The 138670-nt window shown below is 50.4% G+C and overlaps 6 protein-coding genes across 13 annotated transcripts in view; 3 read left to right on the top strand and 3 right to left on the bottom strand.

Moving 5' to 3' along the window:
- The first annotated feature begins 45878 nt into the window (after positions 1-45878).
- Positions 45879-48658, top strand: LOC111143623 (hydroxypyruvate isomerase (putative)). Of its 3 annotated transcripts, XM_022497453.1 has the most exons (8): positions 45883-46296; positions 46375-46486; positions 47434-47548; positions 47705-47783; positions 47874-47923; positions 48037-48106; positions 48234-48368; positions 48491-48658. In XM_022497453.1, exons 1-8 carry the CDS (start codon positions 46098-46100, stop codon positions 48562-48564), a joined length of 834 nt encoding a protein of 277 aa, XP_022353161.1. In that variant the 5' UTR covers positions 45883-46097; the 3' UTR covers positions 48565-48658. The 3 variants fall into 3 exon arrangements, with proteins under 3 accessions (XP_022353159.1, XP_022353160.1, XP_022353161.1); XM_022497451.1 differs by having other exon boundaries at positions 45879-46486; XM_022497452.1 differs by having other exon boundaries at positions 45880-46486; positions 48234-48404; positions 48491-48544.
- LOC111143621 (SZT2, KICSTOR complex subunit) lies at positions 48655-96720 on the bottom strand (the record flags this gene model as incomplete). Its single annotated transcript, XM_022497450.1, is given in 73 exon segments — positions 48655-49520; positions 49652-49720; positions 51067-51183; positions 51313-51718; positions 51828-51950; positions 52118-52271; positions 52657-52870; positions 55253-55327; positions 55410-55490; positions 55873-55963; positions 57718-57917; positions 58018-58143; positions 58233-58312; positions 58408-58675; positions 58879-59055; positions 59129-59229; positions 59330-59460; positions 59572-59704; positions 59797-59894; positions 60017-60183; positions 60577-60716; positions 61086-61253; positions 61333-61497; positions 61642-61726; positions 61978-62142; positions 62248-62366; positions 63007-63118; positions 63205-63310; positions 63401-63503; positions 63585-63737; positions 65482-65611; positions 66318-66417; positions 67157-67358; positions 67546-67617; positions 67750-67828; positions 67919-68086; positions 68265-68450; positions 68665-68728; positions 68816-68923; positions 69097-69238; positions 69401-69694; positions 69791-69869; positions 70010-70102; positions 70261-70402; positions 71258-71504; positions 71646-71761; positions 72055-72259; positions 72349-72510; positions 72599-72722; positions 72960-73054; positions 73226-73396; positions 73584-73697; positions 73809-73923; positions 74122-74290; positions 74551-74645; positions 74868-74946; positions 75325-75540; positions 75637-75722; positions 75724-75855; positions 76070-76184; positions 76326-76478; positions 76700-76842; positions 77529-77658; positions 77850-78084; positions 78484-78654; positions 78883-79093; positions 82079-82185; positions 82577-82718; positions 83474-83605; positions 86389-86559; positions 86848-87021; positions 87327-87452; positions 96712-96720. Coding segments are annotated over 73 exon segments (10275 nt in total), but the record flags the coding sequence as incomplete, so codon positions are not given.
- A 3058-nt stretch (positions 96721-99778) lies between these two features.
- LOC111143121 (mediator complex subunit 8) lies at positions 99779-105164 on the top strand. 3 transcript variants are annotated; one of them, XM_022496609.1, is made up of 7 exons: positions 99779-99798; positions 101161-101279; positions 101978-102122; positions 102648-102788; positions 102983-103064; positions 103671-103919; positions 104784-105164. In XM_022496609.1, exons 1-7 carry the CDS (start codon positions 99793-99795, stop codon positions 104846-104848), a joined length of 807 nt encoding a protein of 268 aa, XP_022352317.1. In that variant the 5' UTR covers positions 99779-99792; the 3' UTR covers positions 104849-105164. The 3 variants fall into 3 exon arrangements, with proteins under 3 accessions (XP_022352317.1, XP_022352319.1, XP_022352320.1); XM_022496611.1 differs by lacking the exon at positions 99779-99798 and adding an exon at positions 99902-99925; XM_022496612.1 differs by lacking the exons at positions 99779-99798; positions 101161-101279 and adding an exon at positions 101856-101894.
- A 10930-nt stretch (positions 105165-116094) lies between these two features.
- Positions 116095-120854, top strand: LOC111143031 (ELOVL fatty acid elongase 1). 3 transcript variants are annotated; one of them, XM_022496450.1, is made up of 8 exons: positions 116095-116192; positions 118683-118742; positions 118914-119104; positions 119282-119362; positions 119502-119558; positions 119643-119748; positions 119836-119972; positions 120134-120854. In XM_022496450.1, the coding sequence occupies exons 2-8, from the start codon at positions 118697-118699 to the stop codon at positions 120353-120355; spliced, it is 840 nt and encodes a 279-aa protein (XP_022352158.1). In that variant the 5' UTR covers positions 116095-116192; positions 118683-118696; the 3' UTR covers positions 120356-120854. The 3 variants fall into 3 exon arrangements, with proteins under 3 accessions (XP_022352158.1, XP_022352157.1, XP_022352160.1); XM_022496449.1 differs by lacking the exon at positions 116095-116192 and adding an exon at positions 116461-116852; XM_022496452.1 differs by lacking the exon at positions 116095-116192 and adding an exon at positions 117876-117886.
- A 142-nt stretch (positions 120855-120996) lies between these two features.
- LOC111143139 (cell division cycle 20) lies at positions 120997-125791 on the bottom strand. Of its 2 annotated transcripts, none has more exons than XM_022496638.1 (11): positions 125732-125791; positions 125397-125627; positions 125132-125280; positions 124958-125054; positions 124677-124805; positions 124380-124576; positions 124171-124265; positions 123797-124025; positions 123512-123637; positions 122434-122551; positions 120997-121252 (listed from the first exon to the last, which is right to left on the bottom strand). In XM_022496638.1, the coding sequence occupies exons 2-11, from the start codon at positions 125575-125577 to the stop codon at positions 121074-121076; spliced, it is 1500 nt and encodes a 499-aa protein (XP_022352346.1). In that variant the 5' UTR covers positions 125578-125627; positions 125732-125791; the 3' UTR covers positions 120997-121073. The 2 variants fall into 2 exon arrangements, with proteins under 2 accessions (XP_022352346.1, XP_022352347.1); XM_022496639.1 differs by having other exon boundaries at positions 124677-124715.
- A 4932-nt stretch (positions 125792-130723) lies between these two features.
- Positions 130724-138670, bottom strand: part of LOC111143522 (MPL proto-oncogene, thrombopoietin receptor) — a 14562-nt gene continuing 6615 nt past the window's right edge. Inside the window, exons 7-12 of the mRNA XM_022497336.1 lie at positions 137215-137393; positions 136910-137052; positions 134787-134946; positions 134521-134617; positions 132140-132227; positions 130724-131933 (exon numbers count right to left, since the gene is read on the bottom strand). Coding sequence (XP_022353044.1) covers positions 131544-131933; positions 132140-132227; positions 134521-134617; positions 134787-134946; positions 136910-137052; positions 137215-137393 — 1057 coding nt within the window. The 3' untranslated portion in view covers positions 130724-131543. The remainder of the gene's footprint in view (positions 131934-132139; positions 132228-134520; positions 134618-134786; positions 134947-136909; positions 137053-137214; positions 137394-138670) is intronic.

Below are 138670 nucleotides of genomic sequence, written 5' to 3'. Positions count from 1 at the left end.
CAGCTCCCCCTCCCCCACCACCCACCCCCATCTTTTTTACTGTATCATTCCCACCAGCTTGCATGTTTAGATCTCTCCCATCCTAGGGGAAATTCCTTGCCTTGACCCCACACTCCCCTCAGAGTGGGAAACATTGAGCATTTTTCTGCTCTCCTACGCAGCAAACCCAAGAGCCCATGAACTCTCCACTCTCCCATCTCATGCTCACAAGTCAGCTTCCCTGGATGTGAGAACCTCGCTCTTGCACCAACACTCCACGGCAACTGCTCTTAACATAATGAACATTCTTTCACCTCCATTTTGCAAAAACCAATGGCCAAACTCTGTTTTCAGCTTAGTGGACTTCCCAGCAGCCTTTGCTGCTTCCTGCCACCTGTCTGGGTCACTTCCGTCCAAGCTCAGACAGGCCAGCTCCTTGACGTCATCACAATGTCCATCTTCCACAGACCATTTAGGCCACCCATGCTTTTTTTAAGGTTTTTTTTTTTTTTTTAAGTAATCTCTACACCCATTGTGGGGCTCAAACCCGCAACCCCAAGATCAGGAGCCTCATGCTCCACTGACTGAACCAGCTAGGCACCCCAGGCCACCCATCCTTCCTGGGCCCTGGCCCCATCTCTGACCACAACCTTCACTGCTCCCACCTTGCCCATGTGACCTCAAGATAGCTATTGGTTCTCCTCAGAACCCCACCCTGTTCATCTCTTGGGGTTCTCCTAACATATCAGCTTTCTCCTTGTTTCCCTTTTCTTCTGGGCCAAATTAGATGCCAACGCCCCACTTTTTTTTTTTTTTAAGATTTTCTTTATTTATGTGAGAGAGAAAATGAGAGAGAGAGAGAGAGCATGAGAGGGGAGAAGGTCAGAGGGAAAAGCAGACTCCCTGCTGAGCAGGGAGCCCAATATGGGACTCGATCCTGGGACTCCAGGATCATGCCTGAGCTGAAGGCAGTCGCTTAATCAACTGAGCTACCCAGGTGCCCGCCAACGCCCTGCATTTTGATAACACTTGCCAATACCCCAAACCCTTTGCCTCTCTGCCTTTTGATCATATCTGTCTTGCACACCCCCAGCCCCAATGAGCCCTCCTATCTGCCTTTTCTTTAATATTTTCTTTATTTATTTATTTTAAAATATTTTCTTTATTTGTCAGAGTGAGAGAGTGTGTAAGCACAAGCAGGGGGAGCGGCATGCGATGGGGGGTTCCACCCCAGGAACCCTGGGATCACGACCTGAGCCGAAGGCAGAAGCTCAACTGACTGAGCCACGCAGGGGGTCCCTTAAGATTTTATTTGTAAGTAATCTCTACTCAAACTTTCACCTCCGAGATCAGGAGTCGCATGTTCTACCAACTGAGCCAGCTGGGCGCTCCTCCTATCTCCCATCTTGTGTGCTCAAGCAGCCAAGTGACTCCACAGGTCAGCTTGACGTTCCCATAAATCAGAGCCCCTGACGGCATATGGGCCCTCGACACGTGTCTCCACCCGCTCCCTGCATTGGCTATTTCCAACCTTCCCCTTTCTCTTTAAGTCTCCCACCAGCCCATTTCCTCCTCAATGACAGAGGTGACCTTGCTGCTCCTTTACAGAGAGGATTAAAGCCACCAGACTGGAACGCCCCCATCTCCCACCGGCACAGCCCACATCTCCCTACATCTGCCCTCTCCCCAGCTGCGTTAGAGAAAGCCCCCCTCCTCCTATCTCAGGCCGGGGCACCTGCCCATCCTCCATTCCCCAGGCCACTCACTCATTGTTATCCCCTCTTTCTCTCCACCTGCCCCCTGCAACCTCCACCTGGCTCCCTTCCTCACTGCTGGCCACTAAGGGCTCTTGTTCATTCTAACAGTCAAATTTGGCTTTCACCTCCCACAGCTCTCCTAGAACATGATGCTTGAGATATGACCTCCATATCTCAAACTGAATGCTCCCCCCACCCCCAGTATTCATCTTATTAGATCTCTTGATTACTACATTCTTAAAACACTGGCCTCTTTGACTCCCTGGACACTGTACTCTCCTGGTTTGTCTCTTGGTCTCCTCCTCAGGCTTCTTTGTGGGGTCGCCCTCCTCCACCAAACGCTCATGTTCCTCAAGGCCGATTCCCAGGCTTTTCCCCCCTCTCACAGTGGACTCTCCCTGGAGATCTCATCCATGCCCATAGCTTCGATTACCGTGCCTCTGCGGATGATTCACACCTGTGCGTCTCCAGCCCCGGGGGACCTCCTGTCTAAGCTCCTGATAAGCAGGTGCCAGGGCCAACTGCCTCATCAACATCTCCACCCTGATGTCTCAAAGGCACCTAACCCCAGCGTGTCCAAGACCTACCTCGCTCTCCAACATTGTCCGTCTCAGTGAGTGGCACCACTGTCCACCTAAGAGGCAAGCCAGTGTCCTAGGAGCCACCATCAAATCCTGCGAATTCTACTTCTAAAACATCTCTCTGACCTTCTTTTCTTCATCTCTGCCGGTACCGCACGGGTCCCAGCCACCACTGCGGCTTATCTGGATTCCTACAGGGGCTTCTAACTGATCTCACTGCACCTGTCCTGCCCTTCTCCTGTCTTATCCTTTTTAAGGATAAGACACTCCCCTTTAAGACCTTCTGATGGCGTTTCATTGCTCCTGGGATAAAAAGCCCGCTCCTTACCATGTGCTGAATGCCCTCCCCTGGCCTATGACCACCTTATCCAGCATCACTCTCCCCCTTGCGTGGTTCCCTTCTGCTGTGCCAGCTTCCTTCAGTTCCTCAAACACACATGAACACCTCATTCCAAACCCTCTCCCCCCTCCCCCAGTCTTCCTAGATGATTGCCCCACACCCACCTTTACCTTTACCTCATCTTCCCTTTTTGTTCAAGTGTCTCTTCCTTGGGGCAGCCTTCCCTGACCCTTGGTCTAGATCAGGGTTGTTTGTTAGGCATTCTTACAAGCCCTGTCTCTTCCACCGGGAATGATGCGTACGTCTCTCTCCGGGACCCCAGGTCTGTGCAGGAAGGTGGGCAGAGTCTATGGGCATCTCAGGCAATGTGGAGAATGGGATTCAGAGGTGCATTGAGAGCTTCTGGCTGGGGGCTTGGAGCTGCAGAGCTGCATATCATGGCCACCTCCAGGTTTCCAGGGACTCCCCACATGCTGCCGATGCCACCAGCGCCACAGGCTGGACTGGCCCCCGTCAGGACAGACCAGATGCTGGGGGAAGCCTGGCGTCCAGAGGGATACACCCCTGATCTGAATTACAGCCATGGCACTTACGAGCTGTGTGGTCTTGGCAAATTATTTCTCTGAGCCTCAGTTTCCCCTTTATGAAAAGGGGATGCCACTCACTCTGCAGCATTGTAAGAATGACATGAAACTGTGTTTATAAAGAGCTCACCAGAGCTTCAAATCACAGCTTCTTGAAAATAGAAGCTATTTGATGATTATTAGAATTAGCATAATCAAGGCCTCTAATAGCACCGGTGTGGAGGACTGTTTAAAAGCTAATCCCACTGGGCCGCATAGCCTGGTAATCCTCAGCCCCGATCTGAATGAGAGCTGACTTCACCCTCCATCAACCTTCTGCATTTCCTCTCCCCTGATCCAGCCTCCCACTGCTTCCTCCTCAACCTTCCCTGTAGCCCTCCAGAAGCCCTCAGCCCCTTCAGAGGTCCTCTAATTCCTGCCTAACTGAGGACCCAGCCGCTGTCTCCAGGGCAGCTGCCATCCTCCACAACCACAGAGTGACGAGGCAGGGGCAGAGCCTCCCCGCTCTCAAAAGCCACTCCCAGATCATTATTCCTTCAGCCTCATGGAAAAATCCCTGCTCATTTAAGGCTCATGCCATCTGGTTCCTGCAATTCATTCATTCAACCAAGATTTATTGAGTGTTTTTCCTCTTTCTCTCCCTTATCTTCTTTCACAAAGGATTTTGGTGACTTAGAAAAGAACATGTACTATAAGATGCCTAGTACCTAGTAGGACTCTCTATCTTTGTGGATAAATGAATGCATTTAAAAATACCGCATCGATGTTCACCTTTCCCCAATATCCCCTTCAAAGGTGAGTTTCATCTCACATAAGCAGAGAATTGGAAGGCTTAGTCTTAGACCTTGAGTTGTTCAACGGGGAGCTGGCCCACCATTTTCAACATTCTTCTAAGTTCTAAAGGGGATCACATCTCATAATGTTTGTCACCACTTGGAGCTTGGGATATAGATACCTTAAGAAAACTTTGTTCCAAAAAAAAAAAAAAAAAAGAAAGAAAGAAAGAAAGAAAAGAAAACTTTGCTCCCTGCCCACAAAACCCAGCAATGAGGTAGGGGTAGAGCAGGACCCCTGCTCCATTTATCACAGCACCTTTTTAATTCTCCCCAAGACCATCACATGAGGCTGGGCTGTCATATGTGTCTTACTTTAGTGAAGGGCAAGACAGCTTCAAAGAGTAATTATAACGCAGGAAGAGAAAATTATGCCCGGACAATAAGTAGGACTTTCCTTGAGACCAAAGAGAAAAGTATCTCAAGATTCTTTTTTTTTTTTTTTGAAGGTTTTATTTGTTTATTTGAGAGAGAGAGAAGGCAAGCTGGGGGGAGCGGAGGAGGGAGAGAGGGAGGAGCAGATCCCCCGCCTCCCGCCACGTGGAGCTCTATCCCAGGACCCTGGGATCATGACCTGAGCGGAAGGCAGAGGCTTAACTGACTGAGCCACCCAGGTGCCCCTAGTGTCTCAATAATTAAATGTTAACTTTACTCTCCTGTCCTCCATTGTACAGCTTCTCTCTGATCTTTATCCTGCCTTAACTTCCCCTTGTAATCCACTTACAGAAAATCCCCTCGGTCTTTACTGGTATGGGGCAGGGCACGTCTATCTCCCCTGCTCCCTTCAGTTCCTCAAGTCAAGATAAGTGGGGAGTCACGTCTGCTGCTTCATTAAGTTGGTTGGTAATGTGAGGGAAGTTGGCATCCTACATGCCATCTCTCTAGGTGTGTTTCTTTTCTTCGAGGGCTTTCTTCTTGATATGGTATATCCATATGTGTTTCCTTAAATGTTGAACTTGCTAAACAAATGCATTCATACCCGTAGCTCAAAGACAGACGTTACTTCTTAGGTCTAACACATTCTAAAGCCATATTGAGAAAGGAAATAATTCCTTAACTGCCTCATAATTAGCAGTATGTCTTCCCTCTCTCTGGGAATCAGTAAATCCGATTATTGTGGCAAGGGTAGAATGTCTGCTCCTTTCTTGATCCCCTTTGGGATTTGTATGAATAAGAATATGGTCATAGTCCCTTTAATGACTTCTCAATGATTTTGACACGAGAGGCTTTGATGGCTTGATTTTAGGAAGCCCCAATTACATTCTTGCCAAGAGCTAATATCAATTTGGGGAAAGAAAAAGGGGATGACCTATTCTTCCAGTTAAATAAAATTAAGAGTAGGTGTATGAAGAAAGTGAGAAAAAAAAAAACAAAAATAGTAATCAAGACAGTGTGATACTGGCATAAAGATAGGTATACCAATAAATGGAACAGAATTGGGAGTCCCGAAAGAAACCCTCATAATTATGGTCAGTTGAGTTTTGCTGGAGGTGCCAAGGCAATTTGATGGGAAACGATAGTCTTCACAACAAATGGTTCTGAGACAATTGTATATTCATATGCAAAAATATTAATTTACACTCCTATTTCATGCCGTACTCAAAAATTAACTCGAAATGGGCCATAGAGCTAAAACTATAAGTCTTAGAAGAAACACAGGAGTAAATAAATCTTCGTGAACTTGGGTTAAGGAGAGTTCTCAGGCATGACACCAAAAGCATAAGTAATAGAAGAAAAAATGATACATTGGACTTTACAGAAATTAAAAACTTTTCAATTAAAAAAAGACCACGTGAAAACCAGGTTCAGGCTAGGAGAGGAAATATTTGTAAATCTTATGTCTGCCAAAAAGGATTTGTATCCAGAATAGACCGCTCAATGATAAGAAGACAAATAACTAAATTTAAAAAATGGGTGAGGAATGCCTGGGTAGCTCAGTGGGTTAAGCCTCTGCCTTTGGCTCAGGTCATGATCCTAGAGTCCTGGGATCAAGTCCCGTGTGGGACTCCCTGCTCAGAGGGGAGCCCACTTCTCCTTCTGCCTGCAGCTCCCCCTGCTCTCCTTCTCGAGACAAATAATAAAATCTTAAAAATCTTAAAAAATAAAAATAAAAATGGGCGAAAGACATTGACATTGAATAGACATTTTGCCAAAGAAAACATATGGACGGCCAATAAGCCCGTGAAAAGATGCTCACCATTAGTTGTTAGGGAAATGGAGATTAAATCCACAGTGAGATCCCACCACTCACCCCCTTGAATGGCTATAATAAAAAAGACAGGCAATAACCAGTGTCAATGAGAATGTGGAGAAATGGGAACCTTCGCCTGTTGCTTGTGGGAATGAAAGACAGTGCAGTACTTGGCACAGGTTTGGCTGATTCTTTTTTTTTTTTTTAAGATTTTATTTATTTACTTGTCAGAGAGAGAGAGAGCACAAGCAGGCAGAGTGGCAGGCAGAGAGAGAAACAGGCTCCCCACTGAGCAGAGAGCCCAATGCAGGGCTCGATCCCAGGACCCTGAGATCATGACCTGAGCCAAAGGTAGAGGCTTAACCAACTGAGCCACCCAGGCACCCCAGCTTGGCCTATTCTTAACGTACATTTACCAGGTGACCCAGCAATCCTACTTGTAGCTATGAGCCTGGGAGAAACACAAACATACGTCTGAAGAAGGACTTCCCAAGTGGAAGTCCACAGTAGCAGTGTTCCCAATAGCCCCCAAAGCCGACACAACTCAAATGTTTTATCAGTTGGTGAAAGGATAAACCAAATGTAGTGTATGTGTATAGTAGAATACTATTTGGCAATAAAAAGGAAGGGAGTACTGATGGATTCTACAGATGAACTTCAGAAACATTATGTTCAGTGAAAGAAGCCAAACACAAAAACTCACATACGATAGGATTCCATTTATATAAAATGCCCAGAAAAAGCACATCTACAGAAACAGAAAGTAGATTAGTGGTTGCCTGTGGGAATATGGAGTGACTAGAAATGAGCACAAGGATTCTTTTTGGGGTGATGGAAACGTGTGTGGGATAGTCTCTCCACTCTGTAAATGTACTAACAATCATTGAAGGAGACGCTAAAAACAAAACAGACAAGTGAGAAAGACAACAGGGTGGGAAAGGGACTGCTGGAACTCAGGGCGATCTTGGTATCCACGGCAGGGTCTAAAGTTGGCTGAGCTTCTTGACAGCCGAAGGAAAAAGGAAACATGACTGAGTATGTAATTCATAGAAAACAAAACAAAACGACCTAGTTGTTAAAGAGCACCTTTGCCTCTTCAGGTCCTTAGACCCGAGGAAAAAATATCTCCTAGAGAGAGGATGGCACATGAGCTAGTGAACACCCCAACCTCTATCCTACAATCACTGTAATTTTGAGTTGTCTTTGACAGTTTCTTATTTTTTTAAAGATTTTATTTTATTTATGACAGAGAGAGATAGCAAGAGAGGGAGCACAAGGGGCGCCGGGGTGGCTCAGTGGGTTAAAGCCTCTGCTTTCGGCTCAGGTCATGATCCCAGAGCCCTGGGATCAAGCTCCGCATCAGGTTCTCTGCTCGGTAGGGAGCCTGCTTCCTCCTCTCTCTCTGCCTGCCTCTCTGCCTACTTGTGATCTCTGTCAAATAAATAAATAAAATCTTTAAAAAAAAAAAAAGAGGGAGCACAAGCACAAGGGAGCTGAAGAGGGAAAAGCAGGGAGCCCAATGTGGGGCTCGATCCCAGGACCCTGGAATCATGACTTGAGCCGAAGGCAGGTGCTTAATGACTAAGGCACCCCCGAGGCACCCCTCCCTGACAGTTTCTTATGATGGCCTTCATTGTCATTGGTGGAATTAGGCTAGAGTCGTGTTGCCCAACATGGTAGCAACCAGTTGCTTGTGTCTACTTTAATTAAAATTAATTAAAATTAAATAAAATCAGAAATTTATTTTCCTCAGTGACTCTAGCCACGTTCCAAGTGCTCAGTAGCCGCATGGGCTAGTGGCTACCATATTGGACGGTGCCTCTATAGAATGTTTCTGTCACTGCAGAAAGTTCTACTGGGTAGTGTGAGGCCAGAGGGTTGTTTCATAAAAACAGGTAAGCTCAGAGCTTGGAATGCTGGGGAAAGGGTGATCCTGTTCCAACCTTGGCAAGGGCAGAAATTTTTAATTTTTAATTTTTATAAAACTTGATTAAAGTTGTGAGCTTAAAATTTAATGTAAATATTCAGGGAAATATGTTTCTTGTGTAGAGAAGGTGAAACTGTGGGGCATCGGGGTGGCTCAGTCGGTTACGAGTTTGCCTTCTGCTCAGGTCATGATCTCAGGGTCCTGGGATCTAGTCCCACACTGGGCTCCTTGCTCAGCAGGATGCCTGCTTCTCCCTCTGCCAGCAGTGGCCCCCTGCTTGTGCTCTCTCTCTCTTTGACAAATAAGTAAAGAAAACCTTAAAAAAAAAAAAAAAGGTAAAACTGTGAGACAGCAAAAGTATTTAATTTGGTGGGGGCACCTGGGTGGTTTAGTCGGTTGGATGGCTGACTTTGGCTCAGGTCATGGTCCCGGGATTCTGGGATTGGGCCCCACATCGGGCTCCTTGTTCAGTGGGGAACCTGCTTCTCTCTCTGCCTGCCACTCTCCCTGCTTGGCTCTCTCTCTCTCTAATAAATAAATAAAATCTTTTTTTTTTTTTAAAGGTGTTTCATTTGGTTTCAATTTAATGGCAACAAATGGAACCCTTTTAAGATTTATTTGGAGTGGAGAGGGGCAGAGGGAGAGAGGATCCTGAAGCAGACTCCCTGCCTAACTAGGACCCTGACGTGGGGCTCGATCCCAGGCCAGAGATCCTGACCTGACCCAAAATCAAGGGTCAGCAGCTTAACCCACTGAGCCACCCAGGTGCCCCCACGCAGAACCCTTGATCTGGGGGCGGTCCCGGTCTCTTCCTCTATATTTTCCAACTTTCTCTCCTCTCAGCTCATCAGTCAAGGGTCAATTCTCTGATGTAATTTTACCCAGTTTATTCACACAATGAAACATCTTATTATTGAGCACCAGATAATCACCGTTCACCCCATCAGTATTTACGAGCAACACACACATTGAACGAGGGATGAACTTTTCAATCTATTTTCGTAACTGCACACATTGAGAAGGGGATGGGCAGAAAGATGGGTTGAGGGTAGGAGTGGAAATGTCATCTCAAACAACAGGACAAATTTGGACGCTGGTATTTGTCCTGGAGTGGTGGGGGACACAGAGGCCCACCGGGGACACATTCGAGGAACAACATTTGGTTAGTTCAGCCGCTTAGCTAATGACTGGGCTTTTGTTTTGCAAAGCGCCCTTTGGCTGGCTTCTAGTTTGGTTTGCAGAGTGGAATATTCAGGCTGGCAGGATTTTGATACACAGAGCAGGGAGGGCCTGAGCCAGCCTGGCTGGCAGGGGCCGACCGCCAAGCGATGGGGGAAGAGAGGGAGAGTGTGGTTCTGCCTCGGGGAGAAGGGTGTTCCAGGAGCACGTGTCTGTGGGGTTTCTGCTCTCCAGAGACTCATGTAGCCCCCTCTCCCAGCTCTGCCAAGAACTTCTGGTCCCACTGGAGTTAGGTTTGTATCTGGGGGGATTTCATGGTATGTGACTTCAAGCAATGGTTCAAGGAAATCCACTGGTGGGAGGTGGGGGTGCCTAGTCTGAGACTTTTTTTTTTTTTAACTTAACGGGTGATGGTTCTAGGCTACATCTTGGATTAAATCTTTCTTCTCAAGCTCCAGAGGAGAAGAAGCGCGCTCTGACTGCCAAGCATGCAGATTTAAAAGCACAAAGAAATGAAGATTGATCAAGCCTGAGCTGTAATGAAATTTGAAATCCCATCTCAAAGTCAGGGGGAAATTGTGGAAACCACTCTGAGATAGAGATAACAACGGTGGCGGTATGAGGTCCCCTTTGGGCCCCTAGCTGCCTTCCTGAAGCATGGGACATTCAAAGACCAGAGTGACAAAAGGACCAAGTGGCCACGTGACTCCGAATGGAGCGTCAACAGCTCTTTCTGTGTAATGGCATATGGACCGGATGCCAAGAGGATGGGGATGCTGGTAGTAGGGAGGTCGGTCTTTCTTTCGTGTAGATACTTGAACCAGGGGCCCCAGCCCCAACCCCGCCCCCCCTCACCAGGTGTGAACCCAGCAGGGACCAAACAACGGACAGCTTTTACCGAGTCCCAGGAGGCAGGCTCCAGCAGGACGGGAGGGAAGGTTTGTGTGTACACAAACAGGTGGAGTGGAAGCAGAGAGCAGGAGAGTTTGAAAGAAAACTTTTCCTCCTGGTGTGGAGCGGGTGGACCTTTTAGGTGCAGGGAGAGCCTGCATGAAAATCCCCACCATGGGACGCCTGCGTGGCTCAGTCAGTTAAGTGTCTGCCCTTAGCTTGGGTCCTGGGATCGAATCCCGAATTGGATTCCTCACTCGGCAGGGAGCTTGCTTCTCCTCCGTCTGCCTGTCACTCCCCCTGCTTCTGCTCTCTCTCTCTCTGACAAATTAAAAAAAAAAAAAATCCTCGGGGGGGAAAAAAAAAGAAAAAGAAAATTCCCTCGCTTACGGAGGTACTGCTAGAGGTCAGCCATCCCCAAAAACAGTTCTCTGGATGCTCTTGTGGAACTTGGAAGAAAAGCTCGAGTCAGAAGTCAACCATGATTTTGTATATTTTTATGCACTTTGGGTATGTGTTTCTGGCCAGTAGTACGGTTATTTACGATAAACAGTGCTTCCCCCTCCCTGCCATGTTTAGAGCGTAATATTAGAGGGAAAACCACCCAGAAGTGTTGGCCAAAGCAGGTGTCAGCTGTGACCAGACCCAAACATCCCACTGAGCTGAGCGAGCTCTGGGCTCCCTTGCGGCATCCAAGGAGCGGTGGACATTCGACATGAGAGGGCTGTGGAGGAGAGACCAGGTGGAGGCCACAGTCGGTCACCCCTGGCTCCAGAATGGCTGGAGGGTGTAATTCTAGAACCACACAGCCATGGACGTTGTGGATGGGAGGCAGCCTGTGCAGGGAGCTGTGCGAACACGTTCGATCCCACCAAATTGTGAACAGTCGCTGTAAAGTCATCACAAAATAAACATGTGATGACCCCCTACCATTCCCCAAGATCCATCCTTCTCTGGTTGTGTCAAAAAAGATCGGAGAATTAGTTGTCAGCTGATGGGAATCACTAACTTTGTATATTTCAAGGTGTGAGTGCTTTGACTGGTGTCTGTAATGGTCAGGCATGGAGTAGGCCTTTTATTCTGTTTAGCTGGGAAGGAGAATCCAGGAACTCACATGAGGCCCTTTCTATGAAAAAAGCTCTTAATCCGTACAGGTCAGGGATCTGGGCAGAGATGGGGAGCTACTCGGGCTGGGCGTTCCAGCTGCGTTCTCGGGAAGTAGGTGAATGATGGCAGGCTAGGGTCGGGGCCTTCCAGAACCTCCTGTAAGGTGGACTCAGGTCCAGATCTCCATTTGTGCCAACCCCATCCACTCCCACTCTAACCTGTGAGCTTCGGGGGCATCCTAGAGCCCTAGGAATCAATGCTAGGTCAAGTGTCAGTGCCCAAGAACCCCTGGTGTAGCCCGGGGCCCTGAAAGAGGGCAGTGTACGCAGAACCCCAGGGATCAGCTCGTCTGTGCTCCTCTGAGTCTGCTGACCCCTCTAGCCTAGGCCTCCCTCACCACTCCTTCTCAGAATGTGTTTTAGTTAGGATCCTTCCCCCTGCACGTGGCAAAGAAAGGACAGTTGGTGTGGCCTTGGGAAAGTTGAGTCAATATATCTGTGCCTTGAGACACCTGGCTGGTTCAGTCAGTAGGACAAGAAACTCTTGATCTCGGGGTCGTGAATGCCAGTCCCACATTGGGTGGAGAGAGGATTACTTAAAGGAAATAAATACATACATTTAAAAAGAAAAAGGAAAAAAACCCATTGGTTTGCAGAAGTGAAAAGCCCTTTGAGAAATTACTGACCTCCGTCAGTTTAAGGTGTGTATCGTGATGGTTTGGTTTACATATATTTCGAAGGGATTACCCCAATAGGTTTGGCTAACCACCATCTTCTTGTATAGACAAAATTTTAAAAAAGAAAAAAAGGGGGGCTGCACCTGGGTGGCTCAGTGGGTTAAGCCTCTGCCTTCAGCTCAGGTCATGATCTCAGGGTTCTGGGATCGAGCCCCTCATCGGGCTCTCTGCTCAGCGGGGAGCCTGTTTCCCCCTCTCTCTGCCTGCCTCTCTGCCTACTTGTGATCTTTGTCTGTCGAATAAATGAATAAAATTTTTATTAAAAAATTATGAATAATAAAAAAAGGGAAGACAGTGTTCTCCTTGTGGCGAGAACTCCCAGCTCTCCTACATCGAACAGGGTTCGCCGTTGTATTGTGCTTTTAACGTGACTGTGCTCTGATCAGTACCTGTTTGTCTTCCACAACTTGGGTGCAGGGGAAAGAACCTACAAGTACTTCTCCTAAATGCCAAGAAAATCTACCGGTTCTGTACTGCTGGTTAAATAAAACAAGACCGCTGAAGTCATCCTCAGCCGGTTAAATATTACAAGGTTGATGGAAAGTTCAATATCCTCTAACAAACGTACGATGAGTAAATACAATTTTCTACAATAAACAAGCATCACAGTCTCAAGGTTAAGGGTTATAAAACAATAAACCATTGTAGTTAGAGCAGAATATTAGAGGAGAGCCTCTTGCATACAAACTACGCAATATCATCATGATGAGATACAAAATAAGAATAAATGTAATTTGAAATAAGATCTTAACTCCATATGGTTAATATTCTCCTTCTCCCTCCCTCTCTCTTTCCGTGCCTTGTACCTTTCAACTTACACCTAATCTTTGCCACACAAAAAATTATATCCAGCCAATGCTTTGTATTCTCAAAAGCCCTCTTGCCAGTAACTTCTCATTCTCTGATGATTCCTTATTTATTGTTACTGAAACCTCTGGTTTCAAAGACAATTCTAAACAAAGACGAAATAAGAGACTGGGGGACTTAAAATATTTTATTTCCTCAAAGGATAGATGCTCTAAAATGGTTGGGACCAGAGGCTCAAATCATGGTCACCAGAGTTCTCTCTTTTTCTGTCTGTTCATCTCTCAACTCTCTTTAATCTCTGGTTGGATTGGCCGGTTGGCCTCATTCTCTTCTGTTGTAAATTTTTTTCTTCCCTGGGGACAATGAAATGGCCACAGGGAGCTCCAGCTGGTGCTCTCTGGGAATGGAGAGACTTCTCTCTTCATGGGTCTGACAGAAAACTCCCAGGGAAGAACCAGGTTGGCCCAGCTCTGCGTGCTCCCTCCCATCCCTGAACTGATCACTAAGGCTGGAGAAAAGGCATGGTCTGTAGGCCTGTATCGCATACCCACCTTTGGGCTCTGGAGGCGGGGATTGAGTGGGGATCCGTGCCATCTAAACCACAGGAAATGAAGGAGGGATGGTTCTCTGAAGGGAAGGAGGCAACGCAAACCACCTTGGTCTAGGACGAAAGGATGAAAGTTGTTATAGTAGGTCAGTGGGGAGAATAAAATGATGATATTTGCTCATCAAAGCCCATCTGGCAGTGAGGCCCAGACTACAGAGTTAACAGACGATAGAGTTTTTAATGCTGGAGTGGATTATCGAGAATATATTTAAGGAATGTGAATATGGAGCCCCCCACCAAAGTGGGTTGCTTACCTGCCTCACTTCCTAGGGTTGAATCAGGTATTATAGGGAAGGCCGGATTAAGTCCAGTGTTATTATCATAGCTCTGAAGGTGCAGCTGCTACGTTACAAAGGTCACCTCCTCGGGTCACAAGAACCATCTTTAATGAGGGAGTGCAGGCCAACTGGAATGGCAGAAGGGTCTGGAAAAGAGCCTCGGCTGACAGCCTGGGGCAACCCTCTGCAGCTTTCCTTGCGACCTTGAATTACGTGACCTACGTCTGCCTCCCAGCCCCAGATGGAGGTGGGGGACAAGTCAGGAACTTTATCAGGAAGCGCGCAGTTGTTGACAGTGAAGGGGAAAAGTGGGTCCTTTTGGCAGGAGGGATACAGAATTCTTCTAATGGCCTGAACGTCCTACTCCAGGGAGGACAGAGACCACCCCAATTAGTGGGTAGCACACAGGATTCTGTGGGCTTCATAAATGAAGTGTGGAAGCAGTTGGTACTGGTCCAAAACGGCTGCCCCGTAGCCCTGAGGTCCACGCAGGATGATTTTGGGACCTTGGGGAGGGAGCAGATGCTGGGGCTAATTAGAGCATGGTTCCTCCAGCCCAGGATGGCAGAGGACGTCCAAATAAAATGGGACACCTGCGCCCAGGGCTCTACGTGGACAGCACCGCTCACCCAGCAGCCTATCTGGAGATGACTCAGAGTGGCGCTCTGAGAAATGGTGTGCCTTGATTATTGTCTTCTGAAGCCAGACGGTCAAAATCAGGACCAAACAGTTCCTCCTGTGCCTGGGTCTCCCACCAGGGATCAAGAAGTTTCCTTTGCCGCAGGGGTGCAGCAGGAGAGGTTCACCGTTTATGGGTTTCCCATTTTTAGACATCCTGGCCAAGAAGTTGTGAGGTTTTGAGGATGGTCTTGCTGGCAGAGTTGTGATGGCAAGGCAAGGACTGCTCCCCCAAAGGGACCCCAAGCCAAGGGATTTCACAGAACTTTATAAAATGTGCGTGGAATGTTCCATCCAGATCAAAAGCAGCTGCGCCGCGGTGCTGGTCTAGGGTCACTCCAATCCCCATGGTTCCTTGGGGATGGCACCACAGACTGTGTTCTTCTCTATCATGACCATTGTCTCTGAGCCACAGCCACTATCGGTCTCCCTCTGAGTTTGACAACAAGGGGACACACAGGGACAGTCTCACTCCGTATGCCACCAGGCTAAAGGGTCCCCTCCAGGTGGCTGAGGGTTCGTCGCCGTGGCAGCTTGCTAGAACACCGCTCGGAAGACAAGATTAGAGCCTGGAGAGTGGGCATCTGTTGTTCTGGCCTGCTCAGAAGCCATCTCTCCTCCTGCGGACCATACTCCGACCGACCGGCACTTGGGGAACCACACCTCAGCCCCTCTGTCTCCACAGCTTGGGGGCCAGGGCTGAGGGGAACCGACAACACCATCAGGAAGAAGAGAGGTAGATTCCTGACAATCTTGTTTAAGCCAGGGCTTAGCAGATTTTTCTATAAAGGGTCAGAAGCCAATATTTTCAGCTTTGCGGGCTATACAGGCTCTGTTGCAACTTCTCCGCTCTGCGGTTGCTCGCTGAGAGCAGCCACAGGTAATGTGTACCAGATCAACATGGCTGCATCCCAATAAAAAGTTATTTATAAGGCAAGCGATAGGCTAGACGTGACTTACGGTCTGTAGTTGACCAGCCTTTTGTTCAAGATCCTGGATTCCGCAGATCCTGAACTGACTACCTTTGTGACTTTTCAGTTCACAAACCATTACATTCCCCTTCTACTCAAAGTAATTTGAGCTGATGTTCTTGTCAACACAATGGAGAGGTTTCTTGCTAATTCACCATGTAGAGAACCAGGGCTGCAGACTGGAGATTGGATTTCATGATGGATTTGGTGGCCCTAGGTAGCCAAGAGACAGTTTAGCAGTAAAGGAACCCCCCTATCAGAGGGGGCACTGCTCAGGATCCTTGATAGGTTATAACACGCAACCAGAGGCCAGCGCTCTTAGATTGTCCGTCCACCCAAGTTTCTACCCTGGAGGGACACAGACCCTAAACCCTGTAGCCTGCTCAAGAGGAAATGCTCCAGGGAAGCCAAGGAAAAGCCAGCCTCCCCTTGACAGGACAAGGTGAGGAGACAGATGGTGAGGGGGGTGCCTGGTGACCCTTTGGAATGGGAGTCCAGTGATGCCTTGATCCCAAGTCAGGGTGAAACACTCATGACTGTCCGTGGGGCTGTGGCCAGCCCTCTCTACAGCACTCCATCTGGAGACAGCAGAGGATAAGGAGGAAGAAAAGAGGACCATGGAGGGAAGGTGGCAGGAGGAACAGAGGGGGCACAGGGGAATCCACCAGTCACTCGGTTGATGGATTAGAGGATGGCTTTATCCAAGACAGACCCCACGTGTCTAGAGGGTGCCTGCTCTGTGGGGCTCCTCTTGATACCTTTTGTGTAGAAGGGATCCATGTGCCTCCATTATGAGGAAGTAGGAAACTCGAGCCTGGACAGACTTACAAATCCTTAAGGGGTTGGGTCTTTTCCTGGAGGAAGGAAGAATTGGAAGGAAATACACCTGGACTAGTTTGGGGTCCAGTCCTGCTTCACCCGCAAGTCCTGGGACTTACCAGGAATGGAGCCAGCTTCTACTGGGGCTCCCGGTACCCCTTCTTCCTCAATCCCTCACTCCAAAGGGAGGAACCAGGGACACTGCTTTGCCTCCTCCAGGCCCCCATCCCTCAGTCCGGACTCAGGGCAGGAGAGAGTGGAGGCTTTCATGCCACAAAGCCCTGGACTGTTTGGAGTTGTCCCTGGAGCAGATGTGTGGGACAGGCAATGGAGCAACAAGGGACTCTGCCCCCAGGATGGGAGCTGAGTTAGCGGAGTGGCTAGAACATGCCAGAGGAGTATGGTCTCCCCTCTGAAGAGTGCACTAGAAGTAATGGAAGGGGGGCCGAGGCTGGCCCGGTCAGTGCTCTGTCCACATTCCCCTGGACTGTTTTTTGGCGTACCAGCTCCCCGAGGGCCTCCCCACCCAGCAGCCTGCACTCCATCTAAGCCTGAGAACTGACCTGGGGTGTGGGGCAGCCTTTACCAGACTGCGGGGTTCCCCTGCTCCCCATCGGGACAAGCCTGGGAGCACTTACACCACCCTCCAAGCCCACTGTGCGGTCCAGCCAGAGTTACCCTCTGTGGGACTTTGCTCAGTGTTCTGCCTCACTTGACCCCCTTCCTTGGCCTTGTTCCCACCCCGCCCCACCCCCACTAGTTTCTCCTGGGAACTCTTAGATCACCTGCATACCCTTCCCCCTTTGAGGGTTTGCTTCCAAGGCCCCAGCCCAAGTGTCTGTGGGCCTGTCAGCTGGCATTGCTGACTTAGTAACCCCAGATCACCCCGGGGAGGGGAGGTGCTATCACACGTGTGCACCGTCTCTGGGAACATTTGGGGTGAGTGGTTTGACAAGGGGCACAAACTCAGCTTTGAGAATCTGGGAGGGCTGAAACCAGTCAACATGGGAATGATTTAGCCAGACTTTCCTGGACAATTTTAGACCCTCCTCAATTTGGAGGGGCCATCTGCATTCTAGCTCTTAACGAGGAGCAAGAGAGGGCGGTTAGGATCAGGGCTCGCATCAGCGGGGGCTGGTGAGGACACAGCTCCAGGTCTCGGCAAGTGAAGCCTGGGGACGGGGAAAGAGAGGGACCCTCATCTGACGACACCTCAGGCCTTGGACATGGCTTGCCCCTGCTCCCGACTTTCTTCAGAGTGGCCCTTTGGGATTACTGGGTCTCTCGGCAGCCCTAGGTCCCACCAAAAGCACGGCAGTCTCCGGGACAAGTCCAAACACCAGGGTTTTGTGGCATGAAAACCTCTACTCTCTCCTGCCTGTGAACGAGACTGGACTGAGGCCGTGAAGGTCATCTTAGAGCAGACCGTGCCCGTGGGAAAGGAGCATGGCAAATACTCCCTTCCTCCTGGGGGCCTGGAGGAGGCAGAGCAGCATCCCTGGTTGCTCCCTTTGGAGTGAGGGGTGAGGGAGGAAGAAGGGGTACCAGGAGCCCCGGTAGAAGCTGGCTCCATGCCTGGTGAGTCCCAGGACTCACCAGGTTTGCCTCCCTAACAGTCTCCCAGTCCTTAGCTCCCAGGTGCCACCCAAAGGCTTTGGTTACCCCCGAGGGTCCCCTATGGGCCAGCTGGGGTCCAAGGAGAGGCCCTGGAAGGAAGAGTAGCTGAAGAGCCAGGCCGGTGCTGGAGAGCACATCCCCAAGGGAAGCTTCAGGGGTGAGGGCAAGGCTGGGGAGCAGAAAGAGGAGGGGGCTATGGTCGGGGCTTGACCCCAAAGAGCCTCTAGGACACAAGTCAATAGCACACCTACTGCACCTTTTTTTTTTTTTAAGGATTTTATTTCTTTATTTGACAGACAGAGATTACAAGTAGGCAGAGAAGCAGGCAGAGAGAGAGAGAGAGGAGGAAGCAGGCTCCCTGCCGAGCAGAGAGCCCAATGCAGGGCTTGATCCTAGGACCCTGGGATCATGACCTGAGCCAAAGGCAGAGGCTTTAACCCACTGAGCCACCCAGGGGCCCACACCTATTGCACTTTGCTGAAGACCACAAGCATCTGCTGAGCAGGAGAGGGAGAGGAGGTGAGCCCAGGCCTCCTGGGGGATGCCTGGGTGAATGACCAGCAGCTTCTGTCCGGCTAATGATGCCAGAGGTTTGCACGCTGATTTTGAGAGAGAATGGGTAAGGAGGCTAGAGCCACCATGGAGAGAGAGCAAGGAAGAGAGGCTGCAGAGAGGGGAGGGACGTGCTGCAGGCAGGAGAACTTGGGCGAGGGAGCACGCGGGGAGCATTAGCACTCCGCTGTCATCTCACAAACCTGCAGGAAAATCCAAATCATTTATTGCTGCCTCGGGAGCTGGAATTCTGTGTGTCTGGGATGCAGAAACATAGAGACACACAGGAACGGGCTTCCGGGCAGTTGGAGAAAGATCTTCTATTTGGTCCACTCACATGCGGGCGACATGATAAGCCAGTAAAACCCAGAGAAGGCTCAAGTGGAGGCGTGAGAGAGGCCCCTGTGCTCGGAATCCCAATGAAGACCTCCTGTTTCTGCTCCTCTGTGTTCAGGACAAACACGACCCCATCCAGCCCCTGAGAGGTTGTTCACCCAGGAGAAATAGCTTTTGACTCAGAGAAGGCTTCCAGCTCTCCTCCCGCAGCATGGAGAGGGAGGGCTTTGTTGCTTTGGAGACCAACTCCAGCTGGCCAGGTCCTGCAGTGTTTCAGGGGACAAAGACCAGGGGAAAAGGGGGATAGGGGAGCCCACGTGCTAGCCCTGAATGTGATCCTAGGCCCACAAAGCAGGAAAATTCCAGAGCCATAGGGGGTTCAGGAAAAAAAATGAGGGACTTGATGAGACCCCAGGAAACACGAGTGATACAGACCACTGATGAACACAGGAGGAGTCCTCTCTCCACGTCTGTGTGAGTCTGTCCCTGCCAGGACTCTCCTCTCTGGGACTGGGTCATTTGGGGAGCAGTGGTGTCTAGGTATGAGGGATGTGAGGGATAAGGTGGATGTGAGGGATAAGGTGGAAAACCTGAATTTTAGCTGCCATTGGGTCCCCAGTGGTATCAAAGACCAATCAGCCTGGCCCAAGGCAGGTTACGTCTTTACTGTGGGTCTGTTATTTAAGGGAAGTAAGATAGCTCTGAACAAAAAATATTCCTTCTTGTTGCTGACATCCGCCAAGCTTCTAGATCTGTCGTTCTCCATGCTTCACACCCAACGCACATTTCTCACCAATGTTTCCTAACATCTCCTTTACTAGCCTGAAATAAATGCGTAGGTAAGATTACCTACAATATTGTAGTTTCGAATGTCTAAACTGTTCAAATGTCAAAAATGTCTAAGTAAGGCCCCAAGAGTAATATAAAGGAGAAATATAGGGAGAATGGTGCTAGATGACGTATTTGTGTATCAGTACCTAAATGCTCAGGCACAACTGTCCTGAAGACACAATGATGGGGTCAGAGTTTCGTATGTGAACATGGAATCACTGGGAGCACCAAGGCTGCAAAGGTAGTGAGCGGACACTCAGTATTTATTTATTTGAGAGAGCAAAAGAGCAAGCGCACAAGCAGGTGGGAGTGGCAGGCAGAGACAGAGGAAAGCAGACCCCCGCTGAGCAGGGAGCCGGATGCAGGGCTCGACCCCAGCACCTGGGATCATGACCTGAGCCGAAGGCAGCCCCTTAAACAACCGACCACCCAGGCGCCCCCTGGGCCTGACTTTTGAACACAGTCAGGCATCTGGACGTCGGGGCAGCCCCACTCCAGAGAAGGGCTAGCGCCTTGGGCTTGAAATCGGACCGGGCCTTCTACGAACCTGGTCTTCAGGTGTGATTTCAGAGGTGCAAGGTGATTCGGCTGAGTCTGCGCAGTACTTCTCCAGGGGAGCAGCCCTCTGGGACAGAGCTCCCTAAAGTCTGAAAGAGCCATCTGAAGCCACTGTCCTCACCAGGTGGCCTTGTGCAGAGCGGGCTCAAGGTTCCCTGGGTTTCCCCATTGCCTACCTACACTCAGCGTGAGGACAGCACCTCCTGGAAACAGCTACCAAAGAGAAAACCGAAGGAACAGGCTGAGCGCGAGAGGTGCGTGCAAAAATACGGGCTGCAGGAAGTGAAGAATACAAGAAAACCCATCGTGTGAGAATGGGCCATTATTGCTTTTGGCCTAGGAGCACATGTTTTTCTTCCTGCGGGTAACACCTGCTATTCCTTTGGGAATTCCCTCCTGAACTCTGAGACATCTTGCTGCTAAGGTCCTGGTGTCTCGCCCACCTGACTTCCGCCCAGGCTTGGCCAATCAGAATGCCCCACGCTCTCCGATGCCGTGATAGGGTGGGTGAAAGGCATGTGACCTAAGCTGGGCCAATCACCAGTTGTCTGGGCCTCGCGGCCCTGCGCCTGTGGGGAGAAACGCTTTTCTCCCTGGGGTTGCTAAGCAGAGAATGTGTGCGTTTGGAACTGGCGGCACCTGTCTCCCCTGGCAGCATGGAGGCGATCCATCCAGGCCTGGAGAGGATGGACACACAGTGGGAAGCAGAGGGGGGCTTGCTGGGCCTGACCGAGGCTCTCTATCTACCCGTGCATGGTGCTGGAGCTGCCCGCAGACTTCCCGTGGGAGTGGCCTCAGGAATCCACGCTCCTGCCCCTCTTTGGTTGCTAGGGCTAGAGCTGGATCGTAACACAGAGTCCCAGCTTCCACAAGTGGCGGTATTTCAGTTATCAAGCCTGTGCTGTGGGAGAGGCAGAATAAAACAGTTCCACCATCAATAATTTTACATAGTCATTCAAGAAGCGCTATGCAGAATACCTATTGAATTAAGCCCTGTATGGGCGGGACATTTGTCTTTTTGGTTCACTGACCTACCTTCAGGGTCTAGAACAGTGCCCAGCACATAGGGGACACTCAGTAAATATTTAATGAAAAAAAAAAAAATTAACAAAGGACAAAGTTCCGGACATAGCAGAGAAGAGGTGTGAGAGTGGAGGAGAGTTTCCTCAGGAAGCAACATTTAAGCTGACCTCCAGAGAACACTGAGGAGTTGGCCAGGCCGCAAGGGTAGAGGGACAGGATCTGTGAAGGTGGGGCTGGAGGGAGGAGGCCAGCAGGGCGGAGAGGAGGGAGCAGGGGGAGGTTAGTGGGCCCTGAGGTGGTGGGTGGGGGTGGGGCACTAACCTGAGGCTACAGTGGCCACACTCGGGATTTGGATCATACTTTGAGAGCAGTGGGGAGCTAGTGTTCAGAGCAGTGAACAAAGTGATCAGGGTCCACGGCCTCAAGGGTCGTAAATGAAGGTAGAGACTGTATTGGCCCTGGAGAGGGATCACAGAGAGGAAGTTACAGCCAAGCGATATTTACAATCATTAGGAGCAAATGAACGGAAGTAGTATTTACAGACCCAATGGAAATGATTTCCTGTGCTGAGAAGCGATGAGGTAAATATAAGCCCATGAGTTTCGGGGAAAATTAATGAAGAACTGTATGAGGGCATATCCTGGCAATGAAAAAATTATTTTTTCTAAGACGAGAGAAAAATATTGTATGGATCCATACGTTAAGTCAGGTGACAAAGGGAACACAGGCTTTGCCTCAGCAGTTCTGAACACTAGGTGACAGGGAGCAATGGTTGAGCTTCGGGATAAAAGACTGTGACACAAGAGTTCTGTACTCAACGAACTGTCATTCACTTGCACAAATGACAGAAATATATTCCAGATTTACAGAAAAGAATGTCCAAAAGAATGTACCACTCCTGTGTTCTAAGTAAACAACTTGAAGATGCACTTCAGCTGCTCCAGAAATGAATTAAAATCAAGAACTTGAAAGTGGGAACATTATAATACTATAAAAGATGGGGTTGTGAGCATTAAAACCAACTAAATATATCATAAGAATTGAACAACAATAAGGATATAGATGGTTGAAATGTAAGTTGGATTTATAAACCCCATTATATTTAGAAAGTCTGAGAAGCGAGTGGGGAGAGGACAAGACAGGCAGAGGCATGCTGAGGTCTTCATCTGAGGTAGAGGAAGGGAGTTAAGAGATGCTGACTGTTCTTAACTTTTCTAATCAGAGAAATAGAGGTATGAGAATATATCTGGGGGCACCTGGATGGTTCAGTCAGTTAATTGACTGACTCTTGATTTTGGCTCAGGTGGTGATCTCAGCCCTGCCTTGGGCTCTGCACTCAGTGGGAGTCTGCTTAAGATTCTCTCTCCCTGGGGTGCCTAGGTGGCTCAGTGGGTTAAAGCCTCTGCCTTCGGCTCAGGTCATGATCCCAGGGTCCTGGGATCGAGTCCCACATCGGGCTCTCTGCTCTGCGGAGAGCCTGCTTCTTCTTCTCTCTCTGCCTGCTTCTCTGCCTACTTGTGATCTCTCTCTCTGTCAAATAAATAAATAAAATCTTAAAAAAAAAAAAAGATTCTCTCTCCCTCTCCCTCAGTCTCCCCCCACCCCCATTCATGCTCTCTCTCTCTCTCTCTCAAAAAAATTAAAAAAAATTTGAGAATATATCTGATGATATAAAAGTCAATCACTGATAAAATTAAAAAAATGATCACAATGTTTTAAACCAAAGGAGGTGACAAAAGAAAACAGAACATTCTAGGGCTTTTAGAAAAAAGTAATCTATACCCAACTTGGGGCTTGAACTCCCGACCCCAAGATCAGAGTCGCTCATTCCACGGACTGAGCCAGCCGTTTGCCCCCAGAGCATTCTGTATAGCAAAAAGCATGAAGTAAAGGATTCCTAAGTAATAGAGATGGAATGTGAAAAAAGATTTTAAAAAATAATCCAGTGCTAAGATTTCAAATGATTCAATAAAACAGGGGACATGAGGGATCAGGAATGGAGTTCAGGTGTAGTATGATCTTACCTTGCTTGGGCAAAAGTCATTAACTAATTTGATTCTTGACATTGATAGAAAAATGTGTTTCAGTATTTAACAAAACATGAAGGACAACCACAGAAGGATAGAAACGGAATGCAGAACGTCCAGACCACAAAAGAATCAAAGATGTGCTATCAAACCTCAAAAGGCAGAGAGGGAAAAAAGGAAATCAGAAAACATGATCAATAGTAAATATAGAATAAAACAGTAGGCATAAATCCAAATACATCAGTAATTACTGTAAAGTTATTTGAAAATGATACAATGGTCTCTGTAGGAAAGGAATGAGAATCAACTGTAAAACCATTAAAATCAAGAAAAATGTTCAGAAAGGATGCCAACATACCAAAATCAATAGCTTTTCTATTTGTCTGTAGCAATCAATTAACAATGATAACTTCAAGATACCTAGGAATACACTTAAAACAATGTGTGCAAGATAAGCAAATGACAAACTATCTGATAGAAAAATAAGCAAAGGTTGTGAACAGTTTACAGCAAGAGAAAAATGGTCAATAAACATAAAAACATGTTCAAGTTCACTGGTAATCAGAGATATGGGAATTGAAGCAATATTAATATCAGAAGTGAAAAATGATTCTTAATATTTCGTGATGAGGATGGAGTGGGGCAATGCACAGGAGTAAGAATCAGTAAAGCCATTTTGTAGGGCAATTTGGGAATGTTTTACATTTAGATGCATGTGTCTTTTGACCCAGCAGTTGCGCTTTCAAGAATCTTCTACAGAAATATCTGCACTCATGCCAAGATACTTGTGCAGAATTATTTATAATAATAAAAAACGAGGGGAACAAATACCCCAAAGTAGAGGAACAATCAATTAAATTACGATATATCCATATGTAAGAGAGTGCCAGGCCGCTGGCCCTCCTCTTGGCTTAGGCGGATTTAATGCTTCACCTTGAAACGAGTCTCCTCCTTTCAGAGAAGGATAGCCTTAGTGGTATCCATTATTTATGGGAATGCGTGTTAGATAGGCACCCCTTGCCCTGAGGGAATGGAGGGATGAAGCCTTCTGTGGCTTCATAAAAGCAGGATTCTTACATACGCCCTTGGTGTGGAGGCTTGGTCTGTGAGGAGAAGGTAAGCTGATTTGCATTGGAAGCCCCAGGCCTGTGAGAAGGAAGGGATGGCGGTGAGAGCCCTCCTTTTCTGATGCTGGACCGTAAACAGACCTGACCTGGTCAGATGGAGCACCAAAGTGTTGATGTAGGTCTGCTGGCGGGAAGAACACCATGGTTTCCAAGGGAGGAATGACCATGAAGAAGGTGGGATCCAGGCTCAAAATGAGTATCCTAGAGATCACAGGGAAAGCTGCCCTTTAGGCCAGAGTACCTTGGCATGGCATTGTTTTGGGGAAACTATCACTGGGTTGCAGCTCTACTAAGACAGACCCAGGCCCCAACTTGTCCTTCAACAGAAGAGAAGAGCATTCACTGGATTGGGGTGGGAGGGGGAGGGTGCGGGCAGGTTTAACAGGAACACCATGTGGTATCAACCGAAGAAAACATACTAATGGTTCAAGGGGTCAAAATGTCCTCTTCCATGGAAGGTCATGTAGATTCCACCTTCCTTCATGGCTTCCAGAGGGCTAGGACTCTACTGCCTTTCTCGTTTAATTTTTCTCTGCAGCACTTAGCACCTTATTTATTTTGTGTAGTGCTTATTTCCAGTCCACCTTTTCCTACCCGTTGGCAGAATGTAAGCTTTGTGAAGCCAAGTTTTGGGTATGTTTGGTTCACTGAGTTGGTTCCCAGGACCTGGAATAGTGCCTGACACACAGTAAATGCTCTATGAATATGTGATGAAAGAAAAAAATAGGTACCCAGAGAAAAACTCTAAAACATTTAGTAAGTGAACAAAAAGCAGATTGTCCAATCACACGCATAGCATCATACCATTCATGTAAAAATAATGTGTGTGTTAATAAAGGAGAGACATCAAACTATTATTGGAGAAGGATGTGAGATGTGAATAAAGAACTAAAGCGATGTATTTTTTTTTAATTACTAAAAAATTAATTTTTCTTTCGTATAGTTCTGTATCATTTGGTAATTTTTCAACAGGAGTATTTATTAGTTGTATAACAAAATAGAAATACTTCTTTTTGTGATCTTATTTTCTTAAGTAATCTCTACTAGGCCCAACATGGGGCTCAAACTCACAACTCCAAGATTCATCAGAGTTGTATGTTTTACCAGCTGAGCCAGCCAGGCACCCCGATACGATAATAAATACTTTTTACAACCAATAGTAAAAGGCTAACCGTGCAGGAACAAGGTCCTAACTTCTGGTTCTGGCAGTTTGGTTTACAGCAGATCAGCCCTCTTGTGGATAAAAATTATAAGCTCTGGTCAGAACATTTTTTACAAATGACTGGGATGCCCTGGAAGAAGGACAAAAAGCGGGCAGAAACTTGAGGGGATTCAGTTCTTGAAAGAAGGCAACTGTATGGGTGAGAACCATAGTTCTATGGTTTCTCCTCTGAGAGTACTTCCCAGTTGTTACAAAACAGAGGGATAGAGAAAAAAACAGAAAGCTTAGCCTGAGTAGTCACAGGACAGAGTTTGGGATTGCCAAAGCAGTAGGACATTGAGGAGGGAAAACCAGAAAGGAGGGAGTTACAGAAGGGGCAGCACTGAATCTATATATAAATTTTTCTAAAACCCTTGGCTGATCCCTAAACTACATGAGTGGAGAGACTCCAAAGAGATTATGGGAGAAAAAACAGCTGGAAGCCTCAAAGAGCTGAGCAGAGAGACTTTACTAGCTGCCCACTTTAGGAGAAGCAGTTCTTAAAAACTAGACAATAGGCCCCAAATGGAGTTACTTAGGTAAAGCCCTACATCATGAAATGGAGACTTAATTACAGTTTCAGCCTCTCCCAGAAATGGAATATTAAACCAGTCAGTCAGGAATCAGCTGGTGGGCACTAGGGAGGTAATCTGCCTGATGGACCCCTACCATCCCCTAAAGGAAAGTGATCTTGACACAGTCCACCTGCTACTTGCTATTAGAATTTTCTCATCCCACTCCCTTTTGCTGGTAGAGGTAAAAAGCCAATAGAATCCAAAGAAGATATACAAATGGCCGATAAGCACATGAAAAGATCTCAACATCATTCCCCATCAGGGAAATGCAAATCAAAAGCACAATGAGATACCACTTCACACTCACTGGGAAGGCTATAATAAAAAAGACATATCATAACAACTATTTGTGAGGATGTGGGAATTGGAATGCTCATACTTTGCCAGGGGAATGTAAAATGGGTTGCTTTGGAAAACAATCTAGCAGTTCATCAAATGCTTAAACACAGAGTTACCATATAACCCCAACACTAAGCTCTAAGGTAGATACTCCAGAAAAACGAAAACACATGTTTACACAGAAACTTATTATACACAAATGTTCATAGCGATTTATTTATTATAGCCCAAAAGGGGAAACAACCCAGCGTCCACCAACTGATGAATGGATAAACAAAATTGGTATATCCATACAATGGAATATTATTTGACAATAAAAATATGAAGTGTTGATACATGTTATAACATGGATGAATCTTGAAAACATTATGTTAACTGAAATGAGCTGGACCCAGAAGGCCATATGATAAATGATAAAACATTCTATTTATACAAAATGTCCAGAATAGGAAATTCTATGGAGACAGAAAGTAGATTAGTAGTTGGCTAGTGCTAGGAGACGGTTCCCCCCAGAAGGAAGGGAAACTAAAGGGTATATGGTTTTTTGTGGGGGGGATGTTGAACATGTTTTAAAATTGATTGTGGTGATGGGTGCACAACTCTGTGAATATGCTCAAACCATTGAATATTATATGTTAAGTAGGTGAATTATATGGCATGTGAAGCAATAAAACTATAGTTGGTTTTTTTTTTTTAAAGATTTTATTTATTTATTTGACAGACAGAGATCACAAGTAGGCAGAGAGGCAGGCAGAGAGAGAGAGAGGAGGAAGTAGGCTCCCTGCTGAGCAGAGAGCCCGATGCGGGGCTCAATCCCAGGACCCTGGGATCATGAGCTGAGCCGAAGGCAGAGGCTTTAACCCACTGAGCCACCCAGGTACCTCTAAAACTATAGTTTTAAAAATACCAGCACATAGGATCCCAGGGCCCTGGGATCAAGCCCCATGTTGAGCTCTCTGCTCAGCTAGGGGTCTGCTTCTCCCTCTTCCTCTGCTGCTCCTCCTGCTTGTGTTCTCTTTCTCTGTCAAATAAGTAAATAAAATCTTAAAAAAAAGAGAATAAATATTCACTAAAAAAAAAAAAAACAAAGAGAAGAAAGAACATAGGGAATAAATAGAAACAAGTAATGAGATGGTCAACTAAAACACAACAATATTGATAATTATATTAACTGTAAATGGATTAAATATCCCAATTAAAAGGTACAAATTGACAGACTAGTTTTGTTTGTTTGTTTGTTTGTTTGTTTGTTTTAAGCAGGGCCCTTTAATGTTTCTTGGGCTTTGTTCTGGGATGCAACTAAGTTACTTCCAGACAGTTTGATCCTTTTAGGTCTTGCTTTTATGATGTGTTAGGTGAGTCTGCAGCAGTGCTCAGTCTAAGATCAATTATTTCTCACTCCTGGGGAGCATTCTATAAAATGTCTGAGTACTGTGCCTAATACCTGGTGAACTTAGAGTTTTCTAGTGTGGACTTGTGTAAGTGTCAGGCACTGTTCCCTTTAATCCTTTTTGATGATTCTTTCTCTGGTCTCAGGATGTGTCCTCACATACATACGCTAACCAGGACTCTGTTGAATACTGGAATGAGATCCTCTGTAAACCTTCAGGGTTTTCTCTCTGTGCAGCTCTCCGTACTCTTATATTTTGTCCTGTAAACTCTAGCTGCCTTGTCTCCAGATTCTGAGTTCCAACTTCTCATCTCCTGGCATCTCTAAATTCTGCCCAAGTTCTTCCTATTTATGCCATGATCTAGAAACTCTCCCAGGCATTAAATTTGGGCTGTCATAAAAAAAAAACAAAAAACAAAAAAAACCCCCAACTTATTTATTTATTTATTTATTTGAGAGAGACAATTTGAGTGGGATGAGGGACAGAGTGGGAGGCAGATGGAGAGAAGAATCCCAAGCAGACTCCATACCAAGCAGAGTCCGATGATGGGCTTGATCCCATGGCCCCAAGATTAAAACCAAGAGTCAGATGCTCAACCAACTGAGCTACCCAGATACCCTGACAATCAGAGGAATTTAAATCAGTTGTTTCCCCTCTCTCAGTGATCTCTGTTCTTCTTTACCTGATGTTCACTATTTTGAAAACTTCTGTTCCACATATTTTGCCGGTTTTTGTTTGTTTCCAGTGAGAGGGTAAATCTGGTCCCTGCTACTCTATTTTGGCTGGAAGAAATCATTTATGGCTGTTTTAATATTAGAAAAAGTGGATTTTTTTGGTGAAGAGCACCTGGTGTTTTGTGTAAGTGATGAACTGCTAAATTCTACTCCAGAAACCAACATTACACTGATGTTAACTGAGTAAAATTTAAATAATAAAAAATAAAGTCTAGAGGAGGGGGAAAAAGAGAAAAAGTAGACTTTAAGACAAGGAATATTAAGATGAGGAATATTATAAGAGATAAAGAGATCATTTCTTGGTCATAAAAGGATCAGCCTTTCAAGAAAGAGGGCAAAATCTCCAGTAATTGTGGATTTGACTAGCTCTTTTGATAGTTCTGTCAATTTTGTTTTATGTATTTTGAAGCTGTTATTAGCTGCTGTTATGGGTTGAATGTGTTCCCCCAGCCCCAAATTTATATGCCGAAGCCATAATCCACAGAAATGATGGTTTTTGGAGGTAGGGCCTTTGGCAGGTAATTAGGTTTAGATGAGGTCATGAGGGTGGGCCCTCATGATGAAATTAGTGTCCTTAATAAGAAAAGGGAGAAATCAGGGTTCTCCCTATCTCTGGCATGTGAGGTTACAGGGACAAGCTTGGTTGTCTGCAGCCTAGGAAGAGGGCTCCTGCTCTGAACTGAGTCTATTAGCACTTTGATGTTAGACTTCACAGCTTCCATAGCCATGTGAAGTAAACATCTGTTGTTTAAGCCATCAGTTGTGGTATTTGGTTATGGCAGCCTGGAGCTGATTGATACAGGTATGTATGCCTATTTCAAATTGTTATCTCTTCTTGGTAATTGATAAAAGAAGTGCACTAAAAATCATAAGGGTACATAAAATTTGAACTAACATTATCAACCAAATTGACCTAATTGACATTTATAGAACCTTGATTTCAAAACGTCAGAATACATCTTCTTTTTAAGTGCACAGGGAACATTTACCAAAGTAGACTATTTTCTAGGCAATAAGACAAGTCTCAGTGAATTTCAAAGGACTTAAACCATACAGAGTATGTTCTCTGATCACCATGGAAGTCAGTTAAAAACAAAAATAAATTTAAAAACCAGAAAATACCTAAACATTTAGATATTAGAGGACTCACTTTTTGCCTATATATCAATAAGAGATCACAGGGATGTTAAAAAATATTTGGAAGTGAAGGAGAATGAAATTATACCATATCAAAATTTAGGGAATGCAGTTAAAACAACACTTTGAAAGACATTTATAGCTTTAAATACTAATGTTAGAAAAAACAAGAAAATTACAAAATCAGTGATCTAAGTTTCCACCTTAGAATTCTAGAAAAAGAGGAGCAAATTAAACTCAGATAATAAAGGAGAAAAGAAATAATAAAGTGTAGAAAAAATGAAAGAGAAACAGACAAAACAGAAAAAAAAATCAACAACCCTCAAATTAGTAAAAAAAAAAAGACAGGTGACTGATACATGTAATAACATGGTTTGAATATTAAAAGCATGTTAAGGGACACCTGGGTGGCTCAGTCAGTTGGACCTCTGCCTTCAGCTCAGGTCATGATCCTGGCGACCTGGGATCGAGTCCCACATCAGGCTCCTTGCTCGGTGGAGAGCCTGCTTCTCCCTCTCCCTCTGCCTACTTGTACTCTCTCTCTGCCAAATAAATAAATAAAGTCTTAAAAAAAAAAAAAAAAAGCATGTTAAGTGAAAGAAGCCAGACCCAAAGAGTACATACTGTTTGATTCCATTTATATGGGGTTCTAGATGAGAGACAGCCCATTGGTCAAATCTGGCCTGATACCTATTTCTCTGCATGACCTTGAGCTAAGAGTGGTTGTTACATGTTTAGAGGATTGTAAACGAGGAGGAGGAAGAGCAGTAGTAATGACACAAATCATAAACGGGTTGAGAGCCTGAAATACTTACTATTTGTCTCTTTTTAAAGACCTTTTATTTTTAAGGAGTCTCTGCACCCAACATGGGGCTCAAACTCACAACCCCGAGATCAAGAGTCACATGCTCCACAGACTGAGACAGCCAGGAGCTCTGTTATTCTTTACAGAATACTCTTATTTACAGAAGAGTTTCCAACCTATGATCCAGACAAACAACCATGACAACAGATATGAGAATAGTGGCTATGTCTGGGGGCGAGGGTGGGGGAGGGGTGACTGGAACAGGGCAGGGGGAGCTTTTTTGTGCAAAGGAAATATTTAATATTTTGACTGTAATGATATTTGAATGCATATTCTTGTCAAAATCCATTAAAATCTGAGCGTTTTATTGTACATAATAACATTATACCTTAATAGAAGAACCAAGAGGAGGTCCCCCCCACCCCACCCATGAATTGTAGTCACTGATTAAAATAAAAATAGATATTTAAAAAGCATGTTTAACTTTACCCCCTAATATCTTTTCTTCTAAGTGGGATTGATATCTGGAACAGAGAGCTTTGTTCTAGAGGTCTTCTTTGATATTTTAGCTTGATTGAGGGCCAATCAAACAAAAAACAGTGTTTATAGGGCTTCAGAAATTATTGTTTCCTTAAGATTGTGCTTCCCAAGTAACAATTTAACATGATTGAAAATATAAATTTATGCTGTGAACTGATGTTCTCTTTCTAACGTCTGTCTGCCTACATGTGAAGGGGGCTGAGCAGTGTACTCTTTCCTCCGCCTATGTTAAAATTTATGAAAAACACACTGTAAATTATTTTGCAACATATTCTGTTTTCCATCTATTGCAGTGAATTTGCCTGATAGTAAATTGACTTGGTCTTTAAACTGATATTAAATTCTGTTGTAGCATGACTTTTGGTTTTGAGAATCCAAAGTTATAAATTCCTTCTTTAAAATGTATGATTTAAAAATTTTTTTTAATTTTAGTTTTATTTTTTTAAAGATTTTATTTATTTATTTGACAGAGAGAGAGATCACAAGTAGGCAGAGAGTCAGGCAGAGAGAGAGGGGAAGCAGGCTCTCCGCTGAGCAAGAAGCCTGATGTGGGTCTTGATCCCAGGATCCTGAGGCCATGACCTGAACTGAAGGCAGAGGCTTAATCCACTAAGCCACCCAGGCGCCCCTGATTTTTTTTTTTTAACATGAAATGATGTTGACCTGTGTTTGCTTCATCCTTATGTCAGAAGACCTAGCTCCCTCTTCCTTCTGATCAAGTGATAAAATTGGATTATTAGAAAGAAACTTTGTAATACAAATTTTTGGATATGTTTGATTTATTTGTAAAGCAATACGCAGGAGTAAAAATCCCAGAGCCACTAAAGGAGTGAATATTAGTACAATTTTTTATGTTGGGGATATCTCACTTAAAAATAGGTTTTCATGACTCTTTTAGATATCCCGCCCCCATGAGCAACAGAAAATAGGGTGGAAAAATGTTTTTTCTTTTAAAGATTTTATTTATTTGACACAGAAAGAGGGAGAGAGAGAGAGGGAGAAAGAAAGAGGTCACAACCAGGGGGAGCAGCAGAGGCAGAGGGAGAAGCAGGCTCCCCGCTGAGCCGGGAGCCTGATGTGCGGCTCTGATTCCAGGATCCTGGGAACATGACCGGAGCCAAAAGCAGACGCTTAACAACTGAGCCACCCAGGTGCCCTGGAAATGTTGTATTAAAAGTTGATTTAAATGATACCACCTCTGGTGTGCCTGGCAAGGAGTTTGGATGGGAAACCTCCAGGTGAGGCTGGGATTCCCTGTGGGTGAACTAGAGATATGACTGAACTGAAAAATACTACCGACAGAAAAAGACAATGAGGATGTTCTGTCTCCAGACCTGGAGGCTGTCCGCACTTGGAAGTGATGCCTGATAACTGTGTGTCAAGAAAACCTCTCAAGTCTGAAACTTAGAATAGATTCTAGGTTTGTGGTGTCTCCAATCAGTTGGCAGAAGTGAACATAGAAGATTCCTCCATGGAGGAACACGTTTGCACCGAGATCTCACTTTGCTCAGAGAAATTTCCAAAGAACGTGAGTTCATACACATTTTATTTATTACAGATTTTATTTTTAAGTAATCTCTACACCCAACATGGGGCTCAAACTCATGACCTGATATCAAGAATCATGCTCTCCACTGACTGAGCCAGCCAGGTGCCCCTTTCATTTTAATTTTTATTGAGTGGGTGAGAGAGAGGGGGAGGGGCAGAGGGAGAGGGACAAGCAGACTCCGTGCTGAGCACAGAGCCCAATGCGGGGCTCGATTCTACCACACTGAGGTCATGACCCGAGCTTAAATCAAGGGTTGGACACTCAACCAACTGAGCCACCCAGGCGCCTCAAGAAATACAGAAGACACCAAAAGTTTGAAAAAGGAGCAACAGACCATCAGGAAGGATTAGGCAGAGTTGAAAAGAAACCAAATAAAAGTTCTAGAAAGTAAACAAGGTAGGAAAGAAGAAGAGAGACCAGAAATGGACCACATGTATGTGGTCAATTTGTTGTTTTTTTTTTTGTTTTTTACAAAGATGCAAATGCAAATGTGGAAAAAGAATGATATTTTTAATAAATGGTGCTGGAACATTGGCATATTCACAAGTAAAAGCTGAACTTTGACACATACGTTGCACTTTATACAAAAATTAACTCAAAATGGGTCACAGGCTGAATGTAAAACCTACAGCTATAAAACTTCTTGAAGAAAACATAAAAGAGAATTGCTGTGTCTTTTCTATATAGGAGGCCAAAAGCATGATTCATTTAAATAAAGATAAATAACAACTTTAATTAAAAAAATAAATTAGACTTCATCAAAATTAAACATTTCTGCTTTGTGGAAGGCCCTGCTGAAGAATGGAAAGACAAGTCACAGACTAGGAGGAACTCTCTGCCCAAAACATATCTGACAAAGGATACAGATCTAGAAGACATTAAAAAAAAAAACAAAACCCTCAAAACTCAGTAACAAAAAAATAGCTCAATTTAAAAATAGGCAAACGTTTGTAACAGACACTTCACTCAAAAAAATATTTGGGTATGCGGCATCTGGGTGGCTCGGTCAGTTAAGCATCTGCCTTATGCTCAGGTCATGATCCCAGAGTCCTGGGATTGAGCCCTCCGTTGGGCTCCTTGCTCAGCGGAGAGTCTGCTTCTCTCTCTGCCTCTGCCTGCCACTCTGCCTGCTTGTGTGTGCTATCTCTCTCTCTGACAAATAAATAAATAAAATCTTAAAAAAAAAGATTTTATCTAAATCTTATCTAAAATCTTTTTTAAAAAGATTTTATTTATTTATTGGAGAGACAGAGAATGAGAGAGAGACAGAGAACATGAGAGGGGGAGGGTCAGAGGGAGAAGCAGGCGCCCCACTGATCAGGGAGCCCGATGTGGGACTTGATCCTGGGACTCCAGGATCATCACCTGAGCTGAAGGCAGTCCCTCAACCAACTGAGCCACCCAGGCACCTGAATGAATAAAATCTTAAAAAAAAAAAAAAAAAAAAGAAAAAACAATAAAAGCCATGAAATGATCAACATCAGTTTGGGATAGCGGCTAACTCTGGGTTCAGGGAGGAGGATGAACTTGCCTTTAAAGAGGGTCACAGGCAAAACCTCAAAGTTTCTCCCTCAGCTCACTATTATGTTTTATTTTTTTATATTGTTAAAACATGTATTATCTTTTATTGTTTTTAATAATTTATCTGTATGTTATACATATCCTTTTGAATAAATTCTGTATTTCATAGTATAACCAAGAAAAACACCTAAAAATCATAAAAAGCAATGGAGAGTAGCTTGTATTGGACCATCCTGCCCCCTGGGAACAAGTGTAAAAGCTGGACAGGATTTTTAAATAAGTTGTTTGGAGGTGCCTGGGTGGCTCAGTGGGTTAAGTCTCTGCCTTTGGCTCAGATCATGATCTCAGGGTCCTGGGATCGAGTTCCACATCTGTTCAGCGGGGAGCCTGCTTCCCCCTGACCCTGCCTACTTGTGATCTCTCTCTCTCTCTCTGTGTCAAATAAATAAATAAAATCTTAAGAAAAACAAAAACAAAATAAACCAGCTGTGTGGTACCACTGGAAAGCAACTGACATAGGCCAGACTGCATACAGTCCTTGACACGCACAGGCCTATGGGTATGAATTGCGCTGCTGTGTCTCCTCCTCTTGCCATCATATTGTGGCAGGGGGACTCAGTCATCTTGATATCCTACAGGATGTCACCCTGGTTCCTTCCGGTGACGGCTGCTCTGCTAACCGACCTGGGGAGGGCGAAGTGCCTAGCACTCTAGATGCTTCTCTAAGATGTGTGTGTGCCCGAGGCTGAGAACCCTACCACGTAGGTGCAATTTCTGTGGCCTCAAGGGTCTGGGGCCTCCTTCTAGAGTGAAAGGCAAGGTGCTGGCTCCTGAATGTCACAGCACAATGAAGGACACGTTGGGGCCAGAGGGAGGACCGGGGTCAAATCCATCGTGGATGGAGCAGAGCTTTGCTCTTGTGGGTTAAATACGTATTCTGCTTTTTTGTCTTCTCTGCCTGATGCGTTTCTTCCAGCATCACGTGCAGACTTACAGCCCGCCTTAGCCTTCACTGAGGTATCAGACACCGCACCTCAGACAAGAGACGCCTTTTATGGCACAAGGAGTGTGGCCCTGGGCACATGCCTGTGAACTTCACTGGTACGACCATGTTGGCTTCCTGCCTGGGCCTGAGTGGCTGGAAAGAACGATGAAGGGGATTACTACAGCCTGGGTTACATGCCATCAGGAAGGAAATGACTTCCAAAGAGCATATGCTTGGGGGCACCTGGCTGGGTCAGTTGGAAGAGCACGCAACCCTTGATCTCAGGGTTGTGCGTTCAAGCCCCACGTTGGGTGTAGAGATTACTAATAAACAAACAAACAAACAAACCTAAAAAAAAGGAAAAAGAGCATAGGCTTTAAGCCAGAGGTCAGTGTATGAGCCACATCCCCCAGAGCCAGGATGCGTGTGATTCAGAGAAGACCTTCTGGCTTTTCGCTCTCAGAACCGCAGGCCCCGGGGGATCTGAAGCTTCTAGCATGCGATTCTTCCACAGGAAGAATGGTCATGGTGCTCATGAACGCGAAGCTGAAATGGACCCTGCTTGTTTTAGGCTCTCGTGTCCCTGCACAGCCAGCGCAGATGTTCTCAAACGTGGAGGGGGGCAAGGACTCCTGATCGCCGGGGGAGAAACTGTGTTGTCCCCGTGAGGGCAAGGAGGACTCTGTGGCCAGTACCTCTTTTCTTGTCTTGCTCTGAAGCTCTGGTCAGTGGAAGATGGACAACCCAGTACCGTCAAGACTACTGATGACTCGGCTCCTCCAGAAGGAAGGCGTGAGTCATCCCACTGACCTTACGAAGGGCTGGAAGAGGGCAGAGGGGACTCGGATCGGGTGTTGGCAGCAGCCTGCTGGGATCTGCTTTGGGCCTATCATCAGCTAGAGATGAGGATGGTAACAGCTATGCTTACGTGACTTTACTGCTCACCCCCTGTTTGGTTTCTATGGCTATCTGACACGTTATCACGACTACAACAGCTGAAAACAACACCCATTCATCAGCTCACATTCCGGAGGTCAGAAGTCCAGGCATGTTGAACATGGCTGGGCTCTTTCCTCAGAAGGCTAATATCAGTAATGAGCTGCGTTCTCCTCTGGAGCTCAGGGTCCGCTTTCAGGAGCACATGGTTGGTGTAGAATTCAGTTCCCTGTGACTGGAGACTGGAAGCTTCCATAGACTCCTTCTTTTCCAGGAAGAGCCCTCACCCTTTCAGGAGTTCACCGGATTAGGTCAGGCTCACCCAGGGTACTCTCCCTTTCATAACTGGTTTGGGACATTAATGACAACTGCAAACTCTCTTTCTAGCAGTACCTAAATGAGTGTTTGATTGAACATTGGAAAGCAGGTGTGCATATGTCTGGGAGCAGGAATTTCAGAGGACACTTCGGGATTCTGCTGGCTCACTTCCCTTAACTTTCACCTGATTCCTTACCCAAAGATGATCAGTGGTAATAATGCTTTAGTTTTGGGGGAGGGGATTATGCCGGATTAAGATTGCCTCATGGCAAAACAGGAGCCAATGGGACTCTGTGTATCCCGTGGATTTCGGACATGAGTTTCTCAATCAGATGCAGGACGAGAGGGTATCCCCAGGAAGGAACGACATGAACTGTGTGTGTCCCTCCAGAGCTTGTTCTCCTTGCTCTCTGTCCAAGTAGGCAGATCTATGTGGATTACATCAATGGGTTCCTTTGTTCTCTGTGTCTGCTCGGTTTGGCTTATCTGTTTGGTTTATCTAGAGATTGGAAGCACGGAGGACAGGAAGGTCTGGATACCTATTTCTCCAGCTTCCTCCCTGCAAGCCGCTTCAAGCCACCAGAGTCCTTCAATGGAGGGCTTCTGCTCCTTGGAGGGCAGCTGTCTCCACATGATCCTGGATTCGAGTCCCCCACGTCCCCCTCCCCCTCACCTTGCCATGCCTGGGAATGGCGGCGGACCTGCTGCTCCTAGCCCCGGGTTGCTGGGCTAGCCCGCAGATCTCACGTACGCCCTGCCCACACCTCCGTAAATGGTGCCTTTTTAAAATCTCCTGAATTATCCTAATTTGAATGTGCCATCTGTTTTCTGTTTGGACTCTGACTGATCCAAGAACCTATCAAGAGATAGACAAAGGAGTGTGACAGATGGAGAGACAAATACTACTTTCATGACTGCCACCGCGGATACTGGACAATATGGCTTAGGTCTGCCAGGCAAGCAGGTTTGCTGCGTTTCCACCCGGAGGTCAGGCCTGTGAGGGCTGAGGCCCCGGCAGAGTAGGAGTGCTTTCTTACAGAGATCAGGGAGGATGGGACTGAACTGAGCATTTTGGCTTCTCTTTTCTGCCCAAGTTACCAACCGCAGGGGTCACTCCTTCGTCCCGGGGGAAGACGGAGGGCAGGTTTCTTTCCACACGGGAGCAAGAAGCTCCAAGGAAAGGCCGCCCTCCTCCTCCACTCTGAACAGCAAATGTTGCTGTAAATAAAGTGAAAGATAAGCAAAAGAGCCAAAGACATAATGTCTGGAATTTCTATAAAGAGCACCCACAAACTGATTCATGAGAATACTAAGAATCCAACTGAGAAGCGGACAGAGGTTACCAGTGAGCGAGTCACAGAAGAAGGAATAATAATGGCAAATAAACACCTGGAAAGATGTTCAACCTCTGTAGTAATCAAGGACTTGATTTTGAAAGACATTTCTTCCAGGGCACCTGGGTGGCTCAGTGGGTTAAGCGGCTGCCTTTGGCTCAGGTCATAGCTTAGGGTCCTGGCATCGAGTCCCACATCAGGCTCCCTGCTCAGCAGGGAGTCTGCTTCTCCTTCTCCCTCTGCTGTTCCTCCTGCTTGTGCTCTCTTGCTCTCTCTCTCTCTCAAAAATAGGTAAATAAAATCTTTAAAAAAATAAAAAAAAAAAAGACATTTCTTCCCCTTCAGGTTGGCGAAAATATCTTTTTAAAGATTTATTTATTTATTTTAGCAGGGGAGGGGCAGAGGGAGAGAGAGAGAGAGAGAATTTCAAGCAGACTCCCTGATGAGCATGTAGCCCCAAATCTGACGTGGGGTTTGATCTCATTATCCTGACATCATGACCTGAGCCGAAATCAAGAGTCAGACACTGAAATGACTGAAACACCCAGGCATCCCATGGTTGGAAAGAATCTTAAAAACTGATATGATTCAGTATTGATGAAGATATAGGGAAATAGGTACTATGACAGACTGTCAGAAGGAATACAAATTGATAAAACCCTTTGAAGAGCAATTTAGTGGTGAATTAGAGCTTTCTTCTTTTTTTAAAAAGACAGATTTATTGATTTGAGAGAGAGAGAGAGAGCAACGGGGAGGGGCAAAGGGAGAGGGAGTGAGAATCCTAAGCAGACTCTGTGCTAAGCACAGAGCCCAGTGTGGGGCTTGATCTCATGACCCTGCGATCAAGACCTGAGCTGAAACCAAGAGTCAGTCCCCTAACTGAGCCACCCAGGCGCCGCAAATTAGAACTTTCAGTGCCCTTGTCCTATGGCCCAGCAAGTCCTCTTATGGGACAGATGATGGAGAAATATTCGTATTTGTACACACACATAAAACATATACAAGAATGCTTATTGTTGGTAATAGTGATGATTTGGAGGCAATCTTGTTCATCAGCGGGGGAATGATAAAAGTCTTCATATTTTGGATTACCTGGCTGGCTCGGTCGATAGAGCGTGAAACTCTTGATCTAGGGGTTGGGGGCTCGAGCCCCATGTTGGGTGTAGAGATTACTTAATAACAAAATCTTTTGGATATTTAAAATCTTTTTGGATTAACATATTTTGGAATAAAATGCAGTTGAAAGAACGGCCAAAGCTCTAGAGGGGAAGAGAACAGTAAGGTAGACTGAGTTTATTTATATTTTCCTAAAAATATATTCCCTACATATATCTGATACATATTGAAAAAGAAACAAGAAGCAAAAAGTAGGTACATAACACCCAGAGTAGAATTCACATGTGTAAAGATTAAACAAGGGAAGGATAGGATTCTGTAGTCAGGGTTACTGAGATTTTTCAAAATTTCCAATATAAACCCCAGCTTTTTGAATATTCACACCTGTGCCCTTTGAGTCACACATACACTGGTTGTATTTAACCAAGTTTAAAGTTTGCATGGGGTATCTGGTTAATTAACTTGGCACTAGTTAAGGCTGTTAGGGACTTGTGTGTCACTAACAGTGCGCACATGTAAGGGAAGGGCGCAAGGAGAGGGGGTCTGGATGTGATCTGGACCACCAGCAACAGAATAGAAACTAAAGGGCCAGTTATAGGAAATCTTCTTTGCAAGATAAGGGCGTATAACACGAAACAGCAAATATGATAATACCTTTCCAAGAATATTATATGATCATTCATGCAAACAATTTTCATAAAATGATTCCATGCTGTCTTGTATAATGATGTTATTCAATGTACTGTGTGTGTGAGATGATTCTGTTTAAATGTGCTGAAATTTGAGTGGGAGAGTCCTAATGTGGATGCACCGTGGATATTTCTCTATGATGTGCTTGGATCCACGAGAAAGCTATGAAAGGAAAACTTGACCGAAGACTTCACTTCCTTTCCAATGTGGTTCCAAGCAATCACGGGTCTGTGTGATATGGACTACTGTGGGTATACTGAGAAAAGCAGGGAAGATCGGTTCCCAAACCTTAGTGATGCACCTTCAGTGGCTCAAAAAAATAACAATAATTGAGTAACACTTGAATGCTGCTATTCTTACATCTAGGCACCTGTAAGTGAACACATGGTTGGACATGAAAATATAGAACATGATCTGTGGAATCCGATTTGAGCATTGCTGTATAGAAGGGGTATAAAGACCGGTAGCTCAAAAAAGAAATGAAGATGCTCTTGTATTAGAACAAGGTAGGAAAGAGCTTAAGGAAGTCGGAGTGAAATGAAAACAGCATAAACTCACGACTTTGAAATGATAAAGGCTCTGCTACAGGCTACATGAAATTATATAAATTCAGAAAATGACATAAATACATAGCCCCAGGGCCCAGGGTTTGGGTCTTTAAATTGAGGAAGTTACATTTTACCAAGAGAACCAAATATTTCTTGGAACTGGGCACCATGCTGGATCTTGGGATGGAAAAAACAAGTTTGTTCTGGTACATCTGGTTTCTAGAAAGAGTTAAGATGAAGTCAGAAGGCCAGCCTGGTTGATTCCCTCATAGAGGTTCCAAGTGCTGAACACAGTGCCACTTGGTTTTTCTCTGCCACTCTGCTCTGTACGTTAGCTTTATGCTCTCTGGCTGACTGTCCCCATGAGCTATGGTTCTATTAGGAAGCAGAACAGAGGGAACAAATGTTGGGTAGGCGACCTACAATGTCTGTGACAGGTTATATGGTTGACATGGCTTAGGTCATGTGCCCACTCATTGACCAATCAGTGGGACCTGGATGAGAGAGTATAAGGTATAATAAATGGCAGCACCCATTTATTATACCTTAAGGTGCCAGAGTGGTAGAAGTGACATTGTTTCCTCAAACTAGGGAACTTATCCCAGAAGGAAAAAGAGATCCTTTCTTAGTTATCCACTGTTGCCAACAAATTACCTCAAAACTTGGTGGCTTGAAACAACCAACATTTTCTACCAAAGAGTTTCTGTAGGTCAGGAATCCAGGTGTGGTATCTCTGATTCGAACCGTATCTGTCACAAGGCTGCAATTAAGATGTGGTTGGAGGTACAGTGTTGAGGCTTAATGGCAGTAGGTCTGCTCCCAAGCTCCCTCACATGGTGGTTGGCAGGCCTCAGGTCCTTGCTGGCTGTTAGCCAGACGTTAGCCCTCTGACCTGTGTCTTTCCATAAGACAGCTCACAACAGGGCAGCTGGTTTTCCTCAGAGTGAGGGAGTGAAAGAGTGAGAGGGGGCGCCAAAGACGGAAGCCACAGCCTTTTTGTGACCTAATCTCTGAGGTTCTAGTCTATCAGTTAGAAGGAAGTTGCCAGGTCCAGCCCACATTCAAGGAGAGAGGGTGTGAAGACAGGAGGAGGACATCACTGGGGGACTGGACAGGCTGCCGACCATAGGTTCTAGGCAGGTAATATGATAAAAGACCACTACACGGAACAGTGACACATCGATTCCAGAACGTGGTGATTACAGTCTATCACAAACAAGCTGAGTCTGTAGAAGAAGCCTTGCAATTAAGATGGCATTACCAGAAGGATGTTAATGCAAAATGTGCTAACAGGTGGCAGTCATGCTTACAGAAGGTTTTACAAACTCATTTTTATTAAATATGAAATAGACACAACATGGTATTTATAAAATAGATGCGAGGTAGAGGGAGTTGTGATAAAATGGAGGTGCGTGCCTATAGGACCGTCTCAGCCAGCCTGAGAGAAAGGGGATGGCCATGGCTTTTGAAGCCTCCGACGCTCCCCTCTTCCCTCCCCATCTGGAGCTCACGGTCACCCAGGATTTTACAGTCTTTATTCACTTGCTCGTCTTCACACTTTTACCACAGAGGCTCATACCCTTACATGAGGCATTGTTTGGTCTTCCCCGCTTTGGACTTTGTATAAATGGGATCACACTCTATGTATTTCTCTGTGATTCGCTTCTTTCACTCAAGAGTATGTTTCTGAGATTTATCCGGTTGATGTGTTCGCACTGATGTTTCCAGCTTGACCCAACCTTCACTAAGCTCTTCATCTATTACCAGAATTCAAGAGCAAACTCAATTGGGTTATTTGGGCCACCGGCTTTATCTTCACTTTTCTATACAATGCTGGATGGCTATCCCGCGACTCATCTCTATGCCTACCCAGTGGACATTAGGGTTAGTTTCACATTTTGGTACGTAAATAGTGGGGTTCCTTTACATCTGCGCAAACGTCCCTCCAGGGGCTATACCTGGGGAAGGAACTACGGGATCAAATGTATATGGATGTCTGGGCCTTAACAGATGCCACAGGATTGATCTCCAAAGTGACGGTAGTGATTCACGCACTTCTACCTGCAGTGAATAAATGCTCCAGTTTTTCCAAATCCAATCCAGTATTTGATAATGTCTGACTTAAAATTTTTTGTCAATCTGGAAGGCATAAAATGAATTTCATTGAGGTTTTGATTTGCATTTCTTTTTTTTTTTTTTTTAAAGATTTTATTTATTTGACAGAGAGAGATCACGAGTAGGCAGAGAGGCAGGCAGAGAGAGAGAGAGGAGGAAGCAGGCTCCCTGCCGAGCAGAGAGCCCAATGCAGGACTCGATCCCAGAACCCTGAGATCATGACCTGAGCTGAAGGCAGAGGCTTAACCCACTGAGCCACCCAGGCGCCCCTTGATTTGCATTTCACATGAAGTGTGTGTGTATGCACGTGTGTATATGAAATTACATGTATGTGTGTGTGTGTGTATATATATATATATATATATATATTTTTTTTTTTTTTTTTTTTTAAACCAGATTGGTAAGTGCAATCCAGTGACCAAACAAGACTCTGAACTCCACACTCAGGTCTTAGCCACCATCCATGTAACTATTTATAAGTCATTGTTACTTTAACTCATTGTCATACCAAATTCTTTGGTTAAAATTTAAATGTAAACAATCAAGATTTATTTATTTTTAAGATTTTACTTATTTAATTGACACAGAGAGAGACACAAGAGAGAGGGAACACAAGCAGCAGGAGTGGGAGAGGGAGAAGCAGGCCTCCCGCTGGGCTCGATCCCAGGACCCCGGGATCATGACCTGAGCCGAAGGCAGATGCTTAACAACTGAGCCACCCAGGAGCACCTAAAGAATCAGGATTTATAATAATAACTTAGTGTAATGCCTATGTTGCAAAGTGGTATATGGTAGAAAGTCAAACAGTGAGTAAAGAAAATAATTTTCAGGGCACCTGGCTGGCTCAGTTGGTGGAGTATGCAACTCTTTTGATCTTGGAGTCATGAGTTCGAGCCCCACATTGGGTGTAGAGATTACTTAAAAATAAAATCTTTAAAAAAAGAGAATAATTTTCATGGGCATTGTCCTCCTTTTGCATTTACTTTGATGTAATATGTGAAGGTGTTGAAGAAAATTAAGGGGGAAAGTGAGTCATGTCTCTCTAGTTTATATTTATACATTGTCTCTGCTGTCCAAAGGGTATACATACAAGGGAGTGGACCCCAGCAGATGGTGGTGCTTTTAAAGTCTTAAGTGGAATTTACACACTCCAAGATTTACAGTGAGGTCTTAAAAAGGAATTACTTTCAGTATACCTGGGTGGCTCAGTCGGTTAAGTGTCTGCTTTCAGCTTAGGTCGTGATCCCAGGGTTTAGGGATCAAGTCCCCACATTGGGCTCCTTCCTCTGCGGGGAACCTGCTTCTCCCTCTGCCTGCCACTCTCCCTGCTTGTGCTCACTCTCTCTGACAAATAAATAAAATCTTAAAAAAAAAAAAAAGGAAATACTTTCCTTAGATGTTATTCTGCATGGTCAACATTGGACTACAAACATGCTGAAGTTGGAATTGATTAAAATGTTACACTTAGTGAGGTCACATCCTGATTGGACTATACCCAAGAAACACATTTCAGGACAAGTTCAAGTTCCAAGTATAACACCAGCTGCAAATGGGCAAGAAATCAGGTGATCAGGACTAGCTGGTGGCAGTCTGTTCTTAGAGGCAGAACTAAGCAATGGAACTTGCTGGCCGCTTGGATGAACTCTGATGCTGGCCTGGACCCCAGGTGTCTGCGCGGAGCCTGTCTGGGGACAGAGGTCCGCAGCGACAGGGAGTGGAAGTTGGGTGCTCCTAATGCAGCCCTTGGAGCTTCCTTCTCTCAAAGCTAGCACAGAAAACCGACCAAGAGGACTTCCACCCACATACTGGCGGAGTATAAACTGGCAATGGTTTTAAAAAGCAGTTTAGGGGGGCGCCTGGTTGGCTCAGTGGATTGAAGCCTCTGCCTCCGGCTCAGCCCATGATCCCAGGGTACTGAGATCAAGCCCCGAGTCAGGCTCCCTGCTCAGCCAGGAGCCTGCTTCCTCCTCTCTCTCTGGCTGCCTCTCTGCCTACTTGTGATCTCTGTCAAATAAATAAATAAATAAATAAATAAATAAAATCTTAAAAAAAAAATATATATATATAATATATATAAAGCAGTTTAGCAGAGCACCAAGACCTTAAACATGTTTCTATTTGCTGACTATGTAATTCCAGCCTTAGGATTCTTCCCAATCATTCGGGTTATTGAGGAGAAATAAACTCATTCTGATTCTCTCAAGAAACATTAAGAGGCTACAGGTGCACCTGGGTGGCTCAGTGGGTTAAAGCCTCTGCCTTCGGCTCAGGTCTGATCCCAGGGTCCCCAGATCGAGCCCCACATTGGGCTCTCTGCTCAGCAGGAAGCCTGCTTCTCCCTCTCTCTCTCTGCCTGCTTGTGATCTCTGTCTGTCAAATAAATAAATAAAATCTTAAAAAAAAAAAAAAGAAAAAGAAAAGAAAAGAAACATTAAGAGGCTACAGACAACGGAAACCCAGGAAGGTCTAAACATCCCAGCCTGGGAAGTGCACAGACCCAAGGTCTGTTGGTTTCACCAGCTGGATAAACTCCACCTAGAAGTTTCTCGACGTGCCATCTCTACCCCTCCTACTCTGGTGCTTGGTTACTCCCCTGCCTGCGCTAGCGTTCCTTCACCAACTGACTCTTGCTTACTTGGTTTCTATAGCCACAATCATTTTTTTGGCAAGACTACCTCTTAGTTGACTTTCTCAGTACTTCCAGGTTTGGACTTTGAGAAACAGAATCTGATTGGCCAGATCCAAACTAGGCAGCTAATGAGTCTTCAGCCCGTGGAGGCTTCCGGGGCCCTTGGATCAGATGTCCTCCTGTGGCCCAATCAGCTGGGGGAAGAGGGAATATCCTCACCCACAGCCGCTCAGTGCGGAGACCAGGGGTGGGGCCAGTTCTCTTTATAAAGGACTTAGGGCTGGCAAGTACTGTAATGGACATTTCAAAGGAACCTCAGAAAAAAGTTCAGAGATGGAGCCAAGAGGTGGATTCAAGTGCTTTCACAACACAAGCACACACGAATGCTGAAAAACTCTAATGACCATCAACAGAGCAGTGGGATAAACTCTGGGCTGCGGGCATGGCACAATGAGGAGCGAATGCAATGACTTTGAAGGATATTGAACACGGGGAAATGTTAACGAAATAATATTAAATGAAAAAGCAGACCATAAAACTGCATGTACAGTATGATCAGAATTCTCTAAGGGGTAAAAAAAAAATTGCTTATGTTTGTTTTTTCATCCGTAAGGGAAAGTTAGCGGTTAGTGGTGCGATGACTGGTGATTTAAATGTTCTTGATTTCGTCTTGTAGCTTTCAAACGTTGCATAACGAACAGATACTATTTTTATAATGGGGGAAATACTAAGTTATTTGTTAAAGTTCACATTCCTCACTTTTAACTGGGTTCTCGGGACGGGCCAGCTCTCTCTTGCCCTTCTCTCTGGGCTCTCAGCCCCTGGGGCTCCCAACTATCCCCCGCAACACGCCCCCCCTCCCGCCCCGTCTACCCTCCCGCGGTAGGAGGTGGCGGGGGGGGGCGTGGGGGGCGGGGAGGGGGTATTCTCTCCCGCCGACCCCCCGGGCCGAGCTCCTCTCGCTTGGTTCTGTCGCCTCTCCGCGCATTTCCCTTTCTCCAGTCTCGAAAATGTCACTTTTCTGGGCCGTCCTCGGTCTTCACCCTACCATGCTTTTCTAACCAAAAAAGGCTGGCACAGAGGGCCCGTGGCTCGGCTCGCGGCGCCAGCGCGCCGCACCTCGGATCTGGTTCCCCAGGGGCGCCCTCCCGAGCCGGGCCCAGCCTGGCCCCGCAGCGCCCTCCCCCGGATCGGCGATTTCCCGCCCGGCCAGGTCAGGTCTGCGCCGCCGCGCCCCGCCTGCTTCCGCCTTCCGGCCGGTCCTGGACTCTGCCCTGCGCGCATGTGCCCGGTCCGTCATGGCTCCGCTCCGTTTCTCGGCCAACGTGTCGTGGCTGTTCCCCGAGCTCCCCGGGCTCCCCGCGCGGCTCCGGGCGGCCGGCAGCTCGGGCTTCGAGGCCGCCGAGGTGGCCTGGCCGTACGCGGAGCCGCCCGAGGCACTGGCGCGCGCGGCGCGGGAAGCGGGGCTGCGGCTGGTGCTGATCAACACGCCCCCTGGTGCGCCGCGGGGTCGCAGCGGGGGGTTCCGGGAGGCCCGGGAACGCGAGCCGGGTCTGAGGCCTGTTCTCTCCGCAGGAGACCGGGAGAAAGGGGAAATGGGGCTGGGGGCCGTTCCTGGGAGGCAAGCGGCCTTCCGAGAGGGGCTGGAACAGGCAGTGCTGTACGCCAAGGCTCTGGGCTGTCCCAGGTATCCTACCCTCTCCTCCACCTCCTCCCCACCTTGCCCGGTCTCCTTCAAGCCCCTGCCCCACGTCTGGGGTCTGGGAGAACGCAACGCCAGGTTGGAGAGGTTCAGAAGTCCGCGCACTGGCCCTTCACTCTGCCAGCCCCGGTCCTTTGTCAATTGCCTTTTGTATTTTATTCGTCCTGTGTCATTGTGTTTGCCACACTTTCATGCAGGGATCCTGTGCCAGGAGCTCTGACCAGGGAGATAGGAAAGTAAACACAGGGAGTGATCCATTGGAGGGTCAGTTTATGGCAACTGTCTGGGATCAGAGGAAGCTTCTTACAGGTAGTGATGTTGAACTGGGGCTCGAATAAATGAACACGCGTTTGCCTGATGTAGGGAGCACGGGAGGCAAGGGTGCACTCACCAGAGACAAGAGAAGGCTTGGGGCGCTCAGCAGAGTTCCTGAGGCTGGAGATGGGGCCCTTTGAGGTTGGGTGTGGCCAAGAGAGATCAGGTGATGGCAGGAGGAGGTGGAAGAGGCAGAGCCAGGCGGATCAAATAAACGGCAACGGGGGTCATGACTGGTGAGTGGTGGGGGCAGAGCGCAGATGGGAAGGATCTAAGGAACAGCTGCAAGGAGTGGAGACGAGCTGCACGGGATACTTAAGTGAAGGGTCAAAATACCTGCTAGAGAATGAGGCTGACCCGAATGCTTATTGCCCTGAAGAGAGGGGCCACTGGAGCGCTAAATGAGAGGCCTCTCAGGCGGGAGGATGGTACCTGGGAAACGGCTTGGCCTCAGGCTGCCACAGGAGGGCAGGTGACAACCCAGCCAGTGGGGGGTGGTGGTGGGGGGTAGGGGGGTAGGGAGGACAGCTGGAGAGGCGCTCAAGGAGCCACAGGAATGAGGCCCTGCTGCTGTCAGGATGGCCTCCCCAGCCTCCTCCAGTGCCACCTCCCCCCAGGATTCACCTGATGGCTGGCCGAGTGCCCCAGGGAGCTGACCGAGCAGCAGTCAGGAGTGAAATGGAGACCGTTTTTCTGGAGAACCTGAGGCACGCAGCTGGAGTTTTGGCTCAGGTGAGACCAAGGACAGACAGAGTTGAGAGAGCAAATGAGGCAGGAGGCCGGGCACTAGCCCAGCTCAGAGGGAACGGGGACGGGCTTCACCAGTCACTGGTGGAGGGGGCACGAAACTGGAGCAGAGCTCTGTTCACGGGTCCGCCGTGGTGCTAGGAGAGCCTCGTGGGACTGCTGGAGCCCATCAACACCCGCATCACCGACCCCCAGTACTTCCTGGACACCCCCCAGCAGGGTAGGACCGCAGCCTTGTGCCTCCCCCAGTCCCCTCTGAATCTTGCGCTCTCCTTGGGTTTCACGGCCACCTCCCCCGTTTCTCTCCCAGCGGCAGCCATCTTACAGAAGGTCGGAAGACCCAACCTCCAGTTACAGATGGTAAGTGGAAGAAAGGAAATGCTTCTCGGAAGGCCCAGTGTTCCCCACATCTGGGGAGAATGGGGTGAGAGCAGGGGGGTGTGCAGGGTCTCTGACTACTGTTCTCTACCCAGGACCTATTCCACTGGCAGATCATGGACGGGAACCTGACAGGGAATATACGGGAGTTCCTGCCCCTCGTTGGTGAGAAGGGTCTTTTTGCTCCTTCTTGTCTGCTGTGCTCCCACCCCTTCAACCCCCACCCCCCCTCGCTTCCGCCCCTCAGGCCTCAGGTGGAGCCTGAGGCCCCCACCTGCCGCCATCTGTCTAGGGCATGTGCAGGTGGCACAGGTCCCAGGCCGGGGGGAGCCTGACAGCCCCGGCGAGCTGAACTTCCCCTATCTGTTCCAACTGCTGGAGGATGAAGGCTACGAGGGCTTTGTGGGCTGCGAGTACCGGCCTCAAGGTGAGGGGGCGCCGGGGCTCCAGGCCGGGCCCTGAGGTAAGGGAGCTCTGGACTGACAGGTATTGGACATGGCTGCTCTTCTCCTCATGGGCCGAGATGCCACCGCCTCCCTCTCTCCTCAGGAGACACAGCAGAGGGCTTGAGTTGGCTTCGTGCATACTGGGACAGGCGGGGCCACCCTCAGGCTGGCCAGTGAAGGCCCCGCCCTGCACCCCCCCCCCCCGTGCCTCTGGGGGACAGGGCCCAGGGCGGCCTGCATCTCCTGCATTAAAGACCACCTGCCGAACATTGTCCCATGTGTGTGTTATTGGGCAGTGGGAGGACACACAGTGTCTAACCCCTCGCTCTCCCGGGGCTGCTTCCCGCCTGGTGAGAAGGGAAGAGAAGGGACGTCCGGCTCACGCTCAAGTGCTCCAGTCTCCTGCGCACACGGGGGTTTCGGAGTCCACCTCTTCATTTACACACCACAGACCACAGGTCTGAGAGCTGAGGGACTTGCCTGTGGTCACAGGGGCTTCAGAGGCAGAGCAGGCATTGGAACCAAGGTGACGTATCTCAGTGGTAACGTCCAGCAATGATGTTCAAGTGGGAAATGAAGACCAGAGGGCTCAAAGCAGGGCGGGGTGGCTGCCGGCCATTGGGGCCTTGGAGGCGGCGTTCAGGCAGAGGAGCTCTTGGGTGAGCGCTTGCCAACTGCTGTGAATTCCTGGGACTCCACCAGGTGAGCAGGAAGGTGGAGTCCCTTCCTGGAAGGGCCCAGGGGACTGAGAGGAGATGGGCACCTCAGGGAGTTGGGCTACCCCTCTGAAGCTTGGCCAGTCAAAAGTGGCAAGTGCTCAGGAGGGCAGCTCTCACTGTGAGGCCGGGGCCGCAGACCCGAGACCTAGTCACAAAGCTTCTGGTGTCCCCTTCAGTCTGGACCCAGAAGGGCTGGTCAGTCCTGCTTCAAGTGGGCAAGCTTCTGGACCCCCATGGTCCAAGGAATGGTGCCATTCAGTGGTCTGGTCCTCAGAGGAGGCGGGTCCAGAGGGTGAAGCAAGCTGTGTTGATGACGGACTCGAGGTGGTGGTAGGTGGACACCAGCTGGGCAGGGGGGCTCTCGCTGTCCTGGGGCTGTACTGGGAAGGGCTCTCGGAAAACCACTGTCAGAGACTGTGGGGAACACGGGAGGGGTGCGGTGGTGAGGAAGGAGGGCAGGCACGGAGAGTAGGGCTCCCCAACTTCCCTAGGCTCTAGGGGAAGCCTCCCGCTAGGCTGACACAAAGCTCCTCACCCATTCTTACCGTCTTTCCCAAGTGGGAATCCAGAAACACCAGAACAAAACAGTCTGTGAACTTCTGATTCAGCACAACCTGCAGTGAAAGACCAAAGTGACACGGGGAATGAGGTCTGTGTCACCTGAGGCAGCATCCACCTTCCTTGAGGGCATTCTGGAAGTGGGGCCGGTCTGAGGAAGGCCTGCTCCCATCACCACACCTGAGCCCACCTGCATTCCAGGCCCCAGAACCTTGTCTCTAAACGGAACCTCCGTCCTCATCCTCGCTGGGTCCCCGTCAGCCCAACCAGCCTCCTCAGAATGAGGGGGAGGCACCTGACTGGAAGGCTTCAGAGCTCGTCTAGAGGCCCTGCACAAAGCTGGCACGCTGAGCGTTCTCTACCCTTGGCACAACTCCCCCTTGCCTCCTGTCCTTGGTCTTGCATCGCTCTGACCTCCCCTCGGACTAACCCCCTATATCTGGCTGTCCCTTTGTTCAGCTCAGTGATCTCTTCCAGGTGATTCCTTCTACTCCCAGGCTTCAGTGACCACCTGTTCACGTAGCTGTTGCCCAGGTCTTTCTCTCCTGGGCTCCGGTCCCCAGCGTCCATAAACCTTCTAGAATGTGGTCCTGGGAGGGCCTCATGGACCTCCGACTCAACTCATCACCCTTCCCCCAAATCCACTCCTGCTTCAGCGCTCCCCCCATCCACAGGAGAGCCCCCATCTGCTCACCCCTGCCCCCAACAACCACAGCCTTACCAACTCAACTCAGTGTCCCGGAATGCCCCTTCAGACCCTGAAACTCACCTTCCTCACAAGCATTGTTGTGGGACCCCTGGACCAGCGCCTACTTTTTTGGAAGTCTTCCAAATCTCTCCTCCCCACAACCACCGCTCTCATCAGGCTCACGTCTTCAGTCTCTTAACCCCCCATGCTGTCCGGCCAACACCTGAGCCTTCTTCCCTCTACCTGGCCCAGGTAGTGCTTTTAGCCTCTCCTGTGCCCCTGGGGATTAGGCTAGACCTGCTCAGTCAGCAGGTCGGGGCTGGGGCCTGAGAGCCTGCATTCCGGCAAGCTCCCAGGTGCTGCCACCACAGCCAGTGTGACAACCATGCTTTGGGTGACGAGGCTTTAAAGCCCCAGAGGTCCTTCTTGGGAGTCAGCCCCTAAGGCTGATGAGGTTCCAGAGCTTGGCCCTCAGGATCTCTAGCCAGAATGTGTTTTTGTGAGCTTTTAAGGTCAGAGCTCCAGATTGCTCTCACAAATCCTACGTCCAGGCTTGGTGCTCAGGGCTTGAAGGATTTCACGTGGATCCTGTTCCAACTAGGCCTCCCGCCAAAGCAGACCCAGCTAGGTTGGGGCTCCTTCAGGGACATGTCATCTCTCTGATAAGGCCTTCAGCTACGTCTCCCCCTTCAGAGGAGTCTCAGAGAGACTTACCAGGTATTGAGTTCCCAAGTCTGGGCTCTGGAAATGACGACAGCTCTGAGGAAAACGGCTTAAGAGAACTTTGATCAGGCTCTGGTACCAGGAGACCGTCATAGACAGGAAGCAGTCCTAGGGGAAGGTCCATGGGGCTGCATCTGCTGTCTGAGAGCCACCTGAGAGCTATGCACCCTCCACCCCGGCTGCTGCCAGAACCCCTAGTATCCAAACAGGCCCCATCTAGAACGCATGGCTGCTTACCAGCTGGGGGTCAATGTCTCCAATGGATTTGGCATGGACTGCTTCTAGGAGCTCCTCCAGCTCCGCCAGAGCCAGGCGCCCCCCAAGCCGTAGCCGGTCAGGCCCCGGAGGCTCCAGCAAGAAGAGGCGCTTCCAGAGCGTGTCCCGACGGCAGTGGCCTCCAGCCAGCCGGACCAGCTGAGCCAGCCGTGCCCGTGCCACCCCAACCTCTGCAGCCAGTGGGGGGAACAGGGGAGCCGGTCCAGGGGCCAGACCAAGCCCCGAGGCCTCCCCAGGGCTACCAGCCGAGCTCCCAGGAGCTTCCGGCTCAGGGGGCAGTCGGGGCGGCTTCCGGAACCGGCGCATGTCTGCAGTGAGTCTGGGGAAGAGCTCTCGTTGGCTGGTGAGCACCACGAAGAACTGCAGCCTGGGGTGGGGATGGGGTAGGAATGTGGTGATGAGAGTGGGACACAGAGAGAGCAAGGGTACTGGGAAGGCTGGGCCATGAGCACATTTGAGGTAGGGGATCTGCTCACCGCAGAACGTGCCGCTCGGCTTCTCCTTGCTCTTCAAAGGGTGCGGCACAATGACACACCAGCAGAGACACATCGAAGTCGTCCTGGTGACAAAGTCCCTCGGAGTCCAGGTAGGAGCCAGAGCTGTATGGTGGGGGTGGGGAAGACGCAGGCCCTGAGGTTCTAATGAAGCCACGCCCATCCTTCTGGCTCGAGAAAACACGTCTCCCTACTGCCCCCGGGGTGGCGGGGAGCCCTGACCTCAGCTCCGCCAGAGCACATGCTGGTGCCCCCCACACACCCAAGTTCACCTGTTCCACGCCGATACCAGGGCATATTCGTTATGCTCTGGGCCTCCTGGCCGGGCCATCCGCAAGGGCTTCATGTGGTAGGAGCTAGCGTGGTCAGCTACGTAGTTGTACAGCTGGTGGGCAGCAATGAGTGGTGTGGACAGCTCCAGTGTCCCTGAGAGGTGAGTTATAGGAGACGCTGAGCCTGAGACAGACATACTGAACAGGTGGGACGGGGAGACAGACATCCCTAAGGTTCTTATTGACAGGCAGACTGGCTGTTATTCGGGGGGGGCTCCTAAGGTCCTGGGGAACACAGAGGTGGGCCCAATGTGGCTCAGAATCTAAACTTTGATGGGAAACACCATGAAGAACTTCAAAGAAAGAAAGAAACCAGAGACACAGGGATATCGTCCAAGTGACATGAGGTGATTAACAATATGGGATAGGATGGGACAGGAGAGGTGGAGGTCTGGCCCCAGGAAGTGGTCCCATCGGTCCAGGTCTGGAGACCCCAAGGGGTCTAGCTCTGATTCACTGGCCTGTCCTCTGGCACCGACCTTGGTAAATGTGATTGCGGCCAAAGTGGGGCCCGTCGGGGTGGTGAGCCAGGAAGTGCCGCAGGAAGGTGGTCAGGTGGTAGCCGTGCCGCAGCACCAGGTGGGTGCCCAGCACGTGCTGGTGCACGAGGCGCAGGTGGAAATCATAGCTGAACGAGTGCACGTGCATCAGGTCACGAACCTTGTCGCACTCCTCCGTGAACAGCATGGACAGCTGGGGAGGGGGGCGGGGCACGGGTCAGGACCTGGCAGGCCGCTTGGCACATTCCCATTTGTCTCCCTCTTCTCTGGGAAGCCCCCTCCGCAGGAAGCCCCCCTCTGCGTACTCCCTTTTTCACACCGGAATACTACAACCGTTTTGACAGATGGGCCTTTTGACTCTACCCGAGTCCGCTAAAGTCTGGCCCAAATCACTGATGCAAAACATACTTGCTTAGTGCCCACCAGATACTTTTCGAGGTGCTAGGGATACACTGGGAGGGGGCGGACCTGGCCCTCAAGGACTGTACGTTCTAGCGGCGGGCAGACAGGAGGGCCAACGTTAGGCCACAGACAGGAGGATGTAGGACGTTAGAAGACAATGTTATGCAGAATCTAGCCAAGTGCCAGTTTTGTGCAGGTGGCCAGGGGAGGCTAGGCGTGGAATGCACTGTTGGGAAGTCTCTCCTGGTTCCTCCCATGTCTCCAGCTTGACCTTCCCATTCAACTACCTGCTCTTCCCAGGACACTGGATGTTCTCTTCACACTTTTGTACCTGCTTGTTCTGTCTACCTGGAATGCTGTTCCCCCTGCTTCCCAAATCTGGCTAGCTCCTACTCGTTCGTAAAGCATCCTCTGGGACACCCTGCCAAGGCTAGGCCAGGGTGGGCCTCCTTTAACTGATCTGTGAATGAATGAATGAACCATGGATGGAGGAAGAAAGGAAGGTGGAGACACGGAGCTGGTGCTTCTCCTGATGGAAGCCACCATCACTGAGAGTGTGTCGGCTGCTGGACCCGTGGTGCCGGGCTGGCAGGTTCTACAGGCCCAGGCCCACGGAAGCACTGGGTGCAGGAGTTATTAGGAAAGGAAAGAACTGGCTGTCAAAGAAACTATGGCCTAGGGGTCAGAGTAGCTGTGTGGTCTTGGCTGAGTCTCAATGTCTCGTGTGAGACATATAAGCTCCCTTATCCTCATACGAAGTAGAGGTCTTCATAAAGTTAGAGAACATGAGGTAAACGGAATGGCCCATAGATTATGACGATCATAAGCACTAGGGTGGAAAGGGCTCGGGATGACTGTGAAGGAGGGAAGAGGAAGAGAGGAAGGCCGGGGGGATGTAATTCAGGCTCAGGGACATCGATGACGTCACTGTCGGCAATGGTGCATGATGGCATGTTAGCTGAGGGCTCCCGGCCACAGAACTAGATTTCAGCCCCAGTCCTGCCACTGACTAGCACGTTGCAGGGGGCACGCACTTAACCTGCATGCATGCAGGTCCCCTTAGGTGTACAGGCAGAGAAAAGCTCTCCTCTCTGCTGAGCCTGCACACTGTGCACTTGGCAACAACAGCAACAGTGCAGCAATTTAGGTACGTACACAGGGCCGGCGATTACACAAGGAGGGGCAGAGAGAGGCTAGCTAGATGGAGATCAGGGCAGGAAGCCACAAGGACTTCAAGGAGCTCTAGAGAGTCACGGGGCTGGGTCATTTCCGCCAGCACGACAGCAAAGTGAGAAAGTGTACCTGCCTGTCCAGAGCTCCTTTGGAGCACTCTGGCCCAGGCAGGTTTCTGAACGTAAGGTCACCATGCTTTTCTGGGTCATCTTATCCCGTGATGGCTTTCTAGGTGTCCACACTCAAGTTAAAGGCAACCATCCATGGGCTGGATGTGAGCTATCCAGGTATAAGGAGTCAGGCAGACTAGGCCCAGTCAGATCCTTATCTCGGGAACAAAATGAGAGGTGCAAAGAAGGCACAGGTTCTCACGCGACATGCCTGGTGACCGAAGGAGCTGAACTAACTCAAGTCTAGAGGGCTTTAGGTCCCTGACCTCACTCAATCCTGACTCATTCTCAGCAGTCCTGGGAGCCTGGCCCTGCCCCGAGGCAGACAGACAGGAATATAAATAACCACCTAATGCCAGGGGTACGCTGTGTGTGTGGCTGGGAGCTCTGGTCCTCATTTTAAGTGTTAGTGGCGATCCTGACAAAGCCTGGCTATCTCCAGCTCTAGATCAGGCCAGGACTGCCCGCGGCACTGACGTCCCCATGTGTCAGATTACCCACTATGTTCAAAGGTCCTCACTGGCCATCTATGGTTATGAACTGACCATGGTACTGGGCTCCTGTCAGTCCCACAGTGACCACGGGACCAGAGCAGCCACTGCGCTGGACTGCCTTCTGCCTCCAGCGCTGTCGTGGAATATGGTCTGGCCCACTGACAGAGCGAGGCTGAGGGGTGGATGACCCAGTCATAATGCCGGAATGGCCATGACTTGGCCACCCCACAGCACTAGATCCCCACTGGCCCAGACTAACCCATCCTCTTATTGGCCACGGCGCACTGGGGACGTACTATGCCTGAGACCTCGTATTTCTCCGTCCTCACCACATACCTGAGAGTTGACAGCTTGCCCCATGGGGATCCGGGAACATTCTAGGGCAAACTGTTTGACACAGAAGTAACAGCCCTGGAGAGAAGGTGAAGATGAGATCAGGAGGGTAAGAGCCAGGTGGGTCCAGCTCTCCCCACTCACTGTTCCTCCTGCTCACCTGAAAAGCCAGCTCCATGAGGATGATGCCCCCGGGCAGTGCGCGCTGCAGGTGGTAGGTGGTGACTGGAGAGCCGGTGCTCTAAAGAAAGGAGAGACACTAGGGTTCAGGGACAAGGGTTGGGGATTCACCAGCCTCGAACCAGCAGGGGAGTCCTTTGGGTACCAGCGTACCCCTGGCATTTGGTGGTTATTTATGTTCCTGTCTGTCTGCCTCGGGGCAGGGCGCTCCCAGGACTGCTGAGAATGAGTCAGGATTGAGTGAGGTCAGGGAACTGAAGCCCTCTAGACTTTAGTTCAGCTCCTTCGGTCACCAGGCATGTCGTGTGAGAGCCTGTGCCTTCTTTGTGCCTCTCGTTTTGTTCCCGAGATAAGGATTTGGGTCAGTGATTCCGGCTCAGTGACACCTGGGGCTGGGGCACCGCTAATTATACTGCCGGGGAAGGTACACAACGATGCACTACCTTGGGGCTCCCATCAGTCTTGGTTTTAGGGCAGGAGAAGGAGCCTCGACCTTCCGTTCCAAGGATGGCCATGGCCCGTAGCCGGCTGGTGCTGCAGAAAAGAGGGGGGAAGAGGATGAGGCAGGCCAGCGGAGGAAGTGGTCTGGCCAGCAGCCCCACAATCACTTTCACGGGCAAGCGACCTGCAGGAGTGGAAACGGGACTGGAGAGGGAAAGGACCTGCTTGGGGAACCGTGTTGGGGAAGTGGCTGGGACTGGAGTTCAGGTGTACACCGTGGGGCAGCAGGGCTCCACGGCAGCTACTGCTCTAAGGGGAAGCTGGAGGAGTGCTCTACGGAGGGGGTGGAGAGCAGGCCCCTTTCCACCGGTGAGAGGAGAGGGGACAGGTTAGGGCACAAGAGGCTGCTGGGACTGTTTCAGGGTCCCATAGGCCTACTCAACTCAGTGGTAAGGGGAGAAGAGAAGCAGGAAAGGTACTGTGAACCAGGAAAAGAGCAAGGGCCAGTAGGATGCACTCATTACATCAGGAGCTATAAACCACCAGAGTGCTTGTTGGCAATCGGGTTGGACGGTGAGGTGGCGTGTGTGAAAGCCTCTGGAGAAAAGAAATGTCTCATTTGGTCCTCAAGGAAATTGGAACAAGACTTTGACAGTGATTGGTGAGATTGGTGAGAGACGAAGGCCTGACTGTAAATTTGGCTCTGGAAACATATTTTTCATCCCAGTGTCTTTTAAAAAAAACTTATTTTTTTAAAAGTAGGCTCCATACCGAGTGTGGGGCTTGAACTCATGATCTGAAGATCAAAACCTGAGCTGAGATCAAGAGCTGGACACCCAAGTGACTGAGCCACCTGGGTGCCCCTACTGTCTTTTGTTTTAAAAAGGAACCCAGACTTTTGGGAAGAGCTTCAAACTCTTGGAATGGAAAGTATGGAAACTGAAGTCTCTCAGAGATGCTCCTTTAGGGGGACCCACTGGGAAGCAAGTAGAGTTCCTTCTCAGGCCCTGATGCCCAGAAATGAGAGGGGTGGGGTCCCAAAGGAGCAGGCCTGTCCTCTCTTCCTAATGCCCAGGAGAGGGCAGGCGGCCTGGGAGCTGGAAAGCTGGTTTCAGAAACGCTCAGGAGTTGGAATTGGCTCTCTGGGCCAGGTGGTGTCCAACTAAGGAAGTACAACTCGTACTCAAAAGTAACTGTGTGCAACACAAAGAGGGAGGTTCCCATAGCCACCGGGGAGGGGCTGGAACACAGACTCTGGAGGCTCAGATGTTGAGAACAACATAAAGCAGGGGCCACAGAAACGGGAATCTGAGATTTGACACAGGACAGGAAGAGTGGCCATGGCTGCGTCACTGTGCTCCATGGAGCTGCAAGGTGGCGAGAGATGAGCTGCCTGCTTCCCAACACTGACACCTGTCACAACTGTCCCAGAATGGGCGGGAGGACAGTGACGCAGGTGGGCCTGGCGCAGGGGTCCCTGGTGAGAGAGGCTAACTCAGCAAGGACAGGGCTTCCTGGGCCACAAACCACACGAGATACCTGGAGAGGCCCCTGTGGTGACCAGGCCAGGAATCCTTAAGGCCCAGATCCAGGGCATGGAGGTACACAGCCCATCAGTGTGTAAGCCATACGTGTGCACAGCCGTGTGCACACTTGGGCGGCTGGGAGTTTTACAGGCCGTGCCTGGGGCCCGTGGGAAGGCGACCCTGACCCTTGTGGGTATGCTTGGCCCGGGCGGAGGGACGTGCAACAAGGCCCACGGGGCTCAGAGGGAGATGGGGCGAAAACAGCAAGGGTGTTTGGGGCCGTGCCCACAGCAGCAGAGGGGGAGGGTAAGGGGTGCTCACCTGCGGGCCGGGGAGGGGGGCCGCAGCGGGACTAGCACGAAGCCCATGCTCTGCAGATACTGCACGTACTGCTGCAGGAAGGCCAGGCTCAGCTCCTTCAGCCACGGCTCCTCCCGGGCCCCTGGCGGGGGCGCATCTGAAGACTCGCAGCTGGTGGGGGCCTCCCGGCTCCCAGCCCCAGACTCGGGGCGATGGCGCCGCTGGGGGAATGGAGATTAAGGCAGGCTCTAGCCTCAGTCAACCACACCACGGGGGTGGACGGAGGTCCCGTGGGAGAGACCCAGGAATCTGGAACCTCACCTGGCCCTCGGGGGGCCCAGAGGTATCGGGGGGCCCATGTAGCCAGGCAGCTGGGTCGAAGAGCAGGGCCGTTGCACAGTAATGTACCAGGCGGGACGACTGCTTCAGGGTCTCTAGCTCTGCAGCCTGGGGGAGATGAGGTGGTGAGCATGGGAATGGTGGCCAGGGATGGGGTCCCAGGATGCTCAGGGAGGACACAGGTTCGAGCCACTCACACTGATGGGCATGCTGGCTGGGGCAGAACGCTGCTGCCATGTCACGAACAGGTTCTCCATCTTCATCTGGCGCTCCAGCTCTGCTGGGTACAGGCATTAGTAATGGCTCCCAGGAGCTGTCACTCCTCTCCTCCCACACTCCACAGACTGCCCTCGCCTGGCCCAGGGCCCTCACCTCTGCGCTCCACCATCTTGATCTCCAAGAACTGTTGTCCATGGTAGGTGACGGGATCAGGGGGTCTGGGCACAGGGCCGAGAGAGGAGCTGGGGCGGGCAGCAGTGATATCCCTCAGGGCCTCATCGAAGGGGAATGTGTCGAGGGGAAGGGAGCCCCCACCCCGAGAGGAGGCACTCAGCCGGCCCTGTTCGCGGCTCAGCGGGGGGCTTGCACTCCGGATGAGGGTCTCTGCTTCCATGGTTGGCAGGAGGAATGGGTTTGGCTCCTGAGAGAGATGGGAGTGTCACAATGGGTTCATGGCCTTTGCCTTCAGACCCTCTCTCCCACCCAATGGCCTCCTCTCTCAGATGTTCCCTCCCCACTATCTCTGCCCTCAGTCTGTCCCTCTCCCCTGCTTCCTGGCTGGCACTTCCTTCAACTAATCCCTTAGGAATCAGAACTAGAGGAGGGAGCCCGAGCAACAGGCACCTTTTCGTCCCGCACTGGGAAGTCCAACTGGCCACAATGATGGAAAAGCCCCAGCTTCTGGCTGAGGAGGCAGAAGATGAGGTGGGCACGTGAGTTCTGCCACTGCACGAGGCGAACCAGTGCCCGGCCCAAGGCCGCTCCCAGGTCTGGAGCCCAGTTGTAGGTCAGCAGCTGTAGCTGGAAGTCAGGGGTCAGGGTCAGTGACATCACTGAACTCCTCCTCCCACCCAGCCCCTGGCCCCCCATCTACCTTCTTGTCCACGACCTCTAGCAGCAAGAACCTCTGCCGGGGAGCGCTTCGCCCACAGCTCCCGTCGCCTCCTGGCTCAAAGCGCTGCACAGCTTTGGCAGCTATGGGAGGAATGCTCAGTTGAGGTCCAGACGCAGATCCCCGTGAGCCCACCCTGCTCCCCAGAACTCTGAACTCACTCCCTCTGGGCCATGCCCTCACCCTGCTGGGTTGGTCTCCTCCATTGCAAGAAGTTCCTTCCCAGAAGCAGCAGGTGCCGCTCCATCGCTGGGCGCGGCGTTGGGCACAGCTGACCAAGGGAGCAAGGACTGAAGATCTCTGGCTCTGAACCCCTGGAGGGAGGAAGGGAGGGACAGAAAGCAGACCATCCATGTACAGCCCCATTCCCTCGCTATCACCTCCCAGGCCTAGCTGAGCTTAGCCTCCAGCAGACCCAAACTCACAAATGCTGCTCAAAGATACGGACGCTGGTATCTCCGGCCATGGAGATGACCAGAGTCGTGAACTCAGAGAGGACAGACGGAAGGAGGAATCGGGACACCATGTGGGTGGAGCTCCTGGACACTGAGGCACAACCTGGAACCGGGGGAGAGAGGTCACGGTGGGGCTGTAGGTTGGGGACTAGGCCATGGGGTTGAGTACAGGTGAGGAGGGGCTGGGGGTCTCACCGATCTGAACCATAAACTCCATCCAGTGCTGAGTCACGCGAGCAAACACAGGCTGCAGGGTTCCTACCTCACCCTCTTCTAGCTGTGTGGTCCTGCGTCTGAAGACACAGGGGGTGTGAGCCTCACCTCCACACGTGACATGTGTGTGCTTACACAAACCCAACACTTACCTGTGAGTTCACCCCCCACCCAATGACGCAACACCACAACACACACACACCTTTGTCTCTGAGCTCCAGAATCTGAGCCTGATGCCTGCTCAGTGCCACCTGGAGTCCTAACACTTTCGGTTTTGTGACGCCTCCGGCCCCGGGTGTCTTCTGGCCGATCCAGGACGATGTCATCGGTTGTTTTGGGGGAACCCAAGTCCCCACATTCTGTTTTACTCTGGGGACAAGGCAGTGAATGAGGAAGTGCTGCTGGGAAGGGGGATGGTGTGGAGGATAGGGGCATCGTGAACCAGTAATGAGAGCCTGCAGGGCTTGGAGGCCCAGGGCAGGCCCAGCCTCAGGCAGCACTCCGCTTTCCCGAGCCCTGGCACCCTCACTGGTGCAAGCCCACTTCTCCTGTGGGCACTCCATGAGAAAAGGGAAGTGAAGGCACGTGCTCAGCTGAGGGTCTCTGTGTCAGAGAGACCCTGCCTGCTGCATACCCTAATGGGACAGAGTCGCTTTATGTGACAGGCTGTCCGGGGCAAGGTCTACGGGGGGAGTAGGGGAGTCAGGAGACAGGCAAGAAGGCGGATGCCAACTGCATCACCTCTTCCCATCTTCTCATTACCAGCATATCCCAGAAGCTACGGCGGCCAGCTTTGCTGGGAGGAGTCACGGGCTCGCCAGGGCCAGGGCCAGGGCCAGGGGGAAAGGTGCTAGCTCGGCCTGCAGGGCTCTTGGTTTCCAATGACCCGCTCTGGAGATTTCCTGTGACATCAGACATTACAGACTCCTGTCACTGTGCCTATTTCAGACAGACCAGCCCCGCAATAGGTATGACAGTGACTTGCCCCTTATTCCACCTGTCAGGCAATGGTGGCGTACGCATCTGAGAGCTACGTGTTTGTGTGAAGGGAGTTCCTGGGGCAGTATCCCTCTCGAAATGGGGGACCAACTGGGTGTGGACCCTTCTGCTAGCATGTCGCCTTGCTGACGCAGAGAAGATACAGGACAACTGTGTATTGAATGTGTACTTTGGAGGGAGCCTCTGCGATGCCTTCCCAGAGCCCCACCTTTGCAAGCTCACCAGAGACCCGGTCTTGCCTGGGCCTGGCACATTCTCTGGAGCCTGCGTACCTGGAGACGCGTCCTCAACACACAGGGAGGCTGGCAGCAGCTGCAACTCCATGACAGCGTCAGCCAGGGCCTGGCGGGCTGCTCCCCGGAGCTTCTCCTCCAGCTGCACGATGCTGATGTTCCCCTTCTCCCACACGTCCAGTCGAAGCCGTGGGGCCCCATTCTGAGCTGGAGGAAAGAACGGGGATGACATGAGGGGGCCTCTGGTTCCCAGAGCATTAACTCAGCACCCCCTCTGCTGACCCACCTGAAGAACCATCCTGCACAGGCGGGCAGCGAGTGACCTGGGTCAGTTGCTCAAATTCCTCCTCTTGCAGTGGGTCTAGGGGCCCCGGAGAGGAGGGGGGCCAAGAGGCCAGTGAGATGGGGCTTCCCACTTCATCCACGAAGGCTAGAGTGATGCAGGCGACCCCTGGGTAGAAATCCAGAGAAAGGCTCGGGTCCGAGACCTCCAGATCACCCTGAGTGGCCAGGCTGGGTGAGGCCCCCCCAGCCTCGAGGCAGGAAGACGCTCTCGCACGCTCAGCAGTGGCATGGGGCTGCGCCCTGCATGTACCTTTGCCGCCGGTGCCCTGTCCGCCAGGCTTGTTATACAAGTAGATGTCCAAGTCCGGGAGGCCGCCCTGTGGTGGCAGCGGATGCTGAGGAGGGAAGTACCACAGAGAACTAAGCCCAAGTGGGCGGACAGACAGAAAGCATCGGAGGATGGTGTCCACAGTGGGAAATGGCGGACGGGCACAGCTGGGAGCGCAGGAAGACATGGGCAGACAGTAAAGGTGGAGGGGGGGGGGGAGGCAGCGGTATATACAGGTCCACAGGCCAAGGTCACTTGCAGTGCCCGCAAGGAAGAGTTCCGCAGTCGGGGGGAGTATGGAGAGGGGCCCACCCTCACCTGGAAGTGATTGCGGCTATTGCTGTCCGTGTACTTGGGCGAGTGCAGGAAGATGAGCAGGTTCTGCCGCAGATACCAGGCCAGGGCAGGAAGCCAGGGCCTGCAGGAGGCAGGGAGGGCCAGGTGCAGCACCTCGGAGGGGAGACTGCCAGGTGGCTGAATGAACTGCGGAGAGGGGAAGGGGCGTCAGAGCTGCGCAGAGAGGGCAGAGAGCAGATGGTCCCCATGCCCAAGCCCTGGAGGGCTGTCGGAGGCCGGGAGGGGGCTGACCTCCACATCAGCGGGCGTCAGCTTGCAGTTCCGCACGAGCATAACAGTGATGACATCCAGCGTGGCCTCGTCCAGGCGCCGACGCAGCACCCGCACTAGCTCATCGGTAATCTCAGGACCTTGACACAGCCATGGCAGGAGTAGGGGAGACCCTGGCAGAGGATCCGGCGACTCCCCCCAGCCTGGCCCTTGACCCCTAGACTCGAACATTCTCCCACACACTGGAGGCAGCCAGCACTAGGTTCTACTTCTGCCAAGTTCTAGTTCACTGTTTGACTATGGACAGGTGAGTGTCAACTCTCAAAGCCTCAGTGTCCTCATCTCTAAGATGAAAGTAATAATAACATCTACCTTGTACGTAACAGCCTTAGCCCAAGCCCCCGTACATGTTAAAGCAACCGTAAACATGAACAGCAACATCCAGTTGCCTGCTGGATACCTCACGCTCACCATCTCCCAAATCTAACCCATGACCTTCAACCCAAACTCACCCTCGATCTCCAGCCAGTGGAGCCACCAACCACCCAGTCACCCAGGCTAGACATCCTGTGTCAGCTTTCACGGCTCCTCTTCCCCAAGCTGCATTTCAATCAGCTAGAGGACCTATCCTCTAAACATCTGTGTCTGTCCCACCCAGCTCCTGCTTGAGGGAAACCCAGAGCACAGCATGAGCTAGAGTAGGAAGGTGCCAAGAGAAGTCTCGGGAGGATTCTGGAACCTCCTCTGGTCACTCCCCAGCCCCCTCCGAGCAGTGCTTACCTGCCTGTCCTACACCATGCACCAGAAGCTGGATATGCCTGTCCACTTGGCCCACAGGACGAGCAGCATCAGAACTACGGCTAGAAGCCATGTCCAGGGGAGAACGAGGCCCCTACAGGGAAACTTGGGTAAGGGCCTGGCTCCAGCGGGCAAAGTATAAGGGGAGCACAGGGTCCTTGGGGTGGAGGTGATACGTGCCGAGGCCTCCTCAGAGTAGATGGGCTCCTGGCTTCGGGACAGAGCTAGGGAGGGGGGCAGCGCATCGCCTTCCCATGGCCGGTCGCTGCAGGACGTCTCCAGGAGCCTAGGAGAGAGTGGCACAGACTTTGGACATAGCTCTTTGGCCACCATCTTTGATCCCTGCTCTTACTCCCTTTTCCCAGGGCCCACGTACCGCAGGTAATACACAGCCTTCGTTGCTCGTTCCTGATAGACAAACATATTCTTCCGGTTCACCACAGAGAAGGCATTGAGCACGGAGCGCAGGGCCTGGATGGCTGTGGGAGTAATGGGGGCTCAGGACGGCCCCTTCTCCAGATTCCCTCCACCTCCACTTGCCTCTCATGCCCGTCACACACCCCGAGAGACCCCCATGCTGGGCCCCATTTTCAGGCGTGAATGGACTCGAATCACGGTTCCCCACACAACGTCACAGGAGAAATGGCCAGGGACAAACTGCATTGTGGCGGCTAGGTACCCTCGGGGTGCACAGCTCTCATCAGCAGCATAATCTGGAGAGAAGGGAGACAGCGGATGAGAGGCGGGACACGGCCCTCTGCCTTTGCTACTTCTCACTTATGAACTGGTCTACTTGTCCTTACTCCCCAGGACTCCTTGGCCCTATCACCCTGCAGGGGAAAGACGGTCATTTCAGGTAACAAATCAGGACCATACTCTTCGGAAACCAGGTCACAGCACAAAGGCTCTCAGGCAGTTGTGGAGGAGGAGCTAGAAGTGTCAGGTAAGGCAGAGCATGAGAAAATTCTGAAGATAATGCCAAGACACTCCGGCTGTGTACTAATATGATATGTAACACACACCCCATCTGCGTACTCACACGGAGGGGCAATGAGAACCCCGTCAGAACCAAGAGGATAGGAGAGCTGATACACACCTCCAGAGTCAGGGCAAACGCTGCGCTCTGGAGGACAGCTGACCCAAAAGGACTCACAGGGCAGCAGGGCAGAATGCAAGAGCCCAGGGGCACAGTCCAGAGCCTGGTCTGACCCTTTCCAGCTTCCCAGGTTGAAGAGGAGCCCCCCAACACGACAGAGGCAGCCATCTGGTTTCCCAGAGAAGCTGCTGCCAGATGTGAGCCGTGTACAGAGCACACAGGAGGTTGTCTGGAACGGAATGCTGGTTGCTGAAGGCTCCAGCAAAATCACGTGGACAGACTATAATGAGGAAGGGCTGTCTCCAGGCTCTGACCGGCCTTCCGTTACACGCTGCTAGAGGCATTGGCAACAAAGATGTGTGGCTGTCCTATCTCGTGCTCAATGTGCAGAAGATGCCATCAGACCCTGGGAAGTCCGCTAATTAGGGGAATGGTGCTTTGATACGGAGCACGTCTTGGGATGTGCTGAGACGTGACATCCAGGATTGGTAGGAACGTTCACCTACAGACTTGCTGAGACTATTAAAAACAAGAAGTGCTCTGATTTTCCTTTTCAACCAGACGGGAGAACTGCAAAGAAATGACATCATTTGGCTTTCCCCTCTGAGCTGGGCTGAGGGGTCATCAGGAGTCAAAGAGAGAGCGAAGTGTCAAGACTTCCATTAGCATCTCGAGTAGAGTACCGGGCTTCCTCATCACGAGCAGAAATCTCAGGAAGCCCAGAGGGGTCCTGTGCCTGCCTATCAGGAGGGACAGCTGATTGGAAGGCAGATCCTCCTATCAGGCTTAGGCTCCTCCCCTCTGATCTTCTCCCACCTGTGACCTGGCCTACTCGCCCACCCCCTACCCCCACACCGTTCCTCGGCCCTATTACCCAAAGGGGAAAGATGGTCATTTTGGAAAGGAAGGTGGGGCAAGGCAGAGGCACGGCGTCAGGAAGACAGGTCACAGCCGGTACCCCTTCCATGGTCCCTTTTCTCCTGTGTTCTTTAACCCTTCCTTGCCTCCTGGCTCCTTCTCTGTGGAACACAGATGTGCTCGAGTCTGCCTTGTTGTCAAATTCCTTCCTTGTGTGCTTGCGACACTACGTAAACGAGTGGTTCTCCTCTGCTCCACCTGTGTAAGATCCTCTCACTTCCGTCTCCTCTGGCTCCTAGTTCCACTTCTCTGCCAAAACTTTCACTAACGACACACAGGAACTTTCAATGGCCAAACCCAATGACCCTTTTCTGTCCTATCCTCCCTGCTCTCCTGGCACCGGTGACCAAGTCACAGCGACTCTGCCCTGGTCTTCTCACCCAAGCACGGACACAGGAAGGGCGGCAGCAGCCCAGGAGGGAGGCTCCTGGGTGGGGTCTCACCATCACTGGGCAGTGGTGCCCGCTGACGGGAGTGGAAGGGGGTCTCACTGCGCCACAGATCTTCTTCGCTCTCGGCCACCAGAAGAGAGTTACACACGTGACTGTCATGGAGGTCCTGCAGAAGCAGCCGCTGGGAGAAGGAGCCAGGTATCAGGGAACTGAAATATTTCTCCAAGAATTGGTGGCAGTGGTCAGGGGTGATCAAAGGCCAGAGAAGATGCCGGTTATCACGGGGGGTCAGTGATCAAGAGAGCATCAATAATCACTGGGGGGTCAGATGCGTCCTACAGTCACTGGGCTCAGGGATCCGAACCCCAGGTTAGGAACACTCGATCCTCTTCTTTGCCAGAATCTGTTCTCCACCCTTCAGGTCTCAGCTTAAAAAGATCAATTCTTTCCCTGACACTTCAGAAGGTCAGACCCCGTCATACGCTCTCATCAGTTTATACTTTTCCTCTGTATGATTTTTCACAATCATAATGGAAACAATTTGTGTAATTTAGTTGTTCGGTGTCTATCTCCCTCACTCGACACAAGTTCCAGAGAGTCGGGGTTTCCCTGTCTTATTCACTATTGAATCCCTAACACCAGCGCAAGGCCACAAGATGGAACAGCTCACAGTCAGGGTCAGGAAGAGTAACCCACATTACTGGGAGTGGGTGGGGGAGTGTTCCCCAGTTTGTAGGGCCCAAGGAGTAAGAGTACCCCAGTAATCAGGTGTCAAAGAAAATGTCCGTGATAGATCAAAAGCCTCTGAAGGTCAAGTTCCTAGAAACTCCTTCCTCATCTGAGCAGTGTCCCATGCTTAGAAAGCCCTGCTCCCCGCTGTCCCTTACCTGGTTGACCTCCCTGCAGATCTCCCCAACTCGCCTCACCAGGAGCTGCTGCAGGTGGCGACACTCGATGCCTGGCCCCCCATCCTCCCGAATCAGGCTCCTGGCGGGGAGGGATGGAATGGCCGCAGTTGGTGGTGGTGGGGGTGGGGTTGGCAGCTGGGGCCAAGAGAAGCCATGAGAAGGGAATAGGACTGGACCAAGGGAAGCACACATGGGGGGGAACTGGGAAAAGCAGAATTCTCCATAGCAGTTACGGAAGCACAGGCTCTAGGCTTGCTTTACCAGCTTCCATGTGGGCAGGACATGTCAGCTTCCTTCTTCTCCATTCTCAGACCTTGAGCAGAATGGTGGTCTTCCCGTCTCAAACCCAGCCCACCCCATGACGGGAGCCATCTTTAACCAGGGGCCTTGCTGTGAGTCCTGACTCTGCCCTTTCCTGTGACCTTGGGCAAGTATTTAACTTAACTGTGCTTGAGTTTCTTCGCCCCGTCACAAAAGGAGCTGGTCCAGGCAGAATACTCAGAACAGTGTCTGCCATGTACTAAGTGCTTGTTAAATATCACCTGTTAGTCCCACATCAACTTCTGAAGCTGCTCTGAACCGGAGAAGCTCTCAACACGAGGCTAGGAGCCCAAAATCCCACCAGCTTTGAACTCCACTAGGAAAGCAGAGAGTGACCTGCTTTGCTACAGGCTGTGGGAACTGGTCAGGACTCTCCAGCCCCAGAACACAGTCAGACCCCGACCCAAACCCTCAGTCCCATGTCTTACTTTGGGATGACCCTGGAGAGGAGTGTTGTGGGACCGGGGAAAAGCGGCACAGTGCAGGCCCCTACTTACTGTGCGTGGGCGTACACTTCTACACGATCCTGTAGCACCCGAACGATGAGCCAGAAGTCAGGCAGGCAGGGCCCAGGGAGGCCTGAGAGTGAAGACTGTGGAGGTGTTGGCCCAGGTGGGGTCCGCAACATGAAGGGAGCCTTCTCCCCCAGGGTCTCATTGGGACCCTCGCTGTCTGAGCCACTGCTGCCACCATCGTAACCTGTGTCAAATGAGCTGAGGTTGAGCCCCAACCTTTGGCTCATCTGATTCTCCAAGTGTGTCAGGCTTGATGGGCCCAGCCCCTTCACGTCAGTCCCTTCTGATGGCCCCTGCCCAGTCCTTCTGCCGCACGGCCCAGTCTCTGCCTCCCATCAGCTTAGAGTCCTCCCCAAACTGTCCCGGCTTACCCAGGTGGTCAGAGTCCACACTGCCCTGACTGGACATAAGGCTCAGCCCCCGGCTGGGCCCAGGCTGGCTCCCTGGGAAAAGAAAGGAAAGGTCTGGAACCTCTACTGAACTTGCTTAGGACTGCCCGAGGAGGGAAGCAGGGCCAGGGATCTGTAAGTCCCTGGTCTTAGCCCCCAGACTTTGTTGTCCAAGTCCTCTCTTACCTCCCTGTGGCAGGCTGAGGAGAGGGGTGCCCTCAGAACCCTCTGGGGAGCCAGGGGCTTGGGGGCTGGCTGTCAGGGCCTGAGGGGCAGGAAGGCAGAGCTAAATACAGGACCCACACACCAACCTCCACCCCCCCTCCATTCCCAGGTCATCCCAGGAAAGGCTCACCTCCCCTTCGATGCCTTCGGCCCTGTCCTCATGGCTGTGCCAAGCCCAGGCTGCTGAAGGGGGCTCTCCCTGGGACCCACCTGGCTGTTGGCCAACTGCCACAAAGAAGAAGCCACTGTCAGGATCCTCAAGAAGAACATGGCCAGGAAGGTGAAGGCGGCGAAACTCCTGGGGAGCAGGAGCCAAGGTCACAGTTAAGGCAGAAGCAAGGGACAATGTGGTGAGGTGGCTGTTCGGAGGGGAACGCTATGGACTGAAACCAGGAGAGGCCCTTCTACTTCTGTATCTGGAGTCTGGAGAAGAATGGGCCCCAGAACCATCAGCGGGTGTTCTGAGGGCAGCGTACCTCCTTGAATTGTGTGAGGGAACGTTCTGGCCCAAACACAAAACTCAGTGGCAGGGTTTGGCGAAGGCAGGTGGAGCGTCCAGGAGAGCTGTGGATGTGGGCAGCTGCACGGTGCAGGGCAGGGCTCTGAGGGATGCCCCCTCTTCGCAGGGCTCCCACCATCTCATCCTCCAGCAACCAGTGGATCTACACAGAGCAATCCGGGAAGTGGCCAAGGGCACCTCCTTGCCACCTGGGGCATCACCTCACTTGCAGACTAGAAGACACCTTGCCTCACAGATTAGGGAGGCCTTACTTTGATCCCAGAATAAAGGGGCGCCTCACCTTCCTCATATGCTGGCAAGGGTATCAGTTAGTGCTGAGGGGCTATCACTTAGCCTGGGGGAGGGAAGGCCCTCACCTCACTCATGGTGGTCTCAATAGCCAGTCTGTGGGGTGTGGCCAAATTGGACAGTCCCGGGTGCCTAAGTGGAAGAAAGGGTTAGATGCTGCCTTCCAGAGAACAAAACTGACATGGCACGAGAAACTCTGAGAGGCGGAAGGGGAAGTACCTGTCTTCTTCTGGGGGTGGCAGTGGGGGCCCCAGGCCATCATCTGACCTTAAAGATGATGGCTGCCCTGGGGATCGTGGGAATGAAGCACTGCTTTCAGACGTGGACCTGAACAGGGTAGGAGCGAAGGTGAAAGATCAGCAGCTACTCTCTTCCTAGGCCTCCTTAGCACTCCTTTCTCGGAATCCTTAAGGGATCCTGAGTCCCCAAGTGCCTCTAGATTCCTTTAATGGGCCCCCACCCCAGGCCTCCCCTCCCCCCCACCAAACTTGTTGCCACACCGGTGGTGCTGAGGGTCCGAGGTCGGGGGAAGCTCCACTTCCAGAGGCAAGGTCAGCACAAAGACATCCAGGGTAACACTGAGGTCCCTCAGGGGCACTCGGCCTCCAACAGGGGGGCCCTCCAGACTGGAAAGCACCTGGCCTGGGAGAGGGGGAACGTCAGGGGTTGCTGGAGCCCGGGGACCAGCACAGACTTCAAGTCCCTGTGCTAATGAGTTACATCCATAGGCCCTGTCCCCCACCCCCGACAGGCAGGCAGGCTGTGCTGGGACCTGTGACCCGCCCCCAGGGACCCTGCACTCACCCAGGCAGGTGGGCAGGCTGCACACGGGTACTGAGCTGTGCTGCCCACGCAGCCGCACCGAGCACGTGAGGTGCAGGAAGAGAGGCGGCAGGTCGCGCACCAGGCTCTCCGGCCCCGTCGGTGAGTCGCCCCCCAGGATGCTGAAGGAGTCTTCATCAGGGTTCATGGTGTCGGCATCAGACAGTGAGGCAGAGTCGAGCCCCGCCGGCCCCAGCTCTGGCTCACGGCTCTCACGGTATTCCACCTCGAGCTCTGGGTCGCTCTCAGTGACCACACAGCAGGCTGCCGTGTCTCCTAGAAAAGGGTGCATGTCGTGTGCTCACTGGGACAGGCTGACAGCAGAGGGCCCCAAATCCTGGCTTGAAGCAGCCGTACCGTCTCTCCACACACCTTCTTCTCCTATGAGCTCAGCCTCTGAGAACTCCAGGTCACTGACTTTTCTGTCCACTGTGTCCCGAGGGCCCTCATCCTGAGCAAAAGAGAGACAGCTTTAGCCAAGGCCAGACAAGAGCCACATTGGGGCCTCAGGGAGCCAAGTCAAGAGGATCTGGGTGGGTATGTGGGGCTGTGGCTCAGGGGTTTGAGGGAGGAAGGGAGGAAGCCACTGACCTCTCGCCGGCTGGACGGAGGGCAGTAGAAGAAGTAGTGTGGATTGGAGGGCACCGTGCGGAAGTGGAGACCGCTTATCTCCAGGAACTTCTCCTGTTTGGGGTTAGAAGGAGGCTACTATGTCAGCCTGCCCTCAGCAGAATACTCCCCCCAGCCTAGAGCAGACACCTACACAGGCCGTCCCAGGACAGCCCACCAAGGCTGAGGGGAGGCGGGACTCCACCCTCCTCTTCCCCCACCAAGTGTTCCACCTGGATGAGGCCATGAAGGGCGTCATGTGCCTCTCCTCTGAGCTGGCAGACGTCTGTCAGAGAGATCTCCAGGCTGGGGTCTGGGTGGCCAGGGACACGGCTGCTCTGAAACTCAGGCTCGCTGAGGTCCTCAGTCTCTATGCTGAGTGGTCAGGGTGGGGGTGAGGGGAGTTGAGGCGTTAAGAGCCACCAAGTCCCAGAGGAGCCTGCGTCCCTACTGGGAGTGGCTCACACAGTCTTTGGCTCTAGCAAGGGTGCTTAGTACAATGGCAAGGGCAGTGAGAGAGGCAACAACCACCCCACCCCTTTTGGCTTGAACCCCCACGTTTCTTAATGGGTGGACATTTCTGTGACACAGAGGTATGAGTAAGGAGGACTCCCAGTTTTCTGACTAGGGTGGAGGGTGACCTCGTTCACTGGGGAAAAACACAGGTGGAGAAGCAAGGTTTGCTGGGGTAAAAACGCACGGATGTGGGGGCATGGAGGGTGGAGGGTCTAGAGCTCCAGACAGGGAACTGGGCTGGAGTTTGGACCTGGGTGTCATCAGGACCCTCTTCCCTCTGCTTCTTCTCCTCCCTTGATGCTAACATACCACGGGGGCCATACACACAGCTGTCTGCTCGCTTGCCTTTCTCCTTCCCTTCATCGGGGACCTGCTGGGCCCCTCAGGTGAGCTGGGGACCCAGCAGGGAGCAACACACTCTGAAACTCACGGAGTGGTTCCAGGGATTACTACTATTGCATGAGTGTTCTCAGAACAAAATTCCCCTTTCACTGATGGCAGCCAGCAACTCTCCACCCCTCAACCCGCTGCACACTCCGTGCTGGAACAGGAGAGACAGAGAGGAGACGGAAATATGGGAGCAAGAAGCCAGCGACAAAGCAACTGCCTCCCCGATGTGTGGGCATGACCTCGTGCAGTCTGACCCCTGGCTTGGAAAGTCTGTTTACGGGGATCTGGTGCAGCCCTGATGCGTCCCTCCGGGACCACCCTAACCTGGACTCAGAAGCCAGGACAGCTCGTTCCCGCGGCTCTGGGCCCTCCTCGATGCTGCTGCTGAAGGGCCCAGGGCTGAGAGGCCCGGGGCTTGGGGGTGCCTGAGGCAAACCCCGAGTGTGGCCGCACAGTGCAAGCAGGAAAGGGGTGATGTCTACTTCCTGTAGCAGCTCCTCACAGGCATCAACCGCGATCAGCAAGTCCTGCGAGGAGACATTCTGTGCTTGCTGCAAACTCCCGAACAGCCCTGAGGAAGGGGAGGAAGGGGAGGAAGGGGAAGGCGCCATGAGGGTCAAGTTCTGGAAACAGCCCCTCCAGCCCCCATGCCTGGAATCCCACAAAGCCCTCATCTCCTTCCTGATGCTCCCTCACGAGGCCTCCTGCTCACCACGGACGTAGCACCGCTGTGCGTGCTCCTGCAGCAAGGCACAATGGTTGGCTGCCTCCTTGAACCTGGGCTCCATCCAGGCTGAGGACGAGGAGGGCTGGTCAAGGAACGGAGTCCTAGGAATGGGAGGGAGGAGCTAGCTTGGCCAACTCTCCTGAGCGGTATCTCAGACTCCCCAACCCACCCATGCTCCGGTGGACTGCCCATACATCTCCACTGAAAATATTCACGGCTCAGCAAGTTCAAGTGATTTGCTGAAGGAAGCTAAGCCAGGAGCCGGCAAGACATGGACTGAGTTCCTGCCACTGATCATCGAACTGTCAGTCCATCCGCCTGAGCGTGGTGGTCGTAAGCCTTGGCTGGGGGCCGCGGTGGGGGCAGAACCTAGGTTAGCGCTGAGGGTATGCACCGGAAGATGAGGTCTCGAGGTGCCTGAGGGGGCTGTAGGCCAACCATCTGCTCCCTCAGTGCTTCCAGGGCACAGCTATAGACGTAAACAGGACACCGGGTCCGGGGAGCATCTGCGCTCTCTGTCTGCGGGGCCTGACGCCCAGCATAAGCTTGTAAGTCCCGACGGCACGGTGGGCTGAGGTCTTCTGGGTTCTGGGCAGCGTCTGTGGGAAGAGGTGTCACATAATCCCCAAGCCTTCTATTTCTTCCCGTTTCTGCTCCTGCTTAACTGACTCAGAGCCGGCAGCCTTACCACTGGCTGGGGTGACACTGAGTGTGGGAACCTGGGCCTTTGCAGCCCTCGCCCCAGGTCCTCCCAGATCTTTTAGGCTGGCAGCCCCGCTCCAATCCCCAAACTTCGGCTTTGTCTCCTCTTGAGAGGCCTCCAGGCCATAGGCAGCCAGGTGCTGGACGTCTGAAGAAGAAAAGAGAGACAGAAGTCAGCTGCTGGCTGGCCTCGTGAGGGAGTCTAGGGGCCAGTGATGAAGGTGAGGGGGCGGTACCTGAGAAGGTTGCAGGGAGGAAAGTCAGAAACACATGCTGGGGAGTCACAAGCCTTGCATAGCAGCGCCACTGAGGGGGCTGAGCAGAAACGAGAGGCTTGAGCGTCTCAGGAGGACCTCCACCCTGTAAGAGAAAAACAACCTCAGAGCGGTCTGCAGGGCCACCCAAGCCCGGCTCCCCTCCCCCACCCTGGAGTGCAGCCCTAGGTAGAGCTTTGAGATCCAGGACAAAGGGCAGGGATGGCATACTGTCTCCGGCAGGAGGCACTTAGCATCCCTGGGGACAGACAGCTGGGGCATGGATCAGTGCTAACAGAAGCTCAGTGGGAAAACAGGCCCAAGGAGACAAAGCGGTGCTGACCAGGGGAGGAGGAGCTGCGTCTCCAGTGGCCTGGGTGCTGCTGACTGCTCCATCCTTTAGGATCCTGTGGCCCCCTGCCAGTGGCTCTGCCGGACCTACGATGGGGGTAGAGGTGGGTGGGCGAGGGCAGGGCCGGCAGAGAGGCAGGGCTCTGAGGGGACGAGAGGAGGCCGAAAGCCAGAGACAGAACCCCACCCTGCTGCACAGGGATGGGGAGAAAGGGGCTGGGCCAGAGGGTGCTGTCTGGGAAAGAGGCGGGAGCTCACCTGGACTGTGGCAGGCCCGTCGCAGCACCTCACTCAAGAAGGTGGCCTGCTCAGCAGCGGTAAGCGGGATCTCCCGGTCACTCAGCTCCTGCCCCAGGCAGCTGTGCAGCAGGCACAGCACCGTGTCGTTGGCGGGACAGGGCCCCTCGGCGAGAGGGACGCCCTCTGGCTCTGCCCGACACACACTCCGCTCAGCACCGAGGGCCTCCTGCTCCCCGGAACCCTGGCTCCACCCTGGCCATGGCAGCCCTCGTGCGGCCTCCCAGCCACCTCCTGCCCCAGCACTCATCTGCTCTCTCGGCTCGCTCACTCCCACGCCCACAGGCCCTGTGGGTCTGTAAGGAGGAAGCTCACCCACCTCTGGAAAGCAGAAGGAAGAACATCTGTAGTTGCTGACACTGGGGCAACAACCCCATTAGGTCAAAATGGAAAGGGATCTCGTGGACACAGGTATCTCCTCCCTGGTCCAATGCTAGGAGGGAGGAAAGGAAGACAAGAGCCTTGATGAGACCCAGATGCCCCAGCTATGGTTCCCCCCACCAAGTGGGTCCTGATCCACCCCGGGGGCCCCTTCCCCACTGACCAGCAGAGACCCTCGGCTCTGGGGGCAGGGGACTCCACTCCTTGCTCTGGCACAGCTGTATCAGGTATTCAAAGCTCAGCATGGAGCCTATGCAGGCAGCATCCCGAGGGTGGAGCTGGGGCACAAAGAGCAGAGGTCAGGGGTCAGCCTGCCCTCGGCCAGAGTACTCGGGTGGGCAGCTCTGCAGGAAGCCCCCATAGTCAGAGACGGGCAGAGCACAGAGACTCAGAGGGCCCAGGAAGAGCACGGGCTGCTCCAGAGGGGATGGCGCCACCCCCGGTAAGGTTGGGGGGGTCCTTCAGAGGCCACTCACAGCTCGAGGGATCTCGGAGTACGTCAGGTCCCAGAGGTGCTTCCAGCTCTCGGGGCCGGGTGCCACCCGCCCATACTGAGGCTCCACCCACACCTCGGTGACTAGGTTGAGCTCGGAATCTCCTTCCAGGGCCTCCACCTCCACATCATTGTCATCATCTGTCGAGAAGCTAAAGGAGGAGGAACCCTGAGCCTGGCGGAGAGGAGAGTCCAATCCATAGGCGAGTGGCAGGGGGTCAGTTCACAGAGGGTGCACGGGACGGATGGAACTCCCACAGGGCCTTTCCGGAACAGCATCTGCTTGATGAAGCAACTGCAAACAGCATCCCCTACCCCGACTCTCCAACAGCCCAGGAACAGCACTTTGGGGGACATAGCGACAAGCGGGAATGTGGAGAGAGGCGGCTCCCAGAGAAGACCCGGGTCCCACCTGTCTTTGGTGGAGGCAGAGTGCGGGGGGAAGAGGATGTACTGGACGACACAGGTGTGCTTCTCTTCGCCGGCAGCCTGCCCCAGGGGCTCATTCTGCGGGCACAAGGGTAGATCTTGGGCAAACCTCAGCCAGGCCAGTTCAGGCTCTCAGACCCTAGCCCCCAGTACACTGTCCTGCGACTGGTCTCAGGCTTTGGGTCCTCTGGACACAGGGTCCCCATGAGGCCGTTTACAGGAGTCCCAACCCGGCTGAGAGGCAAGCGTCCCTCTGATGATGGGTCCCAGTGGGGAGGTGTCACAAGGGACGGCAGGTACCTGAATTGGAAGCTCCAGGACCATGTTGATGATTCCTTCCCCACTGCAAGCGAAGTGGAAGCCTTCGGAGAGTCGGACTCTGAAACCCCATAAAGGTGGGAGTGGGGATGGGATGAGATGGAGGAGAGACACTGAGTCCATCCTCCTGCCCCACATGCCACTTATGTGGCCACTTCCAGCAGCCGTCCCGGCAGACTTGTCCGCTGGCAGCCATGCTCGGACTACTGGAGCCTCAGGAGCAGCCAGCTGTAGCTGCACAGGCCAAAGTAAGCCGGCTGTGGTGGGTAGGGGGGAGGCAGGGAGGGCGGTGGCAGGCGCTACTCTGCCCTCAGTACTGTGCATAACGGTGGGGGTGGCGGGGCCCAGAGAGGGGCAGGGTCTGACTTAGGCTTTCTGCCAGGGTCTACACTCACTCTCTCCCCTCCCTGAACTGCCTGGCCTGGCCCAGATGACATACTCAGTGAGGATGGACAGGAGCTGTGCAATGGCACTGAGGGGCAGTGCAGGTGCCAGGCCCGATGGGACACTCCAGAGCCACCGCTGATGGTACAGGTAGCGAGACAGCGACGCTAGGCTAGAAGAGGCTGAGCGGCCTGACACCAACGGCAGTGGCCCCGGTGGCTCCAGTGTCAGTAAGAAGGGCGCCCGGTAGTCCAGGGGTAGCTTCTCATACCTGGGCAACAGAAGCAACACCTTGATCACCACTCAGACCCAGCTGAGCCCCAGCCTTCCCATGGGTCCCGGCCTGGGCCCCAGACTCGACACCAACCTGATGAGTAGCTTGTCCAGGGGCTTATGCAGGACCACAAGGCAGGGCCGGTCAGACAGCGCCTGCTGCGGACCCAGCATGGGGGGGGGACTTGGAAGGGGAGCTGCCCCCACCAATGCCCCCCAGCCCTTTCCGTTTGACCTTGGGTGTTGGCTCCTTGCTTTGCACCCGGTGGGGGAAACGCAACCGCAGGATCTCTTCCCGCAAACCCGACACAATCTGGGGGAGAAAGGTGATCAGATCTCCCTAACTCCATCCCTGCTAAGTCCAGAAGAAGGGGCCCCCAGACAAGGTGAGAGAGCCCTCTACTCCAAGCATTCCTTAGTCTGGGGGCTCCTCTCTCCACTGGCCCAGGCCCTATATGGTGGGGGAGAAATAGCCAGTCCATCCTCCAGGGCTCCTGGGTCTGGGAGTCAGTCAGGGCACAGCTCACCTTGTGTCGGGCCTGGGCCGGTGTGCCGATGGGAAAACCCAGGCGAAGGACCATGCACGGGGCCTTGGAAATGATGCGGACCATGTAGAAGGAGGAAGGGGGCTGGTCAGGGGCACTAGGGAGAAACGGGGGTCAGTGAGCAGCTCTACGTGGGGAGTCAGTGGGTGGAGGAGAAGGAATGGTGAGGTCTGGGCTTAGGGGAAGAGATGCAGGATGTGGGGGACAGGGAGGAGTGGGGGCCCACCGCTCTGCATACCTGGAGAGCAGCTTCACGTAGGAGTAGCCCTCGACCAGCACGAAGCTGCTCCAGTCCCGAAGCAGGGAAGTGAGGGAGGAGTGCGAGATCCTGCACTGCACGGTGCTGTAGCGCCCATTGCTGCCGGGGGTGTGCAAGTGCTTGGGGATGGGTCTGGAAGAGCGGGGTGGGCTGAGGTGAGGCCTCATGGTCCCAAGTGTGGGGGCCAAACACAGACTGCTATTGCTCTCTGCCAGGTCCTGTCTGAGGATGTGGGTGGGTAACTGGGAAATACTGGGGAAGCGTCATCGTCTTCCCTCGGCTGAGGGGGGTGAGGGCTTGTCTGCTGTCCCCCCACTTTTCCCCCAGGCCCCCAGCCCGCAGTGGGTACCCACGTGTCGTGCTCCAGGATGAGCACCAGCCGATGCATGTGCAGCCAGCGCTGCCAGGAGTTGGCATCCATGGACAGCACCGGCTTCCAGTAGGCTGCAAACTGGGCGTGGGAGGAGTCGGATCCACTGTGCTGAAGTGAGAGCACCTGGGGACGGGAAGGACAGTCCTGTAGGAGCCTTTGTGGAGAAACACGGCACAAGTGCCAATCGGCAAATGGGACCGTGGGGTCCAGGGGTCAGAGAGGAGCTCAGAGCCCAGCCTGGGACGGGAGCCTAGGACAAAGGCCAGATTAGGAGAAGCCCAGAGACAGGCTGAGCGGCCCTTGAAGCTGCATCCAGGTGAAGGATAGAGCTTACCATGTCTCCATCACTGCCTAGGGCAAAGCAGCTGAGTGACGGCAGGAACTCAGGGTGAGCCGGCCATGTGCCAGCGTAGGCCAAGGGTGAAGTCAGCACAGGACAAAGTAAGCTATGGTCTTCTAGAAGTGCACAGCTCATGGCAGTGGGCACGGGTGAAGATGCCAGTGGGGAGGGGGCAAAACACGCCATGTGGAAAAGGGGTGAAGGGGCTCCTGGGCACCTCTGCATTCTCTAAGTCTTTACCCCTGACACCCGTGATCTGCTGAGGACAGCCTCTCTACAGATCCTTCTCTGTCAGCAACTTGGAAGGAGGGAGGAGAACTGTTTTCAAGGCTAAAGCTAAGGAATTCTGGTTTAGGTGCCTCAGACTTGAGAGGGAAGGAAAAAGGGGGCAGCTCTGGGCTACAGAAGCTGTGCCAGTCCGAGCCTGGGTGGGTGTGGAGTGGGGCTGACGAGCCTCAGAGTCACTCACCGGGGTGGTGGAGCCGGGCGGGATATAGAAGAGCGGCACTCCGCTCTTGGTGCTGTCAGGAAGCGTGAAGTGTTCCGGGACTGAAGAGAAGGACTGAAGGTGGGCTAGCATCTGGTCCGTCTGGTTAATGCTGCAGAGCAAGGGCCAACCCTGAGCCACCCCTGACTCTGGTGGGCACAGGGAAAGGAGTCCCAGGGGGACGTGGGACTCTGGACACAAGCCTGGGCCTCAGGGGTGCTCTCACCAGTTCCCAGTTTCACACCTCTGTCCACCCATACAACAAATGGGGCATTGCTCACTGAGCGGTGTGACCTCACTCACCTCTGCAGCGTGTTCCAGAATCGTCGGATGACGTGGGTACGATACAGTGAGCGGATGGGTTGCCTTAGTGCACAGGACACATCGTGCAGAATGTCATAGCCCCCTTCCATTGTCACTTCCACCCGTGTTCCTCGAGGGCCCTCGGGCTCCAGGGGCCAGGGCGCCATGGCCACGTACTCAATGCGCATGTTGTGTTTCCACAACAGCACGAGTTTCACCTCCAGCTGAGACCCTCCTTCAGGGGAAACGGGAGGCTGGTTACGGGAAGGAGGCACAGCACTCCAGCCTGGGACTGAGCTCCATCTGAAACCCCCACCGGCCTCCTGCAACTCTAGCCTGGCAAAAGGTTCCAAGCATGCTTCCAGAGATTTCAGGCCTAGGGCCTGCCAATTGCCACAAACAGAAATTTATAGGAGTGATGTGAACACAGAGTTGGCTACACCACCCGCTGCAGACCCACCCCTGGCAGATGGAACCGGGAGGCTAAATGCTAAGAGAACAAGGCCCTGAAGGTGGCTCGGAACCCACTTGTCTACAACGACAAGCAGCATCTCACGGGTGGCACCTAGGCGCCTTCTGCTTTGTCTGGCAGGTCTGAGACTTGCGTGATGGGGCAGGGCCCAGTGACCCTCACCTTTGGCCAGCGTGACCTCTCGGACACTGTAGCCCTCTCGGAGCCGTACAGACACCGTGCTGACCAAATCGGCAGGCACCTCCTTCTCCGTGTGTTTCTTCCGGCGCAGGGCGAGGGCAGGGTTGCTGCTGGCCGAGACCAGGTGCTCATTAAACAGGCGGTGCTGAGAGCCTAGAAGACCAGCGAGGTTGGGGAGGGGTGGGCGGCTCTCTGTGAGCTGACAGAGAGCTGGGCGGGGGAATGGGGGTGGCTAAGCTGACATCCCAGGGGAGAGAACCGTGCCACAACAGTCAGCCCTGGCCCGAGCTCAGGGCCCCCGGGGACCCCTTCCTGCATCACCTCCGGGTCCATGCTATACTTCCCGGCTCCCACCCCTGGCCCCTGCAGTCTGCCCCTCACCGCAGTAATACTCAGGGTTCAGGGCTTCCCCACTGCGCAGGAAGGAGTAGAGGAGAAATGCCCGGTGGTAGACAGTCAGACCCGGGCTGCCTGGTTCTGGCTCCGGACAAGTGGACAGGTAAGAACCAAATGTAGCCATCGCGATAAACTTCATCAGTTCCACGTTGGGCACGTGGCCAAAACTGCAGTCATAAGAGTAAACTCCTCCCACCTAGAGAAAATGAGCAATTAGAGGCCTAGCTCCAAAAGTGGCACAGGAGAAAGAAGTACAAAAAGAGTGGAAGAGACTGAGCTGGTGGCTGTGGTACCCCCTGCCCCAAGGACCAGGACCACAGAGGAGGAAGTGGGCCAGTGTTCTCCCGGGACGGACCACTGCTCTGCAACTTTCCTCCCCTGGGCCCTTAACTGAAGCCACACCCTTCGGTGGAACATCAAATGCCAGACTGCACCACTCACTAAAGGTTCTGGGAACTGGTTCACTGGCTTCCTATTACCATCGGAGAGACTTAGGCATCTCTAAAAAAAGTGCTTCTCAAAGCTTAGGATATATACAAAACACCTGGGGGTTTTGTTAAAACGCAATAGGTCTGGGGTGGGCCTCAGATTTTCCATTTCTAACGAGCTCCCTGATGACGCCAACGCTGCTGGTCCATGGACAGTAGTGAACACTAAGCCTGTAGATCAGAGATCGGCCAACTACATATGACCTGTGGGCCAAATCTAGCACATCACCTGTCTTTTAAATAAAAGTTTGGTTCGAACACAGCCATGCCCATTCATCTTATCTATGACTGCTGGGACACTACAAGAGCAAAGCTGAGTAGTTGTGACAACCATATGGCCAGCAAAGCTTAAAATATTTACTAGCCGGCCCTTGACAGAAGATGGGGAAAGACCACCTTGAGATGTTTCACTTAATTCCTTGACTTCTCCATTCCTGAACCCTCATCTCCAGGAACTCTCTCTATTCCACTTGCCCACCCACTGCCTACACGCTGTCCCTTGGCTTCTCTTAGAACCTTTTCATTTTTGCAATTTCAATTGCCACATCCGACAGATTACACACAACTATATCCCTTTGGATTCCTTCCATCCTCCTTCTCCTGCTACTCTTTGACCTAATTAAGGCTGCTAGCCCTTGAACCTCCAAGTCTATCAATGGCCCTCCTGACTCTGCTTTGACCTCCAAACCCCAGTGAGGAGCACAACCTCTCCATGGGATCCCAAATGGAGAAAGCTGTATGGTTGCCTAGGTTGGTGCCACCTGGGAACACGTTTACACCAAGCCCAGCAAGTCCTTCAGGGCTGTCCTCAACACAGTTCTCCCCGATGCTCGCCACCCCTCCTTACAGTACTCACCCCTACCTTTTCCTTCAGAGAGGGACTGGAGGCCCTTGGCCAAATTTATTCTCATCATCACTTCTATCCTTCCAGTTTCAGAGGGAGAATGACTCCTCTCCATTCCCAAAGAGTCCCTGGATCTACTTCTTTGAGCCAGCATCCTCTTGTCAATGGAGAGACTTTACTCTCTCAGGCTTCCTTTTCTTTCCTTCATTTTCAAACTCAGCTTCCTCATGGGTTCTCAGAAACAAGCTGAGATCTAGCTTAGAAAACAAACGGACAGAACAAAGCCCCCGCCTCTTCCGCCCTGCCCTTTCCTCCAGCTTCCATTCTCTCCTGCCCCGACTCGACCTGAACAGCTACAGTCCTCTGTCTGCTTGTCTCCGCTTCCTTCTCTCCCACCCCCTGCGATCACTTCCCTTGCCACCTTGTCACCGAAATGACCTGAAAAGGATCGGCGACCTCTTCACCACCAAATCAAGAGGTGGCTTTTCACTCCTCCTTTTACCCGCTGTCCGCTGCATCTCACACTGCAGACTGCTCCTTCCTTCCCCAAACTCCGACTTCCCTGACATGAGAATCTCCGGGTTCTGGTCTGATTCCTTCCCTTCATTCTTTGCTAGGCCCCCTTCCTAGGAAAGACCTCTCAACACTGGTATTCCCCAAGGTTCTTCAGGGGCCCTCTTCTCTGCTCAATTACCATCTGCAGGCTGACAAATCCTCTCTCAACCAGTGCTGTCTCCTGAGTACCAGATCTGCATATCCAATGCTAGCCTTTCAGCAGGAGCCATCTACAACATAATTATGCACTCTGCTGGGCCCTTTACATGCATTGTCTCACCCGACGAGGGAGGCACTGCTATGATTTCCACTTACAAATGAGTCCGACCAAGAATCAAGTGAGGTGCCCAATGTCACACAGCTGGTACTTGGAGCCAGGATTCAGGCCGAGCACGCCAAACTCCAAAGGCGATGCCTTCAGCTACTATCCTGTAGACCCACAGGTGCCTCAAACTCGACATCCACAAGCCTGGTTTCATGATCTTGTCCTCACTCCATGCCAGCTGCTTCTCTTCCTGCATGTCCTAACAGCTACCCAGTCACCACTGACGGACAAATCTGGAGACATCCTTGACCTCTCTTTCTTACTCACCCCACACACCTTGCTAATTTAAGTCATGTTGACTACCTCTTCATTTTCGCAATTCTATCTGCTTGTTTCTTACCCTTTATTCCCCTAATTTAAGCCCTGAGCACCGCAATTAATAACCCGCTGCCTCCACTCCTGCCTTCATGGAGCAACAAGAATGACCTTTGTAAAACATAAGCCCAACGAGCGACTTTCCTTGTGCTTATCTGCAGCACCCACAGAATTATCCCAAAGCGTCTGAACACAGCAGAACCAGCTTTTCATGTTCCCACCGATGCCTACCCAGTGGCCTTGGTTCCCAGAGTGTTTTGCTTCCCACCCTCTGGCCCATCAATCCAAATTGGCTGTGGTTTGCTGAATATTCCTATTCTTTCCTTTGCTCAAGCTAGTTTGAGTCCGGTTTTCTGATCCTTACAATCAAAACAGTGATAACTAATCAATCTAACAGGGGAGATGAGGGCTGGGTGTGACTGTCAGATTTCAAATTCAGCACTCTTTATCCTGTAACCTGCTGTCTCCTCACATCCTCTCCCACCACTGCCACCTACCCTGTTCTAGACATGACACCTATTCTCCCCACTAACACGCAGGCAACTACATTATTGGCTTTATGTGGGAAATCATCACCTGTAAGAAAGTAACCAGCCATGTCCAACTTTGTGACATACCACACTTCCCTCTTCTCTTTTCTAGAAAAGTCCTCACCTGCACAAAGGAACAAGCCACAGTGCCACTGCGAAGCTGGTTCAGCAACGTCTCACAGACAGCAACATCAGGGACACTCGTCACCCCATCTGTGATCACGATGATACCTGGAACAGGAAACAGCGGACAGACCTGGGGACGCTAACCAGACCAAAGTCACAGGGGGGCATCCAACTGATGGGGCCCTGAAGACTTGGGTGCCCACCAGCCGGTGCATTTTATGATCCGCAAACACCCTTCCTTCTTCCCTTCCATCCTGCTTCTCCCTCCTGAATGCTGGATCCCAGTGTCCTAGGTGATGGCCTTGGAGCACAACTCCTTCCCACTAGGGTCCCTGATGGTTGTCAGAGCTGAGTACTCGAGAGATATACCAATGCACACTGCCCTTCCTGAAACAAGGACACATCCTCTTCCCAGAGACACATTGGTGCCTTGGAGCCTCAACGTCCCCTTCTTATACCCTATTTCCCCAGCCCCACGAGCATTCCTTCTACTGACCTGCACTAGAGTTTGAGGGGAGCAACTGCAGTGCCAAGATGCCCTGACGAATCATACTGACCAGACCAAGGTCAGCTGTCACCATGGAGACTCCCACCTTCCGGCCCGGGGCCTCCCCTGAGTCTGGGGACTGGTCCTCTGCCTGGCCCAAATTACAGAAGAGATAGAATTGGACAGACGGCGTTACTATCCCACCCACAGCCAAGCCAGAATTTACAGCCCAGCACCGGCCAGGCCAGACAGGCCCAATCCTGTGCAGACCCCAACCCCCTGCTCTGCAGCCAACGCCTGACTGTGCTTGCTCCCCTGGGGTGTGCTCACATGCTGGCTGCAGATGAACAGGGAGTCCAGCACTGGCAGGAGCACTGGATTGTCCAGGAGCAGGGTTCCCCACCTTTTGTCAAGGAGGCCTTTGACCCAGAGTTTCCCATCACTCTGATGAAATATTCTCTACATCAGTCAAATTAAGTCTTCACAAAGGTAGGACTCAATTTCCTTGGCTACTTCTAGGATATCCAAAGGAATGAGCAAGTGTGTTCAAGTGAGTCCAAGCAGCTTTATTCCTAACTGTACAAAGTCCTAGGGAACAGAGCCCCCCACGATCACCTTGTCAGATCCAGTGGGGGAGGAGATCTAGGACTGAAAACACACCGGCAAACGGCTTTCACATTTTCCCCCAGCAAAGTCTGTGTCTTGGGCAGTGTATTTGAGCCCTCCTCCAGCAGGGAACCTTTGGTGTGCACTTGCCAGCAATCCTCTCCTTGGCTCCCTCTGCCTCCTAGCTCCTTTTCCTGCCCTCTCTTTCCTCTGTATTAGGACCGTCCCTCCCTGCTCCCTTCTGTCCCTTCAGAGCTCCTCTTTCTAGGAGGGTGTCCAGCGGCCTTCTCTCGTGCATACCTGACTCTGGGGGTCATACTGCAGCTGCAGCATGGTGGCCACCTTGTCCTCAAAGAGACAGAGCTGCTCATACACCTGCTGCAGGAACGCCTCCCGCTGGGAAGGGTCCAAAAGGCAGCCCTGCACCAGCACCTGAGAAGCACAAGGGAAAGACAAGGGTGGTCACAAGTGTGAGGGTCAGGGGGACACAGGAAAGTTCCCCTCTGGCCTGTTTATTCTTCATAGCTCCCACTAGGCGATCCTGACTTTTTACCCAGGATCTCAAGTTGGCTAAATCCATAGCCCGTTCCTTTCTTATCACATCATATACTTCAACAGGGAATTGGGGCCATTCGAGATCTTAATCTGGGTTCACAATCTTCCTTTGCTTTCAGTCCTGCACACTGGATTTCCCCAAACTCCTGCATGGGGGTGCCCTAAGATTTGCCATCTCAGGTCACCAGGCTGCCCCACCTCAGCCTGGCTAATAAGCCTTTCTCATTCTGACTCATACTTTTTTATTCCTTTTTTTTTTTTTTTTTAAAGATTTTATTTATTTATTTGACAGAGAGAAGAGAGAGCGCGAGAGAGGGAACACAAGCAGAGCCTGATGTTTCTCCTCTCTTCGGACTGGAGGGGTGGTAGTGAGGGAGGATAAACAAGAACTCAAAGCCAAGAAGGAAATTCCATCATAGTACTTAGTTCTGAGTGGTGTCTTATGGAAGAGTTCTGTTTTTCTTTGCATTTTATGTATTTTTCAAATTTCCTTCAAGGGACATCCATTATTCTTGTGATCTTTTGTTTTGTTGTGAGGAACAGCAGGATACATCTTGGGGAGCTTTAGAGAAGGGGTGGGGGAAGGAAGCTAGCCTTTGGCTGACCCTGGGGCGGGGTGGGGGTGGGGTGGTAACCTGAGTAAGCCTCCTCCTTCTCCACAGCTGCTGCCCTGGTTCAGGGCCTGCCTCTTCTCTGGGGCTGCAATCACCTTCTGCCTACTCTCCCCAGTACAGAATCTGCCGTCCGATCCATATTTCCCATGGACAAATCTGAGCCCGCTATTGTCCACTTAAAAACCTTCCATTTTTAATAGTTTTAAGAACAGGGAATAGTTTTAATAGCTAACATTTTTGCATGTTTTCTATGCGGCAGGCACTGTTCTAAGTGCTTGATATATATGAACTCAGTCACCATATGATACTGGTCCTGTTAGAAAAGACACAGATGTGTAGAAAGGATAAGTAGCACCCAAGGGCCTGCAGCCAGCAAGTAAATACATGGGTGTGTGAATCTGGTTCAGCGCTTGTCATCACCATGCTAAACTCTTCTATAGAACAAAGGCCAAGTTCTTAGCTATGACGTTCAAAGCCTCTCATGATACGGGGCTCGATCCCAGGACCCTGGGATCATGACCCGGGCCAAAGGCAGAGGCTTTAACCCACTGAGCCACCCAGGCGCCCCTCTTTTATTTTAAAGATTTTATTTTTAAGTAATCTCTATACCCAACATAGAACTTGAGCTCAGAACCCTGAGATCAAGAGTTGCACACTCCACTGACTGAGCCAGCTAGGTGTCCCTCCGCTTATCTCTCTCGTCTCCCCTTTCCTACCACTCCAACTCCCACATTCAATGTTACTGTGTCTAGCAGAATTACAAAATTACTGTGTCAAGGGACACCTGTGACTAGAAGCACCATTTCATAGCTCTGTGGCTTTGCTCTTGGGCCCCTCTGTCTAGAAAGCCCATTTCCCCTTCTTTGAAGGGTTCACCTCAATCCTTCCTTCAAGGCTCAGTTCAAATGTCTCTTTGTGCAAAAGTCTTTCTGTTGCAGCCCCAAGCTTGGCTGGGTGCTCCTTCTTGGTGCTCCCACCGCACCTGAGTCATTACTTAGCAGTGTCTTTATCACATTCAACTGGAGTTACCTCCTTCAATACCCATCTCCCCTCCTCCCCCAACTCTCAACTCCTCCCATCAGGACAGGGACAGTGTCTGATTCATCTGTGACTCCAGGACATAGCCCAGGTCTTGCATAGATTGGGCTTCAGTAAGCACCTGCCAAAATGAACCGAACATTGAGCGATTACCTAACACCTGTGCCTTCCCTGTCCTGGCTATCATTGCCTGCGAAGCCCTGCCTCTGCCTGGCGCCGCAGCCTACAACCAACAGTCCTAACAGCTGTGCTAGGACAGCACCTTAAACCACAGCTGGGATCCAGACATGTGCCAACTGCCCTGTAGATTTCAGACCCTCAGGTGCCAGCTGGACAGCTAAGGTGACAACATGGCCATCAGGGGGTTTCAGGGGAAGCCCCTACCCATGAGTTGAGGGTGGTTAAGAGCAGATGAGGGGAAATTGGGCCACTACTTATCTAAGCCCCAAACAGAATATTCCAGTAACAGACTTGGCCATTGTCCAAAAGGAGTGTCTTATGCTGGCCTGCTTGGGTGCTGGATAAGCCCTGTCATTATCTGTGTGGTCAGAACATGCAGCAGTTCCCAGGGTCCTCACAGAAAATGACCCTCCTCCATCCTTGGGAGAAGTGATGTTTCTGGGTTATCGGTTATATTTCAAAATCATAAAATTATTCTAAAGATTGTCTCCCACAGGTAGTGCCAGGTGTCAGCGTACAAGGAAACCTTCCAATCAAACTAGGAGGATGGTGGTGAAGGCAAAAAACAGACATCCAGGGGCCAGAACTACAGACTTACAGAAGGAGCGAGGGAGGCATGTGTCTCATCAAGGTCACCTGACCTAAAGCTCACAAGAAGGCTCCTGTGGAGCAGAGGAACAGATTCTTCTCACGAAGACAGAGACTCAGAGACGACTATTAAAGTGGTTCAAGAAGCTGGCGGAGCTGGGGACTCTGGGCGCAAGACTTGGTCAGCAGACTCCCAGAAGTGAGGTCTGAGGGCACAAACACGGGGAAGGGATGCGGTACCTGGTGGGCCTGCAGACCAATGATCGAGGAGTAGGCCTGGATGGTTATATAGATCTCGGGCTGGAAGTCGATGCAAGATCCAGGTACGCGGAAGGGTCGAAGCAGCCCGCCTAGGCAGCGGGAGAGGGCATGGAAAACTTCATCAAACAAGATCTCTCCTGTGGAATCATCCTGAGGGCAATGCAGAGAAAGATCTCTCAGGTGTGACCATAAGCAGCCCTGAGCAGAGGGCAGAAACGAGCAACTTCCACGGGAATTCTTTCCTGAAGGTTGATCACACCCCCAAATACGGTGCCATGGATGGAAGGGGATCTGTCTTTCAATGCTCACCATTTAAAAGCCTGTTTCCTTCCTCCAATGGTAGGCTGGGATCCCTTCTCACTTCTCTCAGGCCTCTCCCTCTCTCTCTCACCCCCTACTCCCTCCTTTCCCCCCACTGTTCTCCCCCCAACCCCTTACCACAATGCCAGTAGATGGGCTAAGGTCGAGCTCAATGACAAATCGATATTGCCAAGCGAGGAAGGTGACCCGGGTGGAAGGTACAAGGAGGAATGGCCTTGGAACCACTGGTTCATCTGGCTGCCACCCAGGGGGCAGGACACTGAGGACTTCCAACTCCTGCTCAGACTGGAGCTGACAATCAGGACAGAGAGAAAAGGAAAGGGTCCGGGAAGAGTCACCCCTTTATTTCCAGGACCTGAACTTCTATATCCAAAAATGGCAAACCATTAGCTCCACCTCCCACAACCCAAGCATATATTCTCCTTGTCTGGAAAATTCAACATTTCCCCTGTGGAATCATCCTGTGGACAAAGTCTCTTGCCCATCCTAGAATCGGACCCCTAGGAGTTAATCTCCCCTCCCATTTCTAGGACTCTCTTAAAAGAGCAGATCCTTTTGGGCCAGCCCCTCACAGCCTCTACGTTTCTGGGCCTCACCAGCATCTCCTGGGGTGTGGCCTGCACTGTCTGATGCAGGTGATTGAGGAACCAAGCCAGGCGGACATTTCGGGAGATTCGATAATCCTTTTTCATCAACAGGAACACCTGCGCAGCTTCTTCTACCTGGAGACAAAGAGACATTTAAAAATCTGTAACAGTTCACGGAGTTCCTAGTACCTACAGATCACCTTGCAAGAAACCTGTCCAAGGAGTTCACGATATGTGAGAGGCAAAGCCGCAGAGATGAAAAGTTAATTCCCACCTCTGTGCAAGGTGTTCCCAAGGACTCGAGTCTCTGCTCCCACTCCCCTTATGTGGACTTCTAGGTTGATGAAGTAACGTTTTCACGTTATTGAACATTTAGGGGTTTCTCCTATAAGCCAAGAGCCAAGAGGGACTCTGTCTTGTCCTATTTTCTCGTCCCTCTGCATGGCAAATTGCTTACGACAGAGCAGATACTCAACGATGCCAGATGCCTCCTCCTACGAAGCCTTGACCAGAGTAGCCATTAAGGGACTCTTCACTGGGTGACAAGCCAGCCTGCCAAGTGCCTCAAGATTCAACTTCTTCAGGTCACAACCCACACTTTTCCTGCCCTCCACACCTTTTAGCGGTCAGCTCTCTAGATCCTTCCCACACTGCCTCACAGCCATCGACGCAACTGTGTCCTGCCTCACAGCCATCGACACAACTGTGTCCTGCCAAGCACCAGCTGCCTTATCCCTGTCCTTGTCCTTCCACCCACAAGCCCTGCCAAATCCTGACTCAGGATGGATTGCCATTCTCTCTTATCCACACAAATACCACGCCAGTTGCACTTTGACACGAAGAAACTTGTCACTTTGCCGTGCCACCTCTGGGAGGCTTGTACCCATCCTTTTACCTCTCCTTGGTGAGCAACCTCTTCTGTTCCCCCTAGAATGTTTCCTGATCTCTCAACCCCTTGGGTCCCGGCAGATAAACTCACCTACTGTCTCAGGCAGAAAACAAGGGTCCACTGGTCTAAGCTCCCCCAAAGTTTCTTCCTGAGCAAGGTTTATCTGAAATTCCTTTATTCCCTTACTCTAGCCTCTGATGAAAAGATTACACTCCTCCCAGTTTAGACAAATTGCAAATTGCTCATCCTGGGTCCCTGACAGGGGAGGGGGAGATGCCAGGCTACCAGGACTGAAGAGAGTGGTAGAAGAGAAATGAGCAGAGGCCAGTGACTGCCTGTTAAGAAATTTGGTATGGAAAGGAAGGGAAGGTTTTTTCCTTCCCCTAAATGGGGTAATGGGGAGAAGAAATAGAAAAAGCCCTGGAAAAACACTAAGGAAGGGCCTAGGAGCAGAGAGGAGCATGGAGAGCAGAGATTCGAGGACTAAAGACGAAAAAAGCCTTTCTTCTCCAGGACAGAAGGCAAGAAGAGGGAAGGCACTCCCATTCCTTGAGTACCTGTAATATATCTAATGGCCCCCTGGAGAAGCTAAGTGAAAGAACTTCAGACTCAGACTGAAATTCATGCCAAATTGGCATAAATCCCAATTTGGCCTCTTAGTTGCCTGTGAGGTTGGGGAAAGGGTAATTAACCTTCCCAAGCCTCAGTGCCAGCATACATAAAATGGATCTAATCCTAATACCGATCTAGTGCTGTTAAGTGGGTTAAGTGAAATCAGGTACATGAAGTGCTCAGCACTGTGCCTCACACTTAGAAAGAATATGATAAAAATGAACTATTACAGGGGCGCCTGGGTGGCTCAGTTGTTAAGCATCTGCCTTTAGTCAGGTCATGATCCCAGGGCCCTAGGATCGAGCCCCACATCGGGCTCCCTGCTTGGTGGGAAGCCTTCTTTTCCCTCTCCCACCCCTCTGCTTGTGTTCCCACTCTGAGCTTCCAGCTCAGCAGGGAACCTGCTTCTCCCTCTTCACTCCCCCTGCTTGTGTTCCCTCTCTCACTCTCTCTCTCTGTCAAATAAATAAAATAAAATAACTATTACAGGTTATCACCAGGCACAACACAAGGCTCTTCACACAAGTATGCTCATTCAGTTGGCACATAAAACATTAACAGAAAAAAACTTGTCCAAAAAAGTGAAATGATTTAACACAATCAGTAGGAAGAGGATCAGAAATCAAACTCAGGCCTCATGAGCCACAATGCCCAACGACTGAGCATGACAAACGGATAAAACTGGGGAAAGAGCAGGAAAGATCTGGGGCGCCTGGACGGATCGATCTGTTGAGCATCTGCCTTCAGTTTAGGTCATGCTCTCAGGGTCCTGGAATCGAGCGCCATATTTCGGGCTCCCTGCTGAGCGGGGAGTTTGCTTCTCCCTCTCCCCCCATCCCATTCTCTCTTTCTTGCTCTCAAAGTCTTTTTTATTTTTATTTTTTTAAAAGGTTTTACTTATTTATTTGACAGAGATCACAAGTAGGCAGAGAAGCAGGCAGAGAGAGAGGAGGAAGCAGGCTCCCTGCTGAGCACAGAGCCCGACGCGGGGCTCGATCCCAGGACCCTGGGATTATGACCTGAGCCGAAGGCATTGGCTTTAACCCACTGAGCCACCCAGGCACCCCTCAAAGTCTTTTTTAAAAAGGATTTTATTTATTTATTTGTCAGAGAGAGAGAGGGCACAAGCAGGGGGAGTGGCAGGCAGAGGCAGAAGCAGACTCCCCACTGAGCAAGAAGCCCAGTGTGGAACTCGGTCCTAGGACCCTTGGATCATGACATGAGCCGAAAGGTAGACGCTTACTGACCGAGACACCCAGGTGCCCCTAAAATATTTAAAAAAAAAAAAAGGAATGTGATGGATCTCTACAGGCAGAAAGGATGCTCTGGCATAATCAGAAAGATTAAAAAAAAACAATTAAAACATCAATATGATGTAATTCAATGTTATAGGGCAAACTACTGAACTTTTTTTTTTTAGCAGAGCAGTAATGTTATATCTGCATTAAAAAAAAATTCCCTCTGGCTACCATGTGACTCAGAAAGATCCCCTAATGACCAGGGGAGATGACAGTGGCCTAGACCAGAGCTACTCAGAGCAGCCATTCTATAAACTGAGACTGGTCCCCCATGAGACAGCAGCTGTGCCAGAATGCAAAGCCAGCAATGCCTTTCACTGAGAAAGCCTGGTTTTATACACACACACACACACACACACACACACACACACACACACACACTCTCTCAGCTGAACTAACTTTCAAGACAACTGAGCTTAGCTGACATTTTAAGGAATCTTTGGAACAAGACAAAAACTGGTGATTAATTGGAAAGTAACAAAAAGGTGTCAAGGATGGCCAAGATAGCACTGGAAACCAGTAAGCTGAGGAATGATTCCCAAGTTAAACAGAAAAATCAAATATAGGTATTTACCATCACTTCTAACCACCATTCCCCCCAAAGGTCCCGTCAGATTGTACACCCTCATTGCCAAGATGCTAGAAACTGAAAAGGGATTTATTGGCAAAGAAGAAAAATGCAGCAGTTAGCTGCCCTCTGCCTGGCCCTTGGTTTCAGGGTGGGATGCTCTCATAAACTAGTCAAGCTCTCTTTCAGGACTGGCTGAGCTGGTGTGGGTGTGAGATGGGTGCCCACTCTTGTTTAACTGCTGATGCTGGATCCGGGCCAAGGCTATCTAGAAAAGGATGGTCTGGGGCTTAGAGTGTTATCAGAATAGGAAGGATACCCAAATTCAGCAGTCCTGTTTATCACTCTATCCTCAAAGCCTACAGCAGTGCCTAGCACATCAGATGCTCCATATGATTTTGCTCAATAAGTGAATTCACCATATGTCCTAAGCAAAGCAAGGCTGATGTTTCAAACTAATAATCAGCAGGAGCCTGGGTGGCTCAGTTGGTTAAGTGTCCAACTTTTTTTTTTTTAGAGATTTTGTTTATTTGACAGAGAGAGAGTACAAGTAGGCAGAGCAGCAGACAGAAGAAGAGGGAGAAGTAGGCTCTCCGCCGAGCAGGGAGCCTGATGCGGGGCTCGATCTCAGAACCCTGGGATCATGACCTGAGCCGAAGACAGCAGCTTAACCGACTAAGCCACAGGTGCCCCAAGTGTCCAACTCTTGATCTCAGCTCAGGTCTTGATCTCAGGGTTGTGAGTTCAAGCCCTGTGTTGGGCTCCACACTGGGCATGGAGCCTACTTAAAAAAAAAAAAAATTAAAACTAATACTCAGCACACTCTTCTCAAGGTGAGATAATCTTAACACTAATCTCGGTACTATTTTCCTCTTGTTCTTCTTTGGTAGTTAGTAAAGACTTTTTTTTTTTTTCCTTTCCAAAGAAAGAAACAAGGAAATGCAAGGAAATACCAAAGGGAGTTTGGGTCCCATCTGAGCTGGGTTAAACAGGGGAGAACACATGTCTGTGGGTCAGCACCATAAGAACAACCGGGAACACTTGCTCACTCCGTCTTCTAGCACTAAAATATTGGTGATTCTGGTTTTAATGAATGGATCTTTCTATGATTCCCTACACTAAGTTAGGTATTTCTATCAGGCATTCAGGAGACACTCTATAACTCTTCAGAGCACCCACCAGTTTATAATGAAGTATTTGTGTATTTCGTAATGTCTGTTTCCCCTAAAAGTCTGGAAGCTCCAGGGAGGTAGAAATTGTGTCTATATATTGTTCTTTGCTGTATCCCGAGCAACTAGCACAGTGCCAAGACACACTAGGTGCTCAAATATTTGTTGAGTGAATGCATAAATGAAGGGAAATGCTCTCACAAGCTTTATTTATTTTCTTCCCTGTGTCAAGTTATGTTCTGAATTTCTTACCAGTGATTCCTAATTTTTCACTGTTATCAACACCTGCTCTTTGTTGTCCAAGAATTCCCATCCTTCCTCATCTACTTTATGGAAAAACTAGCCTATTTTATTGTTTAGGTTTTTCCTTTGCTTCCATGAAAGTTGTTTTTACCAGGTTTTCACTAATATGTGCTTTTTAAATATTCTCTCTTTTTTAACTGTTCTTGGAATCTGGGGAGGGGGTGCTGGTGTGGGTTCCAATGTGTGCTTTGACAGCTGAGCCTCTGGGCTTGAGTTTTAGTTTCCTCCTCTATAAAGTATGATCACCTACCCCAACAGCATGTAAAAGGACAAATGTGCATATTAGCGTAACAAGTAATAACAAATAATTCATCGAAAAGGTGCTTTTCTAAGTCTGAAAGGAGTCCCACACAGTCATTCACCAGCTTTTTTTTGCTCTTCTCCAGTTACGTGGCATAGCTGTGTGTTTCCTCATACTGAGCCAAAATGTCTTGATATCATCTTAACCCATCCTTGAGATCTGTTCTCTTGAAAACATCTAAACCACTTTTGGTTAAGGAGATTCTACCAAACATCTGAAGGCAGCCCCAAGTCTCTGCTTCTCCATAGTAAACATTTCCCAAATTCTTTAGGTAGATCTCAAACGGCATGGTCTCCAGTTTCTTCACTATTTTATATCTTTGATGATATGCCTATGAACACTGGCCGGTCTCTTTTTCAACTTAAAGTGTAGGGGCCAGAATGGAATACAATACCTAGGTGTGGCCACAGATTCAGAGTCTCCTAAGCTCTATTTGGAAGCTTCACCATCCTGTTGGTACAGGGAACCTTCATGACTTTCTCACGTGTTGCTGTTAATACACACCCTCCATTCTGTCCTCATGCAGGCTTTTTGGGACACGTACAATTATTCAATTAGTCCTGTTACATTGGATAAATTCGGTCTATTACTCTATTGTGAGGCTCAGAGTGCTGTTCTGCCCTCTAGCAAATCTCTTTCTAGCTTAATGTCTCTGCTAATTTCGTCACGATGCCATCAAAAACTCAAGATGAGTGTGCATTCAGTCACTGGTCAACAAATTGATGGGAGAGCCAGCTACATGCCAGCACTGGGCTAGGTCCTAAGGATACCATGGAAAGCAAAAATTGGCATTCTCTGCTCTCACAAAATTTACCCTATAATAAAGAAAAAAAAAAAAACCCTAATCATATAACCACTCTACTTACTGTATTATTAAAAACTGAGTGAGTGCACCAATGGAGAAGAATATGGTTCTATGGCAGCATATAACAAAGTAACTTGACCCAGGCTAGATCTTAGGAGAAAGTGACACTGAAGGTTGAGCAGGGTTTGCTAGGTGAGGAGAAAGGGGGGATAAACCAGATGGAGGACACACTGGGGGGCTGTGGTATTAGAAATGTTCTTTAGATTAGTAGTAGTTAGTAGGCGCTTAATTCCACCACTGTATTGCTTCAATTTCTCCACCTTGTCTTGTAAGTTATTTTGAACTATGGACTGACTGCTCAATGCCAAGCTGAAGCCTACCTAGGTCATCAACTAGTTCTTACAGAATCCACCTCTTGAAACCAGAGACGGTTGTTCAATGTGAGTTTTCTCACAACATTCTCCCTCAGCCATGAGCCTTCAAAGTCAACAGCTATGTGTTCAAACCACCATCTCGAAGAGTTCCTCATATTCAAGATATAACTGATCAGAACCAGAAAAATAATTAATCCAAGCAGCTAAAACAGTAGTTTTCAAAGTGTGATCCAAGGACCAGGTGCATCAGAATGGCCTGAAGTGCTTATTAAAATGCAGACTTCTGGGGGCGCCTGGGTGGCTCTGTGGGTTAAAGCCTCTGCCTTTGGCTCGGGTCATGATCCCAGGGTCCTGGGATGGATCCTTGCATCAGGGAGGCTGCTTCCTCCTCTCTCTCTCTCTCTGCCTGCCTCTCTGCCTACTTGAGATCTCTGTCTGTCAAATAAATAAAATCTTAAAAAAAAAAAAATGCAGATTTCTGGGCATGACCCAGACCAACTGAATTTGAGTTGACAGGACTCAGGAACCTAAATTTAACAAGCTTCCCCAAGGGATTCTTCCACTTTAATGTCTGACAATCTCTGAAATGGTTGTGTTCTCCCAGCATCCACACTCACATGGAGCTTCAGTTCCCTTATATTTAATCCCCAAGTTTCATGTGCATTACTCTTGGAGTAATTTGGCAAAGACACAGCAGAGTTCTGGAGTCAGAGACCTGGATTCAAATCTGGTTCTACTACTTGCTATCTATGTGAGCTTGGACAAGTTACTTAATTTTTCCAGGCCTCAGTTTCTTCATTGATAACATGTAGGTGAGAATGTCTACTTCATACGGATGTTGTTGCAATTAAACATGAGAATCCAAACAATGACAGAAGCAGCCTAGCATTCTTTGGAACACTTATTGAGGCCTACATACCATGTCTAACAAGATGAATAACACATTAGGCACTGTGCTGCACACTACGTATACCAGGATGAAGGAAACACTGCCCGCCTCAATTTGTTGGTTTTGTTTGTTCTTTGCACCTGCCCTTTTGTGGTTAGGGTATAAATAATCTTTGAAGACTTTTCCAACCCTAATGCTATTCTTTGTTAACAGAATCCCATGAAATAATTTCGATACTTTCCCCCCCTTGAACTGTCTGAAGGCTCCTAACTACTGTGTACACGCCAAAGTCCGGAACCTCTAGCACAGGCTCAGCCTCACTCCTTTTCTCATCTCTCCCCAATCTCCCACAGAGTTAGAGCACCTAGGATCTTTTAAACACTGGTTCTGCTACTGCTTATTAGTGTAAGGCCTTGGTGGTGAAGTTACTTAAACTCTTTGTGCCTTAGTTTCCTCATCTGTGACACTGGGGAAATAATAATGCCTATTTCATGGAGATTCTACAAGAATTAGGTGATACTCGGTAAGCCCTCCTGAAGTGTTAGCTATTCTCGGTGTTAGCTATTCTCACTGTCCCATTGCACCCACATTAGCAGCTGCTTCTTCTGTTCTCTAAAGGTTCTAGGTCCTTCTCACCCCAGGATTTTCACTGTTGCCTCTGCTCACGGCCAACTTTTACTCATTCTTCAGACTGAAATGTCATTTCTCTGAAAAGGCATCCCAACTCACCTCTCCCCTCATACTTCTTAACAGAGTCGGTTAAGAACTCCTTTCAAACACTCATTCACTCCATAGTTTTCCTTTGCAGCCCTCATTATAAGTCAACGTTTGTTTACTTCATTAAAATAGGGGACATGTCTGTCTCACACTGCTTGGCATCCACCCTGATACTTAGCACAATTCTGAGTCCATAGTAGCATTTGTAAAGTATTTTCAGTATTTGATGAATGAATGACTTCTTAAATCTGACTATGCCCAATTTTTTTTTTCTCTTAGGATTGCAACAACCTCTAAAAGTCACTATTCTGCCCAGGGACAGACCTCTTCACTCCCCTGACTCTCTGAGATAAAATTTTCAGAAATGCAAATCAAGAACTTAACACATGCTTAACTTTTGGCTGAATGAGACTTCTACTAGTATGTGTCTTCACTCCAAGTTACTATAGATATGCACTGATCAATACAGTAGCCACTACCAAATGGGGCTACTGAGTAAAATGTGGCTACTCCAATGGCCCCAAATGAAATGTACTGTTAAGTGTAAAACACATGCTGGATTTTTAAAAATTTGGTACAAAAAAGAATGATACCTTTTGGCTCCCTGAGCAGCGCAAAGGTAGTCAGCAAGAACAAGCACCTTACAAAAGGCGGCAAAAAGGGAGCCAAGAAAGGGAGCTAAGAAATATTGGTATAATGTGAAAGCACCAGCTATGTTCAATTTAAGAAGTATTGGGGGGCGCCTGGGTGGCTCAGTGGGTTAAGGCTCTGCCTTCGGCTCAGGTCATGATCCCAGGGTCCTGGGATCGAGCCCTGCATTGGGCTCTCTGCTCAGCAGGGAGCCTGCTTTCCCCCCTCTCTCTGCTTACCTCTCTGCCTACTTGTGATTTCTGTCAAATAAATAAATAAAATCTTAAAAAAAAAAAAGAGAAATATCGAGAAAACATTAGTCATAAGAACTCAAGGAACCAAAATTGTATCTGATGGCCTCAGGGGTCGTGTTTTTCAAGTGAGCCTTGCTGATTTACAGAATGAAGTTGCACTTAGAAAATTCAAGCTAAGGGAACCTGGGTGGCTCGGTGGCTTAAAGCCTCTGCCTTCGGCTCAGGTCATGGTCCCAGGGTCCTGGGACCGAGCCCCGCATTGGGCTCTCTGCTTGGCAGGGAGCCTGCATCCTCCTCTCTCTCTGCCTGCCTCTCTGCCTACTTGTGATCTTTGTCTGTCAAATAAATAAATAAAATCTTAAAAAAAAAGAAAAGAAAAGAAAATTTAAGCTTATTACTGAGGATGTTCAGGGCAAAAACTGCCTGACTAATTTCCATGGCATGGATCTTAACCATGACAAAGTGTGCTCCATGGTCAAAAAATGCCAGACCATGACTGAAGCTCATGTTGATGTCAAGACTACTGATGGGGGGGGGGGGGGGGGGGGGGGGGGCCTGGGTGGCTCAGTGGGTTAAAGCCTCTGCCTTCGGCTCAGGTCGTGATCCCGGGGTCCTGGGATCCAGCGCCGCCATCTGGCTCTCTGCTTGGCGGGGAGCCTGCTTCCCCCTCTCTCTGCCTGCCTCTCTGCCTACTTGTGATCTCTGTCTGTCAAATAAATAAAATCTTAAAAAAAAAAAAAAAAGACTACTGATGGTTATTTGCTTTGTCTGTTTTGTCTCGGTTTTACTAAAAAATGCAATAATCAGATTCGGAAGACCTCTTATGCTCAGCACCAACAGGTCCGCCAAATTCAGAAAAAAGATGATGGAGATTATGACCGGAGAGATTCAGACAAATGACTTGAAAGAAGTGGTCAATAAATTGATTCCAGACAGCACTGGAAAAGATACAGAAAAAACTTGTCAGTCTATTTATCCACTCTATGATGTCTTCGTTAGAAAAGTAAAAATGCTGAAGAAGCCCAAGTTTGAACTGGGAAAGCTCATGGAGATTCATGGTGAAGGTAGTAGTTCTGGAAAAGCTACTGGGGATGAGACCAGTACTAAAGCTGAACGAGCTGATAGATATGAGCCACCAGCCCAAGAATCTGTTTATAGGGGCGCCTGGGTGGCTCAGTGGGTTAAAGCCTCTGCCTTCGGCTCGGGTCATGATCTCGGGGTCCTGGGATCGAGCCCCCCATCGGGCTCTCTGCTCAGTGGGGAGCCTGCTTCCTCCTCTCTCTCTGCCTGCCTCTCTGTCTACTTGTGATCTCTATACAGAGATAAATAAATAAATAAATAAATAAAATCTTAAAAAAAAAAAAAGAATCTGTTTATAATTCAGACATTTAATGGTGACAAATAAAAAATCTAATTTGTGTTGTTTAAAAAAAAGAATGATAAATATCTCATAATTTTTAATATTTATCACACGATGAAATGGTAATATTTTGCAAATGTAAAGTTAAATAAAACACATTACTAGAATTGATTTCATTTGTTTTCTTATCCTTTTAAACATGGCTACTAAAAAATTTACATATATGGCTTCCATTAGATTTCTACTGGACAGTGCTATTTTATTTTTTTTTTAAAGAATTATTTATTTATGGGGGGGGGCAGAGAGGGAGAGAAAGAATCTCAAGCAGACTCCCCACTGAATGCGGAGCATGACCTGGGGCTGATCTCATGACCCTGACATCAGGACATGCACCGAAATCAGATGCCAGATGCTTAACCGACAGAGCCACCCAGGTGCCCTGGACAATGCTGTTTTACATTATCTGCCTAAAAAGTATGTTGTATTTCCCTACAACATCCCCCCATTTCCTCTCATCTTAATCCTTAGGATGTACTTCAAATTCTTTGTCTTTCTCAATATTGACATTTCCGATGCATGGGCTATTCCACCATTCCCTGTGGAACATATCTGATTCTTTTTTTTTTTTCTTGAAGATTTATTTATTTATTTGAGGGGGGAAGAGGAAGGGGGAGAGAGAATCTCAAGCAGACCTCCTTCCCAACATGGGACTCAATCTCATGACCCCGAGATCATGACCCGGGCTGAAACCAAGAGCTCAACTCACTGAGCCACCCACGCGCCCCATCTGACTCTTTTAAACAGCACAAGGTTTCCTACTTAAACTTGGGTCTCAACACATCAAATCCCAACAAACTGGAGATTTACCATCCTGTGGCTACAGTATTATTATACTATAATCACAAGGGTTAAAAACATTAGATCTGGAGCCAGGCCACCTGATTGAGAGTCCTGGCTCTACTACTTACTAGCTGTGTAACCATGTGACTCTGGTGAGCTGTGTGCTTCAATTTCCCCAATCGAAAGATGGAGATGATGAAAGTGTCTAGAGATGAGAGCACTAATTGATATTGGTGAAGTGCAGAGGCTGGTGCCTGGCGTGCAGTAAGCATTCGCTACATAATGACTACTATTTATGTCATTATACACATCCTCGCCCTTCCCACCTACTCATATACTCTCTTAGAACACTGGGCACCTCTTCTAGTGATGTTGTTCTTTCCAAATCTGATAGGTTTTATGCTCAGATCTTTTAACTTCAAAACTCTGCCACTACCCATCCCCCCGCCCCGTAGCACTTGGGTAAGGTACTTAATAACCTCCTTCATTTTTCAGTTTCCTTATCTGTACATGAGAAAGGATACTGCCACCTTCCCTTCCTCGTACAAGTTTGAATAACATCATGTGGATATAAGTTCCTTGCATTAGCACCTGATGGATGCCTCGTATACATTTTCTGGTTTAATACATAAGGTCCTCACAACACACCATAAAAAAGGTATTCTATGAGGAAGGAAACAGGATCCGGATAGTCAAGACTTGCCCAAAGTTGCACAGATAGCTAAATAGCAGAGCCAGTATCGGGACGAGGTATCACTCCCAGTCAAATGTTTTTTCACGAAACCAAAGCTGCTCCCTAAGTCCACAAGCGCTACAACTAAATTAATTCATGCTGTTTATGGCATTCCAATGTTTGGAGAAATGCATAAACCAGCAAAGTAGGTCTATTGCCGTGTTGCCCATGGAAACTGCAGCAGAAAATAAAACCACAGGTTTTCCTAATATCATTATTAGGAATCCGAGAGCTCTAGAGTCGGCGACGTATCTGTAATTTTAATAAACAAAAAGCGACGGGTTTTTGCTCTAGCAACCCCCCCCCTTCCCCCACGGAGAAAACTGCGGGTCGCGGGGAGGAGGTTCAATTGTGGGGCCTTCCGGGCTGGGCCCATCTCTGCCCAGGCAACTCGGCCCGGCCGCCCCCAGGCCGGGAGGAGGCCGCCGCCGCGCCGGGCTGCCGGACCCTCCCACTCGGGGCTTGGGGCCCAGCGCCCAGCGTTGCGCCCGCCCGCCCTCACCTCCGGCTCCGGGCGCTCCGAAGCCATCACACAGCCCTGCCGCGCCGGCCCGGGCCAGAGAAGATGCTCCACTGGTGACCCCTGACCCGGCTACCGAAGCCTCACAGGAGCCGGAAGTAAGTGGGAGGGCCGAGCTCTGAACTTTCTGATTGGGGAGTGAAGCCCTCTCAGAGTGGCTCGCTGACTAGGAAACCGGAAGGGGAAGTCGTTGCCGCCGCCGCTGCCGCCGCGATGCAGGTGAGAGCGGGTTCGGGATGTTGACCGCTAGCTAGTTAGCTAGCTTCAGGCAACTGGACTGAGAGTGGGCTGGCCGAGGAGTGAGGAGTTGGGGCTGGCAGGAGAGGGCAGAGCCCAGAGCTGACGGGTATGGGCCCGCGGGTTGGGGAGGCGCGGCCGACTGCAGAGGTGGGGGTGGGGCCCATCTAGCAGGAGACTGGCCGAGTTGCGAGGAAGGAGACCCCGCGGACTTGCTGGGGCGCACGAAGGGATCAGGGCGCTGTAACCTGGGAAGGTTGAAATGCAGTCCAAGGAAGACGGCTCAAGAAAGTGGCGGGTTGGCTCAGGCCCAGGCCTAGACTGTTGGATGGACGCTGTTGGATGCAGACATAACAAGGGAACTGGAATTGGAGAGAAGCCGGGGTTGGGGTAGGTGGGGGGCGGTGAAGGAATTGCAGGGTGGGGTGGCAGAAAGCTGAGCTAATTATAATCTGAGGCTGTGGGTGGAACCCAGGATCGAGGCTCATGTCCTACACATTGGTGAGTTTGCAAGACGATTTTGCATCATTCTTCCCAGCCTGAGCCCGTTAGTTGTTAAGGATGAAGAAATGAAGTAAAACTGGAGACAGCAGATGGAAAGGAAATGCTTGCAGACACCCCAGCATTTAAAATTGTTTCTCTGGTGCTTAGGAGCGTGTGCCTTTATTTTGTTTTGTTTTGTTTGTCACTTGCCACTTACTTTCTTGCACCTGGTTCTCTGTCAGTAAATGTTTATAAGTTGACTAAACTTGTGAAAGGAACACAGGAATATTGGCACAGAGATAAAACGAGTGTCGATTAATTCGGCAAGAAGAAGTTTGAAAACATCAAATGCTGAGGCCAAAGGAAGAGTGGGAGAGAGTGGGGAGCAGTGGTGGTACAAGCCTGGTATTCAGGGAAACCTTGATATGTGGGTAGGTTTTCCTAGAGATTGTTATTGGCAAGAACTGCCAGGCTCACGAGGCAGGTTCTAGTACAGAAGAAGCTGAAATACATATGCTGCAGACGTGCACAAAAGATAATAAAGCCCAGGCATTAGATCTTGTGAAAATGTCTCAGTGAGTGAGTACAGAGTGTTTCCAGTGCAGAGAAAAGCCAGACATGAATTAGGAGATGATGAGAGAAAGGAGGAATTGAGGTCAGGGGAATGGATTGAAAGGTCTAAGGATTGATGCTGTGTGTAACCCAAATACTAAAGATAGAAAACAGTCTGGCTCTTCTGCGCCGGGGAGATCGTGTGTTACTTGAGTAGTTTTACATACTGTCATCCTGGGTTTTCAGCCTTCCTCTGTATGTGTCATACTCACGGCTGTCTGGGTAACCAACCTGTTCCTATTGGTGCAGAGGGAGGAGAAGCAGCTTGAGGCATCGTTAGATGCACTGCTGAGTCAAGTGGCTGATCTGAAGAACTCACTGGGGAGTTTCATTTACAAGTTGGAGAACGAGTATGACCGGCTGACCTGGTAAGAGTTGCCAGGGCAAGCTGAGGAGGGCTCCATGGGTGTGTGTGTTGGGGGGGGGGGGCAGGTCTCCTGGTGGATAGGACATCTCCAGTGATGTCACAACTTAGCACTTGGCAAACATCTTTTGATTTGGAAAGAGCTGGGTTTCCCAACATTTAACAAGTGAAGTTTGTCTTAGGGCCACCATGGCAAGGAAGTAGAGAAATGTCCAGTTTCCCAACCTAAGTTCTTTCTAGCTTTCGATTCTCACCCTTTGACTTCTCTGGGAGGAGGTATTCCCTCAGTGGGTTCTCCTGCTACAGTAAGAATCCAGTGTTCATCCTGGATCTCTTACCAGAGATATTGCTGAGTCTTTTAGGTCCAGCCTACTCTGGAAGTGTGGATCCTCTTTTTAGGCCTGAAAGGGGGCCTTTACCCAGTTTCTGAATGTTTAGTGATCGGTATAGCCGTGGTTCTTATTTGCCACTGGTCTTCATCCCATTCAGAGAATGAACTGCCTTATTTTTCCACCTGTGTCAGAAACTTTAAGTGTGTCCCTCTTTCCTAACCCCACAATCCCTGGGAGCCAGTCTGATTCCAGCCCAGTCCAGGTGAAGTGCTAGGAGCCTTTCTGAGGTGAGCCTGGGTGTTCCTAGTCTGAAGGACTGCTTCAGGGCTACTTTACTGAGAACATTCTGACACCTTCTTATCACCACCAGGCCCTCTGTCCTGGACAGCTTTGCTTTGCTCTCCGGACAGCTGAACACTTTGAACAAGGTCTTGAAGCATGAAAAGACACCACTGTTCCGTAACCAGGTCATCATCCCTCTGGTGCTGTCCCCAGACCGCGATGAAGATCTTATGGTAAGAGAAGGAGACGGGTACGACATGGAAAATTAAATTCTTAGATGAGGACTTAGAGCACAATTGTTGCTGGGTTATTTTAGAAGTTCTGAAGGCGTAGTGTGTGGTGGTAGAAAGCAAGGGCTGCATTTTGGAGACCTTGCTTTTTTTACTTCTGGAGTTGGGGAGCCACTCCCAAATAGTGCCAAATAAACCTGAGGCCTATGTCACTGAGGCAAAGACCTTTCTCCTCCAATACCTACCTTGAGCGAAAAGTATGTTCTTTTGTGAGTTTGTCCGTTTTGGTATTATATTAAAATGTACCAAAGAGAAACTTGCCCCTGGGTCTGGTAGAAAGAGAAGTATGAGGAGACAGAAAGGAAGCAGGGAGTAAGGACAGTAGTGTCCCTGGAAGCTAGATATTATAAGTGTCAGGTGGTGTTTTCCCTGAGAATGTATCATTTGCCTATGGAAGGAACTGTATATATCACGCTAGACTGAGTCTACTTGAGTTGCATAGGAGGATCAATAAAATCTGTGTTACAGCGGCAGACTGAAGGACGAGTGCCTGTTTTCAGCCATGAGGTGGTCCCTGACCATCTGAGAACCAAGCCCGACCCTGAGGTCGAAGAACAAGAAAAGCAGCTAACCACAGATGCGGCCCGCATTGGTGCTGATGCAGCTCAGGTTGGACGGCTATCCCACCTCCCCTGCCCCATACCCCGAGTCCCATCACAAGAAGCTAGGCATTAGCATCTGTGTCTGGTGGGGATGCACAGTCAGTTACCCATAAGTTGCCTCTGGAAGAGCACAAGGAAGAAACTTCACCACACTCATTTCTTGTTTCCCCTGATCTCTGCACAAACGTGTGTATGTTACAGAAGCAGATCCAGGGCTTAAATAAAATGTGCTCAAACCTTCTGGAGAAAATCAGCAAAGAGGAACGGGAATCGGAGAGTGGAGGTATGGAGGGATGGGTGGCGAAATGGAGAAGGAAAAGAGTGAAGGACTCGCTGGAATAGGAGTGGTGGTTTCGGTTTGGTGGAGTGAGGACAGGAGACCCAACTGCTTCAGAAAGGGACACGTCGGGACGCCTGGGTGGCTCAGTTGGTTGAGCAGCTGCCTTCGGCTCAGGTCATGATCCCAGCGTCCTGGGATCGAGTCCCACATCGGGCTCCTTGCTCGTCAGGGAGCCTGCTTCTCCCTCTGCCTCTGCCTGCCATTCTGTCTGCCTGTGCTCGCTCTCTCTCCCTCTCTCTCTCTGACAAATAAATAAATAAAATCTTTAAAAAAAAAAAAAAAAAAAAGAAAGGGACACGTCCATTCTGTTTGGCATGTGTACTTAGGGCTAGCCCCGGAGCAGGTGGCAGAAATGGGCAAAATGAGAGGAGGGAATTCTGAGATAGTTGTGGGGGTCTTGGGGGGCTCTCCCTCCGGGCTGCTGGTGAGTGTGGATGCTACTGAGCTCTGGTCCTCCGAGCCCTGGGGCTCAGCCTGATCTTCCTGCCGCTAGTTTCAGTCCAGGGTCAGAGGCATACGTCAGCCTCCTCACTTCACCTTTTTCTTCAGGTCTCCGGCCAAACAAGCAGACCTTTAACCCTGCAGACACCAATGCTTTAGTAGCTGCCGTGGCCTTTGGGAAGGGGCTGTCTAACTGGAGACCTTCAGGCAGCAGTGGTCCTGGCCAGCCAGGCCAGCCTGGAGCTGGGACCATCCTTGCCGGAGCCTCAGGACTGCAGCAGGTGCAGATGGCAGGAGCTCCAAGCCAGCAGCAGCCGCTGCTCAGTGGCGTACAGATGGCTCAAGCAGGTCAAACAGGTGAGGGGGCAGGGAATGACATGGTAGCAGACCTTGAGAATGGAAACAGGAATAAGCTGCATTGTCTGAGCCCCCAGCATCCCAGAGCTGTAGATTTTCTCCTTTTCTTCTTGGACCATGACCCATAAAACAATTTTTTAGAAGTAAAGATCTCCTTGAGAGTCTGTAGCAGCAAGAGTCCTTTCCAGAGAAAGGAAGAACTTTGAACAACAGAAACTGTGCCTCCCCCCAACCCCTATCTTAGAAGCTGCCTCAGCTACTGTTCTGTCCCATTTTCTCTGGATACTAGATGTGCTGTCAGGGTCTTCTCTTAGACCAACAGTCTTAAGACCATTCAGGGGTGCACTGGGAGCTGACAAACAGGCAAACTCCATGTATTCTTCTCTGTATCCTGTCTCTCCTGCTTACTGTTAATAGTTACGAGAATAGTCTGGATGAGTTCAGATGTACGTGGCTAAAAGATTTATTTTTTTTTTTTTCAAAGCCGTTTTCAAACGGCCAAAGCTGTCTGGGAAAAGGAACAATTATAATAAGAGAAAAGATATATATATATATATATATTTTTTTTATTAACCGTGGCATTAAATGGGGACTAGCTATCTCTTCCGGGAGTAGCTGAGTAGGAGACTGACGTGTGTGTTTCAACCCCTCCTGCTATCAGCCTTCTCCTCCCAGACACCTTCAGGGAGAGGGCTGGTTAAGACCCACACCTCTGATCTTTACTACCCAGGTCAGAGGCCACAGAGGTTCTGAGACGATAGAGCAAAGGGGTGGCAGAAGGGAAGGGAACCTGGGAGACCATCACTCCGGTATATCATGAAAGTCTCACCATGCTGCAAGTGTCTTTCTTCATGTTTCTTTTAGGGAAAATGCCAAGTGGAATAAAAACCAACATCAAGTCAGCTTCAATGCATCCCTACCAGCGGTGAGTGTGGCTGGCAACCTCCACTCCCCGGAGCCCCTTGCAGAGCTGGGCGGTGTAATTGCCTTCTTCCCTAAGCTGAACTAGATGGGTACAATAAAGAGAACATGGGCTTTTGGCACCAGACAGATCCCAGCTCCACCACTGACTGACTGACTGACCTTGGGCAAGTGACTTAATTTTTCTCAGCCTGTTTTCTTGTTTGTAAATGGCAATGATACCTACCTCATAGGGATGTTGTAAGGATTAAAAAGAGAAATGAATGTAAAATACTTAGTACAGTCTGTGAAATGACGGGTATTCAATAAATGATAGTTTCTACAGCCACTTCTCCCCGCTGCCCTTCTCAGTCCTGGATCCGGAACTTAGCGGGATTTTACACTACTTCACCTCAGTGGTGAGCCGACGGATTTAGGGTCACGGGCTGCCTCGTTCTGTTTGAAAGCCTGTGCTTACTTTGTGTGGCCAGAAACTGTCGTAGCCTCTGTGTGTCCTTAGGGGCATGCTGGCTCGGCAGTCCCCCCTGCCCAGGTTCCATCCTGGCCATCTCTCCAGGCTGTGGGTGGCGAAGCTTCTGGGCTGGGTCAAATGGTCCACCTGCGGCTCTGGTGAGGTGTGGGTCTGCTCTCCTCCTCCTCTCCTTTAAGAAGCTAGTTCAGCTCTTACCCGGGCAATAGTCACAAAGTTGCCTACCCTTTACCTCATCCCATACACAGGAAAGAAGATGTTTCTTTCTGGGTGAGGGCTTCCCAGGATCGGGCTCTACCAGGTAGGACTGTGTGAGAAAGGGATTTTCTTTGCACATGAAGAAACCCCTTCTTCCTGGACTAATTTTCCTTATTTTAGAGGGAGGGAAGTTCCACTTCGCACTATCTTTCTTCAGGGTTTAGTTGTCCTCATAACAGTGTGTGGTGCCTGGACTCCAGCCAGGATGGCTTTCCTCCAGTCTGCTGAAACTCAACTAAGAACCAGATTGCTGGTGGGTGGGGACAGCCACCAGGACCTTTGCCTGCTTTGCATCAAGCTGAAGAGTGGCGTGAGTTGGGTCTGCTGCTTAGCTGCCTTTCTCCATGCGCCTTTGCAGGCGCCGGGGCAGGGCCTGAGTCAGGAGGGGACGGAAGGGTTTCTCTGAATAAAGTTATTTAAACTGGAGGCCACCGTGTCAGGGTTAGCAGACAGCGATTTATGAGAGAGCTATGTAGCGATCAGAGACCCAGTGTCCGAGACTTCCAGAGTCGCTGCAAGGCAATTCTCATTTGTTCTCCATGAAATGTTTTCTTAGCTTCAGTTAGCTTTGATCTGAAAATCCTGAGCGGTATGAGGAGAGCCTGCTCATACCTGCCGGCTGCCTTTCTTCTGTTCTCTCCTGTCACACAGTGGGGCATTGGCATTTGTTTTGTGCCGGGCAGAATTCTGCCAGGCTGTGGCAGCAAAGGACTGGGAAAGTGGTCCCTGATGTTATCCCTTCCTGGCCCATCAAGACGAGATGGGATCCGCAGAGTTCAGTGGTCATAGCATACAGCAGCATGGGGGGCATCCTGTTTTCAGCTCTGAGGCAATGCCAGACCTTTCCCCACTTCAGCAATATTGCCTTATTGCTCTGCCTGCCTGCTCAAGTGTTCCTTAGGTTCTTACCCCCACCCCCGCCACTGGAAGTGTCAAAGCTAACTGTCATACTGGATAAAGTTCAAGTTGTACATCTCTGAAACCACTGAAGCAGCTTTTGGTGACTGCTGTCCTTAATTCTACCAGAAGATTCCCTTCTATTGAGAGGCACCAACCCCAAGTTTCTTTGTTGTCTCAGACCAATAGTACCTTCATTCCCACCATTAATATTTGAAATGGGTTCCTTGTCCTCCCAGGGTGGAAGTGTCCTCCTGCCCCAACAGAAGCATGAGCAGGACCTCACTTACATCTTGGGCCCTTATGCAAACAAGCCATACTCTGGAGGCACTCACATTCCTATATTCTTCACTCTGGAAACACGTTATCTCCAACCCCCTCACACCCCCACATCCTCTGGAGTACACACACCTGTGTAGCATCACCAACTTTGGGACCTATACAACCCAGTAAATGCCCCAGTGGAAAGTATCTCCCTCCCCTCACACACATTTTCTCCATTCCCTCAGGAGCGAATATATGTGGCGCCCTCTTCGAAGGAGATGAAGTGGCGTACTTACTTGTTCAGATTTAGGATTTGTAAAAGATGGCTCTCTTGCTCTTCTTTGGTGGTATTCCTGTTTCTGACTACTCGGTTTTGCCTGGGTACTGTGCTTTCTCCTAATCTCGGAGAAGGAGATTAGGCCATTTCCTAATTGGGATTGTGCCTAGGGTGGAGAAAGCAACACTGTGAAACTGTGAGAGCTTTCTACAGCGCACAGTTCATCCCACTGAAGGCAGAAGCTTAATCCATATCTGCATGAAAGCCACTGCCTAGGACCACTCTGTCCCCAGCTCTGCCCTGTGGCTAGAATTCTGTCATTGTTGACCCTCCCTTTTACTCATTACCCCAGTCACCCTGTTCTCTACCCCTCCTGAGGTCTACTGCTGCCCTACCCAGCCAACTTTACTTAACCTTGTGCTTTCTTGTGAAACAGCCCAAATCGATCGATTGTAGCTGAGTGTTCCTTCCAGCTCTGTAATGGGTTCTGGCTTGAGAACCGAGCTGGAGGTGTTGATTGCCCACCTCCTGTCCTGCTGTCGGGGAGGAAGCTGAACTCTGCAGGAATGCCCTAGTGCAAGGCTGGTCCCTTTTCCCACCCCATTCTCACCTCCCCCAGGCAGCTGGAAACAACCTCTCCCTTTGTCTGAGCTTTCTTGTACAGAATAATCCTCCTTACGGACAATGTATTCTCTGTGCCCTGTGGACATAGGAGCCGTGTGAGCTGATCCCAGCACCAGGCAGGACGGGAGGCTGAACCCTTCCAAACGCCCACCGTGGGTCAACTCCTGATTACTGTCCAGAGAAATCACTAAGGGATGTACGTTGACCTACTGGCTAAATCCAGAATTTTTTCAGAGTCCATTTTACTTGATCTCCATGGCATTTCCTAGAACTGACCACTTCCTTCTCATCTCTTTCTCCCCACTTGGCCCCTGTGTCTCTGACCATTCCATTTCTGCAGCTTTTGGCCTTCTGTCCATCTGCCTGCTGTCTCTGTGACTACCGCTTTTATTTTCAGCTCAGAGCTCTCTGCCCCTAGGATCCATAGGTTCCTCAGATTCTGAATGTTCAACTCCAGTCATCCTTCCCTCTGAACCTAGTTTTTTTTTTCCGTAGTTTCCTGGGTGTGACCTAAGCCATGTCTATGGAAGCCATCCTAAACCCTTCCCTCTCTGTCCCAGCCCTTCATGACCCAGTCAGGTGCCAAATCCTATCTGTTCTTGCTCCCTGATATCTGTCCATCCTGCCCTGCATTTAAGGCCCCTGGGCCTCTTTCCCTGAAAGTGTTCAGACTCCCTGTCTCTCACTCCCAAGCCAACTTTGCTGTGGCTGCCAGGTCTTTCTAAACAGCTGATCGGATCACATTGCTTCTCTGATGAAAATCCTTTTGATAGTTCCCTCCTTGTTTCTCAAACTGGAGTCCACGCACCTGGCAGGTTGGTGTGCCAGGCACGGTGAAAGTCCTAGGATCAAGTCACCCTGGAACACTCATTTTCTTGAGGGTAAGTAATTTAAACAGAGAACACAAAATTATCACGTATACATTATATGGAGAAAATAGACCTCAGGGAGTTCCTACTAATCTGAAGGGGTTCAGAGTAAGCCACCAGATTTCCTGGGGGATATTTCTTTCTGTCTTTTCTGCCATTACATTTACTTCATTGAAAAAGTTTGAAAATCTCTCACATTTCCTGGAAAAGCAAGTAAGATTCTGTGTGATCTGGCCCCCTGACGACTCCTGACTTAGTTTCTCTATTGTCCTGCTGCCCACTCTGCTCCCGAGCCATACAAGCTGCTTGAAGTTTCCTGAAAGGAACAAACTTTCTAGCCTCCGTTCCTTTAGTCCCACCATTCCCTCTGCAAGTAACATTTGCCCCATCATTCTGTCTGATGAATACCTAGTCGTCTTTCAAAATTCAGCCCACAAGCCAGTCCTCTGTGAAACCAACGACCCAGTGCAGGCACAACTCAGTGCCACTCTAAGTAAGGTCAATTACCTCTTCTTTTATGCTCTTTATTGTCCCCCAAGTTCAAGCACCCTGAACTGTCAGGGTTTCAATTACAGTTCACCTACCTGGGAGCTCGGTGATCTTTGTGTCTGGTGTCCTATAGCATTGGGCCCATCATAAACACGGTAAATGCTAGCTGCTAATATTAGCAGTAGTAGTGTGATTTAGTTGACTTGGGGGAGCTAGAATAAACTAGCATTTTGGTTAAATGAGCAGGTTCAGACTGCCTAGGTTCAAATCCTAGCTGTGCCACTTACTAGCTGTGTGGCTTGGGAAAGCTCATTTAACTCTGTGCCTGTTTCCTCATTCCTGGGGATGATGATATTAGCGGCTATATCATAGGGTTGCTGTGATGTTTAAAGAGATTAATACATAATGAAGTGCTCAGAATAGTGCTTTACAATGAAAGCTTGATAAATATTCGCTATCCTTGGGGCAGCATCTAGAACTCTGCTGTCCGTAATTGTTGCTTAAGCCAATGATCAATCAGTCCCTTTCTGAGAAGATCACCTCTTCCTCCCTCTGTAGCTTGTCTATGCTGACACAATGCTCAGCCTCAGGACTCGGCCTCCAGAGAGATCCTTGGTGCACATCTCATCCCCCACGGTGTCTCTCCAGCCCCCAATGCAGAGCATTTTCACATTGGTTTACCTGGTGTGATAAGTCATTTTCGAATCTAGTTTTGTGAATTTTTTTCTCCCTCTTAGTTGACACCTGTGCTCTTCCATTAAAGCCCAGTTCGGTCTCTTAAATCGTGTCATTTTGCTTTGAGACCAAATGACAAGCTCCCTCACCTGAAGTGTTCTTTGTCCTCCCTCCTAAACTGTATCTCCTGTCCCAACCAGCTGAAGGCTCAGTTCCAGTCTGCCTACAGTTCTCTCCCTAAAGGGGGCCCTGCACCACGCATAGCCCTCTCTGCAGTTGTGATGAGCTCCCTCCTCATTTGTCCACACTTACTAGGTCTGGGTGCAGGTCTTCATGGGCTGCTGTTGGGATTCCCCGGGTATCACCACCAGATCCTATGCTTGCCTCTCTTCACACTCCCACCAGTCCTGTAGGCCTTGCTGTGTCCCAGCTACTCCACTGTCCTTGCCACTAAGCCATAAGTACTCTCAGCTGGAGCCAGGACCTGGGAGTCAGGTGCTGTGTCATGCCACCAATGCTGACAGAGGCTCTGCCCTCTACTTGGACTGTCTGCCCTCTCTTTTTCCTGCTCCCATCTCCCTTGTTCATCTAATGAATAACTCATCCTGCCAGTGTCACCTACTCTTCTATACCCGACTGTTCTTCAGTTATACCTGATCTGGACACATCCACTGTGTGGCCTGAGGTGAGTTATCTCCCTTCCAAGAACCTCAGTTTCCCTCTCTGTGAAATGGTGTTATAGCCCAGACCTCAGAAGGGTACCTTCAACTGAACATATTTAAGATAAAAGTGAAATCTTTAAGTAGCTCATTAATTTTCTATAGGGTAAAATCCAAACTTCTCAGAAGGGCATAAAAAGCCCTGGAAGTATAGTCAGCACTCAAATGCTAACTACTGTTCTCTTCCCCTACTCTCTCCTGAGCAATTTCATTTTTTATTGCATCCTGATATATTAGACTGCTTTGATTGTAGCACATTACAATCAAACTAGCCTAGCCAAAAACAAAGAAAGGGGGACCCAATTATATTTAGGTTACTGGGGTCGGGGGTTGAAGGGTCACTGGCTGCAGGTGGGCTCAGGGGCTGGGGGGTCCGAGGTGCTCTGTCTCTGTATTTCCGTACTCTGCAGCAGTAGGGCTCACCTCGTGCAGGAACTCTGATTGTTCTGGCTTGGATTCTAGCCTCCTAGGAGCTCGAATTGGGGGAAACAGGCCAGTGGAGTGGGGACAGGAATTCCTTAAAGGAAATGAAAGCAAGGAACTGGGAAAGTGAGCTCTCATGGTGCACATTATGTGATTTCGGGGAATCCTCGGGGTTTTTTTTTTTTCCCCTTGAGCCCTATCTATTCTTCCAAACTTACAGAACTGTGTTCAGGATTGCCTGTGGCATGTGCCATCTTACTGCACACTGCAGATGTCCCCAAATGCATGCATTTCTTCCACTCTGCTCCACCTGAGTTACCCAGCACAACCACCTTCCTGTCAGTTCTGTGTCCTCTCTCTGCTCCATGCTCTCAGGCCTTCCGTGTGTCACAGCTATGTGTGTGTGTGTGTGTGTGTGTGTGTGTGTATACACCTGCGCGTCACACCTGTGCACTGTAGCTGGTCTCCCAGCTGGCTCCCCTCCCTCTCCTTTCCTCCTGGTGACATATTGTCCCCATGTTTGCCTTTCTGAAGAACAAAGGGGATCACACAAATCCCTTTCTTAAAAATTCTTTGGGATGCCCCAATACAAACAAAACTCCTTATTCTTTCATTCAAACCACTTAATAATTTGGGACCAACCAACTTTTTCACCTTCTTACATATGAAGGTCTCTTATTCAGCGGGTGGTTTGGCCAAGCAGAATCATGTGTAGCAGAATCACGTGTGCTGTGCTTTCCTCCTTCCATCCCTTTATGCACAGTTTTTCCTCAGCCTGGAACACCTGCATTGCTTCTGCCTTACTTGCTATGTGACCTTGAGAAAAATCCATCACCCTTTCTCATTCAGTTCTTCCCATCCATGAAGTGCAATAATAGTAGTTATAGGACGGGACTGTAAGAACATATGGAAAGGAGCTCTTAGGGCCCCACTCTTGCCAGACAAAGTATTGAATAATAAGCTACGCTTTCTCTTTCCCCTTTTGGCTCTTCTCAACGCATCTTCCAGATCTGTCACAACCCTCCTCCCCCCACCTGAGTTTCTTTAGTTCCATTCAGTGAACACTGCATGTTACCCATGGCCAGATGTGATGAGTGTTGGCACACGGTCTCTCCCTTCTGCCAGCTGGATGTCTTTCCAGCTCTGGTTCCTTCAGCAGAGGGCTCAGCCTTAGGCAGAGGACACTAGCTAGCTGGCCAAGACCCAGGGATATGCAGAACGATTAACTGATAACCCCTTCACCTCTCTTCACTCCCCTGTCCTCACAGAGTCAGCCCCCAACTCCTCTGCATGGCAACTGTGTAGAAAGTGCCTTTTGTCCTTTACAGGATGGGGAAGGGAAGAGCCTGACGCAGCCCCCAGGAGACTGCCTCCATCTCTCCCTGCCACTCCTGGGGGCCGTTAGCCTAGACCCTCAGTTCCTATCCCTTTTAGCTGACTCCCTGCGGCTCCCATGCTGTGTCCCCTTCACCTGTCACCCATCTGCTCATACACACACAGGCATGCCTTTTTTTTTTTTTTTTAATATTTTATTTATTTATTTGAGAGAGAGACAGTGAGAGAGAGTATGAGCGAGGAGAAGATCAGAGAGAGAAGCAGACTCCCCGTGGGGCTGGGAGCCCGATGCGGGACTCGATCTTGAGACTCCAGGATCATGACCTGAGCCGAAGGCAGTCGCTTAACCAACTGAGCCACCCAGGTGCCCACAGGCATGCCTTTTTCCTATATTCCTCATTGCCATTCCTGCTTCTTTGATCCCAGTTCCTTTTAATTTTTCTACTGAAACATGTCAAGCCTCAGATAATCATGGGAACGGAGTTGTTTGCAATCACATGGATGGTGGTTTTCAGACTGAACCCTTGCTGAAAGTACATCAGTGGCTTATCTTCCGGGGAATGAGGATGGAGAGGGGCCCCTGAGAGAGCAGTGAGTGAGCAGTGAGTCAGACAGGGTGGGACCCCGAAGGGGAGTCACCTTACTTCCACTTAGTCAGGAAGCTTCCATGAAGGAGGGGGAATTTTAGCCGTTGGGTTGGCGAAGTCTTTCCCTGCATCCCCCTCCCCAACACCTTGCTTTCATCCTTATCAAGCCTGTGAGTTCCTGGACCCCTTCGGTTTCCCCATTTTATCAGCCTGCCCCTTCCACCCAGCTTCTCTGCAGGCCCCAAATGACCTCCTTCTCCCCCAGTCCCCTGACAAACTGACTCTTCTTTTCCATACATGTCAGTCTGTGAGGTGCTCTCCTTAGCCAAAGGCTAATCCCTCCATGTGTATGCTGGCTCCCATGGTCTCCTTCCACACTGCACATAAACATGATTGGGCCTCTTCCCGTTAAAAACAGCCATTAGAATCAATCTGAAGGCGAGAGCCAGACACTGATATTTTAAAAGCTCCCTAGGTGATCGTGTGCAGCCGGGGCTGAAAACCATAAACAGAACAAAATGCACACTTCTCACAGTGGCATTCAGGGCTCGTAGAAACTGGTTCCTGCCCGTGTTTCCTACCCTGACCTCTCTGCCCTCTGAGCTGGAGCCACACCGAACTCCCTAGAGCTCCCCCAGCCTGCCACCTCTCTTGCTTCTGTGCCTTCACACACATCCTTCTTTCTGCCTGGAATGCATTTCGCTGCTTTCTAGAAAGTGCCCTTCAGCGTTCAGTGTGGTGTCCTTCTGTGAAGCCTTCAAGAATTCACCCCCACCCTGGTACAGGGTGACCCTCCTTGGTGCTTCCATAAGCCTCTGTGTTTATCTCTGTGGGAACACTCGCCACATGCTAACTATGACTGGTCTCCTCGATATCTGTTTCCTCCTCTAGATAGCGAGTGCTTCACAGGAAAACCCAGGGCTATAGAGATGCCATTTGGTAGGACGTGGGGCCAGGTGATCTCTATCAGAGACGAGTTCTCCCAGGACTGGGACAGGAACTGAGTGAAGTGAGTCTTTGTGCCTGTTCATTCATGTGGTCAACATGGGCTGGGGCTTGCTGTGCTCACTGACCACTGGGGCCCAATAAATGGGTAGCTGAAGTTCCCTGCCTTTACTACACTTGATCTCTGGCACTGTACATCCTCTCTGGTCATCTGCTTGGTTCGTCTCTCATTTGTCTCTAGCTGGACACTGAATCCAGAACTGCTCAGTAGAGCTCAAAGAGCAGTGTGTGCACACAGCAGGCGCTTAGGAAGTATCTGCCAAACCAGTCCTCACAAGTCCCACATGCAAGACTGACCTACTGGTTGTCAGTGGTGGTATGTTCTTGACATATTGGTTGGTTCCTGTCCTGTCTGAAATGTTGAGCATCGCACGGGGGCCAGCTCCTTCACTCTTCCCGACGATGAGGGAGGCTCTGCTGTTCCCGTCTTATAAAGGTTCGGCAGCTTGCAGGACACGCAGGTACGCGCTGGAAGATTTAAACCCGGGCCTATGGAGTCAGGGCTGACCCCAAAACCACCAGATTATACCTGGGACACATTAGGCTTTCAACAAATATTTATTGACTCAAGGGAGACTGCCACCCCCAGGGAATCAGAAAGCCTGAATTCTCAGCGTCCTCCCCGCCTGGCTCCGGGTCTCGTGACCTCTCTGGGCTTTCTCAGAGTCTCATTTATTCTCATATTCACTCCACAAACATCACGAAGGATCAGATGAGCCAGCCAGTGGGCCAGGTACAAGAGATATGGAGACAACTAACGCATGCCTCTGGCTGAGAGGAACTTAGAGCGGGGGAAGTGGCAGATAATTGCATTCCTGTAGGATCACCGGAGCTGGGGTGGGGAGCTGTGTGGACTCTGTACCGAGCCAAGGGACTAAGGCTTGGAAGGGTGGGAGTGTGTGCAAGATGTGGACATCCTTGGGGAACAGGTAAAGCGTAGCACAGGAGAGTAACACAGGTAGAATGGGAGGCCAGGGTCCAGCTCAGGGAGGCCTTAGTGTTCTAACTCAAAGAAATTTGAGCCTTTTGAATTCTCCCGCCATTTCCTTTCGAGGGTAGCTGCTCTTGGGCTGGATCATAGCTCTAGTGTGGCTCTGACCTCTGACCTTCAAGACTGAACTCCTACATGGCTACATCCCACCATTTACCAGCATATTGTTTCTCCCAGACCACCCTCTCTTCTGAATTCTCCTGTCCACATTTACACTGATCCGACAAGAAGCCATCCAGCCACTTGATGCCAAGAACCAATCAGGAGCTGCTGGAGCTGCAGAGTTCATTCTGTTCCAACTTAGTCCTTACCCCTGTTGAGTGGAGTGGGTGTGTGTGTGGAGCTAGAAGGGGAGTGCAAGAAGCCAGATGGACAGCTCAGCACAGAGTCAATCCCCCTGTCTTGGGGACATCTCCAGTGTCTGCCATGCCCATCCCGTTTCCAAAGCTCAGGTCAGTCTGTTAGCTCTCACCTGGTCTGCCTCAATCAGCCCATGGCCCTGGCCACCAGAGTGACGTGACTCAGCCAGCCCTAAACCCCCTGCAGCGACAGCGACCCCTGCCCCCTTCACCGGTGTGTCCCTAGCACTTACCACAGTCTTGCCCATGGTAGGCACTCAATCGGTATTTGATCATACAAGCCTGATCGCAGGCTCCTCACGAATCTTCACTGTTTCTTCTCTGCTTCCAGAATAAAACCAAACTGGCTGGGTTGGCCTTCAAGCCCTACTACATTTGGCCACAGTTGGCCTCCCTTCCCTTTATTTCCTTTCAGTACCTTCAAGGCCAGTTTAGCCAATGAGTCACTGTTTCTGCCCCGGGCCACTTGTATTCTCCCACAGCGAAGTCCTCTTAGTTCCTAATGCTAGGGCTCAGCCAAGTTTATGGGCTGGTGGAGAAGGCTTCCTTGCCCAGCTGCTCCCTCCGGCTGAGACCTCCCTGCCACCCCAGGTCAGACCCTCGCACACACGTGCTACCTCCCGCCCAACCCTCCCACCAACCCCTGGGGAGAAAGCGCGGTAGGAAAGGGCTGGAACTTTCCGCCGGGTCCCAAGCTGGGTGGGCCTGCCACAAGCTGAAGATGTGTCGGTCGCATTGGTGGACCGTCACCGGAGGTCCCAGAATGAGACCGAGTGTGAGGAAGCAGCCAGGTGCAACTCTGGTGGGCCGGGGTCGGCCCAGCGAGAGCCGCTGGAGGCGGGCAGCGCGATGCCGAGGGAAGGGGTGGGGAGCCCGGGCTGGGCTAGCTTCCTGCCCCGGAATCTGGCGGCCCGCCCCTGCGCCCGCCCCTCGGGCCGAGCAGAGTCGGGGCCAATCAGCAGGCGCCCCCCGCCCGGCCCGCCCCGTCCCCCTCTGGTGACAGAAAGTCGGCCCAGCAGATGAGGAAGTGGCAGGCAGGCTGGCCTTGGGGACTTCTCTCTGGCCTTGCTCCCTCCGAGCCCTTCACTGCTGCCCGCCTGGCCCCCCACTGGTGAGTCTGGACCTTCCACGGGCGGGCTGTCCACGTGCCCGGGCACCCTGCCCGCTTAGCCATGCCCTGCCCTGCCCTGCCCAGCCTGTGGGCGAGGCTGTTCCCGGGGACCGTGGGTGGGAGGTCCTAGCTCTCTGGGGCCGGGCCTGGCCGGTAGCCTCCCTCCGATCCCGGCCCCCATTTGTTTAAACCTAGGCCATCTTCCACCACCTCCTGCTCTAGTCCCTCTCCGCCTCTTCCCCTCCCTCTCCTTGGCTCCCAGTTCTTCTCTTTTCCCTTCCCCTCCCCCTCCTTTGCCTGTCTCCCTTTCCCTTCCATCCATCTTAAAGGAAGGAAGCACCCGCCTGAGTTCCCCTACCAGGGACACACCCAGCGCTCCTCAAGCCAGGGGAGAGGTCCTTTCCAGAGCCTGGAGCCACTCCTGACCTCCAGGGCGCATGAGTGTTTGTGAGGGGGTGAACTCGAGGTGGTGGTGGAGAGAGAGCAGGAGAGATAACCCGCTGGCAGGCTCCCCTGAGTCAGGGAGGAACTGTGTGTGTGAGCGCAGGCCTCCGCCAGGTGGGCCGCGCCACAGAAGAGGCAGCCAGCAAGGTCTACCTGTGAATGAATGAATGGTCCTTGTGGTTCGTGAAAGTGATCTGTGTGCACGACCTAAGGCAGGTATGTCTGAGTGTGGTGAGGGGGATTTTATGTTTATTCATCTCTAAGTGGGGTGTCTGAGTTTATGTCTGTGACCACATTTATCTGTGACTCAACGTACCTGTGAGTAAAGCTGCGTGTGGGCCCCAGGGGTGCGAGCGTGAGTATTTGCACATGGTAATACTAGCAGGACCAGAGAAGGTGGCCGGGTGAGTGTTTTGGGTGTGTTGCGAGTATGAATGGAGTTAGGAGTGGGTCTGAGTATCAGAAGCTCTGCATGTCAAAGTCCGTGGAAGCTGTTTGGGTGGTGTGTCAGAGGTGGGTGGCTAATGCCAGTAGGAGGTGTGTGGGCCCTGCATGTACATAGGCGTGTCAGCCCTGGGTCAGCCTGTCATTGGTGCTGGGGAGAGCTGCGTGAGAAGGAGGACTTGGGGCCTGACCATGGTGGGGGCAGTTGGGGGTCCCCATGGAGGCTGCGGGAGCTCCTGTGGGATGTGTGCCCAGTTCAGTGTGTGAGGGGCACATGGATGGCCTCGCTGGAGGTGTCAGAAGGTGGCTATTCTTCGCTTAGTGCCTGTGCACGGCTTGTTCTCTGGAAAGAGGGAAGCTGGTGGGCATCTGCTTCCCTTGCTGGCTGGGGAATGCCTTGCCCCTCTGGGACAGCCTTGGCATCCCAGGCTCTCCTGGGTCTGGCCCGAGGCTTTTGTGTCCCAGGGTGCCCTCCCCCGACATTCCTTCAGGTTCTGAGGGGGAGAGGGCCTAGCTCATTAGGACCCTCCCTAAGGGAGGGGAAGATTCCTCAGACCTCCCCCACCCCCCCACCTCCTCACATGCCACTGGCCTCCCTGCCCCTCCCAGGGAGAGAAGGGTGCTCGTACCCATTCTGAAGCAGGACAGACTGAGAATTTATGGCTAGTTTAGGAGAGGATGCTGGGTGTAGGTTTTCAACAGTCCGCTTGGGGCCAAGGCTAGGGCTTGGCTGGAGCCCTGTGAGGTTTCTGGCTCAAAACTAAGCTAGAGCCTTCGCTCATCTGGCCATCCAGGGTGGGTGGATGGTGAGTTCCATGCTTTACTCTTGGCTTTCTCAATCCTGGTGGGTCCTGCTCCTCCAGGCCCTGACGTGTGGCCTGGATCCACCCTCCACCCCATGCTCAGTGCAGCGGGGGCGGGTGGAGGGCGGGGCGCTCCCAGAGCTAGTTAGACAGGTGGAGCCGCCGGGGCAGGAGTCTCAAAGAGCTGGGCTCCGGAGAGGAAGGGCTGGAGGGGAGTGCCAGAGAAGAGGGCAGCGGGGAGCGGAGAGAGTCGCTGGGGTGAGAGCCCGGGAGGGCAGGGGAGAGGAGGAAGGGGCAGGGGTGGGGGGAATCGTCTCGGGAGAGGAGCATCCTGAGGAGCTGTTGAACGGGAGGATCCCTGGGGGGGGAGGAAAAATGACCCTCTCAAGGCTGGAGAGGTGGGAGACTGGCAGGGAAGGAGAGGCGGTCATTCTGGAGTGGAGAGGTAAGATTCTCTGGAAAGAGACCAGAAATGGAGAGTCCTCCTGTGGAAGAAGAGGGAAGGTGAGGTACGGTGTTAAGAATCTCGGCGGTGGAGCAGGGAGTGAGGGAGGTGAGTGAGGTGCCGAGAGGAGGGCAGAACAGCCCTTCCCAGCAGGCAGGCAGGATGTGCGGGAAGTGGTGTGAAAGCGGTGTGTCTCCTATCCCCAGTCCTCCTCAGCTCCTTCCTCTCACTCTTCTGTCCTTTCTGCAAAGAGGTGTCGAGAGCTGTCCCACCTGGTCTGTGTGCTGTCTGTGGGTCAGGGGTGGGATGGGGGCACAGCCGGCCCTGACACGCACCCCCCCCATACCTCCCCAGAATCCTTAGCCAGGATGGAGGCGGTTGTGAACTTGTACCAGGAGATAATGAAGAATGCAGGTAAGATGCTGTCCTCCCTCCTGCTCCAGGATCCCTGAACCTAGGGCTGTCTCCTGCTGGAGAGTCCCTGCGAACCCCTTGACTCTCTGTGACCTGACCCCGTGCCTGTACACCTGGTGGGGACCCTTTGGACCCTGTGACTCTTTCTGACTCCTTGACCCTTATCCACAGATCCTCGGATCCAGGGCTACCCTCTGATGGGGTCCCCCCTGCTAATGACCTCTATCCTCCTGACCTATGTGTACTTCGTTCTTTCACTTGGGCCTCGCATCATGGCCAATCGGAAGCCCTTCCAGCTCCGGGGCTTCATGATTGTCTACAACTTCTCACTGGTGGCTCTCTCCCTCTACATTGTCTATGAGGTAGGCCTCTGGGGTGCCTAGGTTTTAATTCCTACCAGCAGGATAAGGGGCAAGCCTTGGGGTCAGACATGGCATCTCCTTTCCAGAGAGGCTCAGATCCGTTTCTTCAGCTAGATAGCAGGAGGGGTTGGTCTGGGTGGATGGATCTCTGGTAGCCTAATCCACTCCCCTCCCTAGTTCTTGATGTCTGGTTGGTTGAGTACCTACACCTGGCGGTGCGATCCTGTGGACTATTCCAACAGCCTGGAGGCACTAAGAGTAAGTGGGGGTCAAGGGTGGGGAGCTAGCATAGAAGCACTCTGGGGATAGCAGTTGGGCTGTGCCCTGGCCTCATGGGTCAGTTCAGGGAAGTTTCTGGAATAGCATGGGTGTCCTAAGTCTGCCTGACTTCTTGCAGATGGTTCGAGTGGCCTGGCTCTTCCTCTTCTCCAAGTTCATCGAGCTGATGGACACGGTGAGTGGTTATAGGAGATATGGGGACCCTGGGGGTAGAAAGGAGAGGCCCTGGCTCGGAAACCCATTTCCCCCCTCTTCTCAGGTGATCTTCATTCTCCGGAAAAAAGATGGCCAGGTGACCTTCCTACATGTCTTCCACCACTCAGTGCTTCCCTGGAGCTGGTGGTGGGGGGTACAAATTGCCCCGGGTGAGTGGTGAAGGCCACTGGGGGAAGAGGGATGGGCACTAAGGACCAGCAGCTCAACTCTCCTGACCCTGTTCATTGTACCGACAGGAGGAATGGGCTCTTTCCACGCCATGATCAACTCCTCTGTGCATGTCATCATGTATCTGTACTATGGGTTGTCTGCCCTCGGCCCTGTGGCTCAGCCCTACCTGTGGTGGAAAAAGCATATGACAGCCATCCAGCTGGTGAGGGGCCTGGCCCGTAGCCATACCCCCTGCCTCCCTGGTCTGGATCCTCCCTTTATCCAGCTGGCCTCACCTCTGACCGCATGCCTCTGCATTCAACATCCAGTCGGTCTCCACCACCTCTCGCTGTTCCCTCTCACCCTTGCCCGTCTCCGTTCCAGATCCAGTTCGTCCTGGTCTCACTGCACATCTCCCAGTACTACTTCATGCCCAGCTGCAACTACCAGTACCCCATCATCATCCACCTCATCTGGATGTACGGCACCATCTTCTTCGTGCTCTTCTCCAATTTCTGGTATCAGTCCTACACCAAAGGCAAGCGGCTGCCCCGTGTGCTTCAGCAGAATGGAGCTCCAGGTACCACCAAAGTCAAGGCCAACTGAGAAGTGTGGCCTAGCTAGGTGCCCACCTAAGTGCCTCAGGACTGCGCCTTGGGCAGCATCTGACTTCTCCCCACCTACACCGGTGACCTGTGACCAGGGCTTACGTGGTCAGGACTGAGCAGGGGACAGGCCCTCCCCTCCCCACAGCTGGTACACAGGGACCATGGCTTCCGTTCCTCACCCGCTTCTCCCGGCCGGCAGCAAGGACATGGCCTCATTGCCCTCTGCTACTCCAGAGCTGGGGGGCCGAAAGGGCTGGACACATTTCCCCCTCCCTGCCTTAAACTTGGGAGAGGAGCACTCAGGACTGGCCCCCACCAGGGTCTTGTGGCCTTTTTCCTCACACTGAAGAGGTCAGCAATAATCTGTCACTGTGCACCCATGATCCCTCCTTCTCTCCCCCACACTGAAGCAGAAGCTTCTTGGCCAAAGGTCAGGGTGGCTGGGGGGCTTGGGCTCACTCGCTTAGGTCTTCATTAAAAGTGACAGAGGAAACCACCGAGGCTGTGTGTGTACATGTGGGAATGGAAGAGGTGTGCCAGCCCTGTCTGCCAACAAGGAGGGATGGTTCTGGCTCTCGGAGGACCATGGTGGAGAGGATCCTCTGGGAAGGCTGCTGGGACAGAGGTGATGCAAAGAGAAGAGAGGGAGATGTGACTTTATTAGAAAAATATAAAAAGAAAAACAACCCAAAACAACTGAGGTGATGAGTTGGTCCTCAACGGATGCCCTGGTGGATGAGGCTGCTCTTGGCTGCGCTGGCCTTCTCCCGCTCCCGCCGCCGCGCAGGGTCCAGCTCAAAGCAGCGCCACAGCCGCAGGGTCTCATCTGCTGCTGCTGAGGCCACGGTGGCCCCGTCTGGGCTCATGGTCAGACTCAGGACCCGGGCCGTGTGACCTGAGGCATGAGGAGGGAGACGGTGAGAGCAGAGCATATGAATGCAGACACAGCCCCCAGCCACCAGTGTTGAGAACCACCTACCTTTTTTATTTAATAGCCCTGAGAAAATAACTCACACACCATAGAATGCATCCTTTTAAAGTATACAGTTGATTGGTTTTTAGTATATTCACAAAGTTGTGAACTGTTGCGAAGGACAAATGTTGTTGTGAACAATAATTCCAGGGCGTTTTCATCGCCCCATAAAGTCTCTCCTCTCCTAGTCACCTTCTCTCCTCGTCACCTTCTTCCCCCAGGCCCTGGCAACCATCAATCTGTTTTACTTCTTTGCATTTGCCTCTTTTGGACACTTCATGTAAACAGTCATATACAGTGTGTGGCCTTCTGTGTCTGGCTTTGGTCACTTAGCACCTACCTTTATTTTTTTTTATGTTGAACCATTTTTTAAAATTTAAATTCAATTAATTAATATATAATCTATTATTAGTTTCAGAGGTAGAGGTCAGTGACTCATCAGTCTTATATAAGACTGCTTGATTGACACCCCAACTTAATATCTCAGAGGCAACTCAAATTTAACATGTTCAAAAGGAAACTCACCACCATTCACTCCAAACCTGTTCCCCTCATGGGTTTTCTTTTTTTTTCTCCCCGGTTTCAGAGGTACAATTTAGTGATTCATCAGATGTGTATAACACCTAGTGCTCATTACATCACATGCCCTCCTTAATACCCGTCACCTAGTTGCCCCATCCCCCCATCTCCCTCCCCTCCAGCAACCCTTAGTTTGTTTCCTATGATTAAGAAAGAGTCTCTCATGGTTTGTCTCCCTCTATGCTTTTGTCTTGTTTTATTTTTCCTCTCTTCTGCTATGATCTTGTTTTGTTTCTTAAATTCCACGAGATCATATAATTATCTTTGACTTATTTTGCTTAGCGTGATACCTCTAGTTCCATCCATGTCACTGCAAATGGCAAGGTTTCTTTTTTTGATGGCTGCATAGTATTCCATTGTATATGTATACCACATCTTCTTTATCCATTCATCTGTTGATGGACATCTGGGCACTTTCCAGAGTTTGGCTATTGCGAACATTGCTGCTACAAACACTGAGGTGCGGGTACCCCTTCAGATCACTACCTTTGTATCTTTGGGGTAAATACCTGGTAAGCACCTACCTTTAAGCTCAGCAACCTTGGCCATGGTTGGGTACTTCCAAATAACCAACTGGTTCTGGGCAAAGCCATGGCCTGAGATGAGCTCCTTGTAGTGGGGAGACCAGAGGATGGAGCACACCTGTGGAGAGGGGTTGGGGTGTGGGCACAACATAGAGCCAGCATTACTCAAATGAGAACTAAGTCCATTTGAGTGTTAGGCACCCTGCCAGGTGCAAGACTCAGACTTGAATCACCACAGTTCTTATAAAAACTTTGAGAGTTAGAATTATTATCCATTTTAAGAGATAAGGAATCAAGCAGAAGAAAGTTCAGCAAGTTGCCTAAGACCACATGCAAGTTTAGTAGGTGACAGCGCCAGAATTTGAACTCTGGCTCCAGAGCCCAAGTTTAGAATAGAATGAAGGCTGCATAGGGGACATGAAGGTGGAAGGAGAGAAAGCTGGAACAGATGCAAGGAGACTCACCAGCAAGGGCCTCCAATGTCATTCTACCTAATGTGGATTAAGGGCTGTAGGTGATAGGGAGCTACTGCAGGGTTTTAGGACAGGAACAGACCTCCCAGACCCAGTGCAGAGGACAGATTGGAAGGGATAAGTAAAGAATGCTGAGAGACCAGTAAAATGGGCCTCCACTTGGAAGGCCTTCCACATGGAAGGCCTCTATGAAGGGAGGGGGGACACGTGAATAATACTGAAGGAAAAATGAGGTGTTTTGGGACTGGGTGAAGAGGAAAATCCTAAAGATTTTAGGAAGTTGTGCAGATTTCTGAATAAGTTCTATCACTCTCAAACAATGTAAGAGGAGGAGGAATACATTTCAGGGAGATAAGAAGTGACAAATTTAATTTAGGACATACTAGCGTGTTGCCACCTACAGGACAGGAGGTTGGGGTTAAGTAATGGACATTAGTATGGTTTGGACCTTTTGTACGAGAGCTGAGTTAGAGTTTTGGAAATCATCAGCGTATAGAGTTGATAAAGCCACTGAAGGGGACAGTTGCCCAAGGGGACAGTTAACCAAGACAAAGTAAGAATATTTCTGAGAGAGAGAGGCTGGAACGTAACAGGTAAAAGACTACCTGGGATTGAGCATCCACAGCACTCAGACAGGCCCCAGAGCAGACATTCCAGATGCGAATGTGTCGGTCACTGGTGCCCCCTCCAGTCGCCAGGACATTGGACTGCCAGGGACACCAAGCTACAGCCTAGGTAGGATAAAGATGGGGTCAGCTGCCATAGAACTAGACAAGGAGCTACAGGGGTCACAGGGTAATCCCGTCCAATCCTACCATCCCATCTCCCCTTAATGGTCCCCAGGTTCTGGGGGAGGGTCTGCAGAGCCCCCAACCCAGTCCCACTCTCACCTTGACAGCCCCCTGATGCTGGGTGAATGTCTGCAGGGGAACCCAGCCACCCTCTCCAGGAGCACTAGGCCACACGTTGACCAAGTTATCGTTGCCGCCGCTGGCCAAATGTCGTCCATCTGGGGCCCAGCGCAGCCCACACACCTCCTGGCTGTGGCCGCTCAGGGTGGCCACATGGTGTTCTGCCACCCGAACATCATGGTGGTGGATCTGGCCAGAACGTGAGCCACTGCAGAGGGGAGGGGCATGAGGTTCAGTGGTAATGCCAAACACTGCCAGAAGCACCGAGTTGCTTCAGTTCAGAGGTATACCTCTGGGGAGAGCTGGCAAAAATCACAGACGGATTTTGCAACAGACTAGCGACAGCCACAAACCTGGACACGATGTAGCTGTTCCAACACAGGGAGCTCACACGGGCGGAATGACTAGTCATGTTTCGAAGCCGCTTCTGCTGCTGCACATCCCATAGCTAGAGAGACAAGGCTGCTAGGACCAGATGGCGACCTGCCATGAACATCCTCCTCCCCGACAAGCCCCCTGGGTCTGGGCGCCGCAGAACTGCAGCACAGAGGACAAGGCTCACCTGCACCTCGGCACTGCTGGTGCCCACTGCCAGGTAGTTGCCCTCTTTGATCCAGGCCACAGAAGATATATAGTCCCCAGGCTGCTCCATTTGCAGCAGCTGCAAGATGTCCCCGGAGCTAGCACTCCACAAGTACACGCTGTTGTCCAATGCCACAGCCAGTACATTTCCAGAGCTCCAGTCCACAAGGTTCAGGTCTTGCCAGAGCAGGGAAAGGGAAGAGCATGAGCTTCCTTGTTTGCCTGGTCCCCAGGCCCTCTTCCTCCATCCGATGGGCAAAGAGAAGGCTGCACTTACAGTAGTCATTCCGGATTTCAGGGGCGTCCAGGATTCGATCTGGCAGGGAAGGAATATAACGGCAGGTCTTCCGGCTGGAGCCAGGCGTGGCCTTCTGGCTGTAAAGCACTTTCAGTCTGTTCTGGTAACCTGTAGCAACCGAGTGGGTCCACACAGTGGGACAACTGATTCCTCCCCCTGCCCCTAGCCTGGAAGGCCAGACAAGCACCTCCCCTCTCCTCAGTCTCAGGTGGGAATGGCAGACAGGCATCACCCCTCAATTCTAGAACTTGGGGTCTTACCCTCTGGGGCATTTTGTGGTTTTCCACTGAGCCGAAGGATCTTGGCTTCCTCCACATCAAAACCGTTCAGGTTCAAAGCCCAGGCTTTCTGATGTTCCTGGCACAAAGGGTGAGGGTGAGGCATGATCCCTACACCAGCGGATCTTGTGCCTGTAGCCCCTCTGGGACACATACCTTCTTGGTGGGCGTCTGGCTATCTTCAGGCTGGTTTTCCTTGCTCAGGAGGAAACTGGCCACCTCCATCTGGGAAGCACTGCGATGGGGGATGTAGCGGTCACCGCCAGGTTTGCTGGGAGTGGTCTGAGTCTTGGAGCTGGATTTGCCTGGGGTAGAAGGAGGGAAGCCAGAGAGTCTGACCAGGCTCCTGCGGGAGGAGGCACGAAGGCCGCTTCTCAGCCGTCCCCTCTCCCTCCCCGATGTCCCGCCGCACGCCACTGACCGGGAGTTCGGCCTGGGGTCCTGCCGGCGCTGTGGGATCGGTTGGCCGCCCGCATGGGTGAGGGGGCCGGCCCCGCGGCTTCCTTAGCTTTGCGCTGCCAGCGCGCGGGGGGTGCATTGGGGATAGGTGCGTCCAGCTGCAGCAGCGAGTGCAGGTCGCTCTCGAACACGAACTGCGCCATGGGAGCGTCTACAAGGGGAGGGGGTCCTTGGAGTGGGTGCCCGCCGAGTCCTGGAGGAAAAGGTGACCGTGATCGATCTGGGACGGCTGGCCACTCGTTCAGGGGCACCCCGGCCGCAGCCCCACCCGACCCAGGCCCCCCGGCCACCTCTCACCTTCAGCCCGCAGCACGTTCCAATCCCGGACCGGCTTCAGCAGTGCCGATTTACACTTCTTAAACTCTCCGCTCCGAGCACTCATTGGCTCCTTCAAAACCCAACCGTAGCAACCGTCGCTTTCGCCCATTGGCCTTTTACGGCATAGGAGGCGGGTCTTCCGGTGCAAGTCACAGATATCACGAGAATCCAGCCATGGAGCGTGATTTGAAGAGTGAGCAGGTGAGGGCCGGTTACCCGGGGAACCGGTGTCTGAAAGCGAGAGGGGCGGGGCGGAGAGGGGCGGGGCGCGCCTGGGGGCGGGACCTGCGCTGCCGCCGCATTTCCCAGCCTCTTCCGTTCACTTCTCAGCTTCCCCTCATCAGCCCTTCACGCATAAAACTGCATGTGATGTGCGCCAGGAGTGCATTTGTTGTGACCTGTGGAATTGTTGAATCACTTTTTTTGTACCCCTGAAGCCAATATAACACTGTATGTTCACTAACGGAATTAAAAAAAAAAAAAGATACATATAAACACATATACAGTGGAATATTACTCAGCCATAAAAAAGAATGAGAGCTTGCCATTTGCACAACATGGATGGACCTAGAAGGTATTATGCTAAGTGAAATTGTCAAAGAAAGAAAAATACCATGTAATTTCACTTACAGTGGAATAAAACACACACACACACACACACACACACACACACACACACAAACGAGTGAAAAAAAAAACAACCCAGAAAAGATAATGCAGAGAACAAACTGATGATTTCCAGAGACGAGGTGGGTGGGATGATGGGTAAGATAGGTGAAGGGGATTAAGACGTACAAACTTCTAGTTATAAAACAGTCACAGAGGGTGGCGGGTGACTCAGTTGATTAAGTGTCTGCCTTTAGCTCAGGTCATGATCTCAGGGTCCTGGGATTGAGCCTCAGGTCTGGCTCCCTGCTCAGTGGGGAGTCTACTTTTCCCTTTCCCTCTGTCTCTGCCACCGCTCCCCACCCCCGACTTGTGCTCGTGTTCTCTCTCAAATAAAATCTTTTAAAAAATTAAATAAAATAAGTCACAGAGATGAAAAGCACAGCATAGGGAATACAGTCAATAATATTGAATAATGTATGATGACAGAGGGTGATCACATTTATCATGGTGAGCACTGAGTAATACATAGAATTGTCAAATCTCGGTGTTGTATACCTGAAACTATTGTAACACTGTATGTCAACTATACTTCAAAAATAAATACTTAAAAAAATGCATGTGGATTGTATCGATGATATAGAAGTGCAGATCTCAGTGGAGTGACCAAATGCACTTGAGCCATTCAAAGAAGGGGAAGGCGGCAGGAGGGCAGGGGTGGGGAAAGAGCTGAGAAGCTTAGGAGCAGGAAGAAGGCCAGAGCTAGTTAGCTCAGTGCCTGTAGGAGCACTGTTAGAAAGGAAGTAGCAAGTGTGTTTGTTTTTGGAAAGAGGGAAAATGTTGTTTAACAAACAGGGAAAAAGAGGCTGGAAAAGGGATGAATTCCTTAAGGTCAAGAAAAAAAGTTCAGGACTCAGACCTGCCTATCTGGAGCTAAGACTGCATTGCCCTCAGAGAGACATTGGGCTTATCTCCATGGGGATTTAGAGGTGTCAGGAATTTTGTAGATCCACTAGTCTAATCTGTACGTGGTGCATCCTCCCCATCCCGACACCACACCCATATTTTACAGATGAAAAAGCCAAGGCCCAGGGAAGGGACTTGCCTGAGACCACAGTTGGTGGGAAGCCAGGTCTGATTCCCAGTCAATCCAGTGCTCTAATAAGGACTTGAATGAGTTGTATGAATATGCTTAGAGGTGAAACAGCAATAATAAAGATAATAATGGGTACCATTTATTGGCCATCTATTAACTACTGTGTTTAAACATTTACACACATTATTGACTTTAATCCTTAGTCCCATAAGGCAGATATTCCTTTCCCTTTTTATAGAAAAAGAAACTGGGTCAGAAAAAGGTTAGAAACTTGCCCAAAGGCATACAGCCAAAAATAAAAAGCAGAGTCAAACTATCTGGCTTACGCCTGCACGCCTAACCATATGCTATGCTATCCTGGAGAGAGACCGGAAAAATCACGTTTTCATTCACTACCTTAGATCAACTCTGATGATGATAGAGAAAAATCTAGGGTTTTCAGCCCAAACTTATTATTGTTATTATTTTTGACTTTGAAGTATTATTACTTTTTTATTTCCAATTACCTGGATGACCTAGGGTTGGCAACAGGGGGACCCTGAACCTCAGAGAACACAGAAGAAGCTTTTTAGAGTAAGGCTGGTCAGGGCCTTAAATGTTAAGCTAAGGAGTTTGGACTTTATCTGCTAGGCATTGTGGAATCAGTGAGTTTCTGCGTAGAGAGGAGCCAAGCAAAACATGCCTGAACGTAGGATGTGGCCAATAAGCTTCTGGAGTAAGGGTAACTAGAGGCAAAGAAGGATAGGATTATAAATAAGGGGATGACCTCAGGGAATTCATACATTTTAAAATAAAGGAATGAAAGAAGCCAGTGGAGATTGTCCTGACAAGGACCTTGAAGAGGGAAGAATTCTAAGATATGCAAAATGGTCAAGAAGACTGATGACAGAAAAGGTCAGATTTGGCCACTGACAAATAAATCATCAGTGACCTTGGAGAGAGAGCTGGATCAGAAAAGTGTGTGCTTGGGGGAAGGGGCTGCAGAAAAAAGGCTGGGGATGGGGAGAGTGTAGAGGCAGCAAGCATGGGATACTTGCGTGAGAAATTTGGCATTGAGAAAGGGGCAGTGCATGGGAACCTAAGGGAACCAGTACCAAGAGGCTGATGCATGTTTGAAGGTGAAGGCGAAAGAGCCAAGCGAAATGAATGAAGGTGAGCAAAGGCCAGCTGATAGAACAAGGTGCCTGGGTTACCTTACCCAGGAAGAAATGGGATAGAAAACACAGGGAGCTTTCCGGTCTAGGAAAGAAAGATCACTTCCTTTTACACTGAGGGAAGGAGAACAAGGCTTTAGAGATGTGTAATTAGAAGCCAAGGAACTGGTTAGATGGAAGAACTCCCACATAAAGGACTTGAGTCTAGGAAAGCAAAGGGCATGGAAGGAATAAAATATAGGTGACATCTAGATGGTAGACCAGCACAGTTGGGATGATAATACAAATAGCTCAATAAACATTGAGTTTTGACTATGTGCTTGGTATTATTTTGATACTTTTAATCCTAACATAGGAAAAGACTAGATGAAGAAGAGATCAGCTGCTGTGGAGTGAAGCTGGAGATTCAGGGGTATGGAGTGGGATGAATAGGAAGATCAATCTGGAAGCAGCATACAGGTTGGGTTTAAAGAGAAATACTGGAGGCAAAGATATTAGTTAGAAGGCTGTAGCAATAGTTCAGTGGAGACAGAGGAGATGGACCCTAGGAAGCAAAAGTGGTCAGGACATGATGGCCGAGTGAGTGACAAGATGAGAAGTTCAGTGGTTTGGATCTCAATCCTTGTCTTGAGTCCCTAGCACTGCAGTCGGAGCCTTGACCATGGCTAGGGGAAGGAAATATGGAAAATGAGTATATTGGATATCCTCCATCTGTCCCACTCAGACCTACTCTTACATCCATCTCTCCCACGGCCTGTGCCTTGTGAGGCTGAGGTATAGGGCTTATATCAATGGATTCCCTTGGGCTTTGGTTTCTGTTTGGATTCCACCAATGGAAGGATACTATGGATTACATTTCCCCCCCCCTCAAATTCATATGTTGAATTCCTAAGCTCCAGTACTCCACAGCGGAACCTTATTTGGAAAATAAGATCATGGCAGATGTAATTAGTGAAGATGAGGTCATTTGGGTGAGGTAATTTAGGTCATTCAATCTAGTGAAACTGGTGTCTTTATAAAATGGGAAAGCTTGAACACAGACACACAAGGAAAATGCCATGTGAAGATAAAGACAGAGATGAGGGTGATACATCTACAAGCCAAGGAATACCAAGATTGCCAGGGAACTGCTAGAAGCTAGTGGAGAGGCATGAACAGACTCTTCCTCACAGCTCTCAGAAGGAACCAACCCTAATGACACCTTGAACTTCTAGCCTCTAGAACTATGAGATGGTACATTTCTGTTGTTTAAGCCACCAGCTTTGTGGTCCTTTGTTAGGGCAGTGCTGACAAACTAATACAGAGGAGAACAGAGGGCGGAGGGAGAGGGGGTCTAAGCTATGTATTCCCCTGAATCCCTCGCTACCATGTCCTCACAGTTTGGCTCTCTATCAAAGGTCACCACTCCAGTCAGGCAACCTTCTCTTAGAGTGACTCTCTAGATCTAGTAACCACAATCGCCCCTTACCCCTGGATGCCTAGGGGTGGTACCAACTCCCAGCTCTGGTTAGCCCTGGGGTACTGCACTCTTTCTTGAGGGTTTTCCTAAAACCTTATCTTTACAAATATGCCCTTTATTAAACTCTCATCAAGATGCCCAATTTGAGTGTGTATCTATTTCTGCCAAGACCCTGATTAATACAGTGGGTATGTCTGGAACAAACAAAAAAATACCACATTTTTGCGAATTTGAATGAGTAAGGGGAATCCATAACCAGAATGGCCTAAGCACATTCTTTTTTAAAGATTTTATTTATTTATCTGAGAGAGAGAGAGAGTGTGTGTGTGTATGCATGCACAAGGAGGGAAGGCAAAGGGAGAAAGAGAAATAGACCCCCCACCAAGCAGGGAGCCCAATATGGGGCTCAGTATGGGGCTTGATCCCAGAACCCTGAGATCAGGACCTGAGTGGAAGGCAGACACTTAACTGACGGAGCCATCCAATTTCCTCCAGCCTAAACACATTTACTGCTGCAAATGAAGGGCCTAGAGGATGAGGGCGCTTGGCATGGGGTGAAGGTAGCACTATCCATAAAGATTTCCTTCATTTAGAAAACATTTATTGAAAGCCTACTATCATGCACCAAGCACTGATCTTGGTGGTGGGGAAAGACAACTAAATCACAGCCCTGGCCCTCAAGGAGCTCACAGCCTAGTAGTAGGAGCCAGCAAGTAAACAGTTATTTGCATAAAGAAGCACAGGGATGACAGAAGTCAGGGCCGGAGATAAGAACTTTGCAGTGGTCAGCTTACAGGAAAGGCAGTGGACTCTTGAGGAACTACAGTAATTAAGGGGTGGGAGAGATGCCAGGATAAGAGAACAGGAAGGAATAATTACAGTAGTTCAGATATAAACATACTACGTCCTAGGCACTTAGACTAGCTCACTTATCCTCTTCACAAATCTGTGAGTTTCTGGCATTATCCCTGTTTTATAGATGAGAAAATCAGGGTGCAAAGACTTTAAGTTATATGCCCAAGGTCACACAGCTAGCAAGTGGGTAAGAGAGGAATTGAACCCAGCTCTGACTCCAGAGTTTATGCTTTTAACTACTCGTATACTCAGAGCCAGGAGAGAGGGTGATACTATAGAAGCCAAGGTAGGAGAGAATTTAAAGGAGGAATGAGTAGTCACGATGACAGATGCCATAGAGAGATCAAATAAATTGAGGATTGACAAGATCCTACCAGATTGTGCAATCACAATATTTGATGTGAACCCTGCCTGAGTTGTTTCCTTAGCAAAGCAGGGGAATGAACTGAAGCCGTCTGAAGATCAAATGGGAAGTGGGGATGTGGAGATGTCTTTTCAAGGAGTGGAGCATTAGGGAGGAGAGAAAAAGCAGGTGAGTTAGAGGAGCTTAGTCAAATGAACCTGGCGTGAGGAGGGAGAGTCTTGGCTTTATGTCTGCAGCAGTACCAAATATTGTCAGTGTCAGGGAGCCCAACTATGAGGACAGACAGAGGGGGATGGACGTGAGGTCTGAGATGTTTGTGTTGAGGGGATGGGGTGGGTAGGGAGGTTGGGAAAAGAGGTCTGGCCAGTTTGGATCTGTCCAGGGTATGGGGAGAGAGGGCCCTGCCAGCAGCTCAGAGGTAAGTAGGAATGGTTGGCAATGTGGGTGGTGCAGTAGGACCCCGACTCAGCCATGGGTGGGCACACACACAGGGGCATGGTCCCCAGGCAAGAAGGGGGCAATCCTCGGTAGTCCATCTGGGCCTGGGAGGAACACAGGGCCATGGAGATCTTCTCTGAGGACTTGGGTAGAATTTCAAGGGGGCTGGGTTCCACCTCCTCAAAAGCATCCGAGACTGCAGCCTTGGGCTGGGAGAAATGAGGGGAAAGGATTCTGGATTAGAGCAGGTGCAGTGGGGAGGGGGACCTGGACTATACAGGAAGGAGGGTTAGCTGGGCATAGGGCCCAGGGATGGTAGGCTGGTGGCCAAGGGCCTTGGAAAAGTGTGCAATGGGGCAAGGATCCAACTCCAGGCAGGGCTGATACTGGAGACTGGAGAAGGGAATTCACTCACCGGACTCAGCGCTGCAGTATCCCTAAGGTACTGGCCTAGGACCCGGTGCAGGTCTGGAAGGGAGGGCCACAGGGCATGCTTCAGGCTCCTTGGGGAGAAGGAAGAGGAGACTGAGTCACAGGAGTGAATTGGAAGGGAGGAGGAAACCACTGAGGTGATGAAGGGTTGAACCTGAGGTTAGGTAATAAGGCTTGGAGAAGTAAGACTGTAGTCAAGGCAATAAGATAAGGTAGGGGGGCATAGGTGAAAAGGTGGGAAAGGGGAGTCAGAGGTGAGGGGTTCAAAAAGTGGTTTGAGTGTCCTCAAATATCCCTGCTTCAGGGTCTTTGTGCTTGCTATTTTCTGCACCTCTTGATTCGTTCCCTCATTTCATTTAAGTCTCTACTCAAATGTCATCCTAAGAGAGAAGTCTTCCCTGACCGCCATGTCTAAAATATTCCCACCTCCTTTCCCAGTCCATTTCCTGCTCTGCTTTATTTTTCTTTATAGCTCTTGACTTATTGTAAACACATTATATTATCCCACGGGTTTGTGTTTGTATCGATCCACTAGAATATCAACTCCATGAGAACAAAGACTTTGTTTGCTCAGTCCTCTATCTCTGGGGGATAGAATACTGTCTGGCTCATAGTAGGTCCTCAAGAAATTAGTTGAGTGGGTAAATGAAGAGAACCAGAGGGGCTTATTGCTAAGTTACTGGGGAAGGTGGTCTCTCTGGGAAGAGTATAGATTAAGGTAAGTTGGGGGACCCTGCAATTCTTTAGGCTCATATTTCCACATGGAAAGACTTCAGTTGAACAACATTTCAGGGTTCTTCTGTGACCTCACTCATATCTCTCCAGGGGAGGAGTGATTTATCTGGCAAATTGGGGACAAGGAACTGAGTTCACCTGGTTCATCATCTTCCTCTTCTACCCCAACTTTTTTGTTGGCTCTGACTACCTGCACAGAGGCTATAATGTGGTCTGCTCACACAGAGGAGTGAATTAAAAATTAAAAGAAAGACATGTTCAAGGAGAGATGGGAGCAGAAAGGAGGGACATCTAACCTAGTCTAGGGTCACCAAGGGAGGCTGCCTGGAGGAGTTGTCTTCTGAGATGAGTCTTTAAGAACCAAGAGATGTTACCAACAGAAGGACTGAGGTGGTATGGATTGTATCCTTGTGTGTGTTTGTTTTGTTTTACTTTTCTATTCTCATGTTTATAACTTCCAATGACATTTCTCTTCAGCCTTAGTCTTCCCACATAAACAAGTCATTAATAGCATTTTTTTAAGGGTGTGCTATTTGGCAAGCACTGTGCTGAGTGCTGAGGATTTAAAGATGATCACATAAGGTATAGGGAAGACATATAAAGATATAAATACCGGGGCGCCTAGGTGGCTCAGTGGGTTAAGCCTCTGTCTTCAGCTCAGGTCATGATCTCAGGGTCCTGATATCAGGCTCTCTGCTCAGCAGGGAGACTGCTTCCCCCTCCCCTCTGCCTGCCTGTCTGCCTGCTTGTGATCTCTCTTTCTCTGTCAAATAAATAAATAAAATCTTTAAAAAAAAAGAAATAAATACCATGAAATGCTACTGGTACTGTGATAGAAGTCTGTACTGGGGCACAAAGAGAGTAGCCAATAGGGGAGAGTTTAGGAAAGGTTTCTAGGATTTGGTGGAGAAGGTTATTTAAAGATAAAGGGATAGAAGTCATGGAGGGAACATATCCCCAGCAAAGGGAACATCGTATGCAATGGCACTGAGAAGTAAAACCAGGGGGCTTATGGAGGAATCACCAACAGTTTGGCAAGGCTGATGCACAGGGTGGGAAGGGGTGGAAAGACTGGCAGGGGCCAGATTTTACAGAGCCTTGCCTGTCATTCCAGAGTCTGGACTCTATCCTCAGAATTAGTAATGAGACTTAAGGAGGGGAGTGACAAGTTCATTTGTGCTTTTTAGGAAGATCATTTGGGTGGCTGTGTGAGACCAGATTGGAGGGTGAAGCGGCTCTGTTTCAGCGAGCCGGGTAGTGTTTGTAGGGCTAAAAAAGGGGACCATTGTTCGAGCGACATTTTGGAGGTGGAATGGGCAGACGAGGCGGGCCTGCATAAAAGGGAAGGGAGGTGCCTAGAGTCCGGGTTTGGATGATGAGTGGACAGCAGCCCTGTTACTGAGATGAGGAGCCAGGAGGTGGGGTTGTTTGAGGGGTCCGGTAGAGCGGGCATGTTAGCGTGTAAGGAAGCGGTGCGACTCCCAGGGGAGACGTGCAGGAAGTGGCTGAAGCCACAGGTGTGGACATGCGGTCCTTGGTCCTCGGGAGAGCAGGTGTCGTAGGGTAACCCTGGGAAGCTTGCTTAGAGGCCTCCGGCCCCGCCCGTCTCCTGAGTGACCGGGGCGGTACCTGTAGTGCGCAGGAAACTGCCACCTCAGCAGCAGCAGGCCCAGGAGGGCGCTGAGGCCCAGCACCACGAGCAGAGCGGTCACCAAGGAGATCCAAGCTAAGGGACAAAACCAGTCAGACTTCTGCAACCCCTGGCCGGAGCCCCGCCCCCAGGCCCGCCAGACCCCGCCCCTCCCCTCCCCCCGCCCCTCCCCTACCCCCTCCCGGCGCCGGCGCCCCTCCACTCGCGCAGCCGCAGAGCGCCTTGCTCCCCGCTGGACGCTCACCGGAGTCGGAGGTGGTCTCTGCTCGCACCGGCTCTGACCAGGCGCTCCAGGGCCCTTGGTAGGTGGGGCCGTGGAGCCTGGCGCGCAGCTGTAGGCGGTAGCGAGAGCGCGGGCGCAGCTCCAAGGTCTCCCGCTGGGCCCCGAGAGGCGGCTCCAGCACCTGCGCAGAGGGGGAGCGAGCCTGTGGGCAGGCTCCCGGCGGCGCGGCGCCGGCGTCAGGGCCTCTACAGCCTGGCATCCTTTTGGCCAAAGGCTTACCGCTCTGAATCTCCGGGGATCCCTCCCAGAGAGCCGCCCCGACAGAATAAATACATGCATCCCAGCGAAAACTGGCAAGATAGAGCCTGACAGAGAGGCATGCTGACCCTAGAGAAACGCGCCCCGACACACACACACACGCACACGCACACGCACACGCACACACGCTGGCACGCAGACCTCATCTGCACAGAGAAGTGACCACTCATCCGGACACAAATGCATTCGCACACTGACCGGGGCACGCGGACATCCCGCCAGAAGTGCTCCCCACGATCCAGGTCAGGCGACGGAAACCCCAGGCACATTCAGATACTCAGGGCCAAACGGACTGTTCACAAGTAACATGCATCCAGCTGCGGATGCTAGGTGCTGAGGGGCAAGGACAGATTCCAAGCAGAGGGAACAAAAGCATCGTGTGGACAAGCAGGGAGACTAGCCATCAGGTAGCAAACATTTACGATGTGCTGGTGATATGCCAAGCACTGGGGAAAAGGATAGATGAAACACGGTTCCTCGCAAGTCCAAGGAGGACCGCATGCAAACCAGTAAATAATTACAAGTCATTAGCTATAATGATGATTTAAGTAAGGCAGGATAGGAGCAGGAGGAAGCATGGCATGCTGCTTGGGCTGCTTGGTTGGGGGTTAGAGAGTAGTTCAGTGTGCTAAAAGCATGGATGGGCAGGCGGGGTGGTCAACGATGAGCTAAGGCAGTGGTAGTAGGGATTTGAGGACTGCTAGTACAGTAAACCAAACTTCAGTGTTGGTGAATGGAGGGAAGGGACAAGGGAAAAGGAAGAAGAGTTAAGAGTGATTGCAGGTTTGGATAAGTGGTAAGTGGTAGAACCACTGCCAGAGAACAGAGAAGTTTGAGGATGAAATACTGTATGGTTTCACTTTATTAGGTTCAACAACAGTCAGAACTTATCAATGGTGACGTCAGAACAGTGCTTACCTTGGGGTATGTGTGGCTGTAAGGAGCATGAGGAACTTCTGAGGTGTAGAAATAACCTATATCTTGATCTGGGTAGTGGTTAAATGGGTGTATACATGTACAAATTGATCAATTGTATATTTAAGATCTATGTATTTTCTTGAATGGAACATACCCCAATGAAAAGGTAAAATAAACTTGGGGAGGAAGATGAGTTTAGTTTAATTTTGGATATACTGGGTCTGAAATGCCCCCAAGGGCTTTTATGCACACTGTCTGGTAAGAAGTTGTATATACACGTGGTTAACAAGAATAAAGTAGAGAAAGTAATATTTAACGATTGTATATTGAGTACCTTCTATCTGCCAGCAGCATGCTAGATATTTATATACTTAATTTTTGTCACAACTCTGGAAGATAGATAATTGTATCTCCATTTGACAAAATGGAGACTTCCAAAGTTTAGGTAATTTACCTAGGGCATAGAAGTTTCTTTCCATTTGGGTGTTGGAATGTAAGTTTGGGCTGGTAAATGCATAGTCATCAAAACTCTAAGTACTTACCTAGGATGAGCATGTATATTTATCGAGAAGAGAAGGAAGTCTAGCATGGGACTATAGGAAGAACAACAGATTAAGGAAGGGTGGAAAAAGAGGAGCCAGGAAAAAGGGAGACGGTTCAGCCAGACAAGTAGTATGAGACTTGGGAGATTGATAACCCAAAGGCAAAAGAAAGAGAAAATTTTAAATGGGAATAGTCAGCAGTGTCAAAAGCCAAAGAAAGATTAAGATGCCAGTTGAGTCAGATCAACACAGATACAGAAACCCAGACACAGATACATGGATACCTTCACTCTTGATAACAGACCGGATGAATCTCAGGGGTACTCTGTGTAGTGAAGTCTGTGGGCATTTTTTCCTCGATCGTACCTTCCAGTCTTGATGGCCTTCTCCTGTGTAGCGGAGCTGATAGCAGGTCTCTTGGGCTCCCCAGGATGATGGGTGTTGCCATTCCACTTCCAGCTGCCCACTGGAGACCTCCCTCCAGTGCAAGTTTGGAGTGGGGATGAGCACTACAGGGATGCCAGCAGGGACTGGCCTAAGCTCTTCTGTGCGTGTGACATCGTGCCACTAGGGCCATGGGTCAAAAGTGGCAGAGCCGGTGATCCTGGGCGTGGGGTCAGTGCCAGTAGGGGCAGGAAGCACGTGGGAGGAGAAGGGAAGGAAGTTCTTACCAGCCTGGTGGATCCAGAAAGGGGAGCCCAGGTAGCTGTGAACAGCACCCTGGGCTGTGGTCACCTCCACAAGGATGTGAATAATGCTGTCGTTTTGTGACTTGAAGTGGCAGCGGGAGAACTGGGAGGCCTGTAATCCTGGATTTTTCTCCTCTTCACACTTCTCCCAGATGGGGTCCCTAAGAATCATGCCCATAGAGTCACTCAATTGAGCCTAATCCTGATAATTCCCATCCCACAAGGGATATGACCTGTAGGGATTATAATCTAACTCGTCCCATGGATGGGCTTCCAAGGCTTTCTCTCTGTTTTCCTGCCACGATGTTTTGTTTTCTGAAGCTGACTTTGGTGTCCAGCCTCTTTCTCTTGAGGAAAGAGCTAGATGACTCATGGACACAGCCTGGGCTCTAGAGCTCAGGTCTTGGCTTGGTCGACAACTCTGGTACATGACTGATCTCTGCTCCCACTTCTTCATCTGTAAAAATGGGTTAAAAATCCTTACTTCACAGGATTGTTTCAAAGAGCCTTCATCTTTCTGGTGCAAAGGTCCTCACATTTTTAATCTCATACAGCAGACCTGTTAGTCACCTCTCTCTGGGTTATTCTACTATTAGATGATTACAACAGCCTCCCAACTGGCTTTTCTGCCTTCATTTCCACCACTCCCTTGTGGAGTTTGTTCTCCATATGGCCACCAGAATTTGCTTCCAAAATTTTAATCTGATAATGTCCAGAAGAGATCACAAATCTGTCCATTTGTTTGACTTTTTCCCATGGTATTCCATGAGCCACCTCTGTCTCTAGCCTGGAGTAAGGCCAGCTTCTAACTGGTGATTCTGCCACCTTTCCTTCTTCATCATTTCACAGAGAAATACACCTTTTTGCAAGAAAAGTCACATCACATCACTCTTCTGCCTGAGATCCTTCAGTGGCTCCCCGTCCCCCCTTGAATGAAATCTAAGCTCCATGCAGGGCCCGATATGCTTTACTTCTTCCCTACCTGGCCATTCTGTCTCCTACAATTCTTAATCCAGCTTGCCGCTTCTCACCGACATGGGCCTTCTTGCTGTGCTGTAAATATGCCCCCATGCAATGCCTTTGCGCTACACCTTGCCCTTGATTGCTCTGACTCCAGATCTCCATGTGACTCATTCTTTTTTTTGCCATTTAGGGCTCCTGGCGTTCTCTGACCACAGAGTCTAGACTAGCACCCACCCCCCATCCTCCTACTTAATCTCTATCATATAACCTGTTCCGCGGTCACCTTACTTCTTTGTCACCCCTCTTTTCCCCCCCAACTAAAATGGAAGCCCCAACAATGTGGAAACTTTTTAATCTGTCACTCCAGCCCCAATGCCTGGCGCATAGTCACCCTCAATGATTGTTTATTGAACAGATGAATCATGTCTCCTTCCTGATTATAATTCCTAAATGGCTAGCTCTTACAAAAATTATT

The sequence above is a fragment of the Enhydra lutris genome, unplaced genomic scaffold, assembly GCF_002288905.1.
Source record: "Enhydra lutris kenyoni isolate GAN:26980312 unplaced genomic scaffold, ASM228890v2 scaffoldscaffold9, whole genome shotgun sequence".
Taxonomy (NCBI): Eukaryota; Metazoa; Chordata; class Mammalia; order Carnivora; family Mustelidae; genus Enhydra; species Enhydra lutris.
The sequence above is the reverse complement of the archived record's forward strand: the minus strand, read 5'-3'. Positions and strand labels throughout refer to the sequence as shown.

Bases quoted from the DNA above. Each gene is read 5' to 3' on its own strand.
- LOC111143623 (XM_022497451.1), top strand. From the start codon at position 46,098: ATGGCTCCGCTCCGTTTCTCGGCCAACGTGTCGTGGCTGTTCCCCGAG. The intron at 47,784-47,873 runs GTAGGACCGCAG...TTTCTCTCCCAG, and splicing joins CCTGGACACCCCCCAGCAGG to CGGCAGCCATCTTACAGAAG. The intron at 48,369-48,490 runs GTGAGGGGGCGC...CTCTCTCCTCAG, and splicing joins CTGCGAGTACCGGCCTCAAG to GAGACACAGCAGAGGGCTTG.
- LOC111143139 (XM_022496638.1), bottom strand. From the start codon at position 125,577: ATGGCGCAGTTCGTGTTCGAGAGCGACCTGCACTCGCTGCTGCAGCTG. The intron at 125,281-125,396 runs GTCAGTGGCGTG...CTTCTACCCCAG, and splicing joins GACCCCAGGCCGAACTCCCG to GCAAATCCAGCTCCAAGACT. The intron at 124,026-124,170 runs GTTTGTGGCTGT...TCCCCTCTGCAG, and splicing joins AACAGCTACATCGTGTCCAG to TGGCTCACGTTCTGGCCAGA.
- LOC111143031 (XM_022496449.1), top strand. From the start codon at position 116,804: ATGGTCCTTGTGGTTCGTGAAAGTGATCTGTGTGCACGACCTAAGGCA. The intron at 119,363-119,501 runs GTAAGTGGGGGT...GACTTCTTGCAG, and splicing joins ACAGCCTGGAGGCACTAAGA to ATGGTTCGAGTGGCCTGGCT. The intron at 119,973-120,133 runs GTGAGGGGCCTG...TCTCCGTTCCAG, and splicing joins ATATGACAGCCATCCAGCTG to ATCCAGTTCGTCCTGGTCTC.
- LOC111143121 (XM_022496609.1), top strand. The intron at 102,789-102,982 runs GTTGGACGGCTA...TGTATGTTACAG, and splicing joins TTGGTGCTGATGCAGCTCAG to AAGCAGATCCAGGGCTTAAA. The intron at 103,920-104,783 runs GTGAGGGGGCAG...TGTTTCTTTTAG, and splicing joins GGCTCAAGCAGGTCAAACAG to GGAAAATGCCAAGTGGAATA.